At 60.0% G+C, this 103,779-nt stretch overlaps 14 protein-coding genes and 1 non-coding gene across 15 annotated transcripts; 8 read left to right on the forward strand and 7 right to left on the reverse strand.

Annotated features, from left to right (window-relative positions):
- Positions 1 to 2,703: 2,703 nt before the first annotated feature.
- BESB_072540 (metal-dependent phosphohydrolase HD domain-containing protein) lies at positions 2,704 to 9,412 on the forward strand (the record flags this gene model as incomplete). The annotated part of the gene is made up of 9 exons (XM_029365627.1): positions 2,704 to 3,268; positions 3,358 to 3,908; positions 4,361 to 4,747; positions 5,249 to 6,203; positions 6,536 to 6,843; positions 7,261 to 7,467; positions 7,701 to 7,851; positions 8,293 to 8,522; positions 8,747 to 9,412. 9 exons carry the CDS (start codon positions 2,704 to 2,706, stop codon positions 9,410 to 9,412), a joined length of 4,020 nt encoding a protein of 1,339 aa, XP_029218111.1.
- Positions 9,413 to 13,430: 4,018 nt separating this feature from the next.
- On the reverse strand, positions 13,431 to 24,503 carry BESB_072550 (uncharacterized protein; the record flags this gene model as incomplete). Its single annotated transcript, XM_029365628.1, has 6 exons — positions 13,431 to 13,532; positions 13,959 to 20,069; positions 20,213 to 20,803; positions 21,056 to 21,228; positions 21,384 to 24,041; positions 24,392 to 24,503. 6 exons carry the CDS (start codon positions 24,501 to 24,503, stop codon positions 13,431 to 13,433), a joined length of 9,747 nt encoding a protein of 3,248 aa, XP_029218112.1.
- An 89-nt stretch (positions 24,504 to 24,592) lies between these two features.
- On the reverse strand, positions 24,593 to 25,597 carry BESB_072560 (uncharacterized protein; the record flags this gene model as incomplete). Its single annotated transcript, XM_029365629.1, has 2 exons — positions 24,593 to 25,208; positions 25,590 to 25,597. 2 exons carry the CDS (start codon positions 25,595 to 25,597, stop codon positions 24,593 to 24,595), a joined length of 624 nt encoding a protein of 207 aa, XP_029218113.1.
- A 5,216-nt stretch (positions 25,598 to 30,813) lies between these two features.
- Positions 30,814 to 39,043, reverse strand: BESB_072570 (uncharacterized protein; the record flags this gene model as incomplete). Its single annotated transcript, XM_029365630.1, has 9 exons — positions 30,814 to 30,858; positions 30,963 to 31,082; positions 31,528 to 31,782; positions 32,431 to 32,617; positions 33,036 to 33,256; positions 33,690 to 33,820; positions 34,259 to 35,783; positions 36,441 to 36,731; positions 36,968 to 39,043. 9 exons carry the CDS (start codon positions 39,041 to 39,043, stop codon positions 30,814 to 30,816), a joined length of 4,851 nt encoding a protein of 1,616 aa, XP_029218114.1.
- Positions 39,044 to 42,289: 3,246 nt separating this feature from the next.
- BESB_072580 (ubiquitin carboxyl-terminal hydrolase) lies at positions 42,290 to 47,220 on the forward strand (the record flags this gene model as incomplete). Its single annotated transcript, XM_029365631.1, has 7 exons — positions 42,290 to 42,393; positions 43,005 to 43,245; positions 43,751 to 43,987; positions 44,236 to 44,293; positions 44,907 to 45,529; positions 46,030 to 46,189; positions 46,730 to 47,220. The coding sequence occupies 7 exons, from the start codon at positions 42,290 to 42,292 to the stop codon at positions 47,218 to 47,220; spliced, it is 1,914 nt and encodes a 637-aa protein (XP_029218115.1).
- A 3,548-nt stretch (positions 47,221 to 50,768) lies between these two features.
- On the forward strand, positions 50,769 to 51,020 carry BESB_072590 (zinc finger (CCCH type) motif-containing protein; the record flags this gene model as incomplete). The annotated part of the gene is made up of 1 exon (XM_029365632.1): positions 50,769 to 51,020. One exon carries the CDS (start codon positions 50,769 to 50,771, stop codon positions 51,018 to 51,020), a length of 252 nt encoding a protein of 83 aa, XP_029218116.1.
- A 1,135-nt stretch (positions 51,021 to 52,155) lies between these two features.
- BESB_072600 (zinc finger (CCCH type) motif-containing protein) lies at positions 52,156 to 57,236 on the forward strand (the record flags this gene model as incomplete). Its single annotated transcript, XM_029365633.1, has 4 exons — positions 52,156 to 54,198; positions 55,967 to 56,010; positions 56,545 to 56,659; positions 57,093 to 57,236. The coding sequence occupies 4 exons, from the start codon at positions 52,156 to 52,158 to the stop codon at positions 57,234 to 57,236; spliced, it is 2,346 nt and encodes a 781-aa protein (XP_029218117.1).
- An 891-nt stretch (positions 57,237 to 58,127) lies between these two features.
- On the reverse strand, positions 58,128 to 66,812 carry BESB_072610 (uncharacterized protein; the record flags this gene model as incomplete). The annotated part of the gene is made up of 10 exons (XM_029365634.1): positions 58,128 to 58,218; positions 58,660 to 58,880; positions 59,381 to 59,639; positions 60,075 to 60,167; positions 60,829 to 61,109; positions 61,581 to 61,925; positions 62,252 to 64,038; positions 64,627 to 65,683; positions 65,834 to 65,892; positions 66,296 to 66,812. The coding sequence occupies 10 exons, from the start codon at positions 66,810 to 66,812 to the stop codon at positions 58,128 to 58,130; spliced, it is 4,710 nt and encodes a 1,569-aa protein (XP_029218118.1).
- Positions 66,813 to 70,026: 3,214 nt separating this feature from the next.
- On the reverse strand, positions 70,027 to 72,264 carry BESB_072620 (uncharacterized protein; the record flags this gene model as incomplete). Its single annotated transcript, XM_029365635.1, has 1 exon — positions 70,027 to 72,264. One exon carries the CDS (start codon positions 72,262 to 72,264, stop codon positions 70,027 to 70,029), a length of 2,238 nt encoding a protein of 745 aa, XP_029218119.1.
- Positions 72,265 to 72,464: 200 nt separating this feature from the next.
- On the reverse strand, positions 72,465 to 73,542 carry BESB_072630 (uncharacterized protein; the record flags this gene model as incomplete). Its single annotated transcript, XM_029365636.1, has 3 exons — positions 72,465 to 72,647; positions 73,063 to 73,125; positions 73,468 to 73,542. 3 exons carry the CDS (start codon positions 73,540 to 73,542, stop codon positions 72,465 to 72,467), a joined length of 321 nt encoding a protein of 106 aa, XP_029218120.1.
- Positions 73,543 to 75,947: 2,405 nt separating this feature from the next.
- Positions 75,948 to 79,731, forward strand: BESB_072640 (PWI domain-containing protein; the record flags this gene model as incomplete). Its single annotated transcript, XM_029365637.1, has 9 exons — positions 75,948 to 76,040; positions 76,521 to 76,614; positions 77,007 to 77,087; positions 77,582 to 77,691; positions 77,992 to 78,063; positions 78,373 to 78,499; positions 78,802 to 78,963; positions 79,103 to 79,264; positions 79,673 to 79,731. 9 exons carry the CDS (start codon positions 75,948 to 75,950, stop codon positions 79,729 to 79,731), a joined length of 960 nt encoding a protein of 319 aa, XP_029218121.1.
- Positions 79,732 to 81,414: 1,683 nt separating this feature from the next.
- On the forward strand, positions 81,415 to 82,246 carry BESB_072650 (uncharacterized protein; the record flags this gene model as incomplete). The annotated part of the gene is made up of 5 exons (XM_029365638.1): positions 81,415 to 81,483; positions 81,607 to 81,775; positions 81,838 to 81,882; positions 81,975 to 81,993; positions 82,078 to 82,246. The coding sequence occupies 5 exons, from the start codon at positions 81,415 to 81,417 to the stop codon at positions 82,244 to 82,246; spliced, it is 471 nt and encodes a 156-aa protein (XP_029218122.1).
- Positions 82,247 to 83,364: 1,118 nt separating this feature from the next.
- Positions 83,365 to 91,961, forward strand: BESB_072660 (uncharacterized protein; the record flags this gene model as incomplete). The annotated part of the gene is made up of 6 exons (XM_029365639.1): positions 83,365 to 86,417; positions 86,839 to 87,394; positions 87,720 to 87,827; positions 88,537 to 89,281; positions 89,728 to 91,549; positions 91,811 to 91,961. 6 exons carry the CDS (start codon positions 83,365 to 83,367, stop codon positions 91,959 to 91,961), a joined length of 6,435 nt encoding a protein of 2,144 aa, XP_029218123.1.
- Positions 91,962 to 92,815: 854 nt separating this feature from the next.
- BESB_075670 lies at positions 92,816 to 92,888 on the reverse strand. The gene has a single exon. It is a non-coding gene; the product is annotated as a tRNA-Glu (tRNA).
- A 1,386-nt stretch (positions 92,889 to 94,274) lies between these two features.
- On the forward strand, positions 94,275 to 103,293 carry BESB_072670 (uncharacterized protein; the record flags this gene model as incomplete). The annotated part of the gene is made up of 9 exons (XM_029365640.1): positions 94,275 to 94,469; positions 94,884 to 96,012; positions 96,572 to 98,577; positions 99,119 to 99,161; positions 99,676 to 100,340; positions 100,727 to 100,897; positions 101,320 to 101,386; positions 101,730 to 101,846; positions 102,269 to 103,293. The coding sequence occupies 9 exons, from the start codon at positions 94,275 to 94,277 to the stop codon at positions 103,291 to 103,293; spliced, it is 5,418 nt and encodes a 1,805-aa protein (XP_029218124.1).
- Between the last annotated feature and the right edge of the window lie 486 nt (positions 103,294 to 103,779).

Consider the following 103,779-nt stretch of genomic DNA (forward strand, 5'->3'; position numbering starts at 1 on the left):
CTGCGAGGGCCGCTCAGGATTCATTTGTCGTCGAGGGAATGATGTAGCCGGCTTAGGGGGTAGAACGTTTCGCAACGCCAGCTGCGCGTCCCCGGCGATCTACGCCAGGTTTTTGGTTTTGTCAAGAGCTGAGTGTGCTCGACGTTTCTTTCTGTTGGCTTGGAAGTCTGTCAAGTGAAAAAACGAGCCTTCCTCACGGTTTCGAAGGCGTGTCAGGCCGTTTTTCCTGCCGAATGACACTGCTTTCGAGTGTTCAGGTTGTTTAAACATACACGGTAACGTCCGCCTGCGCCCTGTGTGTAGAGAAGGCAGTGAAGCGTTTCCTTTCGTCCCGCACCGTTCAGTGAGCCCACAGACACAATGCTAACGACTCGCTGCCGTTTCCTTTCTCTGCAGTATGTCATCCCTTTCCGGCCCTATTCGCGCCGGTCAAAGGCTGAGTTCCCTCTGCGGTTTAGCACGTCGATCCGCTACGCAGTTGCTCAGTTGGACGTCGCTGCTTCTACTTGCGAGACAAATCTAAACCTGAGATACCATCAACCTACAGCTGTACGAAACGTAACAAATCTCTAGGTGACGAACCCCGTGTAACAAAGGTACACCGCAAAACCCGCCGATTGGCCGTTTCGAAGGCCAGTTTGGATTGGCACTCCCCCCAAATGGATCAGGTCTATCTTTTCGGGGCGGCTCTGCTGCCGAATACGTTGTTTGGAACACGTTGGCGATCGCCGAGGGTGGTGACATCAGTGGCGCGTCGCAGGGGTCTTTCAGTTCGTGCCTTCGATTTCCGGTCACCCCTGCCACTTCTGTTGGTTCCCCCGCCGATACTGTAAAGGAATTCCACTTTTCTCAACAACCTACTCCCCCTCTCCACTCCTTGCTACGAATGGCTGGCGCGCTGTGTCTGCTGCGCCGTGTCTGTCTCTTTGGTATTGGAAGCAATCGAAGAACCCCGGCACTCTGACGCAGCATATGACTACACGAAATACACCAACGCGGCTCGCCGCCTTCTCTCTAGCTGCTTCGGGGGGGAAAACAACGCTCGCAGGGAGGAGGGTTTATAAGATTGTGCCAGTGGCCTACACACGCTGAACCCAGCGGGGCACCGGTTTGTGGGGTATCGTTTTCTTTATTCGATTTGCGTACACACTGCTGAATGGCGAATCATTCACTCTAGATTCACCTTATAACTTTGGTTTCTTAGTGGCAAATACCTTGCACTCAAAATGAGCCTCCGTACATAGCAGGCGTTAAGAAGAGCATAGAGATATCGTGACTGAATCTTGTCCGGTAACAAGGCCTCACCGGTTCATCCATCGAGGTTTCTCGCACTAGCAGAAGCCCAACCAACTGAATTCAGCGGGGGATAAATGGAGAATCCCGGCAGCTGATGGGCGAGTGCCTAGCGGTGGTGCGGTCTCTCCGCAGAAAACGGATTCGTCTATCCGCCACAGTCCTCCTCGTGGGTCTATCCCTCACTTGTAAAGACGTACACGGAGCCCCCCCAAACAACATGTGCCCCGATCGACATATGTATGTATGTATGATCTATGTATGTATGTATATGTATGAGTGCTTCGAGCACGCTTGCCAATTTTTTGCCACGTTCAGGGATATTTTTCTTGTTCAACTGACGACTGTCACCCGCCACGCCCCCTGCGTGTGGTGTGCGCGCGCCTCGCCCACTCAACCCGCTCAACCCGCTCAACCACTGCGGAGTCGCCGCGCCAGTACCCGGTCGAGTGAGCGACAGCCTCCTGTTTTCGTCTGACAAAGCGACTTGGAGTCGAAGAGCAGCACGTATAGAGGGGACTTAAGCGGAGTAGAAACCTGTGCACGACGCCAGCGAGCAATGCCGTCCACTGAGTTCTTTGCGCTCCCTCAGCCCGGCGCCACGTCCTCGACAGCCGGCCTCGCGCCTGCTGGCGTCACACGGGAGAGAGAACTCGAAATGAGGAAGGTCCGCTGAGTCCTTCGGCAGAGAGAGCGTGCGAGTTCCATCACTCGACTCATTTCTGCGCAACTGGTGCGTCTCTTCTGCCGCGCCTCCCTTTTTGTCGAAATCGCGAGCCTTTCGTTCTGCTTGGCCTCAACATGGCCGCGGCGCATGCACAAGCGGCAAGTCATCTGTGGAAGTTGCGGCGGCACCTTGCCTCAACTTATTCGTCCCGCCGGGAGGCCCAACGTAATTACTTCCCCTTTTGTTGCACGGCGTACTTTGTAATGTCCACCGCCGAGACATTACACGGAGTTTGAGTCACCGCCCTCCGGCGCACACGCGATCCCGGCGAGCTGCGAGCAGAGCCCGTCGACGTAACTCTGCATGCACCGCGCCGAGTCTCAATCTTCCTGCGTTTGAAGAATGCTGTGACTTCCCACGTATTGTGCCAATTTTTTGCTCGCGGGAGCTCTGCGCTTTGCGGAATTTTCTGTTTCCTGCTCTGATGGTCTATGGGCCGCGCCGCTGGTTGATTCAGCGCCGCTTCGCAGTCCTGCCGACTCGTCCGCCGCTCTGCCTCGTCAGGAAGATAAAAGTCGCGCCAGCATCAGGCTTTCGCGCAGATAGCGAAGTTCTGAACCCGAAGCCAGCCTCTCCCTCACCCGTTTTCCAAGTCTTTTTCTGGCACTGTGTCGCTTCCGTCCCGCTTCCCGCGACAGCTTCAACGCTGCAACGCCCGCGCTCTTTCGCGTGCGAGCTGCACGATGAGTCCTTCATGCTCTTCGTCGGAGACCCCCCCGGGCGTCTCCGCTTCACCTTTAGAAGAGAGTGAAGGCAAGCGCCGTTCTTCTGCGGGCTGCGCCATGTCTGCGCGCCCGGCGTCGTCGCCTCCGAGCCAGGAGGCGGCGACTCCATTCTGGCCGTCGCCTGCGTCTGTGCCTCTGTCGCCTCCCGCTCCGCCGGGCTTCGCAGCTGCGCGCGGCGCAGGGGACAGGCCGCCGACTGTAGTGGATTTCCTCACGGTCGCGGGGCTACAGGATCCGGCCAGCGCGGCGATTGCGTTGCGAACCAAACTCGGAGTCTACTCCGTCGAAGATCTCCTCGTGGCGGTGTTTGTCGACCTCGACGAGGGCGCCTTCGCCGCAGCGCCGCCGCATGCGGCCGCCGGCGCGCCCGCGAGCCGCGCGTTTCCCGCGGCTGCTTCGGAGTCGCATTTCTCGCACTTCCTCTCCAGTCTGAACAACTGGCGTGCGCTGCGTGCGGCGTCGCACATGCCCTCCGCATGCGTCACTCCCGCCGTCGACCTCACGCCCTCGTCGCGTCCCTCGAGTGTGCTTCCCGCGTTCGCGACGGCGGCGCAGGCGGATCCCTCCCGCGACTCGCTCTGCGTGGTGTCGACTGTGTGCTCCTCTTCGCAGGGCGACGTCGAGGTCGTCTGTCAGTCCTCGGCCTCGTCGTCGGCGAGGCAGGCGCGTTCAGTCAAAGCAGCTCGCCCCCCGCCGCGCAGAGCTCCGCGCCGCCGGAGTCCTCGCGCAGCAGCCGCACGCTGAGTCTGCCGGCTCTGGGGACGACGTCCAGCCTGCCTCGCGCGCCCGCGTCCGCCGCGGCGTCGCCAAGGGCCTCGCGGTCGCAGCCGCTGCTGCCCTTTCCCCCCCACGGGGCTCTCACTGCGACAGAGGAGCGCAGCCGCGGAGCGCAGAACGCGCAGAGTACAGACAGCCGCGAGGCGAGCGACGCGGAGCGCTCGCCGCTGCAGCGAGACCGACCCACAGACGAAAACTGTACATGCTGCAAATGCCCTCTCTTTCTCGACGAAGGGATTTCGGAGTGCCTGTGTCGCTACCTCTGCAGCCCTAACATGGAGCTCGTCGCCGACACTGTCTCTGAAGAAGAGCGGAAACTGATCATCTTGCACCTAGTCAGATTTGCCAAGGAGGAACTCAGTGAAATCGAGTTCGCGCTTCTGCCGGTGAGTCTGCCGCCGGAGCGTTTCTGTGCACCCCGCGCGGAAAAACCAGACGAAGAGGAACGCAGTGCAGTTCAAAGCTGCCGGAGCTTGCTAGGAGTCCACAGAAACGCAGAGGGAGAGCAAGAAAATCAAAGAGTAGGGCGTCACTGCGTCTTTTTCGTGCATGGGCCGTCGCGGCCATCCCTCGGCGGCACTCCGCGGCATCGAGCGGGCTCCGGCTCCGCGTCTCACTCCGCGTCTCACTGCGCAGACACATGGATAGTACCTGCCGGCGGTTTTCGAAACGACACGAGGGAGTCGAGCGAGCGCGGCGAGCCCGCAGCCGGCGCAGTTCCCCCGCCTGTCGCCGTGTGCGGCTCTCGTCACCGCCGCAGAGGTCTCTCAGCTGCAGAATGGCTCCTGCCTCTCTCCACGTCGGTCGTTCTCTTGTCTCATTCTTTTGATGTGCGCAGTACAGCGTCCGCACGGCGACTCGAAAGCTGAAGAAGAACGGCATTTCGTCGTTTTCGCGAATCGCCTGCGTCTGCCTGACCGGCGTGGATCCGATCGCCCTGGCCAGGCCCCTCGGCGCCTCGGCGTCCGCTGCGTCGAGTCGCCCTTCCCCCTCCCTCCTAGCACCATCGACTAGCTCGCCCCGCTCGTCCATATCTTCTTCGTCTTCCTCTTCTGTCTTTTTGTCTTCTTCTTTCTCCTCTTCTGAGCCTCTTGGCGCGTCTGCCTTCTCGCCGCCAGTTCCGCGGCGTCGGCGCGCGGCGGACTGGCTGCGGGAGGAGGGCGGTCTCTCAGCGCTAGAGGCGTCGCAGGTCTTTAAGGCGACGCGTCAAGTCGCGGAAAGCCGCGTGCGCTTTCGCCTCTCGTCGGCGTTTTCCACATACTCCACTCGAGATCTCCTCGGCTGAGTTGACAAGGATATCAAGCAGGTGGCGGACAGGGTGAGTCTGCGCCGCGCGGAGCCACGCATGCCTCGCAGGCCTCTGCCTGCGCCTCTGTGCGCGCGGCGTTTTGGGGCGCTTCAGCTCACGAGTGCTACAGAACCTGCGCCAGGGAAGAGTGCACTCCGCGAGGAATGGCGTTTCGGGTTGAGGATTTTCTGTGAACATTGCTTTGCTTAGGGTTGAGGATTTTCCTTGAAGCTTGTTTTGATTCCGGTCCGCGGTGGTCTTTCACGCTCCCTTTGTCTGTGCTCCCACTGGCGCGCGTGCAGATCGTGTGTCTGTGTGTGAACGTGACGATATATATCCATATAGTTATCTATCTATTTCTTTATCTAAATATTCCTATCTCTCTGTCTGTCTTTTTATCTGCCCATGCGTAGACTGCGTTCTGTGTGTATTTTTCAGGTTTACTCTTCAGTCCAGTTTGACCGCTGGGTTTTCGACAACGTGATTGATACTCCGTACATCCAGCGCCTGCGGCACCTGAAGCAGCTCGGCGCCTGCAATATGGTGTACCCGTCGGCGACGCACACGCGTTTTGAGCATTCACTGGGCGTCGGGTTCCTCGCGCGCAATTTCTTCACGAAGCTCGCGTCGAAAATGGGGTTTGCCACCTCCTTCCCGGGGAGCGCGAGCCTCCCCGGGTGTATGTACGGCCCGCCGGCGCGCATGTGCACCGTTTCGGTTCCGCCGACGTTTCCTTTTATCGCGCCGCCCAAGTCGCTGCAGCTGAAGCGGCAGCAGCTGCACGAGCACGGCGAGGACAAGGACGACGGGGTTTCTTCGGTTTCTTCCTCGCAGGCCTCGTGCTTCTCGCAGGGCTCGTCTGCGGCGGCCTCGGCTGCAGCGGCAGGTTTCGCGGCCTTCCCGTCTGACGGACTGGCGGCGGTGGAGGCGGGGTGCTGCTGTTCATGCGGCAGTTTCGTGTTTGGCGACGCGTCTTCGCCGAGCGTCTTCGGGCGCAGCTGGCGAGACCAGATGGGCGAGGTCGCGCGGCTTGCGAACTGCGTGGAGATCGCAGGGCTCTGCCACGACCTGGGTCACGGCCCGTTCAGCCACACGTTCGAAGTGGGCTTCGTGAACCACGTCGACACGCGCCGGCGCCGCCAGGTCTCTCCGCTCTCGCCCTTTTTCTCACAGGAGGCGGCGGGCCTCTGGTCGCACGAGCAAATGTCTCTGCAGATGGTGGACCAGGTCTTTGAGCCGCTTCTCGACGTCGGCGGCGAACGCGAAGTCGACGAGGAAGACGTGAAAATGGTGAAAAACATGATCTCCGGCGTCCCTCCCACCTGGATGCGAAACGCCGCCCCCGGACTCGACCCCCTTGACTCCCTCACCCGAGCCGCCTTCGACATCGTTGGTAAGGCGCGCGACCCAGAGAAAGCGAGACGTCCCCAGCCGCACGCCATATGAACCATTTCACCCATTTTATATATACATATATATTAACTGCCTTTTGGTGTACGCTGAACCCTATAGATAGATGTATATGCCACGAGTATATACTTCCCAAGAAAAGGTAGTCTATATAAACCTGGGAATCCCATTTTAGTAAGTGTAACACGGACAGCTCCTCGAGCTCTCAGCGTCGTGTCGTTCGCGTCGAGGGTTTCGGGTGCCCGCGTTTTCAGGCGGCCCACGCGTGCGGTCGATAAGCGGTTTTTCTCGCTTTTTCGCTGTTTGCGCATGCAGCCAACAAGCGAAACGGCCTCGACGTCGATCGCTTCGACTACTGCCGCCGCGACGCCGCGATTCTGCCGCCCTCGAACCCGCTCCCGACGGTCGCCGTGAACAGGCTGCTCGACTACAGCAGCGTGATTGACAGCGAGATCTGCTTCAACATCAAGGAGCTGCACACGGTCTTCAACCTCTTCTATACGCGCTTTTCACTCTTCAAAACGGTCTACACGCACCGCATGGTGAAGGCGATGGAACTCATGCTCTGCGAGGCCTTCCGCCGCGCCGACCCCACCTTCCGCTGGAGCGACAAAGTCGAGTCGGTGAGCGGCGAGACGAGAAAAAGCCGTAGGTCTGTGTGAAAAAACTATATATAGTCGTGTACTATTTTCCTACGTATATCTATTTCTATATCTATCTATATGTCTATATCTATTTATATTTATATATCTGTATTTCTACATCTATCTATCTAAACCTATATCTATTTCTGTATATATCAATATCGATATATCTATATATCTATGTCTATCTATATGGGTATGGATGTAGACTGTATACGTTTCATGTGATGAGGAGGCGACCTGGTCGCCTAGTCAGGGCAGAGGAGAGTTTTCCTGCGGCCCGCTCGGCTGCGCAGCCGCGACCTTTCTTTTCTTTTGCCTGCCGCCGTAACTGGCGCCACAGCAGGTGGTCCGTGTGTGCGTGTCTATTTTCGTTTTTGCGGAGTCCCCATGCAGCCGGATGATTTTTTGGAGCTGACGGATGAGCGGCTGCTGTACGACATCCGCGCACATCCGCTGTTCAGCGGGCGCTCCAAGTTCATCACCGATCTGGACGATGACGAGCGGGCGAATCTGACTGAGGCGAAGCGACTTATCGACTTGGTCACGCGCAACAGGAAGGCTGCAAACATCTTCAGATTCACAGGCGAAGTCCCTCTGCAGGTACACGTTTTTTCTCAAAGATCTCGTCGTGCGGCTGAGTCGGCAAATGGCGCAGGCGGGATGACGCCAGGCGCCATGGCCTCTGCGGCGCTCCAGCAATCGATGCACTCTCATCTTCTTTTTTGCGCGCGTCGCTGTAGCCGTGTCCATCCCCCGCGAGTGGAGGATCCATGCGGGACAAAAATGATTTGCATTCAGGAGGGCAGCGACTGGTTTTTGCTTTTTCTGCGTAGGAGTGCGACAGTCACAAGCTCCGCGAGCTTGAGACGTTGGCGTCGCCTGAGTACATCGTGCAGTTCGCTCCGACCAACCAGCCCGGGCCGCCGGGCTCCACGGGCTCCACGCAGGACTGGAGACTCAGAGCTGAAGACCTCATCGTGGACTGTGGGCAAAATCGAACTTCTACATCTTTAGCACCAACCAGATATGCCCAGAGGCGACACCTCGTGTGTGAACTCTGCCTTAGATTTTAAACTTTCCCTTCGCTGCTCGCAGAGCGATGCTACGCGTCGTGGACTCGGGATTCGATTGGATTCGTATTCTTGAGCAGTGATGCAGCTCGCGCTTTCCTGCTCTTCCAGTGCTTCCGCAGACATGCGTGGCTCACCCCGGCGAGCCGAGTCTCCCCAGTGGTGGCTTCGGGCCGCTTTCGGAGTGTGCGGCTAGCCTGCATCCGAAACTTAGAGAGCGACGCTGCGCTTCAGGACTCTACGCAGGCCGCGAGGTTGCCAGACGCTGTCTGGTGCGCCTCAGGAGCTGCAAGCGCTGTTTCGGTTTTTGTTTCTATCTTCCGCCGGTGCGTCGTCTCTTCTTGCGTTGCCACAGGGAACATCAACCACTACGGCCAGGGGCAGCTGGACCCGCTGAAGGCTGTGCGGTTCTACAATCCCGACAACGAGGATGTGGCGTTCTACGCGAGCGACGAGACGCGCCAGCTGTACCCCAAGTCCTTCCAAGAGAGGTACCTGCGTCTTTACTGCAAAGAAAACCGGAAGCTCGAAACCGCCAAGGCCGCATTCCAGGCCTTCTGCAGGCACCTGGGCCTAACTGTTCAGGTGAGGAGATGGATCCGACTCAGCTTCTCGCGTGTGCGCATGCGTCGCCTGCCTTGCTCTCTGTGCGATTGGGGGGCGAGGCGGCACCAGTCAACTGAAGCCTCTGACGGATGCATCTGCCGCAGAGTCGTCTTGCTGTCCGTGAGATGCGCGCCCCGGCTCTGCGTTCCGCGGCGCGTCTTCGCGTCTCAATTTCCTCTTCGCTGTATCTGTCTTTCACTCAGTGCGACGGCACACCGGCGATTCCACAGCTGCCGCATGCCTGCTGCACATCGCGAGGCGCGGGCGGCCTGGGGTCGCTCGTGCGACGATCCGGCAGCCGGCGGCGCTCTTCGGTTTCCTCCCTGAGACGAGGCAGTTTTTCGAGGTCCGATGAAGAGCCCCTAGATAAACCCTGCTGCCCGCGCCATCCGCACGCCGCCCCGCACTGTTCTTTCCCCCGAAACACCGGCAGGGGAGGCGACTGGGGGGCAGGCGTGGAGGCTTCGCAGAGATGTTTCTCTGCGTCGTCGCGGGAAGGACTCAGTTCGCAGGCTCTGCCGAGGCTGAGCGCGCTACGGCAGGCCTACGACTTCATCTACTTCCGAAGGGATCGCGATGGCGACAGCGAAGTAGGAAGTCAAGCAGCTCGACATCCGGTACCGCGTTTGCCTCCCGTGCCGGACGAACTGCCCGCGAGCATCTGCGCATCTCAGGAAGGCGAGACGCTTCTGGAAACCCACGCGAACTCCGCCTTCTCTCAGGTGGACGAAGCCCACGGAGACGGCGGCGGAAATAGGACGGGGGGGAGCGGAGGAAAGGTCGAGCGCGAAAGAGACAGTGCACCCGATGGTGTAGCGACAGCTGAACTCGACGCCGGCAGGGTTAAGAGAATGCGACTGAGAGGCTGAAAAACGCACATGCAGCGAAAGCTGTAGGAAACTCAAAAACCAAATTCACGCTGAGCTCCCCACAGGTGACCCAAATTGTCACGCTCGCGGGAAGAAGTCATGCCTACTGGCGTGTGGAAGCCCTGAGATGCCAAGGGCGCGAGATTCTGAAGACGCTGCGGAGGAGGCGAGTATTCTCGTTTCCAATTCCACGTAGCCGCTCGTCCGCTGTGCTCTCCTCTCTCACTGGGGGAAGCCTCGGTGCCGTTTTGTTTCCCTTGATTAGGCAAGCGCCCGGTGTTCGCACTTGCCTCTGCAGTTGTGACCGTCTGGCAACCCGCGGCTTCGAGCTCTCCTCTCGCGTCTTCTCTCGCCTTTCCTTTTAAGTTTGTGAGGAGACATGCTTGTTTTGTACTCCACGCGGGCTCCCGTAGGAGCCTCAGGCGTTTGTTGGAGACGTCAATGACCGGTGCTGCATGCGGGGAAGCGAAACACGAGGCTCCTTCTTCGGCGTTCGAGTGTTATTGCTGCGGAGTGTCATTCAGCCGGAAGAGCGGCAGCGATTGAGTGCGTTGCCGTCCGCCGCATCTAGCACCTGAGCGGCTAAACTTATATTTTTGTGCTGTACCAACGCTGTCCCGGTTCGTATGTATCAAGCACCGGCAACGCACAAATTTGATTCGGCGTATCCACGCGCCACAGAGAGCAGCTTCCCAGGCGGCCGCCTCCTATTTCATCGCCTGAAACAGTTTGGGGTTTAGGGGCCTTCGGGGTCCATGCGGCGCAGGCGCAGCACATCGCCCTGCCCCTTCATGAGGCAAATTAGTACCTGTGAAGACCGCAGTCGGAATGGCAAACAGTAAACTCGGGACGAGGGCTAGTGTTACTGCATGCGGCGGCGTGTTGACAGCACCAGCCGCAAGCAAAGAACTGCGCAAAAATGGAGGTCTGACGTTTGAACCGGAACAGCATCCCTCCGAAGCGGACCGCATGTAAGAGCAGCGACACTGCGCGCCCGTACCGAATTAGAAAGAGAGTCTCTATCGTTTGAAGGTGTGTCGCCGCCGCGCGGAAGACGCGGATCGTTTATGGTGGATGTGCACCTCAGCGTCACACGGCATCTGCTCACGGTGTCGACGGTATTTCTCACCGCAGGGGGCTGTGCAGACAAAACGGTAACCTAGTGGAAGCTGCAACAATGTACCATAATAACCTAACGCGTAGAAGACCGAGCCCAACCAGTTGCACATCTAACACCTCTCCCGTTTTTATTGCAGTTTGCCCTGCGTGCGTGTGGATACTCCACAACTACATGTCTCAAGAGCTTGCATGTTTCAAAGCGGGTGTGCATGTACGCATTTGCATTGTGGCTGTTTTTTTCGTTTGAGTCGTGACTGCCTGCTACTCTGCGCGAACCGGGATGCCGCCAGGCAGAACACCAGGCTTCGCGGTAGTTTCGAGGGGTGCGAGGGTTGCAATTGCTTACTCGCATGTGAGAGCGAGTCGCCGCGGAAACGGGCGCCCGACAGAGCCGTCATGACGTATGTGCTGCAGACCTGCGCTCGAGCGGTCTTTATGGACAGCCTTTTTGACGGCAAGCCTGCGCCGACGCGTGGCTGCACTATGCATGTATGTTCAGGCAAACGTCTACGCGACACACGCTCGTGCAGCTGTTTATTGCTATAAACTCAACAGCAGGTCACTGCAGCATACGCTTGCAACGCGGCAAGGACGGGACCGGCCTCAGCGCCAAGGCATACACTGAACAGTCACCATGTCCACGCGACACTTGAGCGCCGCGTCCTAATAAAGTGCGTGTATTTATCCATGGTACGCATCTGAGCACACACGTGTACATATCCTGAACAAATATATATATATATATATATTCATATATATATATATATATTTGTTTGTCCACATCGTCCTGCACGGTAGGGCGCTGTTGAGATGAGCTCGTGACTGCTGTGTCTGAGCGGTGCTTCGCGCACCGCCACGTGAGGACGTTTGCGGTGCACAGCGGCAAAGCCGTCGAGCAAGTTTAGACCAGATGGGAAAAAAAGCAAAGGCTGAGACATACAGGGACAGGTGGACAAAAGCGGAAAACGCAGAAACACAAGAGCAACACCCCAGACAAGAAATAAGAAATAAGTGCCCAGAATAAGATGGACAGCGAAATCACTGAAGCCTGTTCGTTTGAGTCTCGTCATCCACCCTTCGTCAAGCACGAGCCACGATCAATCTCTCGGGGGAGTGCGTTGAGGTGTACGAGGGATGCGACGGCGAGAGAGTGCCAGGAACAGAAGTTCAGCCATCTCACAGATCGAGAAACAAACAGACGAAAAGGCAACATGACGGACTCCAAGCAAGAAAGAATGAAAATTCATAAGCCAGAGCGAACTTGTGGCCTGCCGCCTCGACGAAGAGGCAACGGAACGCGCAATCCACGCGCTCTACGACCGCCGGCCAATGAGGCGGGAAGTGTACGTACAGCTGGCGCTCCAGGTTGGCGCTCGCTCGTGAGGAGATACATCAGCATTTCCGTTTCAACAAATGACAGGGTTTTCACATCTTTGGCAGCCTCGTCGCTTCCGTCCGTAAAAAAGAGAAACTCCAAGAAAACGGCGCTATCGCCGACCGCGACACGTACCAAACGGACGGGATACGAACGAACCGGAAAAAAAATCGAATTCGACGGGTGCGCGACGTAACATACACGGAAGCGCCGCGCCCGACTGCAAAGAACAGAGTGCGCCTATGCGGTCGTGCAAATGCCTAATACAGGGAAGACTCGCAAAGAGGAGTCGTGCTCGCATGGACCGCTTGCCGGGCTGCACGTAGACCGCGCAGGGCACGGTGCATGTGCACTTAACATACATGACTGCAAATCCGCGAGCATACACTTGAGATGTTCGTTAAACAATTCAAGCGTTTTATCACCTATCTCTCGATAAACGCCTACGTCTTCTATATGCATGCATGATCACACAGATGTCCGCGCTGCGCCCGCGAGGCACTCCGCAGACGTGCGCGTACAGGCATCTGCGTTTCATACCCATAGTGCTGCACCATCCAGTCGCCACCGAGGAAGCATTCGACAACGGGCGGCAGCTGCGCCACACGCGAACTTCAAGGAAGAAATGACGAGAGGCCAGGACCACCAACTCACGACCGTGACAAAGCCCCGACAAAGGTGGCGCCGAGCGACGGCAAACGGGCGCCTGGCCTGCTAGGTAAAATTCACTCGTTCCAAAATACAGCGCCGCGACCCCACGAAAACTGCTGCAGCCGGACGACCGCGCGACGTGACCGCGGGCCTGGGCCACGGCGGAGGGCCGCACGAGCGCGCGACTGAAAAATCAAGAAAACGGGGCTGCGCAATTCGCGCTAAACAGCGACACGAGGTGAACGACCTCCACGTCCGCAGCACGAGGCTTGCGAGAATGAAGCCAAAACAACGAAACGAATGCGCCAGCATCGGCGACTGCTGCGGCAGGCGGAAAAGTCGTCCGCCGACCCGGCGCAGCGAACAAGGCACGCGACTCCCGCCCATACGCGAGCCCACGCGTCGTCGTCTGAGGTCGGCGCTGGCGCCCTCCGCGACCAGCTTGACATGCGTGAAGCGCCAAGTGCCCCGACTGACGCACGTCGCTTCACACTCTCACATGTTCAACACACGTCTTCTGTTCGCGCGGCGGAAAAGGGACGCGCGTCACTGGCGCTACGCCAAACTCGTTTGTCCAGGTGAATATCCACGTCCGCGCGCGCGGCTCATCTTTCTGCCCGAGGAAGCGCCTGTCGGCGAACACCCGAAAGACTTGTCGCAGCATGCCGGAGCCTACACACGTGTGCAGGGGCAGGCAGGCAGGCGTGACGCGTCTGCCGCTATCCGCGGGGGGGGGAGGGGCGCAGACATGCAGACCCCACACAACAAAGCATATCGGACTGCGGCTGAACAACACGTGCGCCTCTTCTCTCGCGACTCAGCTTAGCGACGGCCACGCCACCGCGGAACGAACGCAAAGCTCGGAGGAGCGTCTCAGTTGTCCGCCGGCGCGTTTGGGCCTCGCGCAGAGGAGAGGCCGGACAGCACCGCATCCAGCACGGAGGGCGGCAGCTGCCGCGTGATGTCGTCGATTCGCTGCGAACCCACACGCACCAAAAAGCGACAGGTTTATGCACACGTGCATGCCTCCAAGCCGCCGAGGAAGGTGAGGGCGGAGGAAGAACCCCCCGCAGAGACGGTGCCGGCACGGCAGCGAGACCAGGGAGGATGCTGCCAGGGCGAACGCATCAAACACAGTGCCCCCTGAGCTCTGATGCAGACAGAAGAGGACTCTCGCAGGCATCGCGAAGAAAGAGTCGCCAATGGACTCAGACGCCGAGCGCGTGGCACCGGAGAAAGAGGGAGGAGCCCAAAGCACAAAGGAGGGAACCGACAGCGCGCATCGCGGCAGCACTCCGAAGGGGCTGCGCGACCACGCGCGGCTCGACGGCCCGCCTCCAGTGGCTCACAGAACGCATGCAGAGACAAGAAAGACCGAACAAAAAAGAGAGGATCGCTTACATCGAGTAGAGTTGCCATATCGACCGCTGCGGGGGCGCCTGCTCCCCCGGCGGCATCACTCTCGCGCTTGGCTAGCTCGTCAACGGCCCTCGCTTTGCCCTTGTGCGGGGAAGCGCCGCCGGCTGAAGACGTGTCAGCTTCGCCAAGTCCCGCGGCCGCCTCCTCGCTGCTTTTCCTTCGCAGCGTGTGCCTCCGCGGTCCCCTGCGCGCGGCGCCGGCGGCGGCCACCGCTTCGTCTCCCTCCCTTCCGGCGGCTTTGTCTCTCTCCTCGAGATCGTGCGAGGCAGACTCGCCGCGCGTCAGACGCGCGGCGACCCCCTCGCACAGCAGCCCTGCACGCCCTGCCGCCTCCTCGTCGCTTCCCCCCGCGACAGTCACGCCGCAGCCCACATCCGGCATCGACGTAATGAATTTGGATCGCGCAGCCGCGGCGCCAACGTCCTGCGCTGCCTCGACTTCGTCGCAGTCTCGACTGGGCACTTCGCCGCCAGGCCTCGTCCAGCCCTCGCACTCGTCCGCAGGCCCGCTCATCGAGGCGCAAGCAGCGAATCCGCACACGTACGGCTGGCTGCAAATGGCATGGCGTGGAGTCTGCGAGGCTCCACTGAGCGGAACTGATCGGTGCGCGCTGGGCGACGCGCCGCTCAGCTCGAAAGTCTCCGCGCGCGGCCGCTCGCCGTCCTGCGACTCGCTCGCGAAAGCAGCACATGCCGCGTCGGAGCCGCCCCGCCTCCTCCCTGCATCGTCCCGCCGCAGACCCACAAATGCCCTGCGCACGACGACGCTCACGACGCCTTCAGACACAGCGTCGCCTTCCTGCCCCCCAGCTGCGGCCCCCGTCTCCTCCACGCGCGCGACACTTTCTCCCGGTGCGTTCCGCTCTCGCAGCCGCGCATGCACGTGCCGCGCCCGCTCGCTAGTTCTTCCGCGCGCCTCAGGCGCTGCAGCTCTCTCCGGAGAGGCGCGCGCCCGCGCGGCTTCATCCGGCGTCTCTGTCGCCCACGCCCTCGCGTCGCTCATCTGCGCCGTGGAGCCGTCGCCCTCTGGAGCCTCGAGCCCCGCCCGCGCCTCAGTTGTCTGGTGCGCGCTTGCGGAGTCCCTGCGGCTCTCCTCCGGCCTCGGCGCTCGCGACTCATTCTCGCCGTCGCGTGGGAGCGTCGCGGCGCCTCGGGGCGGCCCGGCGCCTTCGCCTCCGCCCTCTCGCGCCTGCCGCCTGTCCTCTCCAGCGGCCGCGGCGAAGAAGGCAAAGCGCGGAAAGGCGGCCGAGTGCGAGGCAGCCGAAGCGCAGCAGGACGGCGACGCGAGCGCCGACACGACGAGCGGCGGCAGGCCTTGCTGATGCGCGGCGCGGTGAGAGAGCAGAGACGGCAGCGCGAGAGGGCAACTCGGGGCAGGCCGCGGCACGCCAACACCCCCGCCGGCGCTTTTCCCGTCGTCCTTCGCTTCGTGGAAGCGCTTGACGGCCTTCAACGTCGGCGCTGAGTCCCCGGCGCCCGCGCGCCTCTCGCTAGAGGCGCCAGGAGAGGCGTCCGCCGGCCTCTGCATCGTCGTCTCGTGTTGCGGCAGAATCGAGGCAGGACAGCGGTCTGCGAGGGCGAACACCGCAGACGGAGACGGACGATCTTTCGGCGGGAAAACCGATCGCGGAGAAGCGCTTGCGAAGTTCGACGGCTTGGCGGGCCTGTCTGCCTCGGGCGCGCGGCCCCAGGTCTGCTGCGGCGCCTCCAACAGAGCCGGGAAGGCGAAGGCGCCAGGCGTGTCTCCCCCCCCCTGCAGTACGAGCCCCTTCGCGTCCACGCGGTCGCCGCCATTTGGCCCGCCGCGGCGCGCCCCAATGGGATGCGCGGGTTCACCCTTGGAGCCGGCAGTCTCCGCCGACGAGGAAAAGGCGGAGGAGGAAGCAAGCGAGGAAAAGCAGAATGCGTACGTCTCATTGCTGGACGAGGCCACTGTCGCCGCCGGACGATCGTGGAGGCGCGCGAGGCCGCCAGCGTCGGGCGCGTCGCCGATGCTCAGGGCTTCTTCGAGCTTCACGTTGAAGCGAAGCGACGCCGGAGTTCCGCCGGCGTCGCCCAGCTGCAGCTTGGTCTCTGCCTTCGAGTCACCGGTCCGAGACCCCGAGGGCGACGACGGCGACGAGCAGGACGAAGAACGCAGTGACAGCGGCCAGGCAGTCGACGTGTTTTCCTGTGCCTCCTCCTCCCCCGCTCTCTCTTCTGCTTGCTCGGCGTTTTCGACATCTTCGCGGGGGTCGCGGCTGCGGCCCGTCGCTGCCCCGTCCTCCACCTGCGTACCGTCGCCCTTCGCTGAGGGGCGGCGGTAGCCTCTGCAGGACAGGGGGAGGAACGGGGTCGCAAGGGCCTTCGCCTGGCTCTTCCCGCTTTCGTCGAGATGGGGCGCGAGGCCGCCGTCGGCGAGGAGGTGCGGCAGCAGCGTCTTCGCCTTGCTCTGGCTCGCGGCCTGCCGCTCGCTTTCATCTTCTTCCTCCGTGCTGCCTGTGCTCAGCGAGAGCGGAACCAGAAGCGACGCCGAGGCGCACGATACATGACCCACTGCGCCGCCCCCCGTTGTGCCTCGGCTCTTGCCCAGCGCTTCGTCGCCACAGACGCCGCCCTGACTCTGCGCAAAGCACGAAAAATGCAGACCAGTCTCCTCCGCTGTGCGCCCGGCCGGCGCCTCCTGCGACGCCTCGACCCAGACACTCGCCAGCGGCTTCCCGCCAGTTAGCCGAGTTCGATCGAACGGTCGGGCGTCATCTCCCCTTCGCTCAGAGGCGTCGTCCCTCCGTTCGCCGCGGCAGAGGCCCTCTTCGCTGGCGGGGGTCTGCAAGCCCCCGCCCCCGTCGAGGCTCGGCGACGCACAGCCTTTTTCTTCGGCGCGCGCGCAGCGCGCCTCCTCCGCTCTCTTCGCAGCGCCCTCGGCCTGCGAAGTCAGCGCCGGCAGCGTGGAGAGCGAGGAGGAGGCAGTCTGGTCGGAGAAGGCCACAAACGGCAGCGGCGACGCGGAGGAGAACGAAGACGAGAGCGACGCGAAGGAGGAGAAGGAAGACGAGAGGAGACGACTCGGCGACGCTTCGCCGAGTGCGTCGTCGCGCGCGCCGTCGGCGAACATCCTTTCTTCCTCGGCGGTGGAACGCGCAGAGCCCCAGAGGTCCGAAGAGGACAGGAACGACAGGTGCAACTCCGACTGCGCAGGCAGCGTGTCTTCGTCTGTGCTTTGCTGCGAAAGCGAGAGGTGATGGAACTCGGCGCCCAGCGAGCGCGCACTTCGCCCCGCGTCCTCAAAATCCGTCGTCGCCAGCGCCCGGGGCGTGAGAACTCCTGAGAAGGCCGTCAAGCCATTTGCAGGCCCGTTCCGCGATGCATGCGCGCCACCGCCTTCCCCGCCACGCGCCGAGGCGCCGCAGTGCCGCACGCCGCCCGTGGACGCGAGCGACAAGGACGACGATCCCAGCGAAGAAGCATCAGAGAAAAAAGACAACTGTGTGGGTCGACTCGCGAGCGAGGGGAGCTTCTTCGGGGTCGCCGGCCCCTCCGAGACAACGCCCCCCCCATCCAGCGAGCTCCCCCCGTCGCCTGACGCCGAGAGAAAAAACGAACACAACGCAGGCGAGCCTTCCTCGCCGGCGCAAGCTCCTCTCTCGGCGTCTCTCGAGTTCGCAGCCGATGCCGATTTTCCGCCTCCTCCACGTTGAGGAGCCTTCTGCGAGTTTGTCCCTCCGGCACCCTCCCGCTTGTCGCCTCCTGCCTCTCTATCCACATCCCGGCCGTCGCTGCCTTCGCGGCCCCCCGCACCCGCTGCATCCCCCTGCGGCATCCCCTCCTCACTTCGCCTGCTGCGTGAGGGCGCGCCGGCGCCGGCCGCCTGATCCGCGAAAGACAGAAACGGCGGAAATTCAGGGGCTGCGGAGGCGTGCGGCCCGCCCGACTGGCAGACGGCCACGGCGCCTCCGCCGCGCAGCTCCAGACCAGGAGGTGGCGTGTGCGGTGGCTGGCGAACGCGACCCACAAATGCCAAGTTGGACGCGCTTCCTTTTCGAGCGCTGCGCTCGGAACCCTTCGCACCGAATTCGTCTCGCAGATGCCCCAGTGGGGGGCGCGCAGCTTCACGCTGCTCACATGAGAACGGATACGAACACGCGGCGCCTGCGGCGGCGGGCGCCAAGACACCCGGCGACCGGTGTACGTACACGGACGGACGCGTCCCGGCGGAATCGTCCGTCCGCTCCCCGGCCGCGCCTGCCGCTGCGTGCGCGCCGGGCAAGCCTAGAGACGCCGTGCAAGAGGGGAGCGACGATGCCAACGAGGCAGGAAAGGACGAGAAAGACGTGAAGCGCGCAGCGGTTGCCGCGTCAGCGGCTTGGACCTGATTCCCTCTGCTACCGGACTCCGCCTCCCAGGAGACCGCTGCACTTCGTCCGCTGGCGTTCCCCGCGAAGCTGTGTGCACGCGCTTCACTTCTCGCGTACATGCTGAAGAGCTCCTTTTCCCGGTTGGCACTGGCGTCTGCAGATTGAATTTGGCTGTTCCTCGTTTTATCTGAAGAGTCGCCATTCCCGTCGCTGGGCAGCGTGCTGCGCGCCGTCGTGAGATGCGCGTTTGCACTCTGGACGTACTCCGTGGCATCCGACAGGAACTTCTGCATGCCAGAGTCTCGACGCAAGCATTCGTAGTGACTGGCGTCTCCCCTCAAGCCGCTCCCTTCCCCTTCTGCTTTCCGCATCCCTCGTGTCTCGCCTTCGCCGCCTGCAACGCCTGCCCCTTCCGTACGCCGCACGCCCGCGCACAAGGCATCGCCCCGGGGCTCGCTCGCGGCGGCCGCCGGCCCCCGTTCCTGTCCTTCGAGCGCCAATCTTTCGACGTCGTGGCTTCGTCTGCCGTTCGCCTGGTCGCTTGCGCCCACCAGCCGCTCAGAGTCAAGCGCCAGAGACGCACGCGCACTGTGCGCAAGGGCCGCCGACCGACTCTGGGTGACTGCAGTTTCGTGGTGAGTCTGAGCGACTTTCTCAGCGCCGCCCGGGCGGAAGGGGAGCGCGCTGGAGCCGACGAATCCGCGCGAAAGCGCTGACTCTGCTGTCGTCGGGTGCAAACCTCCTCCTTTCTTCGCGTCCTTTGAAGTCGCGTGCGTCGAGGCGGCGTGAGGAGGACTGAATGCGCCACGCTCTCCCCCCCCCGGCAAGTAACTCGCAGAGAATCGTGGCTCTGGGGTCAGCGCCGCCAGGGGCACTGCAAACCCAGCCCGCTCGTCTCTGAGCTCTCCTCCGTCGTTCCCTGACGCGCCTGAAGAGTCCAAGGTACTGTCGTGACACCCGCGGGGTTGACTTGCGGCGGACGGAAGGCTCGCGCGCGCTCCGTTCGGCGGGTACGCGTGGCCGGCGCTCGCAGGCCCCAGGTCTCTGCCGCCGGCATGTGGGGGCTGGCGAATTGACGAGGAGGAAGAAAGCGACGCAGGCGAGGCGAAGGCGGACGCGTGCGCCTGCCACGCGTAGCTGGCGGAGGCCTGCGGGTAGCCACTCGCCGGCGCACTGGGCGGCGAGGCGCCACTCGGGCGACCTCCCCCCCCGGCGGAAAACGGTGCGGGGGGGGCAGACCGCACCGCGGTGGCCACGGCTGCGTTCGCGAAGTCCACAGGCCTCTGCTCGCCTCCGCAGCGGTCGCGGCCGCCGGGGAAGCCTCCTGCAGGCTCGTCGTCGACTCTTTCCACTGCGCGCCCCGCAACGGCAGAGCCAAACGCGGAGTTCGCGAAGGCGAAAGGAGCCACCGACGCCTGGAGCGCAGCGTGCGGCTGACCCGGCGACGGCTGCGCCGGCTGCGGAGGAGGGGCGAGGGCGAGTGCGTTCGTCGTCGCGGGCCAAGACGCGAAAGGCAAGCCCAGCGGGGGCGGGTGCTGGGCGGCGGCGCCCGCGACGACGCCCGTCTGCCGCGCCGAAGAGGCGAAGAAGCAGGACGAGGCCATCGCGTCGAGGAGGAGAGGCGAGGAGAGCCCGTAGTCCTTCGCGAGCTTGATGGCAACCAGTCGACACACCTCGTGAACCGACTGCCCCGTAGGCAGGAACGGTTCGGTGCTCTGCCGCAGAAGTGCGTGCGCCAGCTGCTGCGCCTGCTGGCTATCCTGAACCCCCGCCGCGTCCCCCCCGCAGGTGTGCTCCCCGCCGTTGAGCCCGTCGCCAGTCCGCCCCTCCCCCGCTGCGCCGCCTTCCCTGGCCCCCTCTTTGCCGCCCTCGGGGGCTCGCCCCCCCCGGCCCCTCCCCCCACGCCCGCGGCCGCGCGGGCGTGGCTGAGGTCGTCGCCGTTCACGTCTGCGTCAGGCAGCCAGCCAGCTGACGCGTAGACGGCAGCCGCCGCGGCGGCGTCACCGCCGGGGGCGCCGGCGGCGGAGGGCAGGCGTAGGAGGCGCGAGGAGGAGGTGCAGGTGAGGCCGATTTTTTTGAACTGCACTTTGAGTTGTTGGTCGCGGATCACCAGCGCGGTTTTTTTCTGCTGGACGAGCTCGTAGGCCGCCTGCAGCGTGGAGAGTTCCACAAACGCGTAAGGCTGCAGGTTGCTGCGTTCGCGCATCTCAACGGACAGTACGTAGCCGTGCTCCAGAAGCAGGTTGATCGCGGTGCGCAGCGCCTCCTTCGTAGTACCAGGGACCATGTTGGACACGTAGACGCTGCGTCCGTGAGCCGTGTTCGGCCTGTCCGCCGTGTGCTGAGAAAGATCCTCCGCTGTCCAGCGCCCGCTGCGACACGCGCCGTCCGCCGACGCGCACGAAAACGCCCCCGAAGACCCTGACCGACACAGCGAGGCGTCCAGCGGCATCTTCACACCGAGCAAACGCTCCAGCGGCTGCCGCGCAGTGCGCTGAAAACAGTCGAGCCACAAGGCACACAGCTCCAGACACAAGAGACATGGCCACGGCGGCTTAGGGTCCAGAAACAAAGATACACTAGCGCTCCCCGACAGCGTGGGGCTGCGGCGGAGTGATGTATGGATATGGGCAGCCCCCTAGCCTCTCGCCGTCGACAAAAAATGCAGGCCCAGTGGATATGGAATCTGTGGAAGGGGGAACGGGAATCTCCACAGCCGACAGGCGCCGAAGTTGCAGCTTCTTACCCGAATGCACTCATTCACCGAGATGCCGGAGTGACATTCGAAGCAGAATCTGCACGGGAGTGGACAGTGCTCGCCCCTGTGAGACGAGCGGTGGCAGTTCGGGCAGACAAACTCGCCGAAGGGGCAGTTCGTAATCTTGTGCTCCATCGAGTCGCAGGACAGGCACAGCGTCGCTGCAGAAAAGACACACGCGCAGCGAAGCCAACCGATCTCCCTCCCTCGTCGCCTCGTCGAGCCTGTGCCCCGACCAACCGCGTCCGCATCCAGAGTTGAGGCGGCTGCACCGCCTCTCACCCCCCCTTATCCCCCCCTCTGAGTCCTTGCTTACATTTTGCGTAGGCCTCCACCATCTCGAATCGGCTGAGCCTGAGGGGCCTTGACTCGCGTTGGCAGAGGACTTGCTTCGCGTGCCAAAGGTCGCATCCCGGGTTGAGGCCGGCGCTGCAGAGTGCGCTGAGCGCCGCGGCCGCGAGCCCGGCGTTGGGAGGAATCAGATGCGCTGCGGCGTGTTGCACACTGGCGGCGAAGGGCGAGCCCGTGGGCTGCTGCGGGGAGAGCGCCTGACTGCCCCTCCCTCCGCTTCCCGCCTGCCCCCCGCCGCATGCGGGGTCCGCGTGGTAGCACAGCGCGGTCGCGGTCGTGGGCGCGCCTCCGGCGCCCGTTGCAGAACCCGGGGGTCCCGCGAGGGACTGCCCATGCGCCGGCAGCGCCGCGGCGAACGACGCCTGGTGGCTGGGGAAGGGCGCGTGCGCGCTCGCCGACTGCTGCGGCACGTGGGGAGAAGGGCAACCCGAGCCTGCGCAGGGGCCGCGAAGCAGATGCGAGGGATGCATGGTGGCGTCCGCAGATGACGGAGACGCCGAGCAGGAAAACATGGGATGCCGCAGGGGCGGGGCGAGTGCTGAAGGGCAGAAGACAGGCGCAGGGCGGGGAGCGGAGGCCGCCACGTGGGAAGACCCAATAAACGCACCCGCCGAGCCGGAGGGCTGCGGCGCCTCCGGGCCAGGCAGCGCGGCCTCGCAGGCAGACGAAGCCTGGAGGGCCAGCAGGCGAGAAGGATGCGAAGAAACTGATGAAGGGCACGGAGAGGCGGGCGGGCCTTTGGACAGATGACACGATGCGTAGGAGGCGCCAAAGGGCACCGCCCCATCAGGGAAGCCCGGCGCCGCAGCGCTCGACGACGGGGGCAGCGACCCGGTCGGGGGTCGACAGCCAGCAGGAGCTGCAGACGGCGGCGGAAAGGAGAAGAACCCGCCGCCGCCCCTGCACCGCGCAACCCCCTGGTCGCCCCCATGCCCCGGCGTGGGGGCGGCCCCCGGAGACGCGAGGCTCGTGAGCGAGGCCGGCGCTGGAGGGGACGCGCTCGTGGACGGGAGAGCCGAGACGAAGCATGCCGCCCCGCCCGTCGCCTGTGGCAGAGCCCCGAGAGACGAAGTCTGCAGGCCGTCCCCAGCGCCGCCCGCGACGCCGCCTGCGCGGCTGCAACCCCCTCGCGAGAACGCCGCGCCGGCAGCCAGGAGCTTGTCCCCCCCAAAACCTGGGTTGGCCTCCCTCCCGGGCGGCGGTGTTTGTCGCGGGAGGGCGCAGCTGCCCTGCAGCAGCCCGCCCGCTCCAGTGGGGCCTGCCAGACTTCCCAGGGCCTCAAGACAGGAGGGGACGGCAGCGTCGACTGAGACAGGAGAAGCCGACAACGCACGCGGGGACGCGAACTCGCCGCAGAGCGGGGGCGCGCCGGGGGCGCGGCCCTCGCCCCCTCGCGCCGCGAGGCCCGCTCCCGGAGCCGCAGTGTGTGCGAGGGGGGATGCGAAGGAGGGAAACGGCGAAGAGGCCGAAGCCAATACCGAGGCGGAAGAAGGGCCGCCGGCGCCGTGTGCAGGGCGCGGCGTGCAGGGGAGATGCGGCAGAGGCGGGGCGGGGTGCTGAAAGAGCGACGGCAGCTGCGGGACTTGCCCCACGACGTCGCCGGGGGCGGGGCCGCGAGCCGCCGAGTCTGCGCGGCCCAGGCTCCGGGCGTCGGCCGAAGCAGTCGCGGAGGAAGACGCTGCACGCGCCTCGCGTCCCGAGCCTTCGCCCGTCAGCGAAGCGGAGGTTGAGGCGGAATGAGGCGCTGAGAGGGCCGAGCCTTCGCCGTCGTCGCACCCACTGTCACCGCCAGTGGCCGCCTGCGGCGGCGGAGGTCGCGCCGGCGCCGAGCCTGGAGGCGGGCGCCCGAACGCGGGTTGTCCATAATACATCTCGCCAGCCCCGGCAGCTCCGCCCATAATTTGAGAAAAGAATGCTGGGTCGTGGAACGGCGGAAACGAGGAAGATGAGGAGGCGCTGCAGGCTGAAGCCTGCGATGAGGGAGACGAGGCCACGAGGTCCGGAAAGTGCGCGTCTTGCTGCGGGACCCTCAGCAACGTCGCGGCGAACTGGCGCCCGTGTACCGCCCGGTCTCCCCGCGAGGAGGACGGAGGCGGAGGGTGCGCGGCCGGGTGAGTCAGAGGCGGCAGCGGCGGAGCACTGCCCAGGGGGGGCCGGACGCCCCTGCGCTCCGCTACGCGACCTTCGAAGTGAGCCGCAGCGAGTTCGTCGTTTCCCTTGCCAGAGGCCCCTGAGGCAGCGACCGGGCACGCATCACCCTCGCCGCCAGCGGGCGGGAGGCGCGAGGAGGGCGGCGCCGGCGCGAACGAGGCCGCGGAGGGCACGAGGCGCCGCGCAGCCAGTGGATGCGACAGAGGGCCAACCGCGGCGGCGGGAAACGAGTCCTCTACGCGCGCGGCGCCGGCGGCTGCAGCCTCGCCTTCCGCGGGCGGCAAGCCGCTCGCCACGCTGGCGGGGGCGCAGAGCGAGAGGAAGGGACAACTCTGGAGAGACCCTGCGGTGAAGGAGGCGAACGACGGCGCGGCAGCCCCACTCGCAACGTGACCCGCCAGCGGAGACGCGACAGTCGCGGCAGTTGACGAGAGCGCGGAGGCAGACGTCGTTACGCAGGTCACGCCTGACCCTGAAGCAGACCCAGTACCCGGCGTGCAGCCACACAGACACACACAGGCGCGACGTGAACGAAGACGCAAACAGAACCTACAAACGCCGTGTGTCGCGCCATCCGCACTAGCTGCCTTAGCAGGCCTTTCGCGTTTAGGTGCTTACTCCCAACGAACTGTGTCGCTTGAGGAAATGTGTCCTGCGGGACGCTCAAGCTTTCCCTGCTTCCTGGCTTGGGCGGGGGTTGTGTGGCGGCTCTGCACGTCTCGAAACCGAGACACCGTGCCCTCGCTCAACATGGGTCTACGGTGCTTCGTCTAGCTTTTAAATCTCTCTCGCTGTGTCGCGGACAGCGGCAGTGTCGCTTACCATCGTCAGGTCCGGCAAACTCGTCTCGGGCCTCGCACGCCGCCGGCGGGAGTCCTGGAGCCTTGTCTCGGTGCGGCGTTGCCGCGACAGGTGAGAGGACGTCAGACTGCATTTTGCCTTACTGTCGACCGTCTCGTACCGAGTCGCGCTTCCTATTTCGTCGCACGGCTCTCCGCCTCGCGTGCGGGTCCCCTCGCTGCGTCAGGATTTCGGCGTACCCGCCGCCGAGATGTCGCATACCGCGCCGGCAGACTCAAACGTGAAGCCTGCGGTCACGCTCAGAGGCGTCGCGTTCGTTTTCAGCCGGAAGCAAGAGGAGGAAGTGACACGAGACGACGGAGCGAAGGCCCGCGCTGCCTCAGGCGTGCAGCACCAGAAGACGGCTACTTGCCGGTTCCACCGTGATGCCATACTAATCGCCGCTAAACAACTATTCGCCTTGCCTGCGTCCGCAGTGGCGGCGTGAGCGAAGGCCTCACTTGACTCCTCAGGCAGCGCTGAGCCTGCGCGTTCCTGGTTCGCGGTAAAAGGCTCCTCCTGCAGAGTTTCCGCGCAGCTCGAGGTTCGCGTTCGGACTTCTTCTTCCCCACGCTCCCAGCCGCCTGCGAAGCCCGCGCGGGGAGGCGGAGACAGGCGGAACGAGGCGACGGCGCGCCAGGGCCGCAGCCCCTCGAGCACCTCACGAGGCAGCTCAGCTTCGCCGGAGCCGTCGCACCAGCCATGCAGTTTCGGGAGAGGAGAAACGGCAGGCGACACAGGCGGAAGCCCAAACACGGGGCTGCTCTGCGGGTTGCTGCCCCCCCACACAACCCTACAGCTGACAGAAAAGCACGTCAAAGGTCTACAGCTTCGCAGGCCGCGGCGAGCGTGGGGACCCGCGTGCGTGACTCCGACCACGTTTGAGAGGATGAGATTCGAGAGGCTCCGCGGTGCGCCAGAAAAGGAGAATGTGGGGGGCGACCCTCTTTCTGATTTTGTTTCGAAGCAAGGAGTGCAACACGCACGCTGGCGCACGCAGACCGGGAAAAGGGAGCCCAGGTCACCGGCTGCGGAAAGGCATTCGCGAGAGGACAGGGACGGAAGACGCTGAACAGCAGCGTTCGCGAGGCGGCGAAACGGAGAAGAACGACACTCGGCCTGCGGCTGATGCGTTGCGCGACCTGAAGATCTGCCAACGACGTGAGCCGGGTAACCTCACCGCCGCATGCCGAAAGCGACGCTGACGACTAAGAAGCAAAGAGACCAAAGACGAGACGAGTGAACGCGGCCGGTCTCGGAAAAGGTGGCAAGGATGACCAGGGCGCGGAGTCGCACACTGAATGATACAAAGTTTTTTGCCAGTCGCACGCTGGCGTCACAACACGGCAAGTCGTCTACGAGTTCTGAATCTGGCAAGCACCCTTCCTACGAAACACGCCCTCGTCAGCCTCCACACAGACGGGTGGGGGCCTCGCTCGCAGCCAGACACAAGCGAAGCGAAGACACATAGACGAATGGCATGAAGTAGCAAGCTCACGCACATAACCATGCGACAGTCAACGTGGGTAGGCGTTGTAGCTCTTCAACATTCAGTGACGATCTGCTCCGCAGACACCCATTGCCGCCGGATAGGTGCCAAGCAGCTTTTTTTCGAATCGGACCGGCGACCCCCGACCGAGAATCGTCCGGTCGTGATGCAGATACTGCGCTTGATGTTCACCTTAACGAAGGAGGCACGCAACTGCCTGGGGACACACACCGGACGCAACACGAAATGCTCGGAACACGAAAACGCTACAGCGGAAGGTTTTTTGTGACTCATGTGCAGGACCGGCCTCCTGGCCGAAGTCAGCTGTCACTCGACAAGAGCAGGTCGCCTCGCAGCACACCATCACAACGCCAACATTGCCAGGGGGCGAAGATCGAGACGTCGGCGCATCCCCTGTGGAGAGATCAGAGGGGAGACGACCACGTTCAAGACACAACTGCACGCTGCGAACAAAGCCGAGAGGCACGACTGAGGCTCTCGATTGAGAAGAGGTTGGAAACGAACACCATGAGGAGGGTGTGGGCACGCGAAACAGCCATCACACGCCGCGTTCGATGAGGGCGCGACGCCCTTACGAAAACGTTCTCGAGCAAAACGGACAAGGGGACAAAAGCGACTGTCCAAGGGTCACAAACGGCAGACCACTCGGTGTGGCGAACCGGAAACACAAGACGTTCTGGCGGAACACGAGGGAGGGAGCGAAATGTTTGGTCGAGACGCATCCACGACGGAAAACGCCAAGCGCAAAAAGAAGTTCAAAACGCTTGAAGTTCTGCAATTGCCACTACGGAATGCTGACAAGTGAGAGCGTCACTAGAAAAAACAGAGGAGTTCGAGTCTGCGCCAGAGAAGAGTAGTGAAGCAGCACCCCTCTCGCAAACAAAGAAGAGGGACGCAGAATCCTTAGAGTGGTGCTTGCCGAATGAAGCTGTGTCACACACTCCAATAAAACCTACACTTCATATGTGTCGGCGCAAAGTGATGAAAGAACGCACACAGACACGGCTGCGCTTGAAATTGCTGAAACATTCCGCTCAGGCACACTGATCAATTTTGAGGGTCACCGGTTGCAAAAAGGGACGGACCACAGGTTGCCATTATTAGGCACGTCCGCGACTGTTGCCACCATGAACACTCGTAGGCCGGCAATCTCAAACGCCAAAGTAGCCGGAGCTACACGGATTCATTAATTAGGAAATTTGGCTGAGGCACTGTAGGTGTGAGAGGCTCGGTCCACTTATGCCATTCGCCATATGTGGAGGGCCGTGAACAAGGTTGAGGGGGGCGAACACGCGTAAAGGTTCATGCCTGAACAACAGGAAGAAAGAGATTTGTGGACGGCACAGTGTAGGGCCAAAAGAAAACGACCAATTGCTCAGAACAGGTCACGAGACATCCCGGTGGGGATGTGCACTTTGTTCGCGGCCTTTTTGATTGGTGGCGCGGCCAAGAACAGCGCACACACTAAGCTTACAACAGTAGGATCTGGCGCACTGGAGCGGCGCGTCAAAAGCGTCTGTGCGACAGGTCTGCCCCCGAAATCAGGGACGGTGGATGAAGTGTGCACTTGTCCTGCTTCCTTGCTTCGCCGGTCCAATATCAGCGTCTATCTCCTCCCCTCTCGGCAACATATCCTAAAAAGAAAACCCACCACCCTCCACCTGCTTCCCACCGGAAACAACGGAACACACAGCGACCTGACGCCAAGTGTCGACTGCACTGCGGCTGTCGAGTGACGCTGGCATTTGCGCTGACCCGACGATCGACGGCGCTGTCTGGCAACTTTGCGCCCAACTGGTGTTGCTCGTGGTCCGACCTCATGTGACCACGGGACGGGATGAGCACGCACCACCGAACACATTAGGCGGAACTGAGCGCAGGACTCCAAACTATATGTAAACAAAATGCGTTTTCACTCATGGGGAGCTGTTGTTTTGTTATATCAACCCGTGGCATATCTGCATAGGCCAACTGCAAAACCGACTGGGGTCCCACACGCTGACCGTGGCGGCCAATGTCACTTTTGGCTTGCATGCGCAGGTTTGTTTGATACGGCTATGTCATCAAGAGGGCGACGCATTTTAGGCGTCCGAGACGCCACGTAAGGGAGCGGAGCCGCAGCAGTTACTCTTGTCCCATGTTTTGTTCAGTTTTTCGCAATGGGCGACGCCACGATAGTGTCTCGAGTCGCAGGTTACTCTGCGCAAAGGGTATCGAAACGCTGTCCTGCCGTGCAGGGCAACAGGTCCTGGAGAGTTGTGAATTGTCTCTCCGTTTGAGTTTGAGGTAGAGAATCTAGTTATTTGATTAGGATCTCTTTCTTTGGTAGCCATGGCCTTTGAGGTCGCCTTTGACGGTCCTTGGATGCGGTGGCGTTTGTCCTTCGCGGCGGGGCGCCAGAAGGGGAGACGCGAACGTCTTGTCTCCGGCGGGACGTCTCTCGTAAGTGCGAGAGTCGTCGGTTATCTGGGAAGGAGTAGGAATACAACAGGATATGTTCACCATCCTTCAGAAAACGATGGTGACGCTGGGAGGTCTGACTCGCTGTCCGTACACCAGAGCATGCCTTTCATATACACCGTCAGTAGCTTCAGTTTTCTTGTCTGGGAAAAGCTGCGTCATCGTAGGGCGGGTGTATTATGAACACGCACTGACGCGCAAATCCGCGTCCACGGCTTAATTTCCTTTCGCGTGCTGTTGTGAATCCACGCACGAAAAGCTGTCATTCAGGCGTAGCTGGGCGGGCACGAGGCGAAGGTCACCTACGTTCTTTTGCCCGACGACCGTGCCTGGAAATTTCGGCGGCGCACCCCCATTGTTGAGAACTGGATGTCGTGATTTGTATGCTTGTGGCTATCACGTAAACATGGAAAAACGTACGATTACAATACTCTCGCAGCCCTGGGAAGAAAAGATTCGCACGGATGCTTGGAACCTCTACTGGAGTCGGCATCATGTCGCTTCCTTTGTGAAACGCCAGAGTGACTCGGAAGTCACGGCTCCTGCTCAATGGCGAAGAGTAAGCTGGTGTGCTGTGAGGCACCTCAGAACTTGTCGAATGGATTAACGGAGCCATGTAGGAGCCGCGTGTTGTCGGCAATGTTTTGTTATGGCGTTGGGTAAGGCGCGGCCCTGTTCCAGGGGTAAGTTGCCTCTAAGAAAATGTCTCCGTCGAGGCAGCCTCACATGAGACAGTAGAAGAGGGATGAGTCAAGCGATAAGCCACAATCCATGCAGCCCTCGTCACCTCAGTAAGCGCACTGTCGGCTTGGTTTTTCTGACGAAGGAGAAAACTTGATATCCGTGTAGTCCGTTGAAGACCCCGAGCGAACAACGGAAACGATTACGATCCCTCCAAGAGGGTCTGAATTTGCCCGTCCGTAGAAGTTCGCGCCTGGTCAGAGATGTACGCTACTATTTCAACACGTCATGCTGACCAGCAGTGCAACGAGACACGCAACGGTCAGGTGTCGTTCACTCAGTTCTTCAAAGAAGAGGGCTTCAGTGAAACCAGTGGCGAGACCACTAGCGAGGACGCAGATCAGCAGGAATATAATGGCTTTTGACTAGCTCGTGGACTCAGCAAAAACGCTTTGTAAAACAGGCTCCATGAGTGCTTGCACTGGAACCCATATCTGCAATCCGGATCCGCGGATATTTTTATCGATGGGGACGTGAGAAGACAGCATGCTGAACTATCATCCACCAGGGGTGGATGTAGCTGCCTGGCACATATGTTCCTGCGTACTGAGTCGTCGTCAGTACCAGGTTCAGCACAAGCGGGCAATGAATGGTTCTGCTGGTCCTGAGAAGTAAAGGCACTGGACGAACTGGAGGGGCGCCCGTAAGGATGTCGAAGTGCAGTCTTCCACCGGGGCATCGTCTGGAGTGGTAACATTTTAACTGAATGTGTAAGATAATTGGCATGGCCACCGTCTCAAGGGCAGCAAACGATATGAAAGAAGACCAAGACCGAAACTTGGTTATTCATGCTGGCTATCAGGCGCATGTCACTTGCAGTATCGTCACCCTCGGCAGATGCTTAGCAGTCTACATATTTTTTTCAATGTCTTCGCGTGATTGACGCAGCGAGAAAGTCCACCGCTTGAACCCTAATGACGTAAGTCTTTCCTTCACGAGCTGGCTCAGGCTAAGGCATCATTCTCACTCGTCTGGCTGAATGACGAAACAGTTGGCAGATGTCCGCAACGTCAGTAGAGTCGTCATCTCTTCGCATGTCTCGCTGCATATCGAACCGGCCCGGTTGTCTGGGGACGCACGACTAACACAGATACGCCCTGACCGCGCTGAAGCAGTTCTTTCAGGGCTCGTCGTAGGCTGTGTTCGAATCCGTGACCGAACAGGTTTACTGGCTCCCGCGACGGCGTATGCCACGATTTTAAAAGCTACCTGTGACAAGCGTGACGTCGGATTCTCTTTAGGAGGCCAAAACTAGCGCAAACTCCGGAGTTCGTTTCGGTCTCAGGCTATGTCACGGCCGGCACAGCAGAGCCGGTGTTCGACAAAAACGTTGTAAATCCGTTGCATGAAGAAGCCACTCAGCGTCACGCTACACCAGCACGTGACACCTCGCTTTCTCCGAAGCACTTTCCTGGATGGTTCCCACACTAATAAGGACGTGAGTTGCGCAAAGGCACAAAAAACGGGAAACAGACAATGCAATACGCATTCTCAGCACTGAAGGTCGCTGCTAGAATTTCCCCTGGTAACACGGTTACGCCAAGTGAACACACTCTTCGGAGCGAAGAATGAGAGTGGACTGCGCTGTTTTCCACTGGTACTGGCGCATGCGCCGCTTCACTGAGGAGCCGCCGCTTCATCTTCCTGTCTCATACTGGCTATCTGCATTCCTCTCTGCTTTGGAGGGCACATATTAAAGAACCTTACGCCACGAGCTGCCCTTTGTTGATGAAGCCACCTGTGCAGAAAGACATCATATCACTGAAATACATCATATATTGCGCCAGGCACTTCCCACACGCCAAGGAATCCCTCCATACCACTTCACGGCAGTCTTCTTACCTGGTCGTAGGCCTCAAGTACAAGAGCTACCAGCAGGTTAAGGATGATGGTGTCCGTCAGAATGTAGAAGGAAACGAAGTAGGCACCGCAGCTGAAGACGGACGTGTGCTTTACAAGAGCCTGCAAACAACGAAAGTCCACACGGTTTCTCATGACCATAATTCCTCCATATAGCGTACCAGTTCCATACCCAATTTATCTTCGCATACTCAAGAGTCTTTACACAGACAGCGATCATAAGTTCTCATAAACACTGTGTGTAGCCCAATGACTACGGCTTGTCACTGGTCAACATGTCACGAATGCCTGTCCAAAAATAGGCGGACACAGCTGTAATGGCTCCACACCAGCTGGCGTCTGAGCACAGCAGAGAGTGCGGGAATGGCAGCCGTCGCTCCGCCTCAAGTTAACCACTGCAGGCGCTGCAGCATAATCCTCGTCTCCGCTGCACTCCGACAGGCCCCGAACGGTTGCACTGTGGTCACAGCGCGTGGCGCTTTCACTCTCAAAGGAGGCTAGCCCTGAAAGGGCTGACACGAAATCCTCTCCTTTTTACCCGGCTCACCTTGAGAGAGTCATCCCACCCATTGACCGTGAGGAGGAAGAGCGTGACCAGCGAAGCGAAGAAGTCGTTGAAGTTCAAAACACCCCAGTCTGTCGGATCCTCCATGTCGGGGCCCTTCGGTGGCAGATGCTCCATGTCGCACTTGATGATTCCGCCAAACAGCTCCATGCCCACGGTGCCGTAAGCGCAGAAAATGACCACGAGCACCAGGAGCACTGTGTTCAGGGCGGATACAGCGGCGACGAGGGAGACAATCTGCGGACACCCCCTCAGCGAAGCGCAAACCGAGTAGATTAGGCATCTGCTGCCTAGCACGGTCGCTTCATGGGCTCCGAAAACTGCAGCTTGCCCGGGCACGACCTCCACCGTGTCCACGGATAGCAGCTTTGACAATCACGCTTCACAGCATGCAGTACACCTCCTAGGGTTTTAATCTTGCTTGCGTTGAACATGGAACGAGCAGAGGAGGTCTGCCTCGCACAGCACGCGGGTCCTTCGCTTTTGTTTTGTTGCTTCTCATGTTGCAGCCAGGCAGGTAGAGTCATTAGTCTCTCGCACTCCCACAAAAAATCGCACAGACATTGTTCGAATCGAGGCACTGCATGCAAGCACAGGTGTATGTAGAGAACCGCGACCGCGTCCGATTCGGATTGGGAGGGTCATTATTTTTTTTTCTTGTCAACGGCCGCGCTCGGTTACATGCATTCACTATCGTAGCGTGCGGCATCTATTTTAAGGATCGTCATTCGTATACACGCTGTGCGAGTTCGCTGTGTCGGGAAGCAGGCTCTGGAAGGGGCATGGCCTTTACTTGCACTGCGGAGGTGCTATCACTCGTCGGCCCACCAGGGCGGATCAGCTGCCGTGGACTCGACCCGAAAGCCTGAGGCCGGTGCGGCTTACCATTTTGCGCAGAGGCGAGATCCGAAAGCACACGCGGATGCCTCTGAGCACGCGCACGAAGGCTAACGACCGCGAGAGGTCGTCGAATGTCTCAGTGGTGCACGCGGGGTGGAACGCCGAGGCGCTTCCCGCCCAGAGGCACGCCAACTCGAGGACCATCACACTGCCTCCGATGACAATATCGAATCTGCGAGCGCAATCTCACCGCACGGCGCTGCACATGCAACCAGGCCGGGCACGCCACAGACCGCCGTCATAGGGCTACCCCTTTCTAGGAAGGAAACGGAATGTCTGAGCGGTTTCGAGGGTCTCCCAAGAGGCCGTTCACTCGCAGTAGACACGCGCCGCTCGCAGTGGAGTCAGCAGAGAAGCACACGGGGAAGCTACGCTGGCGGCAGGCGCTGCGACGGGGGGCTCACGCAATCCAAAACGAAACAGCGCACGCTGCGCTTCGCAGGCCCAAACAGCCAGTCTGACGCAGCCTTTGGAGAGACGCAAACACAGCCTGGAGGCGAGAAGCTCGTTTCAAAAAGGACGGGCAGAGACGCGAGTGCGGGTGGCGTCCGGGCAGGTGCCCGGCTCACGCCGAGGAGACTGCAGCTTACTTTTCTCTCAAGCTGAACCCCGTGTAACGCTGCAGAGAGGAGGTCAAGCGAATCCGCGCCACAACAGAGACAAGGTACAAGAAGCTGAGCGCGTTCTGCAGCCAGTATGCGCCGGCGACGGAGCCGAAGCACGAGGCAGGAAGGCCTTCTGCGAGGTCGATGGGGGACGACTCGATTTCTTCGCCGCTCAGAGTCGACGCCTTCCGAATAAATTTCCGCGTCTACGGCCGAAGAGACAGCGAGCCGCACAGCACATTGCGGAAACACACCACGCATGAGAAGGCAGCAAAGGCGTCTGGTGGCGTCGCCGGTCCGTAAGTGAAGGAACAGACGCAGAGGGGGCGGGCGGCGTCGCGTTACCTACGCGCGCCTTTCTGCCTGAAGCGGGCGTCAGATGCAGTCGGCAGGCCATGAGAGGGAGAGAGAGCGCGTCACCCGCTCTCGCCTCTAAACGCGGTCCTCCGCCGGAAAGAGACATCCCAACTGGGCGCGAGGTATTCGGCTCCTGCAGCGCGCGGGGGGACTCGAGGGCCGGCGCCTCGCAGATGCTCCCTGCTGCCCTCCGTGGCGACCCGACAGTTAGCAGCGGATTCCCAGGTCCACGAAATCGTGGCTGGGTCTGAGTGCAGCTCGCCAGCGGGACTCGATGTTTACCTGCATGTAAGTCAAAATGAGCGAGGCGACGACGCAGACGTCTGCCACCACGTTGAGGAGTCTGCGATGCACAGCGGAGTCGCACGAGCTCGAGGCCCACAGACGCTGCTCCTCCTCCTGCTTCGCCGCGTCTGGGGGCACACGAAGAGAACAAAAGAAAACACGGAGGTGCTGAAACTCTGCACAGGAGAGGCACCACGCATGTCTTGGTGAGGGCGGCAAGGGGCGGCGGGAAGGGGGGGGAGGGGTCGCTCCGGCCGACAGCACGGAAAGAGACCGAGCGGGCATGTACATGCCCGCAGGGATGGACTGCGGCTGATACTATCTGCGTATGTAGATCCCGCGGGCCGCGAAGGAGGCAGCGCATGCGGCTGAGAGTCGGCCTGCCTCCCGCCTCGACCACCTCGCAGGGCCGGGCACGTTGGTTTTGTCGCTGACGCCTCGCGGGGGGGATGTCGGGATCACTGGAACCCTCTGAGGCCCTGCATCGGCACCTCCTTCGTGCAGGCTTGTGGCCTCCTGCCCTCTCGTGTCGACAGCCCCGCGCGCTTCTTCGCTTCGCGACGTACCGTAGCGCGCCAGCGTGGCGACGATTCGCTCAAACTGGCTCCGGCTAAGCGCGGCTTGGCTGTGGTAAGGTATCGCTTCTCCACGGCGCAGAAGGGAAAAGATCTCTGCGTCTTCTTCCTCGCACTTCGCACCCTTCATTGAATCGCCCAGCGAGCGCGACGACAACTGTGCGGCGACGTTCTCACCCGCCTTTCTGCGCGTTTCATCTCTGACGTGAAAAAAAGGGAAAGAGAAGCCCCGCCTCCAGCATGCCAGCCCTGCGCACTCGCCGTCGCCTCTCTCCGCTCTGCTTGCAGCTTTTTCGTGTCGGCTCACACCTCCCTCGCCTCCGCCGCCTTCCATCTCCGCCTCTGCGAGCAGCCGCGTATCTTCGTCTGTCTCCTCGGGCGGCGTCGCCCGCGAGAGAGTGGGCGCCGCCTCGACGTTTCCCCAGCCGCCCCCAGCCCGCCGCGGCGCAGGCGCGAGGAGAGCCACGAGGGACCTCCAGAAGGCTCGCACCAGCGCACCAAACCTTCGCTCCGTATCTCTGCGCGGCGCGCTCTCGAGGGCGTCGCCGCCCCAGCCGCGGTCTCGGCCGGCCACGCTGTTGTCTTCGGAGTCCTGCACGTCGGGCACCGCGCCGGTACAGCCGAACCTGAGGGCCTCCGCGCCCTCCGGCGAGGAGAGCGGCGACGCGAAGGAGATGGAAGAGGCTCCTGCAGAGCACAGAACGTGCGACAGCGGCGGCGAAAGTGTAGCCACGTGGGAGGTGCGCGGCGGCGTTTCGCTCCGAGCTGCCGACGCGCCGGGTGAGGCGGCCGCGACCGCGCGCAGAGAGGCGACTGCCGACGAGTGGCTGTCCTCCAGCGAAAAGAAGAAGGGGGGGGGGAGTGAGCCGCTCGCCTCCGAGCAAAGCCGCGCGTCAAGCGAGGACGCAGGGGGTGCGAGCGCGGAGACGGCGCCGCTCGCCCGGTCCTCCGCGCCCAGCTGACTCGGACCCCCGCTCGCGGCGGGCTCCCCCTCCGCTTCCGACGAGGGATACGAGACGACCTGCGGCGAAGAGGAGCTCAGGCGCGAAGCAGAAGAAGAGGCTGAAGCGAAGAGAGAAGACGAAGACGCAGAGGGCGCCGACGACGCAGAGGGCGCCGACGACGCAGAGGGCGCCGACGACGCAGAGGGCGCCGACGACGCAGAGGGCGCAGACACGAGGAACTCCGGGCGGGCCGGCCAGGCGGCAGACGACCTGCGCACACGTGGGACGGGCTCGCTATCCTCCTCCGCGCCCGTCTCGAAGTGCGGCCGCCCAGGCAGAGCGGCGAAGCGTTGGTAAAACGCGCGCCACGTGGCAAGGGAAATCGCACTCGCTTCGCCAGGCGCGGGCACCCCGGGGTCGACGGGTGCCGCCGAAGAAGGGGCGAGAGGGAAGGGGAGGGGTGAAAGCGGCGGCAGCGGCTGACCAAGTTTTTCCCGCCTCTGGGCCGCGACAAGGAGGTCGAATGCCCGATTCACGTAGCGCGCAGAGAGCGTCAGCTGCTGTCGGCGATCCTGAGGGCACAGGCGAGCGCATGAGCGAGTCCGCAAGGCGGTGAGAATCAGGGGAGTGCTCCAACGGGCGCCACGAGGGAACTTGAGAAGAAAGGAAAGAAGACGGCCTCGCAGGAAGGCCCGCCGCGAAGGTATGAGCACGAGGCGCAGGCGCGAATCTGCCTGTCGCGCCAGGAGCTCCACGGCGGAAAAGCAGCGGCGCGGGTTAAAGCCGGATAGAGACAGGCACAGACTCAAGCACATACGGGATGGAGAATGGAACGGCCCTCCAACGGACGGTGCGCAGAAGGGCGATCGCTATGTCGCGGCCGCAATATAGATAGACAGATAGATAAACAGGTATATAGACAGATAGACATAGAAATATATAAATAAATAACTAAACATACAGGAACCAATAGCTATCTCTTTGCCTGCGTTTGGAGCTAGCTCTGGATCGAAGCGGGGGGGCCGCAGCTGCCCTCGTACGAAACATCGGTGTGCTGTGCAGAACTGGAATCAGATAGATAGATAGATACCTATATACGTAAATGCATGCATGCATCGATGACCAACTCGAATGTGTGTATGTGTTGTGAGGATAATATCAGCAGATGCAGGCGGGTGACGCTACGTCTCCGCGCGCGCGTCTGTGTCTTGCTCGCGCGTTGAGCTCACCGCAAGGTCTCCATCTCGGTACGCAGTGTAGAATGCGGCGGCGAAGAGACCGAGGAGGACGGCAGTCAAGAGGTAGAAGACAACGATGAAGAGGACAGCGACTTCGTGGACCGTGTAGCCGCGCAGCAGCACCTGCGGCAGGCGGACGGTCGTTACGACAAGCAGAAGCGAGATGCAGCCACTCTGGAAAGAGTGAAACTCGTCGTGGCCGCTCGTCCCGGCGAACAAAATCACGCCGAGCCAGTCGAACAGCAAGACGCTCAGGAGCGCCGCCAAGATAATCGTCCGAACCTAAAGAGAAAAAGAAGGCAAATGATAACAAAAACGTTGACTAGCGTGAGTGGGACTAGTCGACGGAAAAGAGGCACGTCGGCGGACGCCGCAGTGGCGTCTCGGAGGAGCGCTCCCTTGGGCGCGGTCCGGTGTACATACACCGCACATGGCTGTCGGCTGGGCGCACCGTTTCGAGGCTTTTTCGCTGCGTCGTCGAGCGAGAGTGTCTCCTCTTTTCTTTTTGCGTCTCTCACCTTGGGAAGGGTGCGGACAATGCGCAGGAGCATGCTGATGACTGGGTAGTAGAAGAGCGCGAGCAGCAGCGGCCGCGCGAGTCTCGCTGCGACGCCTGGTCTGTAATCGAGTGCGTGGAGAATCTTCCCAATCGGCAACAGCGCGGCGAGCCGCCCCTCCGCCGGCCCGCCGCCTGGGCCACGCATTTGAAGCTCTGCAGCCTCGGGGGCGAGGAGGAGAAAGGCCGTGCGAAGCAGATCCAAAAGCGACACGATGCAGCAAACAAGAACGAGGAGGAGCGAGTAAGGCTGAGAGGACAACAGCGAAACGAGCGCCCCTGGGACGCCGGTCTGCTGTCGCCCTCCTTCATCCAGCGCGAGAACGGCCTTCGTGGGACAGGTTTTCGGCGCGAAAGCGATGGTGCCCTCGTCGAGGCAGCTCTCCCGCAGGCCGGCCTCGTCGCCGCCGCGGAAGATGCACTCCAAGACTGCGGCAAGAAGCAGGACACAGAGGCAGACGAAGGAGAGCGCGACAATGACCGCGCTGCGCCACCAGGGATCCAGCTCCGCAAGGAACGCCGGCGGCGAAGGCGCAGGCCGCAGCGAGGAAGGATACGGTGCAAAGGGGAAGGCCGGCAGCGGGCGGCGACCGCCGCGGCCGCCGCCGTCGCCAGAGCTTAGAGAGCGCGAGACAGCGGACACGAACGAAAACGGGGCCTCCATGCGTCTGCCTCGGTCTGCCATGGCCTGCACGTCTTCGGCCTCTGGGGCAGAAGCCGGCGACGAGGAAGCAGACAGAGCGCAAGATGGAGAAGACACGCCGCACGAGGCAGAACCGGATGCTGAGGAGGAGGCGCGCGGAGAAGACTCCGGAGAATACTCCGGAGGCGCGCGGCAGTGCGGGCTCTCTGAGTCGTCTCCTCGCTCATCCGAGCTCGCTCGCCACCGCGGTGTTTGCGCGACGAACGCGAGGACGGGACGCTGCCACCGGGGTCGGTATTTCGCGCGCCTCTTCTCGTCTCTTCCGCACTTCTCCCGCCCCCTTGTCTGTCTATCCGTCCCTACGTAAACGGCGGCATCGCTATCCCCGCCGGCACTCTCTGCGACCCTTCTCCGTCCCTTCTCTTCTTCCTCTCCTTCCCTCTCTTGTCTCTCGTCAGCTCGCCAGGTGTCGCGCGACCGCGTCGTCTCCTCGGGGGCATGCGGCTCCACGGAGGCGACCAAAAAGACTGAGGCCGGCGCCGCGTGCAACTGCGAGGGAAGCCAAGGGCGAGAGGACCCAGTGGAGGGCGCAGATGGACGCGCCAGCAGCCAGGAGGGCTCCAGCGCGCGCTGTTCGGTCAGAATCGCGTACGAGTCCTCGCCGGGCTGCAGCGACTCTGATAGCGACAGCAGAGACGCCTCACCGGCAGACACGAGAGGCGACGGCGGGGTGGGGGCGGCGACGTGAGCGAGCAGCGCAGACGCGGCCGCCGAGGGAGGAGGCAAGACGACATCGCGCGCCGAGGACAAGAAAGCAGACCGCGAGGAAGCAGCAAACGACTGATGGGCCGCGAAAGAAGAGCGACCCGCCGAGGAAGGCGCCGAAGTCGGCTCGGGGGGGTCCGCAGAGGCCTGCGACGTCTGGTGGACGTGGGCCTGCGGGTCTGGGGCCTCAAAAAACGCGAGAAGGAGGTACAGAAAGAGCGAGAACTTGACGAAAGGACGCAGTTGAAGGAACACGCGGAAGGCCTCCTGCTGCCGCCGCGTGCGGAAGGCGCCACCAGACAGCGGAGGCTGCTTCCCAAGAAGAGAGACGCTGTGGACCCAGCACGCTGCAGCCCGTAGCGGATCCTCGCACTGCGCGCCCGAGGCCGAGGCGGGGAGAGAGACAGACCGCGAGGGAGACGCGGCGTCGCGTTTTGAGGCTTCGGGAGGCGAGAAAAAACCCGTCTCCTCAGGCGACGCGAAGAAGGCCCCTCGAGTATCGCTGTCCGCTGCGGTGCGAGGAGGCCCGTCGCTGGCGAGGGAGTGAAGAGGGGTCGGACTACCGAGCGGCGCAGCAGAGGGCGCAGGGCGCGAGGCAGGAAATCCTGAGCAGCTGGACGGGGTCGCCATGGCCGGTGGCAACGACGGAGAGAGGAGAGAGAATCTTCTCTCTCGCCCTCTCCTTCTTGAGGCGGAACCCGAACCTGGAAGACAAGGAAGGCCTGTGCGCTGTCATAGGGGAGAAGTCGCGACGAGCAGACGGAAAAGAAACAGTCTGGAGCCTGCGTTCCCAAACGGAAGAGAGAAGACAATAGTCCCGTATCTTGGATAGCCGCTGTGATGGAAGGAAGAGGACAACGCCTGCCTAGACTGCCGCTTTTCCCCCGCTCAAGCGTCCAGGCGGATGGGGTTCCGCGCACCTCAAACGACACGGAGACTGCGAGAAGAGCGGAAAGTTGGACGCACACGCGCCTGGGGGGAGGGTAAGCTCGGCTCTGAGGAGGTCAGCACATGACACAGAGGACCGCCGAGCGGCAGAACGAAATTGCACTCGAGGCACACGGAGTGCGGCTGAAAAAGAAAACAGACTGCGGAGAGAGAAAGAGGAAGCGATGTGGTGGAGCATTGTACAGAGGAGACAAACGGGAGAACTGGAGGAACCAGCGAGTTTGGCGAGACACGAAAAGGAAATCCGCACCGGGAGGGCAGAGAAAAGAGCAGCAGAGAAGGGCAGGGACAACAAGAGATAATATCAGAAGGCAAACACACCAGAAACAGGGAGGCTCGAAGGGAGATGAAGCCGAAGGAGACAGAGACCCGGAATGCGTTCGCGAGGATACAAATAACGGCGAGGCGCCGGGAGGGAGGCAGCGCATAAAAGCCCGAACCTAGAAGCGCGAGGGTGATTGCAGCCCCTCTCCCAGCTGAGAGAAGGGTTTAGGGTTAGGGTTTAGACACTCTCCACGCAAGATGTGTGTCGATGGAAAAGCGAATTGAAAAGGCAGCACACAATGAAGAACGGGAGAAGACAGAGCGACACCGAACGTCTCGATGTGCCAGCGACACCTACTTTTCTTCCACTGTAGATGTGCGGCTGCCCCGGCCGGGAAAAGCGGTACCAGCGTAGAGACCGAGACAGGAGGCCTTTCTTTTCGCCTTGAGAGCAAACGCACGAAGAGGCCAATCCTGTCTGCATTCTACATCAAAAACAGGGAGCGACAGATGGTTACACCCCAAGCGAACGACTTGCTCAACCGGCTTCGAGTATATGCTCCAAGAAAGGACCCGAGCTCCGGTGTACATACGTCTGCACACTCAGCCCCCCGCCACAACTGGCGTTAGATATATCTCTCCAACCAGGGGGCTGTAGCTTCAAACAAGAGACCAAAATGCAGACAGTTCTTCGCAGGGTCTCTTCTATGCTCCCGCAGCGAAGATTTCCTTCGAGATAGAGCTTGTGTCGTTGCGGTCGCGAGGCCCTCTGTGTGAAGTGAGAGAAGGTACTCGCCATTGAGGTCGAAGGAAGGCTGTCGGGAATCAGAAGCCGCTTCTGAAAGTGTAAATGGGTGTACAGGTAGTCATTGTGTTGCGCTTCGTCTCTGAAAGGTGCTCTATTTCCCGAAGTCAACTAGGAATAGACCCGTGCCGCGCCACTTGGTCGCTCTGCACTCCACGGTGGCTATCTGGGAGTCTTGACGGGCAAAAGGAGTTGAAGGGAGACTCAGGCAGTCATTAAACAGGACCTGCGACACATGTGACTTAGCGAGAAGTGAATTTGAAGTCGTCCGCGCTCAAAACGCACTACAAGTCGGTACAGGGCGACCGCGTTTGACATCCTGTCTATCCTCTGCACCCCGAGAGAGGTGTACTGAGATACCGGCATTCGCGGGTATGAGAAGAATCCATCTTTTTGTGGACCCACAGTTGTCGTGTCTCGTTGGCAAAGCGTCTCCCTGTCCCCTGCGCCAGCCGAATTGACTGTTTTTCACATGTGCCTCCTTAGCTGCTTGACGAGGCAACCGCCGCAGCGGCGCACAGGCTCCTGCGTTATGCCAAGCGTCAACGGGCCGTGGCGCCAAAGGGGAACATTTTGCTGGGAGATCTGGGCATCTAGGTTGAGCCTCTCGGTTGCTTGCTCTAGAAGCCAACTTCCCGCCTAAAGTCCGGCGTATTGAATCAGTCTGGAGCCATAAAGGTACTGGGCATGATAAGATTGATTCTGATGTGTTGCATGAAACAATGCGCCATTCAACGCCGGTGTAAGCCTCGCGCAACAATTCGCCTTGAACTACGCGGAACATAGCAGACCTGCGGACGAAGAACTGGTCCGGCATCGGGGGCTGTCAGTTGATGCGGAGCTTGCGCATTCGTGGCCATGAGTGTCATATGCAAAGTCGGTGGCATTCTTCCACATTTGCTCGTGCGCTGCTGAGGCAATGAAAGCTGCTTACTCGCGCGGTATCAGAAAGGGGGCTCGCTGTGTGGTGCGAGCCCGCGAGCGGGTGGGAGGGGGGAGGCGAGAAGGTCGCGATTTCCCTTGGGTTGGAATACTGTGGACGCTTTCCATTAGCTCGAAAAATCGGCGGCATGTTGGGTGTACGTACAGGTCGCAAGCAGGAAAAAGCATCTTACAGCGAAGTGCACTCGCAGCATTTCTGACGATTTGTCTGCTGTGCGCGCTTCTCGTCCACCCTACTCCTACTCCGTTGCAAACTTGCTCAAGACAAGGCCTCACATCTTTCTTCGACTTCGCCGGAATGAGCTTCCTGCGGTAAAGAACATCAAAATCACCATTTCGTTCCTTCTTGCGAGCGCGTTGGCCGTTCCTTTGGAGGATATTCTCCAGTTTTCGGCAAGAAAGAACCAAGACGCTTTTCTCTAGTGCGCTGGCCATGCACATGCATATGCGCCTAGGAATTTCTGGCGAGGTCTTTGCGTATGCAGCCGCACAGACTCCGCGGCAAGCTCATTTCAGTGTCTCTTGGCTCGTATAACTGAGGGTAAAGGTCGTCTTTCGCTCTCTTTTGTTCTTTGTTCTCCTCACTCTCTCACTTCTTCGTCCTTGCGGTCCCGCCTCTCGACTTGACGACGCGCCCGCCACCGCGTGCCCGCTCCAGCATTCGCTGCTTTTCTGAAATCATATTGCCTCTTCGTCGTCCTTTCTCCTCGCAGAAAGTCTGCGCGTCGGTTTTGTTTCCGCCCTATCCCGCTCAGATCTCTCCTTCGTCTTCAGCACTCGTTTCCAGCGCATGCGGCTGAGAGCAGCCCCTTCGCTTTGCCGCAACGCGATTTCGCAACTTGACTCTCTTTTCCGCTTCGCTGTCGCCCGGTAGCTTCGATCCCCTCTGCAAGACTCTCTACTAACCCCTGGGCAACATGGCGGCGCCACTGAAACTCAGCGTCAAATGGAACAAGCAGGAGTTCGAGAACGTCGAGGTGGACGTGAGCGAGCCTCTCGCCCTCCTCAATGCGCAGCTCATGTAAGCAGCCAGCATATTTTTCTACACCGGTCAACAGGCTTCACGCGCGCGTCTTTCTCCCTCCCGACTTGGTGGTCTTCGTATCTGCTTCCGTGGGCGCTGCCGTCGCTCGCTCGGGTCGCTGGTGTCCGCGCGAGAAATGCCCAGGGCGACCCTTCTCTGTGCGGACACCCCAGCGGGGGGGAAGCGCAGCGTGTTTGATTGTGTTCACGTCCTCTGCGTGCGAGACTTGTCCCCCGTTTCCGTGCGACTCTGCGTTGCCGCTTCGCTCCTTTTTCCTCTGCGCCACTCTCGTCGGATCTGAGGCTTCGCCCTTCCCCCCTTGCCTTTGGCCGCCAGGCCCAAGCTGCCGGTCGCATAGAAAAACAGAGAAGTGTATTCTCTGTCTCGAGTCTGTGCACGTTTTCGAGGGGCCCTTAGCTGCTGCGGCATCTGTCCGTGTGCCGTTTTGCTGAAGGCGCCTTCGCGTCCTTTCTCGGGCTTGGTCTCCGCGCCAGCAGACGGCTGGGAACGCCGCGACGCAGTGAATCCGCGCGGAGACAGAGAGAAGGCTTGCGCGCCGTGAGGTGATTCGTTTCTACCGCGTCTTGTGTGTTTTTTTTTCCTTCCAGGACTCTCACGGGCGTTCCTGCGGACCGCCAGAAACTGATGGCTAACCGGAAGCTGGTGAAGAGCATCGAGGACTTGCAGGCCGCGGCGAAGGGGGGGAAGCCGGTTAAGGTGACGATGCTGGGCACGGCTGAGGGCGGAGAGTTGAAGCAGCCGCAGCAGAAGACGGTCTTCCTCGAGGACTTGACTCCCGCGGAGCAAGCCAAGCTCCTTAGAGAGAAGAACATCGAGCCCCTGCCGCCTGTAAGCGACTCCAATGCCGCTCCAGCCTCACAAACTTCTCCTGGCGTCTGCCTGGGTGTCTGCGTGGATGCGGAGGCGTTGGAGGCCAGCGGCGCCGAGCCTCCTCAGGGAGGGCAAGTCACGTGTATGTCCATCACGCTGCGTCGGCGTCTCTGCAGCTCGAGCCGTGCGTATGTTCGTTTTAGACTGCACACACATTTCGCCGTGTTCAATTCTCCAGTATTCGCGCTCACCTGGGGGTCGCCTCCTAGCGGATGTTTCTCTCATGCCTCGCCTGTCGCCTCCTCATCGTCTGCGGCTTCCTGCTCGTCGCCCGGAGACCGCCTCTCTCGATACGACTGCCCCCGGGGGTCCGCGTGGCCTCTCTCAGCGGTCGCCCTACCCTTCGGCGTTCCTCCCCACCCCCCCCTCCCCCCCACCCTGGACAGAATAGATTGGCGGCCGCTGAACTGAATTTCTGAATCTGTTTTGACTCCGCTGTCTGGGTGTTCCTGCGCCTCTTCAGGGTATCGCGAACTTGGGCAACACATGTTACTTGGCCTCGGTGTTGCAGATGCTTCGCACCTGCCACGAGCTGACGACAGCGATCAGGAGTCACATGAGGAACGCGACAGGGGGGTCGGCGGCCGCGTATTCGGCGGCCTCGGGCTCCGCGGGCGCCTCGCACCGCCTCGCCCTCGCACTGAGGGACTTCTACTCGCAGTGGGAGGGCACGACTGACGCGGCGCAGCCGCTGCTGCTGGTGAGCAGAGAGAAGAAAGGAGAGGCGAGGCGTCGGTGATCGCGCAGACGGGCTTGGCTCTTTAGTCGCGGCACAGAGCGCGGGTCGAGATGGTAAAAAACGCCGCAGAGAGCTCCGATGCTTCTCCACCCGCGCGATGACGCCTGGTGGCCTTTGCTGCTTCCGTGGGCTCCTTCTTGCTTCACCGCGTCTCTCCCCAAACTCCTGTTTCTGCTGCGGCTGTCTCTCTCTGCGTTGCGGTGCTGCAGGTCCACGCCATCCGCGAGGCCTTCCCCCAGTTCGCTCGCAAAGCCGCGGCGGGGCCTGGTGAGTTTTTCTGCGACAGACGCGCCTGCGGGGAAGTCTTTCGGCGCCGGCGAACCGGAGAGAAGAGGAAGACAAGACGGCTCACTTATCAACAGTGGAACACACAGGGATGTCGCAGGCGGTGGCGATATGCCGAAGTTCGGCGCGCTACTGAGCCTCCCGACGCTGCATTTTTTCGCGCGGCGCGGGTGGGCGGCGCACGCAAAGCCTCTGCTGCCTCGCGTCCCCCGAGGCGTGCGCATACATATATATATATATATATATATATATATTATAAATATATATGCGCATGTATATGTATGTATACATCTGTATATATGCATGTATGTGCGTGTGATGTCAGTTGATGGCCTGTGGTTTGTCCATGCAACGAGACAGTCGAGGGCAGTTTTCTCGCTGGAGAATCAAACACGTGCATGCATGCACCGAAGCGCTCTCTTTAGAGTTCACATACACAAGTATGACTCGATCTCTTTGTTTGTGCGTGTGTTTGCGTCCGCGTCTCCGCGTGTGTCGTGTGTCTCCTCAGTGCACTTTTCGCCTGTCTGCGGGTGACGCAGCACGTCTCCTCTGGGTTGACTGTTGGCGTCACTTTCTTCTCTCTCGAGTGCAGGCGGGGTCGGAGGCGGCTACATGCAACAAGACGCGGAGGAGTGCTGCAGCTGCCTGATGAGTGTGTTGAGCGAGTGCCTGCCGGTCTCGCAGAGTCAAAAGACGTTTGAGGCGTTGCCGGCTCGCTACGAGAAGGCGACGAACTTCATCGATGCACTCTTCGGGTTCGACATGCGCGTGACGACGCGACGCGAGCGCGCCGAGGCTTCGGCAGCAGGCCAGGCTGAGGAGGCGAAAGAGGCGCAGGCTGCCGCGCCGCCGGAGACGAAGAGCGAGAAAAACACAAAGTTCACTTGTTTCCTGGGAACCATGCAGAACCCGATCAACACCCTCGACGAGGGCGTGAAGTTCTCGATGGCTGAAGAGCGCATCGAGTTGGGCGGCTCGGGTGGACCTCCTACACCGGCCGCGCAGGCCGGCGCGGACGCGGGCGCCGCCGCGAGCGAAAACCCTCTGCGAGAGACTCTTGTTCGGTCGACGCAGTTCGAAACGCTCCCTTTCTATTTCCTTCTGCAGTTCATGCGCTTCGAGTGGAAGCGCGCGGGCGGCCAAGCCGAGAAAGCCAAGATCTGCAAAAGTGTCAAATTCGCCCCCACCCTCGACTTGTACTTACACTGCACCGAGGTATGTACACGCTGAAACTGTATGGCAGTGTCCACGCGAAACAGACGAAAAATGACCCTCAGAAAGCGTGCCTGATGCCTGCAGCGGGCCCGGAGTGCCGTTTCAATGAAACACACCTATATATATATATATATATATATATATATATATATATATATATATATATATATATATATATATATATATATATATATATATGGATGTAGATCCAGGCGTAAGCGTGTTTGTGCCCGGCAAACGGTCACACGCTGAGAGACAGCTTACAATATATATATAGCTATATATGTGTGTATATCTGTATAGATTTGTTTGTTTGCATGTATGTGCGCGAGTTGAAGGTGCGGTCTTACGCGCAGCGACTTATTCTTCGGCGGCCGCGGGGTTTGTTTGTCGCCCCGCTGTCCTTTCTGCGTTGGTTTTTGGCCTCTTGGTGGCGCCAGCGTCGCGACTTCGTGTTTATCGGTCTTGTCTTCTTCGCTTGTCTTTGCTGTGCTAATCAGGAGTTGAAGGATAGTCTTCGCATCGGCCGCGCAGTTCTCGCGCTCCGCCGGGAGCGAGAGGCAGGCGGAAGCGAAGAGAATGTAGAGAAGAAGAAAGGAGATCAGAACGGCGAGTACGCGGAGACACCCGACGCGCCGGACGTCGCCATGACTGACGCAAGTGCGTACCACAGACAGGGGGGGGTCGGGGGGGGGGACAGGCACATAAGGCCGCGACACGCAGGGTCGAGGAATGAACCGCATGCATGGGAGTGTCACTGCAGAGAGGAAGGAAAAGAACGGGCGATGTTGGAGAAGCGGGCTCACACGAGTTGGAGTTGTGTGTGCAGGAGACTCGGTGCTTCCTGTCTCGCGTGTCTCTGCCTAGACTCCAACCGGATCGCCGTCGCATCTGCGCGGAAAAAGAAGCGCGCCGCGTCGGCCTGAGTGTTTCGCGTCTGGATAGATAGGAATATCAGCACTCTATGAGTTGTAGAGTCTGTGTGTATTCGATTTGAATGAAACACGCAAGATGATCGAATTCATCGAATTGAACGGTATGCTTCCAAGGTAGAGATCTAGCTAGGCAGCTCCACCAGGTAGCTGTGCGGATTTCGGTGTCAGAAGCAAGTTGTCTCTCTCTTTCTTAGGCTGTGTGCATCTGCGTGGGCGAGCCCGTTGGTTCGACGCCGGGCGTTCCTTCTCCTGCGTGCGGCTGCAGCGAACGGCACCGCGGCGGCAGGCGCCGGCGGCGCGAAGGCGTACGCAACCGGATTTTACCAGTTACTCGGCATCGTTACGCACCAGGGGCGCCACGCAGACAGCGGGCACTACGTGGGCTGGACGAAGAAGGACCAGCGCGAGCCACGGCGAGTTGAAGAGGAGAAGAGGGCGAAAGAGCGCGAGGAGGCGCTGCGCAGAGAAGAAGAGGGCGCGGTGGCGAAGAAGAAGAAGGCGAGCACAGTCGACATGTGGGTCAAGTTCGACGATGACAAAGTGACAGAGACGCCCTGGGACCAGATCGACCTCGCAGGTGGGCGCAGCGACTACCACATCGCGTACCTCCTCCTTTTCCGTGAAATCCTTGTGGACGCCACTGCCGAAGAAGTTGAGACCGTGGAGCGTCGACACGCCGATCAGAAGCGCGAGGCTGAGGCCGTTGCGCTGAAGAAGAAAGAAAACGGCCAAGACGAGAAGCAGGCGGAGCCGTAGACGCACGCGCACGCGCGTTGGGGGGGGGTAGGGGGGTCGGGGGTTGCCGGAACCACTGCACGGATTAGAAGAGGGGGTCGCGGACCGCCACGAGCCCGTCTGGTTGCGGCCGCACTGGCGCGCAGCTCTGTAGAGGTCGCAAGCCAAGAAACACCGAAGCACACACACTCCGTGGCTTACGCAAGTGGTGTAGATGCGTATTTAGGAAGAAAGAAGGAGGAGCTTCAGCTGTCACGCGCAGGAGGCCCAGATGTCCATCTGTGCGTCTCTTGGAGGCTAGCGTCCAGCGTCACGCAGCGTGTCGCCACACGACCTGTTTTTGGCACGACAACGGCCGGGAGGCTCACGCTCACGCTACATGCATGAGCCGGCAAGAGGAGCGGCAGCACAAGGCTGTGGCACAGAAGTCAGGGGGCACAACGGAGGGAGGAAAGGAAACATGAGACACGCGGGAGGGCACGTTCGCAGTCCGCGGCATGATACATTGAATCTACTTCGCAGGTTCCGCCATATGCGAAAACCGCTGCCACGGTGTGCCCCTGTCTGGCTCGTGTGCGAAGCTGGAGAAGCCCTTGGAGGAGACATGAAGATGTTTCATTTTTGCCCTTGAGAGGGGCCCTGAGGCCAGTGCTGTGCTTGCACCGGGGGGACGCACCCGGACAGTGATAGAAATTTCAATGGATGCTTTGTAACCACAGTGCACTTCAACATTTGCCGCCCTGCGGAGTGCGAACGAAAGAAATGGCGTGCTCGTGGTGGCGCGGCCATGATCTGCTCGTACCGATGTAAAGAGAAGAAGGCAGACTGCAGATTGACTTGTATGAGGGCGGCTCTTTATGGAGATCGTGCTGGGTTCGACAGATGAGCTTGCAATCCTAAAGGCAGCGTCTGCGAGCCAGAAAAGTCCCACGACTGATCAGCCATACGCGAGCTATTTGAGCGACTTGAATGCTCTGCGACTGAGAAGTCGCAGCTGTCACAGTTACCCCTGGCCTAACGCCGGCGCGCACCCCCCCCCCCCCACCCCCCCCCCCCGCCCGCCTTCAGCATCGAGTTCAGTGGATGTAACCGACACGAGGCGTGCGCTCAGGTAGCCGGCAAGGGTTGGCCATTTGATTGTTCCATCTGATGATAGACGTGTAAAAAGACGGACGGACTCGCCTTCAGAGCTTTCCTCTCCCCTCACCGTCTCCACTGGCCCCCTTCAAACGAGGCGCAGCGTCCCCCCTACTCGATAGTCAACAATTTGCTAGGATCAGCTGTCTAAACATTTGTTATGTACGCTGTCTAGCGGGACATGCGGCTGTGCAACAGAATATGGGGTTTCACCTTCCTTCGTAACGGTCAACAACCCCGACCCTGGAGACTGGGACGGGGCTATTGACCGTCTGCGCTGCGGCGCGGAGACATCTCCGGCGTGCTGTGCTATTCGGCAGGGGCGACTGGCAAGGTGTTTCGTTCTGCGACGTTACCACTGGCACATCTGGCGGCATTGGGATTCGTGCTCAACCAAAATATGATATGACTTCTACCGAGGAGTAAAAGCTCAGAAGACGTGGTGCATGGCACCTGTTGTGCCACGGAATCGAGTGGCATGTCCTGCGTCGCCCGCGCAGCTCGGGGACGAGCGGACGATCGCTGCAGCTCCTCAGGCACGGACTCGCGTCCTGACGCAATCAGTCTTCCCTGCCTGACTGGACCCCGGCGGAGAACAATGGAAAGCAGCTCTTACTGTTCCTTCTAGGAATAGGAACGCCGCCGACATTCAAAGCGTCACGGCCGTTGTGGGTAGCATTCCTCTCTACACTACAGATCTCGAAACCACCAGCCACTGCGCGGTCGCAAAACCAGCGAGGAAGTGGCGGCGGACTGCAGCTCGCCGCCAATCGTGGGGGACAACCAATGGCAGCAACCCGCCAGCAGTTCTGACCACCGGTCCGAGCGCTGCTGCCGCCAAGCTGAGGAACGGCAACCGGTGGTCGGCTCCTCCGAGACAGGCCGACTGGCTGACTTACACTCCGGAATCCCTCGTGGCGTTCCATCTCCTGTGAACCGTTTTGCGCTGTGTGTGGATGCGGCGTGAGGTAGAAAGAAACAATTCGTTGCAGTTGTCAGCCGTGCTGAGCACGCCTGTCTCACATGGTCAAGGATCCGTGTTGAGGATACCACCTCTCCTGCATCATAGAACACGCTGAAAGGCCCCTTGTGTCCGCGTTCTCAGGGCCGATGTGCCTACTATGGTGAGACAGCTGTCCGGCCGCTTCACCGTATGTTGGATAGTGCAGCTTCCCGCATACTGCGCAGTGTGATGTATAGCGCCAAAACGTCTCTCTGCTGGCGGTACTAAACATGTGTATGTGTGAACGACATCCCTGACACCGACAGCCCGCTTGCGTTTCGCAACCTGCCGTTCCTCGTCGCGCGAGGAACATGCTGGTCTGAGACGCAGGTCCGCACGAGGCTTGTACCAAAGACAATACCAGTAATGACACGGCGGACACAGCGCAGACCGTGGACTCAGTGGGGGAACGTTTGGAATGGACATCTCAGTTGCTTTGCCCTCCGTGTATTTGATTTGTGCACACTTGCCACGGTTCATTTCCATCGTGTGGAGGTAGCTCTGCGTAGGCACTGCCTCTGATCAAGTCTGTGACGCGTTCCTTCATGAATGCCCTGTGCATGGGTCCTTGCTCGTGTCATATGTGCTTCAGAGTTCTCCTTTGCGACTGACGCTATTTGTCGTACGAAACACTTCGCCATAGCGTCTGTGCGCGTGTGCATTTTATGCGTGTAACACACCTCTTGAGTCGTGGTGCCCTCCGTGGCCAGGTACCTCATTGTCACATATCTTGGCCGAGATAAGCACACAGTGGGCCTCAACGAGGGTAATGTTATCAATGACGCCTTCAGCTCGCACGCGGTATAGAGGAGCGAGCCGGTGGCTCGGAGATTTGCCGTGTAGGCGGGCCACATGTCGACGCTAGCTGATTTGCTACGTCGTGATCTGCGTTAACCAGCACAACGAAGTGTGTGTGTGTGTGTGTCCTTCCGTGTATAACGAGCGGTTCTATGGCCTGTGGCGCGAGTGTTTCAATTGTTCGCGCGCCAAGCAGGGTCCGTAGTGCAGTCCAGTATCGGCAGCCAGCAAGGCGCGACCATGGGCTAACTCGTGGCGGCGTTGTGGCGGCAGGCCTGTCGAGAAATGTAAGAGCTGGTCTTGCCAGTTTCTGCCGGCGAGGAGTCAAGGAAGCATTTCCGCGTTGAACGCGAGGTGGTCAGCTTCCCTGGTCACATCTTATGTGGCCCTTTTATGTGCATGTAGAAAAGCTCGTGAAGTCGTAGGTGTTCCGCACAAGGCTCTCAGGGCAGATCTTCCTGGAGTCATAACGTAGACTACCGGGAGCTTGAGACAATTCATAGGTGTATGTGCGCCGTTTCATAGCATGTTTCGTCTCGAGCGAGGGCCGAGGAAACGACGTTGACGGAGGCACCTTGCGACAAGCACGGCCGTGTCCAGCCGCCCTCGTATTGACTAAGAAGTCTTTCAGATGGAGGACACCGGGGGTGTTACGTGTAGACCCGACAGACCTAGTAACCTGTCGACGCAGAACGAAGAAACTGAATCGTGCAGAATCATAGACGGGAGTGAGGATCGTAGCCCATGTGTTCCACGGGTTGACCCTCGGGAGGACAGATTTGATCAGGCTATGGAGGCGGCACTATACGTGGAGACAAAGGAGCTGAAAAGACGACCAAAGCTGAAGAGGATGAAGCTTCAATTCTACAAAACTAAGATGTAGGGAGTACAGCAGCGGCGGTTTTCGTTCGATGAGGCTATCCGGGATGAAGCGGTGTGCGCTGTTTTTGCGGGCACGTGTGTCCACGCAGGCAGGGATAAAAGGGTGGCAGTTGATTGATGACGTCGTTTCTTCCCTGGGTTCGGTATCTTGGATAGGACACACAGTAGCAGTGCCGACGGATGTCGTGTGTAGGGCAAGTCTGTGAGCAGTTGCTTGAGCACCGTGGGCCAGAGCGCTCCCGCATAATACGCCTGCAGACGTTACTGGAAACGCGCGTATGCGCTCCAGTGGCTGAGTGGGAATTGAAACCATATCGCGGTTCATTCAGCAGAACATTTCAATGACTTATTTTCACGAGTTTTTTTTCAGGTGCCCCTGGATGGCACAGGGCAGATGTCTCCGGGGACTAAGTTGTCAGTATGCCCACTCTGAGATCGAACTCAGTCCCCTGCCTAACCTGCTGAAGACCCGCATGTGCGAATCGCTGACGCTGGTAGGCCGCAGAAGTTCAAGTTAAGTGTGTTCAGTGGCCGTATCAATATCCCTATCACCAACGCCCGAACGGACGCTCAGAGCTGACCAGCAGGCATCGATTGCGTATGACGCCCAGGGTGTGTGCGCAGGAGACCCTTCAGGACGGATTGTGTGCGAACCTAATTTTGCGTTCGTTCTTGCCCACGGTGCTGTTCGAATCCAGGTGCTGTCAGTCTTTATTAGCTGTTTATTCTCAGACTGGAAGTTGTCCGCGGTCGGCCAGCGAGTGCAAGTTCGCCCACAGTGCCGAGGAACTTCGGTCAACAGAGTGAGCGGAGCATCAGCCATGGCTCGTGAGGACCAGCCTCTCATTCCCGTGATGTGTATAGCACCGGGGTCGTCCTTCAGGGGAACGCGGGCTTTGGTATATTGCAGCCCCAGTGGAAACAGTGTGTGTTTAAGGGCCAACACTGTTCGTTTTGGAAAGGTGAACATATGACAGTAGGTGCTGAATGAGCGCAAGGGCGTAGGGAAGGGCAGCCGAAATGGCAACCCTGTCTACGGACAATTTACATGAAGAGGGGAGGTTAACGTACAAGCGGATCCTACCACCGCGGAACCTGCCATTTTCTGCTCCTGCAGGATTTTCGCTCGCAGCAAGATGTGCCCACTGTTCCTTGCGGGGCAATGTAGAGCCAACGAGAAGTGCCGCTACGCGCACAGCGCGCAAGAGTTACGCAAGGCATCTGTCGCATCCGCGCTGTTCCTGCAGAAGCACCCATGTCGGCAGCTTCAGGCAGATGCGAGCAGTGTTGGAGCCGCCACTGTGGCTCCTGCTGGAGTTAAAACCACAGAAGATGCACTTTTGGTGGAGACGGGAGCCGAGAGCACTGCCGATGACACAGGTACCATCGCATCTCCGAGCAGCGCTGTCACAGCGGCATGTTCCATGAACACGGAAGTACCTGCAAAGTTCACGCTTCGGTATCCTTTAGCAAAATCAGGTATGGCGACGCCCGCACGTTCGAGTACGCGCCGTCCTCACAGCGGTATTCTTCTCCAAAGACGTATCATGCCGTCGGTGTTTCTCTGCTCGGCATCGGCCGGAGGGTCCGTACGGAAGCAGTCTTGTTCTGAAAGGGACAGTGGTTCTTTTTCACATCCTGGCAGTCCCAAAGGCTCGGTAGCTCCAACGTCCCAAGTGTCATCGCCGCAAGGCAGTGGGCGGCAGATTCAGGCCATCGCTCGTCTTTATTGCGCTTCACAGCCCCCCCCTCCGCCGGACCTGACGCCTCCCCCAGCCGTGCTTCCGGATAGGAGGGAAACAAGCGTTTTGTCGCAGCCGAGCGCGACTGAGGAGTGTGAGGGAAACAAGGAAGGACATCCGGGCACCGTTACGTGCTCCGACGAAAGCGATAGCCCCAGCACTGATAATGCGTTACAGAAATCTGGAGGTAGGAAAGGACGAGACGAGTCTGGGCAATCCCTCTCGCGCAGAGGCACGTCGTGTAGTAGCTCTCGAACGAGTGTGTCCTCTCTGGCCTTGTCACGAGAAAACACTGTAGGACAGCTTGGGGTGTGTGCTATGCACGCTGAAATACGGGGAGACCGGAAGGTGGGAGAGGAGCAGGGTGAACAGGGCATGTCATCGTGCGTCCTCGGAACGCGGGGACCTCCGGAAGAGATGGTACGTGGAACAGCCGTCAATAAATCTGGTGTAAAGGTGCTATCAGTATCTATCTCGGAGGCGCCTGAGGGGACAGAGAATGAGGATGTTTTTTCACCTGCAACAGACGGCGAAGAAACAGCACAACGCGTTCCGTCACCAGCAGGGATGTGGGTGGCGCGATCATCAGTTGCAGAGGGAAAGCCTTCTGGAAGCGTTCCTCCCCTCGCTTTAACGCCACCATCTGCCAAGCGCGAGCACGAAAGCGTGAGTCCGAGTGGAGGGGAACTTTGTTCAGAAGCGGAGTCATCTGGCCAGGAGCGAATGTCAAAAGCCAGGTGGCTCGAGCAGCAGCATACTCCGCACGCCGGCCCAAATGACAAGGTGCCCTTTCAATGGCATTGGCGGTGTGTAGGTGCTCGTAACCGGAACAGGGGTCCAACCTCCACCGTTCCATCGGTGTGGCTGGTACAAGACCGATCTAGACGTTGCCACGAATCAGCGGCACCGAGCAATGCGAGTGCTGCTGCTGTTTCCATCGGCAGACGATTTGGACCGGAGCAGGGAGTGGATCAGTACCTCTCACGACGTTGCGAAAATCTGCAGGGTTCGTTGAGGAAACATGGAACGTATCCTTTGGCGACGGGCAGCAGCCCGACCAGCGTGAGGCAGCATCACCCCCGGCAGCCGGCACCGACATACGTTCGTCCGGTGTTTTCCGCGCTTCCATCAGAGCAGCAACAAGGGCACGCGTGGAGCTTCGTTCAGACGGGTGGATATCCAGGCACATCCACCCCAGGCTCTTGGACGTACCAATATGAAGGCTTTCCAGGGAGCACGGTGTACCGGTGCGAGCAAAGCTTGCCGTCCTTCCCGTACGTGCCGGACAGCCGGTTGGTTTCTCCAGATTCGTGCATGTCGCGTACAAGTTTCAGTCCTCAAAGCAGCGGTAGCACCGTTGCCACCCCACACGGGGTACCTGCTGCGCCGTATGCCTCGCCGGCTGGTGGATCGGTTCTGACGGCGTGTCAAAGCCAGGTAGGAGGTGGATGTGAGATAACCGAACAACGTATTTCACCAGCAGTGCATGCTGACTCCACCCTGGGTCCCAGCAGGGTCATACTGTATGGATCTCCTGTTGACAACGCCACATTTTATTCGGGAGGGTGTGGCGTGGCGGCGGCGTTTAGCGGTGGGATGGAGGGGCAGAGACAGCTGCTGTATTTGCCGCAGTCAGCTGTCGGTCAGTCAATGCAGTCTTTGCCTCCAGAAGTACTACTTCCGAAAGTATTAACGGAGGTTTTAAAGGCCTCAGAGCCCGACCGTTACGAGGATTAGTCAGGAGAAAGGAGGCACGAACCCACCTCCTCCCTGTTTCCTACAGAGGCTATTTCAGGCACTTTAGGTAACTAAACGCGTGGCAAGTGGGGTCGCGTACACCGGGAAACTAAATATGTGTATCTAAACCGCTCATAAGTGACCTCACGTCGTACGTGCGCGTAGCGGGGAGCTGTTCCCGGAAAGCGACAAGGCCTGTGTGAGGGAGTAGGAAGGTGGGGATGTCATTTGCTGTTTGGCAACGCGCTTCCCCCACCCCCCCATGCTGGTCTACGATTGGCGATGGCAGCCCGGGTTCCAGTGACGGATAGAAACACGGCGTACCAGAGCGCGAACCCACAGATACAGTACGACACCGTTCTTCCATCACGACGAAGGTTGTGACTGTGTCAAGGCCCTGATCACTGTGCTGTGCGTGTATGAAGAAAGAGTAGTGAAGAAAAAAAGCGTCCTCTGGTACTGCATATTTTAAGCTGCTCGTACATCGTCTTTTTTATTCATACATCCAGCACTACCGTGACTCGTGGAAAGAGTTTACCGGTCAGGCTTTCACCGCAAACGGGCCTGCAGAGCGCTGATGTTAAACAGAACACGTTGTTGACATACGCGTACGCCGGGAGGCGTAATTGTGCCACGACGGTTGCTCATGTATCAGACTCGGCGGCCGGTGCCGGTGTGGCCGTCAGCTGAGGCGAATTTGGAACAGATATGTCCACCAGTAGCGTAGTATAGTTGTGAGTGGGGAGAGGTACGCAGCGTTCGAGCCGGTGCTGAAGAGGGGAAGAGAAATTGAGTGATCTAAACTGTGTGAGGCAGGTGAGGAGGGAAACAAGCTTCGTGGTAGCGATTGGGGAGGCTGGGTTGCAATATCGTACAGACGGTCTGGAGAACGGACGGCAGCGCGTGGACGGTTCAGTGTGAACTAACGCTGAAGATGATTCCGGTTATGAGTTACAGATATCAAAATTCGTCGTGTTAAGGCAGACGAAGGCAATATAGGACGGAACGTGCAACAGGAAAGGCGCCGCTTGCGAGTTGCTACCGGTCAATCCACTTAGCTCGGATGCTTGGCCCATAGGGAGGGAGCGAACTGCACAACTTGTAAAAACACGAGACGCTGTCTGCACGTTCCACGTAGGCTGACTCCGCGTGACCTCCGACTGAGACTCTGGAGACACGCGGTGCATGCAAGACAATGCCACTTCGCGTAGATGACTGCCCGCGCGCAGAGCCCTTTACACCGCGAAACCTCACGCAATGCCAGACGTTTATGGGCCTCTGAAAGAATTCATATTTCCTGATTTTTAGTTTTCGGCACTCCCTTTCCCTTCGTCTTCGTCTTGTTGTTGGTACGCGCTTGATGAAGCGCGACGCTCGGTCTTTTCACTCCCGCCAGGCTGTCAGCTTTCCCTTTTCTGTCTAAACCTCTACACCGGGCTCAACGTATTTTTATACTTTCCTTCTGCAGAATTGCAGCTTGTCTTTGACGCTCGGCACAATGGCGGAGAAGGCGTGAGTGACCACCTGTCGACGCACCGTGCTGCGGATCGGGCTTCTTGTGCACTTTCTTGCGGCTTTTATGGCTGGTCTGAAATTCTCCCACGGCATCCCTACCGCACAGTAGTCAGAACGCCGATACCTGCGCTGCGCCTCGTCTCCCATATAGATTCAGCCTGAAGCAATTCACTCTTTGCGAAGTGACAGGCCGCCCTATTTCCGGTCGTCCTGCTGCCACCGGCCGGGCCTCACCACAGAGGACGCCACTCAAACATTACGCGCGCCCCCCCTCGTGTCTGGATCTCGTTTGATGCGTGCGTTTCCCACGTCGGGTGGATGGACACAGGAAAGGCCAAAAATTCGAGGTCGCACCCCTTACCCATCTGGAGGCGATTTGATTTGAACGCATCCAAGAACAACTTCTGCAGCGAAGTCCGCCGGCGGAACAGAAGGGGCGTGCCCCGACCACTCGTGCGCAGAAAAATAGCGCACACCTGGATCCACTGCCGCAGTAGATCTCGTTTTTCTGCGCGGATTTTTGTTTTTCAGAGGAAAAGTCACCTTCAAAATCACTCTGGCCTCGGACTCCAAGCAGCCCTTCAAGGTGCTCTCGGTTCCTGACGCGACCCCGTTCTCTGCCGTCATCAAGTTCGCTGCAGAGGAGGTGAGTTACTTCGTCTCCGCGTGGCCTCGGCATCTTTGAACGTCTTGCTGCTTCTATGGCTGGTCCCAACGGGAGCAACTACTTACATGTTCTGCCTGGCGGCGTCTCATGTGTGTGAACGTGTACCGGCCTGTAGCTGCAGCGAGGCATTCGTCACAACGTGTCCGCCTTTTAGGAGCATATATATATGTATATATGTATATATACATACATATATGTGTACCTCCTTTAATACTAGACAAATGTGTTGCGACAGAGCTGTGTGTGGGGGGCCTGCCTCTACAGAAGAAACGAGCGTCAAGTGGCAGTTATACAAATTTTTTATAATTCCAGGCACTTTTAATACGCTCAAATAAACGGCGGCTGAAAGTGTAACGGATCTGAGGTTCACGCAGAGGCTTTCTTCTGTCAATCGTTCTTTTTCCTTCCGCAGTTCAAAGTGAGCGCCGCGACTTGCGCGTGCATAACGAACGACGGCGTGGGAATCAACCCCCAGCAGTCAGCGGGAGTTATCTTCCTTAAGCACGGAGGCGAGCTGAGGTTGATTCCTCGTGACCGCGTCGGGTCCTGTCTCTGACTTCTTTTTCGGGGACCGGAGAGCGACGAGGCGAGACACACAGTGCGTTTCAAAACATCGCCGACCGCCTCGCTGCTCTCAAAGTCTTGCCGCCTTCACTCGTCGCCTAAGCTCCAGTTTTCTCGTCGTGTGCTCATCCGACTCCCGAACGTCCAATCTTTTTCTTGTACTCTGCGAGTCTTCCTCTGGGCTTGTCCTCCGTAAAGACGCACCCTACGCTCGATGCACGCTCTGCGTCTGTGTGTATATACATATATATATTTATACATATATGCTTATGATCTCGTGCAAATGTGCAGAGACACGCGTCGCGCTAGTATGAATAAGCCTTTCTGCAGCGTTTAGGCTGTTCGGACGAGTTGACGAAGGGCCATTGTTTTTTTTTCAGCTGCTGGTGTCCCGGTGCATTGCGCCCGCTTGTCTGTAACTGCTGACAACTTCTCACATTCTACAAAAATCGTAGAAACGTCGAAAGACGGTCACTGGCGCGTGCCGTCCGTCCTCGTGCACCAGCTCTGGCGCCAGGCAAACGCGAGGGAAGACACATTTTATCCTGAAGGGGAAATAGGTCTTCCACGCTTCACCCTAGTGTACGTACACTCAACGGTCTCCCTCTTGTACAAGTCCGCGGTTCTCACTTGGTTGCGCACGTCGAATAGAAAGACGGGGATCATTGTTTTTCCTGAGTGTACGAGAACGAGAATGTCTCGTGGCTTCGTATTGTAAAACCGTTTCTTGCAGTGGAGCCTGACGAACTGTTCCCGGCCATTGTAAAGTCCCTCTGACGGTATAAAGGCTGCGTGTGCACAGCTGTACATACACCGGACAGCGCAGTCGGGTGGCGCTGCTCTTAGAAGCACCTTGCTTTGGCACCTTGAGAAGCATTTCTGCTTACGCCTTCAGAAATTCCAGCGCCGACGCAATTCTCTCTTCCTCGCTCTCAGGGCCCTCCCCCTCTCCGTTGAGGGCCCGCAGAACTGCCCTGACAGAAGAAAGAATTATCACTGCGCCATGTTTAGCTCGCACACATAAATGCTATACAGAGCTCAGGATGTGCATACAGCAACTAAACTGCGGCCCTCCATGGGTGTTGGCAGCTTGTTTGCGAGGCACGGAGCTATCTCTGCTTGCATATCAGGAACCTTCGATGCGTCGCATGCAACGCACCGAGCCATTCTCTTCGAAGACACCTCGATGTCGCCCCTCTCTACTCTTCGTCATCTACTCTGGCCGGGCGATCTTTCGTGCGCATGCACACTTCCGCGTCCGGCGCATCTGTGGTTTTGCCGTCTCATCTCTACTTCCGCCAAAAGATAGAGGCATACGCGTCTCTACAAACCTATACATATATGTATGTATATTAATGTATATATCAGGAAAGGAGTCTCCTGAGAAAAGACGAATCTGGCAGCTGGACTCTCACCTGCCCGTGGCCAAAACAATGTTGTGTGTGAACGCAGCTTCCTCATCTGCGAGTTGCTTTATCGCGCCCCAACATTCGCTGCAAGCTCCACGCCTCTCTGCCCTCTCCCTCGCTGCCTCTGCGCGTTCCTCCGCCACATTGTCGCCGCCTTTTTCTTCGCGCGCGGAGGCTGCGACGTTGGAAAGAAGCTCGACACACGCTGCGACAGAGCGCCGAGGGTCCTGCGGGAACACAAACGCGAAAAGAAAAAACCGAAGACGGTTGTCTGCTGCTTACGCATGCCCGGAGAAACGAGGAAAGAATCCAGGCGAAACGCTGCGCCTAAACTTTAGACTCGAGCGCCTGGGGGTGACCAAGCTCTACGGAAGCATGCACGTGCGGTCTCGCAGAAAACTGAAGCAAATGCAAAATGAGTTTGCATCCGCAGGCAGAACTCGGCGATACGATACGATGCAGCGCCTCGATGTGTAGAAAAGACGGAACCGAGGGCGAGGCAACCACACCGCAGCCAAGAGACGATCGAAGTGAGGTTGAGAAAGAGAGATTCGTTCTTCTTTCGGATCTACTTGGTCCACCTGCCGCTCGGCGTTCCCAAACTTTTCTGCGCTTTCTGACTGGCAGACGCGCAAGAGGCTGAGGAGACGCGCAGAACGCGGCCTCCCACCGCAGCGCGACAGGAAGACCTCAGCGCGCCGGAGAGAACAGAAACCCGCTGGAGTACCTGCATCAGGATTTCCACGGCGCGCACGAAAACGTCGAGAGCGAACCTCTCCCACAGCGGCGGCGGACTTCCCCGTGCCGCGGCCTTCGACTCGGAGTCCCCATTGGTGGAGAGCTCGGCGCCCTCTGCCTCGCGCGGCCGTGCAAAGGCCGAGAGGGGCGAGGGAAGCGGAAGCGAGGACAAAGGACTGCTGCCCAGGTCAGGCGAGGCCGAGGCGGCGACTGAGAGATCCCGCAACCGCGCGACGAGGGGCTCGATCCTGAAGGAAGGCCGCACGCAGCTGGCAATGCCCGTCCGCCGGCGAGGAGAGAAGAAGAGGAGACAGCGGCAGGCACGGAAGGCCCACGGGCAGACCGCGCCAAACATAGAAAAAGACGTTTCAGGAACGCCCCCAGAGACGCCTCGCACGACTGCGTGTGGTGGGGATCTGGATGCCTCGACGAACGACCAGAATGAAACGCGAAACCAGAAGAAGCCCTGCGAGGCCCCCCAGTGCATGAACGCGCCGCAGCGCAGGACCCACAAACAAACCCAAGGAAAGACATCTACAGACGTGAACCAACAAACGCTGAAAATCATGCGGAGACGTGCGCTTGCTCTTCTCCGCCAGAGAGGAGAAAGGGCCAGCAGGACAAACAGAGAGAGCCGAACGAACGGGGCTGCGGCGCGGCCGCAGGCGACGCAGTGGACGCACCTGGCGCTGTAGGCCTGCGAGAGGAAGAAAAGAAGGCCGTGCGAGAGACTGGCGAGTCTCTGCCCCCACTTGACGGTCGCCACACTCGCGAACCTGCAAGACATCACGCGTGAAAAAAAGACAGAGAAGAAACCAGATCGCTTAGGGCCCCGTCCCCCTACTCTTCTGACTCGAAGACGCAGACGCGGCGACTACCCAACCTGACCGCACACCCGCCATCACGATTCACTTCTGAAACCCTCGAGACTTGCCAACTCGCTTCGCCATGCTCACGCGTTCGCTGCGTCCGCCATCTTCCCCCGCCTCACTCATCCGCGCTGCGATGCAGCGCATCGCGCGTTATGAAGCCCGTCGCCCCGCGCTTGACTTTGCAACAGTTTGCGTCTCCTCAAACTCCCGCCATACGAGAAGCCAAAGACGGAAGGGACGACACCAGCCCTTAAGCGAGTCGTCGCAGCGCCAGCGGGGTAGACACGCGCAAGCCTCAAGAAGGAGCGCCTGCTGAGCACACACAGCCCGGCCGTCCAGCGGAAGAGACAGGCCGCCGCGCCTCTAGGCCGCGCTGCCTTCAGACACAGAGGGGCAAGTCTTTTTGACTGCAGCGCACTGAACTACTCAAGACAGCCAAAATGAAAAAGACAGACACCACGCAGAAAGAGGAGAAGCGCAGCCCCTTAAAACACCGCGACCGGGCGGAGGCTGCTTCGCACGTGTGTCCAGTTGCGCTCACATGCCGAATGAGTGATCTCCTTACACAAAAAGGCAGAAAAACGACAGCCACGACGGCGGCGGCGCGACCTCGGACCAGACACCTGCCCCTTCTGCGCGTCGCCCGTCCTCTCCCTCCGCGGCCGCCTCCTCAGACGCTGCGTCCTGCACCGCTTGGCGCTTCTCCGTCGGCCGCGCCGCGGCCCTTTCGGCTCCGCGGTGGACTGACGTCGCCCGCGCGGCGTCGCTCTGCGGATGCAGCAGCGCCTCGAGCGAGACGCAGGCGTTGGGCGTCTCTGGCGATGCAGACAGAGAAAGCCTGCAGAGCTGGGAAGAGACATACAGGCGGCACACGCTCACACACAGCCCAGTCTCTCACTATCTCGAGTGGCTACCTCTCTGCGCTGGCTGGCGGCCCCTGAGGCGCGCAAGACAGCACTGGATCGCGGATATTAAAGAGGTGGTAGCTCCTTATAATGCGATAGTAACGATACAGGGCCTAGCTACGATCTTTATGTTCTGAATGCCTCACGCGCACTTGTGCGACGAAGTGCGGCAGCGCTACGACTCCAGAAATCGAGTGTTGTCTTCGAATGAAAGAGACAGTTGTCTCTGCGCTTGACTGAGGAGGCGGGTCCCTGTTACACCTCGTAAAACGGGATTCGTAGGTGTATACACGCTACCTTTTTCTAGAGAGTCTATACGACGAGTTCGCTTGCTAATTTGGGTCGTGGAACCTTTGCTGACTAAGTCTCCGTTCGTTTTTCTTCACAATAACCATGATCAGGGGGACCTCACCTGCGTCTCCGTCAGCTCCAAAACGAAGAGGAACCAGAAGACGAGGCACTTTTCCTGCGGCCGAAGGAGCTCGAGGGAGAAAGAGAGAAGAAGGCGCTGGCGCTGCTGAAGAAGGAGCAGCCGCAGGGCGGCGACAGAGGCGACGCAGGGCGAGCCCGCAGCACCAGGAGACGGCGAAAGCGAGTTCGGGTCGCAGGCTCCAGAGGAGGCAGACGATTCGCGTCTGCGGGGGGGAAAGGACGCCAGCGCCGCGTCGCAGACGAGCGCAGCCTGGAGGACGTCTCCCGCCTGCCGCATGCAGCGCTTGAGGTCGCGGTGGTGGCGCGGGAGGCCCAGGAACCAACTCTGAAAAACCAAAAGAACTCTTGCAGGAGACAGCCCCTGGGCGCTCGGATGGGCCTCAAGACGAGAGAGGCGTCCCGGCAGGCGCAGGCAGATGCAACGAGCGCAGAGCCGCAGAGAAGCGAATGAGAGACATCCTGTGGGCGACAGCATCGAGTGAAGACCCTCCATAAAGCATGCACAGCACATCCTCACCTGACACACAGATGCAACTGCACATAGATACACTATACGTGGAAATATAAACATCGACGCGGAATTGTGTGGGCACACCGGCTTTGTGTTTCGTCTGTTGCAAGGTCTCATTTTTGCCTGGCTGTCCTTCTCACTTTCGAGGTCGACTCGAGTGCCTCCGCCAGCCTCTCCACGAAGATGTCCAGCGCCTGCTGCGCGGCGGCTGTCGCTTTTGCGTCTTCCAGAGGCTTCTCCACCGGCGCCTCGGCGTCTTCCCCCTCTCGACGCGCACACGCATCGTCCTCTGCGCAGTGGGCGAGGACGAAGAGGGCGGCTTCACGCGGCCAGAATCGCGGGCGCGAGTCCTCCTGCGCCACGGCCGACGCCGCCGCGCCTTCAAACGCCCCCTGCTGGCCTTGAGCGACTTCCGCGCAGCTTCCTTCTGCCTCTTGAGGCGCGGCGGCCGCGCGCGCCCCTCCGCCGCGGCGGCGCAGGGCGACGAGGAGGCGGTGCAGGAGGCCGGCGCAGTCTTCGCGCAGGTCGCACTCCTCGGCGGCGGCCACGGCGAGCTGCAGGAGGCGCAGACCCGCGACGCGCAGCAGCGGGACGTCGTCCGCGAGGGCGGCGCGCGGAAACGGGGCGGAAACCGCGGCGCAGCTCGCGGCGGCAGCCGAGGGCGACACCGCGAGCTGCGCAGACGCGCGAGGAGACGAAGGACAGAAGCACGCAGCTGCGCAGCGCGCAGAGGAGAAGGAGGGAACGAGGGAGCTCAGCCTGAGGAGATCGGCGCCGCGCGCGAGGCGACCCACGGCGACGGCGTCCAGAGGCGAGGGCTTCTTCGGGGGAGAAGAGCAGGGGGGAGCGGGCCGCAGCGCGTCGAACTGCTGCAGAAGAAAAGGCGAGAAGACGCCCGCGGACCAGCCTCGCAGCGCGGGAGAGAGACACGCGCAGCGGGGCGAGGTGGAGGGGAAAAACGCCGACGAAGAAGGCGGCGCGCAGCTGAGAGCGGACGCAGCAGTGCGCGCCCGGCACGGCCGCGACGGCGAAGAGATGGAAAGAGCAAGGGGGTCAGGATGAAGAAGAAGCGAGACGGCGTCCTCGGCAGTTCTCAGCATCCGCGCCAAGCGCCCCAAAATCGCAGCCATGACGCTGACGAACTCGCGGGACGACGGCGGCTGGCGAGGCAGATGGACAGAAGCATAGCGCAGCAGTGAACCAATGATGCGACACGACGCTTCAAGCCGTCGGCTTGCCTGTCTATAGCGCCAGCCGACATCTTCCCTGCGTGACTTGCGCAGAGACGCATATTTCTGAGCACATTCGCCGGCGCAAAGGCGGCGCTGCTTCTCGAACCCCCAGCGCCGCGAGCGCGTCTTTCTCACCTCGACGGGCTGGAGCGGGAGGACGCCTGCCTGCTGCAGAAGAGTTGAATCGAACCAGAGAAGAGAAATGCCGCCGTCGTCGTCTTCGGCGTTTCTCTCGCTGCCTGCGCGCAGGAGGTGCGTGACCCCGTCTGGAATAACTTGTTTTTCTCCTCTCTTGGCGTCCCGCGATCTTCCCTCTTCGCCGAGCTCCAGCCGCAGGCGCTCTCTCTCGAGAAGGCGCAGGAGGCGCGCGATTCTCTTCTGGCCGCTCCGCAGGCTGTTGAGCGCAACTGCGACGATGCGCCGCCGCTGGTTTTCTCGCGAGTCTACATCCGGCGGGCTCGCGTCTTCTCCCTCTCGTTCTTCGGCACCGCCACGCAGTCCGTTTCCTCGATTCGCGTCCTGCGCGTCTAGCGTCTCCTCTCCGCGGCGGTCCGCAGGGCTGAGCGCCGCCCCAGGAGCAGAGCGACGTCGCCCAAGCGACGCGGCCTTGGCCCACGCCAGCCCAGCCTCCGTGCGCTGCAGACGCAGGAGGAGTCGCAGGAGATTCAGGAGGAAGCGACAAGAGAAGGCGATGCCTGCGGACGAGGCACACGCAAAGAAGCGAAAGAAAGCAGGCACCCGTAAGCGGCTGCGTAGGGTCAGCTGCATGCAGCTCGTCCGGCGCGTTGAAGAGGACTCACGTTCGCAGGACTCGACAGCACCGCCTCGCCAAGAAGCTCCACCCTATCATCGCAGCCGCAGACGCCGCGAAGCTTGCACACTTGCGTTTTTCTTCTCGACGCGCGCGCCAACGCGAGTCTCACGCGACTCTACAGATACACATCTACAGACTGATATAAATACATTCATACAGACCTACAAATATATATGTTATGCATTCATATATGTGGTATACACGAGCCACAGGCCGGTGCGTCGACTGAACGGACTCCTTGGCACGGTACACAAGGCGCCTGCGCATCTCAGTGCAGGTGCGGAAGCCCACCGCCAACATGTTGTCGCTGCGGATGCGTTAGATACCAATAGATAAGTATATATATGGATATAGATATTTAGATAGACAGAGATAGATATAAACAGAAATAGAGATACATGCCGTCGCACACAGGGGCGGTGGAGATGAACGGTTTCACATGAAGATCTCTTTGTGTCGCTGGCCTCACTCTCTTCTGCTTTTCGGTCTTCGGCTGCCTGCGAAGGCGTCTGCGGCGGCGTCTTGGGTTTTTTGAGGAATTTCGACAGCTCGCGCGCAAGGTGGCGAAGCGCAGGGGCCGGTCGCCCGCCTTCCATGTCCGCCAGGCAGTCGACCGAGACCCCACCGACGAGCCAGGTCTCTGCGAGGGAGTCCTGGAACAAGAAACTCTCTTTTCCCTCTCGCTCACGCAGGGCGCAGCCGGCGGCTCCCTGCTTCGCATCGTCTTCATCGTCCTCGGCGTCTTTGTCGCGCGCCTCATCTTCTGCTTCCTTTTCGGAGGACGCCTCGGAGTCTACGCCGGCGGAATCGCACTGCACCAAGGTGAGATCCAGCTGGCGGCGCTCGGCGAGCTGGTGGAGCCGCCGGTCGGGCCAGAAGCTGCGGTGATCTTCGTCGAATATAAGCCGATCAAGGCGTCCGCCCTGGAGGATCTCGTCGAGCGTGAGGCAGGCGTGCAGCAGGCACCGGCAGAAGGCCTGCAGAAGCGGCAGCTTGCGTAGGAGCAACATGTCGGCCTCGAAATCTTTATCCTCTTTTTCTTCGCGTCCGTGCCCGGGGGTTTGGTCCTCGCCCCCTTCTCGGCCCCACGGCACCCGCGCGAGTCGCTTCCGCTTGTCAATCAGCGCCTGCAGCGGCACATGGAAGCAGACGCACTGGAGGATTGTCTGCGCAAAGTGCTTGCCATCGGTCAGCGTGGGCAGCACCAGCCGCAGCAACCGAAACATCACGTGACTCATCTCGACAGAGGAAACCTCCCCCGCCGCAAGCCGAGACTGGAAGGCCAGACGGGCCCGCATGCTTCGCGCCGGCGCGGCGCACGACGCGGGGGGCGACCCAGAGGAAGAAGCAGAAGAAGAGGATGACGGAGAGGAAGAAGAAGGAGAGGAAGAGGAAGGAGAGGGAGATGGGGAAGAGGAAGAAGAAGGAGGGGAGGAGGAGGAGGCGTCGAGCGCAGCCCTCTCGGAGGCTGCGAAGGCCGCCAAGTTGTACCCGACGTCCATCAGCGGCTCGCCCAGCTCCACAGCCTGCGGAAGAGACACACGAGAGCCGCGGGGAAACGCATCAAAGCCTGGAGAGCCAGGCGCCGCTTCTCGTCTGGGCTCTCATGTTTTGTGTCACGCAAGCCCAGCTTCAGCGGCGGCCGCCGCGGAAAGCCTGACAAAAGGAGCGCCTACCTGCATCGCGATCTCGGAGCGGAAATCCTCGCCGCGAATCTCCCATCCGGGGGCCAGATCTGGAGAGCAAAGCCACAGACAGAAATCTCAAACCAAAACCCACGAATGAAGCCGGAGGAGAGCCGGCCGATGCGGAGGAGAGGCCGTGCAGAGAAAAGCGCCTGCAAGGACGCACCACGCAAAAATCAGAGGCACAGACAGATGGATTGAGGCCCGACGCCACGCGAAGCAACGTGAGGCGAAAGCAGCCGCAGCTGTCGAATGGTGACGAGACACACCAGCGGCGACACCCGATTTCGACAGGAGATGACACGCGCGCGCCTGCGGTGCATTAAAAGGCGTTAGACGTCTCTGACTGGGAGAGAAGACGCGCGGAGGAAGACGAACGCGGCGTATCTGTCGCTTTCCAGTGGTGGCTGAGAGCGAGGTGGACACAGGGAAAGAAAACTGAATCCTTCTTACGCTGCGGCAGCGCTTGGTGCAGAAGAAAGGTGACGTCCACGTATCCTTCTTCATCGATAAATGGCAGCCCCATTCGACGCCAGACGCGCATGTGCTCGTCGGCACCCGCGCCCTCTTCGTCGGCTCCCTCAGGCCCGTCCTCGCGGTCGCCTCCTCTCGCTGCGCATGCGTCATCGCTGCTGCGCCTCCTGCTCCTGTGGCGCGCCTCCGAGCTGCCATGGTGCCCTCCGTCCCCCTGGCGGCTGCCCTCGCACTCGACCTCTTCGACTTCGCTCTCTTCCGCCAGCAGAGGCAGGGAGGCACCAGATGCGGGGGCGCGGTGCTCTTGTGCGTCCGCAGGCGTCGTCGGCGGCCGCGGTGAACGCGCGCTGAGGCCTGCGGGGGCGGCGGCCGGCTGGCGGGACGCGTCTGCGTTATTCAGAGGGAGAAGTGAAGCCCGAAGCGCGCCCGTGTCAAGCCCGGCGGAGCCCACGGCGCCGGCGAAGAGAGGGACCGCGGGCCGCTCTCTCTCTCCCATCCTCGCGTCGGTGTCGGTGTCCCCAGGCTGACTAGAGACACGCGAGCGGAGACGAGGCCAGGGGGGGAGGGCGCAGGTGAGGGGAAAGAAGACTAAATGGCGACAAAGGAAGAGTGAGAAGGAGGCGAGCCACTTTAGAGAAGAACCCGAAGGATGACCGCGAGCTCCGTGAGCGGAGGGAAAGAAAGAAAAGGGAGGAACACGGCAGACGAAAAGACAGCGAGAAATAGAAGAGAGACGGCAGAGTAACGGAAGAGAGCGGAGTACCGCGGGAGAGCCGGAGAAGAAGTTGGTGAAAACAGCAGAATGGGAGGGCAGAAACAAAGGTCCCGGAGATGCCAAATGTGAGAGGGGGACGCAGAGAGATTTGGGTATGAAGGCGAAGGGAAAGTAACGAAAACAGAAACAGTACGACGCTAGCAGGCCTCCAGGCACCCTAGAGGGCAGAAAGAAGGGAGCAGCAACTTTGGTTTACAGGAAGCATAGAGAGTTTCGCCATATGTGTCTTACAACGAGAGCCATCTTCTGTTTTCTACGAATTTTCTTGTCTGCGTTTATTTGACTTGACGAAAACATGCGACTACTAAATTTACCGGTCTGCCCGCGAACTGGGTGGTGCGATCTGCCAACGAAGGACTTGTTAACTCAAACGATCAAATAGAGGCAAGCAGACGGCTCACAGTTAACAGGCGGGACGAAACTGCGTCACAGAAGAGACGGGCGGCCAGGGAAACTCTGCAGGAAGACCCGGACATCTCTGCACATGCGCAGCGTCTCGCTCGCAGCTTCATTCCCACACCAAACGAAGGAACTGAAACAGGAGACTCGTCTCAAAGATGTCTCGCTGATACGATCAATTTGCTGAACGAACACAGCTCACACGAGGCGGGCGCATGTTTGACTCTCGCTTCCCATATTTTCGTGCAGTGCACACCGGCGACAGTTTCTCGCTGAATCACGAGACCGGCCACAGGTGTACACACACCTCCAGGCAGCGAACAAAGCGTCCGACTTCTGTTCAAAAACCTCGTGTTCTGTCAATTCCTCTCGCGCTGTGCCGTCGTGTGAGCAGAAGGAGCCCGTGAAGCGAATTCTGTTTCCAGCGCGCATGCCCTCGCTGGCTGAATTCGTTCTGAACTGCAAACAACAATGAACCGCCACCTCAACACAAGAAGGTGGGAAGCCCGGTGATACAGCCGGATGCGAAGTGAGAAAGCAAAAGCAATGCCCAGAAAAGGTGCATGAAGGTGGCATCTCTCGACTTTTGCGTGTCTCTCGTGCCGACAATCCGCATGCAAAACTATCGATATGCGCGCGCTTCGCACCGAAATGTTGCACACACGATCTTCGTGCGCTTCTCCCTATTGACTAGCCGCATCTGCGTGTTTCTAGAAAGCAAACAGAACGGCTGAGCCAGGACCACACCATACCCGTTTACCTCACACCTGCCACTGCTTCTCCGTGTCACGATCCTGCGGCCGAATGGAAACTGTGCTCGCTCTACGAATGTGCACTGGTGAGAAAACTCGAGGCCGTCAAATGTCTCTAGCAGTCATAGTGCTTTGCCGCGTATGCAGATGCGCCAACAGAAACAAATATGTTGTGTGTTGCCACGACCATAGAGAGTTACGAGAGCTGCCAGGCCGCCCGTTGTTTCGGGATTACCGAGTCACGGCAGCAGAAAATGCAGACACGGCTACATACGTCAGGCACTGCATACACATTAGCAAGTAGGTATGCACAAATACATATATATATATATATATATATATATATATATATATATATATATACTTATTCAACTTTCAGCGGGAGCCTTCCGCGAGGAAGACTCAAAATGAATCGAAGGGGGTGGACGACCTGCGAATTTCTGCTCAGAGGCGCTTGCATATACCTTCATGTAATCTATCTACCTATTATAGGCACATTTGCAGTTTCGCGCATGTACATCCGTTTATGCGTGTGCCCTTTGGCAGGCGTGCGTGGATATTCCGCGGGGGGGGGGGGGGGGGGGGGGGGGGGGGGGGGGGGGGGGGGGGGGGGGCGGCGGGGCGGACGTCGAGACAGAACTTCGAAAAAAACGTGTAATCCTCTCTTCGCAAACGCGCACGACTGCACGTGTGTTCGCGCAAAGATTTGTCGCATGGCTGGCGATCCCTGTATTCCGCAAAGACTAAAAACAAGATGACGACTACCAAAGTGGATGTCATGGTATTCGTGTTGCCCGTATACAAATGTTGAAGTTTGCGGAAAAAGACCAATCCCCTGTAGCCGTTTTTAGACGCCTGCCTGCCTGCAGCCCCGCGCTCAAACTCGCCACAGTTCAGCGGTCATGCATGTAAGTTTCGCTTCAGGCTCCGCCACCAAACTGGGAAGCTGTGCCTCCGCCACAAACGAAGGGCGTCCCAGTTAAGGCAATGGACGTTTGACTGCGGAAAAAGAACGCATCAGCCCTCTCAGATCCTTGCGCGCTGCCGGAAGAATTCGCCTCTATCGACCCAAACCGAGACTGCTGCGACAGAGACTGTTGCGCGGCTTCTGCGCCGGCGTGCTGCGCCTCGAGTCTGAACTTTCCACGTTCTCGAGAGGAGCGTCCATTCTTAAAAGGAACGACCAAGCGCCTTAATTCGGGATTGAAAGTGCTAAAACGAATTCGCCTCGTCACCCGTCGCGGCTACAACTGTATCGCGGCGCCAGTTCCCCCGCACCACTGGGGTTGTGTGACTTCCTCTCGGACTGATGCGGATGGCAGCGCGGCGCCGGCGACCTGCCCGGCCGAGAAAAGACTGTATCTTTCTCAGTGAGACTCTTTTTCGTCAACGCCTTCCTCCCCTCGACGGAGAAAACTTGAATGTTCGCGAGCGCAAAAAAAGGGGACTGCAGTTGTGACAAAAACACTCCGGCGGCTCTCCGACTCACGCGGGCGACAGGAGGATCGCCAAGCGAGCCACGGCATCTATTCACGCGAGTTTTGTTCAGCCGCCAACAACGGCGAAGGAGGTTTTGCGGTATCGCCAGCCGCCACCGCTAAATTCGGAACCAAACAGACGCAAACGCATGCCTGCGCATTCGTCTGTAGGTGAGCGCTTCTTGCGTCACGACGAGAGAGGAGCCGCGAGGCGCGTGAGGCGCTTCCTCGCTTTCCTTAGAAAGGTTAGAGTCTCGCGCACTTAGGCTTGGAGAGTTCCACGATTGAAGTTTGTTTTTTCTGACTTCACCACCTCCACCGGGAGACCTCGATGAACTTGTAGGCGGTCATGCCGGCGGTGCAGAGCGCCATCACGAACCACTGACAGGCGTAGTTGAAGTGGGTGTGTTCATCGGCCCAGAAGAGGAGGTAGTCATCCTTTCGCTTCTGCTGGTATTTCGCGAAGCGACGCGGAATCTCTGAAAGTCCCAGCAGCGCCACCAGCGAGGCGGGGTCGTGGAACCCCAGTTCGCCGGTCACCGCGCGCGGCAGCGAGGCCAGCAGCGCGGGCGAAAACGCGGAGCTCAGAGCCTCCGCCTCCTCGCCGTCGCCCTCGCGCTCGCCCCGGCGCGCCTGCGCCGCCTTCTTCTCCTGCCGCCGGCGCTGCGCGGCGCGCACGTCTTCGTCGTAGACGATGTCGTAGGCGTTAACCACCATCGCGCCGGTCGCGCGCTTGTCGCGAACAGTCCCCGGCTTGAGGCCGTCGACGAGGTCCTGCGGCACGAGGAAGATGAACTGCCCCTCCTTCGGCCGGTTGCTCGCGAGCAGGCTCTTGAACGTCAAACTGGGGATCTCTCCAGGCTCCAAGATGCCGCGAACCGTCACCCAGCCTGGCGGCTCGTCGCGGGTCTTCGCCTCGCCGCCCGGCGCCGCGGCAGCCAGCGCGTCGCGGTGCGCAGCCGAGGAGACCGCGTAGTCGCTGAGGCTCAGCCGCGTGGAGCCTGTCGCCGTCGCGCAGGCCTCCGCGAGCGCGTCTCGACCCTGGCGCCAATTCAACTCCTTCGTCCGCCAGCCGTCCGCGTCGCGGCGCGTCTCCGCCTTCTTGAACGGAGGAAGCTTCACGTCCTCCATGCGCAGATGCCCCTTGTTCACCAGCAGTACGCTCCCGTCCTCGAGCCGCAGCGGCGACACCAGCAGGTAGCCCGAAGAGCCCGGCTCCAGCCCCGGTCTCGGCCCCACGAGAATCTCCGTGGAACTGTCCAGTACTCCGCGAACCACGACCGGCCGATACGCCCACGCCGCGCGCAAACGCGCCTCCTCCGCCTCCGCAGCAGTTGAAGGCGCCGAAGAGTCGGAGGGGGAAGAGACGAAAGAAGAGGAGGCAGACGGAGAAAAAGCAGAGGGAGGAGAAGAGACAGAGGGAGAAGCAGCAGAGGGAGGAGAAGAGATAGAGGGAGAAGCAGCAGAGGGGGAGGACGAGACATAGGGGGAAGACGAGGCTGTGGAGGGCGCGGGAAGGGCGGCGTTGGCGTTGCCTGCTTGGCGTGCGGCAGCATCGGGGCTGTCGTCGTGCGTTTTCGCGCCGTGGGCGGGTTCGGTCCGCCCGCTGGCAGGCATCCAGGGAAAGGGGGCGTGCGTGACCCAGACCGCGGGACGGCGCATCTGCGCGCGGCGGTATTCAAGCAGCTGGTGCTTCCACTGCATGCGGGCGAGTTGCCAGAAGCCGAGGGAGACGAGGCAGGAGGTGACCAGCGTGCCGACGCCGAGCAGCCACCAGCGCTCGTTCCCCCGGATCCCGTACTGCCTATTTCGAATGGAGCGCATTACCGGGCTCGTCACGGGGTCGCTCAGCCGCACAATGCGCACAATCACGCCGCCTTCCACCTCCTGCGGATTCGGGTACTGCAGCGTCGACGCCGAGAGAATCGCCACGTCCTCCGGCGAACAAGGAAGCAAGCGCTGACCAGGCATCGTCCGCCCGTGTGCGATGAACGGCAGCGACGACGAGGGCAGCGACGGCTGCCCCGCAGACCCCGACGAAGCCGCGACCGCCGAGGGGGACGAAGAGCAAGAGGGAGAAGAAGAAGAGGGAGAAGAAGAAGAGGGAGAAGAAGAGGAAGGAGAAGGAACCGGCGCAGAGGCCGCAGAAGAGGCAAACGCTCCTGCGGGTGACGCAGAGGTGAACGCAGAGGAGAGTGCGGAGAACGGCGCGCGGGTCGACGTCGCACCCGCTGCTGCAGCGGCCTCGGGGGAAGGCAGGGAGTCAGAGGATGCCTTCGACGGCTGCGGCGCCGACGCGGAAGAAGAAGAAAAAGACATCAAAGGGCGAGGCGCGACAGGGACGCCTCGCGACGGCGCCGAAAGAGAAGAGAGCGCCGCCCCCGGCCGGCGCGGCCAGCAGAGAGAAGACGTTTGTCGAAAGGGAGACAGAGAGAAGGAAACCAAAAGGGAACGGCGGGGAAGTGCCACCCAACACGCCGCTGGGCAAAAGCGAAGCGCGAACACGTCGCCGCCCGCGACGCGTGCGCGCGGAGGAGCCGCCATCTCTTAGCGTCTCTTCAGAGTGGAAGCCGAACCGAGCGGAGCAAAGCAAAGACGAAGAAAAGAGCGCGGACGCCGACAAACAAACGAGAAGGCGACACGAGCCACAGCTTCGCCTCAGATATGCAGAGGGAGACAAAAAAGCGCTCATGAAACCACTCGCTTAGGCGAAAGTCTCCACTTCAGGAGCCTCCTGGAGGCGCTCAAGAGAGGAGACGCTTTTTCAAGCTGGCAAAGAAGCCTGTGCCCGAGGCACGTCGGCTCTCAGTGCCGTCGCTCAAGAAGAAAGGCCGCGCCTCGCCGCCGCTCTCGCTCGCCTTCTTGCCGGATGAAAAAGACGACGAAGACGAAGACCCGCAGCGATTGCTGGGCGCCGAGGCGGCTGTCTGCAAACGAGAGAACGCCGCAAAACAAGGCCAGAGTGAAGAGAAGACGGCGCGGCCGCAGAGAAGAGACGAGGAGAGACAGGCTGCACGTGCGCCAGTAACACGGAGGGAAGGCGCGAGGAGAAAAACGCAGAGACAAAGGAGGAGCTGCGGGACAGCAGACTCGTAAAATCCAAACCCTAACTGACACCCGCAGAGGAGAGAGAAGTAAGGACACGTCGCAAGCGAGAGACTAAAAAAGAACGATAGAGACCTTCGGCACAGGGCCACTTGGAGGCACGCAAGATGAGATAGCTCAGAATAGGGAGACAGCGGGGGCGGCGCAACACCTCGCAAACGCGCAGGGAAGACAATATCAACCGTAACAAGATGCAGAAGGAAACGCGGACAAGCACGAGACGAATCGACAGCTGACCTTGACAGCTTCTTCAACTGAGCGGGCGACGCGATCTTTCAGTTCGGCGGCCTTCCTGGAGCTCTGCACAGCGAACGCCTGGAAGAGGTGATTATTCTGCGCACAAAGACAGTTCTGTCAAATAACAGAAGGCATCTTCTTCGTCTCGCTGATTGAACGGCGCTCCCGCTTTCTCTTGTGCTGCACGCCAACTGCATGCAACGCTCTTCCCCCCGCCTGTATCTCTCTTCGCGACTCCGCCTCATACCCCCGACCCGAAATCGAGTTTTCTCTTCGTCCCGCCGCGCCCTGCGTGTGCTGCGCCGTCCGGTGTGTGCTGTGCAAGGTTAAGCTTTCTCGTTATCGCAAGCTTCCGCTCGTCCGCCACCGCAGGATTTCGCTGTTCGCTTTCGGTCTCGCGCGTACCACAAGGAAGGTGTAGACGCCCGCCCGCAGTTGATGGTGCAAGAAGTGGTGAAGCATACGCAGCAGAGGGGCCATTTTTTTAGACGAAAACGCTGGCGACGGGCACGCGCAAAACCTCTAGGCCTGGAGGATCGCTGACAGACACCACGCAGACGAGGACGGGAAGGCATGCAAAAAAAAAAGAAAAGAGCATCCGTGCGAGGGCCTCAGCCGCTGCCCGCGTCGTCTGCGTCCAGCCGGTGCCCATACCGCCCGGCCTATTTAACACGCATAAATATACAAAAATATGAGAAACTTTAAAACCTAAAAACTATATATGCCCCCCGTCGACCAGCCTTTTGCAATGCACCGGCTTGCCTGGCTGCGTAGTCCTCGTGAAGATGAAATACGAACGTATGTGCATTTTTTTGCGCGCTCCTGAATATCTGCATGGAGCGAGTCTGCGCACAGCAGGCGGCAGTCGAGGCGCAAAGACCTAGCGAACCGAACCAAAGCAGTTGACTTACCTGCAAGCGAGCTGAAGGGATGACCTGCTTTGCGAAAAAGCAAAGACTGCAGCGAAAAAACAAATGAGGAGAGTCTGACAGGAGACAGGGAGAGCCTTTGTGTAGCGAATGAACCTCTGCGAGGGAAGCCGCGGCAGATGGAAGTGGCGATAGATCGCCGCGAGTGGGCGCCGTTGCCCACCTAGCGTCGAAAAACGAAGGAATCGATCGCTGCTTGCGACGCAGAGGGGAGGACAAAAAACGGAAGAACAAAAACCGAAATGAGTGGGAGTCGGGACGAAGAAAGAGACCCGCCGGCGCGGGAAACCTAGATGGAAAACGGAGAGGGAGGTTTCAGTTGTTTCACGCGCCTTACCAGGGGCGCTTTGTCGACGTGCCCGTTCCCTCTAGACTAGAAAAATGAAAAGACACAAGACGAAGAGGAAGCGGATGAGTGTCGCGAGTGGAGATGCGAGTCTTACGTTTGAAAAAAATCGAACACCCACCGATGGTGCTGAAACGAAAAGGCTGGCCGCCAATGGCCCTTTGTTTCTCCCCGAAACAAGGTAAGTTGCTCGCCGGCATACGACGCACACTCGACAGAAGGATGGATGCAAAAGAAAAAATTCGGAAATTCACTGAGGACGGCCAAGCGTGCAGAACAGTTTTCTCTACAGTCCACAGTGTTTTGTCTCGCGCTTTTCACGGCTACATGCAGATGAAAAAAAAGTCGCTTCGCGGGCGGGCTCGGAACCCGGTCAGCAGCATCGATTTTCGCGGGCCGAAGATGGTCTTCTCTCAGCGAACGACAGCAAGTTTTCCGGAAAAGTCGCGCGCTGTGGCTCCCGAGCGAAACAGGAAGAAGCATAGGTACCACATTCGTGTGTTTTCATGTAAAAGCACGCGTTCGTTTCGCATAATCCTCTTTCGCAAAGAAAGAGGACCTCCTGCTGTGTACATACCCCCCACGAGAGGAACTCCAGGGACGTTTCGGCCTTTGCGCTTTGTCCCAGTGAAAAGGGGGCTCTTCGGTGTGTTTCTCCTTCTGGCTTCAGGCTTGTTTAGGCTCGGTAGGGAGTCAGGCTGCGGCTCTCGTATCTTGGTCCGCCGCCCCCTTTTGCATGTGCTGCTCGTCGTTTTCAGAGCGGTAGAGTGCGGCCGTCGACAGCTTCCAGTTCGTTCGTTGCGGCGGCCCCGTTTTTCTCCCCTCCTGAACGCGGCCGTTTAGAGTTTCCTCTGCTCCCTGGGTGCGGTGATACGACACGACGTTTGTCGTGTCGCATCGTCGGTTTTCTCGTCTAAAGTCTGCCGTTGCCTGTCTGCTTTGCCGCGCTAGCGCTTGCGCAGTCGATGCACTTGTCTGCCCAGGTCATATATGTCAGTATAGTTCCTTCCCTGGACTCGTCCATTTCCGACCCTCGCACCAGCTCGGGGGCTCCAGTCTCTTACTTCTTTCTCGCCCTGCCGTGTTCCCCTCTGCCGTGTTTCGGTCTTTGCGCCGCGGGCCACAGTCCCTTTGCCCACTGCAGCTTCTTCGCCGGCGTCTCCCCCATCGTTTTCTCGACTCGCAGAAAATTAACTCTTTTTCTTCCACTTCGGTGCGACGGTTGCGCACGCTCATCACTCTCCCTCTCTCTCCGCTTCTCCCCCCTCTTAGCCAGAGTAAGGAGACGCCGCCGACTGGGACGAAAGAGGAAAGCCTGGAGCGTTGGCCGCCAGCAGCGTGCTGCACATAGGCGTCAGCACGCAGCAGGGGGAGGGAAAAGAAGGCACAACATGAGAAGAACAGCACCTGAGTTGGAAAGACGGAAAGTACTGAGACAGAGCTTGCATAATGAGCGGGCGGCGGTGCGCTGGGTAGTGGCACTGAGGACGGCGCATGCATTGATGCATTGAAGCAGGCAAGTCCTTTTTCTTCTTGCATACCTGATGGACACGCTGTTTTCGAGCTGCGCAAATGCGTGAAAACACTCACGTCTCAATTTTGTTCTGCAGATGATAGGAGGACCCGGGTTCTATCGGGGCACCAGCCGCGAACAGACGCCGTTCTTCAAAGACAAAGACGTCAAAATCATCGAGTCGAGGAAAGTAAGCTGACTGATGCATTGCGCATTTATTTATTCACGTCTCCGTATTCACAGGCCATTCTCTCGCCCTCTTCTTTCGAGGCCTCTTGCTGCGCATTTTCCTGAAGGAAGCCGTCAGCGGCACAGAGAAATATGTATTTATATACACATAATATATTTATATATATATATATATGTCTGGGTATAGTTTTCACTAGTACATCGATGCGTCTACTGGCGCTTGCGACATCCAAGCCACGGCTCGCGTAGGCTGTTTGGCGTGTCGGCGGCGAGCCTGAGAGCGGCGCCCTCTCTGGCGCTGGATGTAACGCAGTTCGATGTGAGGTCAGCGGAGAGCGTGCGGCGCGCGCAGCGAAGCGCCGACGCGACTCAGGCGTCGCGCCTCCGCACTCTGGAGAGGCGCCGCCGAGGCCGTGCGCATGCATGCGCGTGCGCGTTTCGCGGGAAAAGACTGGATTTTCTTTTTCTCTTCGTGCTGCAGTGGCCGGCTGTCTTCGAGGAACGCGTTGACATGTCCAAGGTTAACGCGGACGTCATGAAGGCGTGGGTCACGAGCAAACTCACGTCGATCCTCGGTGAGGCTCTTCCCGGCGCAAAGGGAGAGATTCAAAGCCGCTCTGCGTCTTTCGGCGCCCTGCTGCTCGCGCGGGAGACCTCATTATTCGCTCCTGTGGGCTCTGTGCGGGGGAGAAACGATCTGTGAACGAGCTGTTTAGGGTTCACGTATTCGTCCCACGCTTCGTGAACGTCGGCGTGCGCAAGCGAAGCTGACGGCTCACACTTCCCTGCGCGAGGTCACGCAGCGCATGTAGCTAACTCGATCTATGCATAGATATCTATACGGATTTGCAGAGATATGCGTACGTATGGATATTCGTGTACGTATGCGCAGTACCGCAGTTAAGTTTCGCGTCGTGGTCGATTTTTTTCGCGTTTGTTTCTGTTTTTTCGTTTCGTTGTCGCGCAGGCTTCGAAGATGATATCGTGAGCTCCTACTGCATGACGCAGCTGTACCCTGACGAAGCGATGTCGCCCGACGTCGATGCGCGTAGGTGCCGCTGGCGCGCAAACTCTCAATAGGCAATTCTTCGACGCGAGACACACGAAAGGACAGGCAGGCCGGCAGCGCGAGGAACTTGGCATGCGCTTCGTGCATGCGCCGTTCCTGTCCTCTGCTCTAGCCATTCACAGCCGCTCCTCTGGGGTCATGCTTTTCTTTCTCAAAGATAATGCGGAGGAGGAGCCTTCGTCTGCTTTCTGCGTGGTCCGCGTCTGCGGCAAGCGTGCGAATATATATGTATTGATTGATATAGATATGGATAGATAAATTGATAGATAGATATAGATATGGATAAGGAAATAGACAGACTAGATACATAGGTAGATATAGTAGATATCTGTGGTGCGACTATCTGCGCCGATCTCTCTCTGCCTTTCGGGGGCTGCTTCTTCGTGTCCGTCGCGCCTTGCTCCACTGGAAATGGCTGTGCGCGTGCATATCTGTTCCACGCTGCACGGTTCCTTTTTTTATCGACGGTTCAGGCCAGAACTACCTCTGCCCGAAGAAGCTCGTGATTTCCATGACAGGCTTCATCGGCAAGGGAGCCACACAGTTTGTCAAAGAACTGTGGGAGCTCCTCCTCGCCGCGCAGGTACGATTTGAACCCTCGCTTGTAGAAGTAATGATCCGTATGCATCCCCGCAGACCGGTTTGCGCATGCATCCGCGAAGAGACGGAGGAAAATCCCCATGCTGTTGCATGCATATATATATGTATGCATGAGTGTATGTGTATACTTATGTATGCATCTGTGTGTGTATATAAGTATATGTATGTATGTATCATTGTATGTGTTCATCGATACACGCAGTGCGTACATCCACTTCGGTTGTGCGGCCGAGCGTGGGGCGTTTTTCGTTATTTGCTTCCTTCCTGTTCGGCGTTCTCGCAGAAAGAGAAAAATGGTATCCCTCCGGCGTTCTTGGAGAACAAGAAGCTCGAGATGCAACGAAAGCGAGAAGAGGTACGCGGATAAATGATGAACTTGTCTGTTTAGCGTGGGCCGTGACAGTCTCTCTAGGTGGCCTCGCGAGCTGATTGCAGGCGGGGACTTGTTCTGGCTCGCTATTTCCCGTTGAGCTTCAGTTTTCTCCCCTAGATCTCACACGCTTTGGATCTGCTAAATGTGCGTCGTATTGAGTCCGTTTCGGTTCGTTCAGCAGATGCCTCGTCTTCCAGCTGCCCTCTAGGCGCCCGCATGGTTTAGGGTTTACGCGGTTCCGCTGTCTGTGGTTTGATGTGCGCCTTCTCTGCCCCACGGGCGTGCGTTCAGGCTGCGAAGATCAACGAGGAGCTGATTCGGCGCCACGAGCAGATGATGAAGGACGAGTTCAACAGGCAGGTGAAGGACATCGCGACCGGCCACGCGCAGTCCATGCCTCCCACAGTCCTCGCGGCGGGTGAGTACCCAGCAGTCTCTTCTCCGCTCTCGCGTTTCGCGGCCCGCAATACTGTCTCCGGTCGTGGAGGCCTGCGTGTCTCGTCCGCGCACAGATTTTCTTTTGAACTCTGGTGTCGGTTTGCGTTCACATCCCGCGCGCAGTTGCTCGAGACGTATAGACAAAGCGGACGCGAATCTCCGTCTGCGGGTTCGCATTCCAGACTGCGGGCTCTCGACAAGGCTCGTGTCTCGGATGCATGCGAGCGATTGTCTTCAAAAAGCGGCGCGCCGGCAGAGCTCCGTGTATGTGTCTGCGTGCAGCTGCGGCCGGGCCGCTGGATCCTCTCGGCTTGACGGCTGCGACGAGTGGAACGATGCGAGGCTGGGATGGCGCGGGCACCTCCGAGCCAGTCATCACAGTGCCGCAGGTCGACCTGCGCCCGCCAGAAGAGAACGAAGGAGAGCAAATTCGCAGGCGCGCGCGTGAGTCGACGCGCTGCCGCATCAGTGATCGGGGGGTCTCCCAGGGGGGAAAGGGGGGACTGGGCGCGCAGGTCTGCCTCTGAAGCGTATGGGTCGCACATCATCGGCGGGGCCTTCGTTTGCCTCTGTCCATCTGCAGCGTCCTCGTCCAGGAGCGGAAGTGAGGATTCCGACTACGGGCGCCGGCGTCGCCGCAGAGACCGCCGCTTCAAGGAACGGCAAAGGCGAGATCACAGCTCCAGCAGAAGCCACAGCCGCTCTCCGCCCAGCCCGCCGAGCCGCGAGCGCAGCAGAAGCAGAGGTGAGTTGCGTGTTACCTTCGACTACGCGCTGCGTGCTGTTCCTCGGAGCGGAGACACCCGCGGGCGGCGACCGGAGGAAGATGACGAGAGGTGGCGTCTCTGCGTCGTCGCGAGAGAATGTTCAGGGGCATATGAACGCGGTGCCCACAGGTGGAAGGGCGGCGGTGGGAGTTCTGTGCGTAGAATGGCGGTGAGGTTGCAGACGGCGAAAGCTGCGGAAGAGCTCTACCTTTCTGGAGTGGATACGCGCCGTCAAACGCGCCGCACGCTTGCGAGACGAAGCGTCGTCAGCCTCGTTGGAATCTTAGGTTATTTGTTGTATTGCTGCGTGGCTAGGGATGGCGTGGACACGGTACATGCAACCTCTGTATGCGAGCGGCCTGCAGTGTGTTCGACATGGTTTTCAGGTCGCGATCGTGGTCGTGAAAGGAGGAGGCGAAGATCCCGGTCCAGGGACCGACGATAGATATGATCAAGAGGATGCGGGCGGCTGCAGTCTACCTTCTGCGGCTCCCACACTTCAATATCTACTCTCAGAGGGTAGAAAAACTACGTTCTTGTGGGCGGTTGTTAAACTGGCGACCCCGTCGCGGGGAGGTGCACGCAGCAGCCTGCGGTGCAAAATGAAGATGTCTTCAAGTCGTGGAGCGTAGGAACGCTGGCGGAGAGAAGTAGTGCTTCTGCTGGAACAGCTCTTGACCAATATGAGTTGGATCTTCTGCTGTGCGCACGTCTCGAAGTTCACGATCCGAATTGATTCGGCTTGCAGTCAGTTGACTTGGGCAGTTGGCGTCTGAAAAGCTATCAGCGGACCTTGGTTCTTGCGAGGGGGAAAGACTGGAGACTGCACAACCAAGTTTACTGCTGAACAGGAAAGTTAGTAAAAGTGATTGTGGGTCATGAGTGGAGAATACGAATGCCGCGCAGTTTTCTCTGTAGGCGGACGCCCGACAGCCGTAGCCAGCTGCTCTTCTCGCAGTTATGTAGAACGCCGCAATACGCAGGAGCGGCAAACTTCTCTCACGGTGTCTGTTCTTAGTGGATGTATCCCTAGGCATTGCAAGCGCTAAAGAGTCTGTAGCGGTACCTTTTGCCTCGTCCGTGGGATAGTCGAAATCTCCGTGTGTGAAGCTCTGATCTATAAAGTGAAGCGTAGGTGTTTCGAAGAGAGATTCCAGGCAGCGAAGTTATAGAAAAACTGGTAGCAGTCCTTGTTGGATGTATTCGCTGCCTCCTGAATGGTCACTCGGTATTATTCCGCGCACGTTAACCGATGGGCTGCTTTGCTCTGTATCAGACACCTAGAGCGAATAATTTAGTGGCATCAGGATGCAACACAGGAGAATGTAGGTCCACTAAGCGAATCTGTGGGCCGGATTGGGCAACCGGGTCTACAACTAGGGGGTAGGCTCGCCTGGAGTCATCACGAGGAGGCTCTGCTGGCAATGAGGCTGTGAGCACGCACAGGAATACGTCCTGGCCGAACCGCACATGCGAGCACAGTCCGCTTCAGGGGGCCATCAGAGGAACTCACGGACACATTGTGGCGGGCCTTTTCTCATTTGAGTGTGAAAGAGAATGCATCGCCCTTCCTGATGGAAGGACTTGCACCGACGACTGTCTGCCAGTTACGCAACAGGTAGTTCCGGAGCGATGTGTATTGCTCACTGATACGCATTCGCTTTCAGTGTGATTCAAAACGACTTGTTACTAAACACATTTACACTGTGTAATGCAGCAGTGCACGACCGGCCAAGTCACGGAGGGTAGTGCGCATTTCACCGCGCTACCTACAGGTACAGTGTATCGAACCTTAGGTTGTGGTTGTCACATACATATAAGGATGCAGGCTTAGTAGCAGGAATCGGGGTCCGGAAAATGGCAGGGCATGTATTTGCACTACATCAAGTGACCCTTCGGTGGTGTGCCGCTTCGCGATCGCCATGTTCTGAGGTGTCCCTGTCACAAACAAGTGACGAACCTTGCCATCAGGTAAGACAGGAACATGTGACTGCTAATTGATGTGGTGTCAATACACCTCGCCACCCAGCATCCGGTGTTTGCGCAGGGTTTCCGGCGGACTCTCGATCGGTGCGTGAATTGTGCCCGTGTCTATCTCTCATTGTTAAAAGGACACCTGGAACGCATAATGAAGTTAGTGTGTGTATTAGCAGTGGGAGTGTTGCCTGCATTAAGGACAGCGGCGCAGCAGACGGCGGTAGGTTGATAGCCCACGCCTCCACTCCACTCCATTAGCATGTTTTCATAGAATGGAGCCATCGAATACAAATTCCCGGAACGCCGGGGTCGTTTGCGCCCTGTGACGCCTCGCGCTCTCCAGGGGACCGAGTCAGCGGGAACCCAGCAGAAGACGACAAACCACCGGCTTTCAGCTGCTGCGCTCTATCACAGGCTCCGCGTCCCGGTTTCGCGCAGTGGAGGCCACGCTCTGCCATCCTATTTTCCGTATCAAGAATACGCTCGCGCGAAGCAGGAAGAAGCAGCGAAAGGTAAGGTCGTGAAAGCTCCACAGCTCGTTCAGGGTACATAACGCCATCGCCTGCTCAATAAGACGCGAAACCAGAGCAAACGCTGCCTCCGCCTTGCCGTCCGGCTGGTGAGAGCACTTCGCATTCGAGCAGCGGTGGACGGTTGACTCTAGTATCAAACAGAACACGGCCAACCAGTGGCAGGCTTGAATCAACGCAGCATCGAAAGCAGCCAAATCGTATATTCTGATATGGGGCCTTACGGGTGAGCTGGGTCACCGTTAGTCTTGTTTGTGAAACGATGGGGACATGGCGCTGCACAGATACGTTCCTGTCGGGGAACCGGCTGACATGAAGGCTGTCAGTCTCATACCTCCCCCTTCAGCCGTCCCAGTGAAAGAGTCTCCAAAAATGCCAAACGTCCGTGCCCTTCGCGAGGTGATGGGAGGATTCCTAGAAAAAAGAGCTGTGCCAGTATCTCTGCATCACTGATATGAGGGCTCACGGCGGTGAATGACTTCCCCGCGCACTCGCTCGTGGAAAGCATAGACATGAATCCAGACAAGACGGGGTCAGATTCTACCCCAGTTTAGGGACTATCACGCCATGATCCTTGCTAATGTGGCCAGGGTGGTAGCTCTTCCAATAGCGAAAACTTCTAAAAATCTGGCGCGGGGACCTCGTTAGACGTCACGCTGAGTCAGGCTGGCCGCAACTGTTCAACAAACTGCGCCGCGGCATGTACGCTTCATGACAGCTCACGCGCCGACCATATTGAACGCATACACCAGGTAGACCATCACCGGCGTGAAAACGTACTTTAGATTTTCTTAGAGTCTTCGTGCACGTCTGCCTCCGTGTGCAAACGCGCATTTGCTTGTCACATTCGCGTGTTTTCTCAGAAGCAAGGGAGTCGCGTGGTTACCGCGGCGCTACAGCATCATGTGCTGCTTCCACATACATACTTCGCGTAATTATACCATGTACAGTGTCCAATGTGCCAACTAATTCTATTCGAACTCATTTCATTCTTGCAGCTCGACCACGCGGACAGTTCAGTGCACACTGGTCACTGTTCGGGAACGGGTGCATGCAAGACATCGCCCAGAACTACGAGATGTGCATGCTTTCTCCCAAATTTTTCCCGTGAGCATGCGCCTATTGCGCAGTTTGACGTGAAAGCGAGCTACATCGAAATAATATATTATGGAGACTCTTAAACCACGTATACCCGAGATGTCTGCAGCATCCTTTACCAGGCGGCACATATTATCGAATGACTTGGCGTCTTAGTGGGCGATTTCGGGCAGTGGCCCCAAGTCCGGCGACCGGCACTCGCCTGTCTAATGTCTCTCTGCAACCCGGCTGACTGCATCCATCTTCGTTTTGCGATGGCAGCCCTTGTGTTCATTTCGGTAATGTTTCAAGTTCCCGATCTTCTGCGTCGTCCGCTCGTCTATAGCGTCGCCGGCGTCCGGTTACTGGAGTTCTTGAGTGCGTCGCTCCTTGGCGCATTTACCATGCCTCAAGCTCTATCACCAGTTCGGTCTCCATGCGCGTTGTTTTCCGATAAGAACTAATCCTTTGGATGCGTTCGTTCACCAGATCCGATGAGCCTCTGCGCCTGCCCCGCGTCGGGGCGCCCGTACCCCTCCACACTGCTAAAGCAGTTTGCCGATCCTCGCGGCCGCGCCATCTCCTGTTTCGCCATCGCGGAAGCCCACGGTCTCGTCGCGGTGTCGACAGAAACCTATGACCCGCAGACTCAGGTTTTGCTAGACAGGGCGTACGGCCGAGTGCCGCGAAGTAATGCACCCGACAACACTCCGCGGGGTGAGAGTTCTGATGCCCTTCGGTCAGGCACCAGCGACAAGCGACGAGGAGTCTGCAAGGGCACAGACGCGTCTCAGCAGCAGCCCGAAGTGCGCTACAGGCAGGGTTCTGGCCGGTGTTGTGCTTCGCAGAGTTCCTACCGCGACCAGGGGAGGGCCCCAGATGCGCAGGCGGAGTGCGTCGGCTCTGCTTCTCGACTTGCCGCCTCGTCAGTCGATGGCAGAGGTGAAAGCGGGGACCCGGCGGCTTTTCGCTCCGGAGCCGGCATGTCTGCATGGACTGAAAAGAGCATGGAGGAAATAAAAGATACTCAGCATCGTCAGAGGCAGTGTTTTGACAACCCTGATGTCTGCGGCAGGTGCGTCATTTTCCTCGACAGCCGGTCGCTCCTGCCCCTGCGAGAAGTCGTTGTGGGCGACTTGCCTGATCGGTGTCACAGCAACTTGATCTGTTGCTGCTGCTGCGGCCGCTGCACCGACGGCCTCTGTCGGATGTGTCGCTCTGCACGCAGGCATCAGTTTGGCGGGATGATGACAGAGCGCCGCGCTGGCTCACCTCAGGTCTGTGCAGGGCGAACTCCAGGAACTGGCGAGGGCCGGCCCTCCCCTTCTTTTCACTTCAGTCGGCAACTCGAAGGTTCGCTTGATGAATCCGAGGCTTCACCTGAGTCCCGTCGGTCTCGTAGGCAGCCCCGGTCAAGGGCGGCGTCGCTCGCGTGCAATGGAGTCCCCTCTTCCTGTGCGTCTTCGCCTTTGCGTCAAAAGGACAGAGGGGAACGTTTTTCTGCGCCCTCAGGCCGCGGAAACGCAGATGCCGATCACGGCTCGGCGGCGGCTTTTCAAGAGCGACGGCCACAGTTTTTCCGCTGTGAATCTCTGGCGTTCGCTTGCCAAGACCGACTCCTCTGCGTCGTGTCCCCTTTCGCGGGCGTCAAGATTATCCAGCTTGCTGCCCTCCCGTTTTTCCGCGCCAGCGACTCGTCTTTACTTTCCTCGGGCGGATGCGCTGACAGCCGCTCTGCTCTCTGCCTTGCTTCCTCGAGTCCTCTGCGCCGCCCGCCGCGGGTCTCGGCCGGAGCCGCCCCGCCGGGGGCCCCCTGGGCGACGGTCCCCACCGCAATTGCTTTTGACATCGAGGGCCGATATCCGCGGCTGCTCACGCACCTCGAGTTTGTCGCAAGTTTCGCGGAGAGTTCTGCCGCGCGTCTTGAGGACTTCCGCGTGCTGGATGCCGGCCGCCTCGACAGGCAAGAGCAGCAGGAGGCCCTGCTCAGTCGCATGTGGCTCGCTGACGCGTGGACCGGGCCTTCCTGTGGCTCGGCGGACGCGTGGGACGACGCGGCGGCGTCGTCGTCCGGCAAGGCGCTTCCGGGCGTCCCGCCGAAGCCGAAGTGGCCCTCTCGCGCGACTTCGCCGCGGTTTGCAGGCCCGTGCACCTTCTTGGATTGCCTTGTGCACTTTCAGGGCCACCCCCCAGTCCGCATGGTCCTAGATGTCACCCACGGGAACCGCGTGCTTCGGTGCATGAGTTTGCTCTCCAGCGAGCTGCTGTCTCTCTGTTGTGCGCCGTGGCGACCTCAGCCGCCGGCCGATGCGCCGCCGAATGCCGCACCTCCGTCGATGCCGGCCGCAGTCCCAGCTGCGCGGCCAGAAAAAACCATGCGTGCAGCCTGCCCTCGAAGTCGTTCATCCTCGCTGTCCTCCTTCTCCGGGCCTCCGTCGTCTCCGGCGCTGTCTGGGTCTGCGTCGCGGCCGTCGTCCTCGCTCGCTAGTAGGTCGCGGGCGTCGTCGCCGTCGCCCGCCTTTTCACCCTACACGGGTGCGCGGCTGCTGAGGGACGCGCCGTCGGCCCCCCAGTCGCCTGCTGCGGGCTCAGCGGCGGAGACTGGGCACGATCCCTCCCTGGCGCCGCAACTAGACGCGGGTCCGACGTGCCCCGAGGATGCGGGCGCGAGCCGCGCCGCAGATCGCGCAGGGGCGCTTCGAGGGCATGGCACTCTCGCGTCGCCGCCGGCTCCACCGGCGCGGCCCGCCCCTGGGGCGGCCTCCGCGGGCGCCGGCGCGCCTCTGAATGAGCGCGACTTCGCCGAGGGGACGTGGAAGGTCAAGGACGGCGTCGGATTCCCGTTTGCGGTCTTCAAAAAGAAAGAAGACTTCCGGTTGCGGCTGACAGCTGGGATCCATGTGACGCACCCCACCCCAGTGTCGCCTCGCCGCGCTCCCGAGGCCAAGGGCGCCGGCAGGACTCTCCTGTCGTCGCTGGTGCCTGCCACCAGCGGAGGCCGCTCGCCAGAGGAGGCAGTGGAGAAGAACCGCGGGCGCGCGCGAGGAACCGACTACAGCGTCACGAATGTAGTGGTGCCCGACAAGTCGTTCAGCCACTTGGAGGCGGACTTCGCGACCAGCGCCTTCCGCCAGCTGCTGTTGTCGCAGCAGCCCGCGGGTAACGCGAAGCGGAAAGACACGCGTGGCGAGAATCTAGTTCAGTTGCTGCCTCTGCCGGCGCGCCCCGACGGGCTGCCCACACTCGCGGATCTCACGCCAGGGCTGCGGCCATCCCCTGGGTCGGCCGCCGAGGCGCAGATGGAGCAGAAGTCGTCTTATGCGCGCCGAGACGGGAGAGGCGCTGAAAGCTCTGCGGCGGGGCGGAGGCCCCCCAGCAGCCGGGAGGACAGCGAAGAGGATGACGATGAAGACGACGAGGCGGATGAATTTGAGAACGAAGAAGACGGGGCAGGGGACGTCCACCCCGAAGAAGAGTGGCTCGTCGCGCTTGCGCTCCCGCACGCGCTTGTTGCGGTGATCGATCTGCACCACAGAGTGGTCGCCAGGTGAGAAAATGAAGACAAATGGGGGAGAGGTGGTCAACGCGGAGAGACGGGCAGACAGAGAAGGCCGCAGCTGCAGACAGATACATCGAGAGAAATAGTCTCTTGAGCAGGGACATCAGTCTCGCGAGGGGACAGGCTGGCGGGGACAGAGGCTGATGAGGATGCTGTGAAAACGGCGCGAGGCACGAATAAGACGACGCAAGAAAGACAGCCCCCCCTCCTTACTCTTGCCTCGGAGACACCTCTAGCGGGTCGCCCTGCGCGTGCCCACATAGGCCGCTGCCTATGGCGTATTCCTCGTGTTCGCCGGACTGTCTGCTTTCTCTGTGCTTTTTCGTGTTTCCGTGGCCCGTGGACTCGGTTCGCATCCCGTCTTCTTCCTTGTGCACCCGCGCTTTCGTGTGGGCTTCCGCTGCCTCAGGCACAAATTCGGTTTGTCAAAGTCGACGCCCTTCGATCGCCTCGCAGTCCAGCGCGAAGGCCGATTTCTTCTCGCGTGGAAGGAGCGCCAGTGCTCAGTCCTCGAGTTGGTGGACGAGCCGGATTCCTCCGCCTCCTCGCGCGCCGCAGCCTCGCTCGCCTCAGCGCCCTTCTACGCGCCCTCAGGGAGTATGTGGCGGAAGTTCTGGCGGCAGCGGCCACCCGAGCCGGCTCTGTCCTCTGCGGAGTCGCCCCTGGAATCCCTCGACCCTGCGGGCGCCGACCTCTGCGCGGCGAAGCCTGAGCCGCCCGCGGCGAGGGAGGAGGCGCGCGAGCCCTCCGCGGCAGGCATGTCTCCGCTTCAGCCCGCCCCCCCTGTGTGCTCAGCGGCGGCGCTCGCTGCCCCGCAGCCCCCGCTGCGCCTTCGGCTCCACCTGGAGCTCCCCGTGGGCGCGCGCTTCGGCCACAGCGGCAGCAAAGTCGAGCGCTTCGTGGCCTTCGCGTTTTCTGAGGATCCGTACCTTAGCTGGCTCGTCGTCGTGTCCCGCAGAGGCGTGGTAAGCAACCGGGGCCGCTGCCGCAGTGTGCTGTCGCAGAATGCCTGCAGACTCAGGGGGGAGGGGTAGGGGCGGACAGGCTGCTGCACGGACGGCACGCGCCCGGCCTGAGGCTCGGCATCGGCGCGGCGTGAGGGTGTGCGGACAGAGCCCGCGCTGAATCGGTCGCGTACGACTGCGGGTGAAGTTTCCTCCGAGACTCGTGTCGTGTGTCTGGCGTGAGATTCTACAAGGGCACTGCTGTTTTGTGCGGATTCTTGGCGTCCGCTTCGGTCCTCTACACTTCTCTCGTCTTCCCACGGCTGACTCTGCGTGCTTGCTTCAGAACGAACACCTCCTGTATCTGATCGACCTCCGCGCCGAGGAACAACGCGGCGGGGCGCTGGGGCGGGAGATCTTCTTTGACACAGCCATGCTTCCTGTTCCCACGCAGGTGCGTCATTTTCTGTTTTCGTCTCTCCTCTGCTGACCTCCTGCCTTTTCTTCCATGCGACTTCTCCGCGCTTCTCATATATATATATATATATATAATTTACAAGCGTGCCTGCACATGCCCGTTTCCGGAAACCCCGTGTTGGCCGAAAGGGGGGTAGGCGCCGCGCATGCGGCTGCTGATGCGTCCCTCGCTCAAAATGCGCAGAGTTGTGAGGCGTTTGACAAGGACTTGTTCGACTGTCTGAGGCCTGAAAGAGTCCTGAGATTCTCAGTTTCGCTGTCGCGGGTCCTCTGGCACTGTTTCTCGCTCTGTATCTAGCTCGAATATGCGTATCGTTTCTGGCACACCAGGTAGCACTTGTGAAGTATTCGAGGCTCTCTAGCTCAGTACAATATTTTGAGAGTTGGTTTTTCTGTTTCAGAAGCTGTCCGCCAGTTGCCCTCTACAGGCCTCTCAAGAGAGCTCTTCCGGTACAGCTGTAGCTTGGTTTTCTGCAACGCTGGCGTTCTCCATATGCAAATATATGCATATTTGCATATGATATGCGTGCAGGGGTGCCCTGTTTTTATTTTTTGTTCGATACCTCCTGCTGTTTTCCGCGTTGCTCTTTTCCTTTCGTTTGCGGCAGGCCTAGACGCCTCTCACTTGTCCATTTACCCCTATCTGTCTGCCTCTCCGATTTGCTCGATTTTCTCGCTCTTTTCAGATTGGTTGGATGCCCCTGACCTCTTCGGACCTTCTCGTACTGCCTAGTCATCGCCGCTTTCTCGCACTGCTAACCGACGCGAGCGCGCCGCACCAGGAGGAGGCGTTTGTCGCGCCTTATGTTCACTTCACGCGCCTTACCAGCAACCGCGAACACCTCAGCCGCGCGCTGGACTTCGACAGAGACAGCACCGGAGGAAGCTGCTCTGGTGAGGACTCTTCTGACCCCGAGAACGCGTCGGATTCCAGCAACGCCGACGCCAGCGAGGAGGCGAACGCGTTTCTGCGCGAGTTCTCTCCCTTTTCGCTGCCGTCGGGGCGACACGCCCGAGGCGTAGAGCGAGGACTCAATGAAGAAGGGAGGCCGCGGCACCGAGACATCTTTGCCTTCTCGCCGTTCGGCCGGCGCGACGCCGCGAGCCGCCAGAGAGAGGATGGGGCGGGGCGAGAGGCGAGGCCGCCGAACGGCGTTGGGGGGGGGGAAGAGAACCGAACAGACTGCGCGGAAAGAAGAAAGGCGTCCATGAGGCACTACAGGAGAATGCGAGCAGAGCAGCGACAACGGCTGGAAGCCGCCGGCCTTGACCCCTCGCTTCACTCCAACCTGGAAGAAAAGATTTTTTACCAGCCTCTTGAGGCCCTCAGGAAGCTGCAGAAAGCTCCGCCGAGCTGCTGGGCGACGCCCGAAGACATCGAGAAGTGGAGGGGTGAAGAGAGCGGAAAGGCGGCAAGCAGAAACAGAGACGGTGAGACGGCAGGAAGCGACGTGCGCAGGACCGCTAGGAAAGCCAGCGAGTGATGTTTTACGGCTCCAGGATTTAGCGTCTAGAAAAGGCTGCCAGTCCGAACGCGGATATCCTGGCCTCAAACAGCGATGTCGGCTCGCTGGTCCATCCGTCCTATCCCCAGGCCTACACATATACAGATAGAGAGGTATATATATATATATATATATATATATATATATATATATATATATATATATATATATATATATATATATATATATATATATATATATGTATGCATCTGCGTCAGTCTACCTAATTAGACAACTTCATGTTCGCGTGTTCATCATCACTTCATAGTGTTGAAGGAGGCAGAGGAGGGAACGAAGGCATTGGAGCACAGTCTCGGAAGGGACGGCTTCCTCCCTTTCCAGCACGCAATAATTGGCTTTTTTTCTTTTCAGGCTTGTGCGCAGACGCGGAGAGCGGCGGAGCGAGTTTGTCTCTGTCTTTCTCGTCCTTCTGCGCGACCGCTGGCGGCCTCACCAGGCCCTTGTCGAATCGCCAAAAGATCCTCGCGCATCTGTACGCATCCTACAGCCGGGGCCTTGGGCCACCACAGGCCTCGAGTCCGACTTCGCCGCCGATCTCGGCTTCTGCGCCTCTGCCTTCATCTTCGGTCTTCTCAGCCTTTTCCGCCTTCTCGTCTTCGCCTCAGGCTGCCCTCACGCCGCAGTCCCCGGCGGCTGTCGCGGCGGGCCGCGCGGCAGCCGCGACCGTGGCGTATCGCCAGGCGATGCTTCTCTTCAACAACGACCACTGCCAGGCGGTTTACTGGCTAGCTGGGGACTTTGGGCCTTCTGCTGCGGACACGACGACCCCGGCGGAGGCGGTCGGCGAGGCCGTGGCCGCGGCGCACGCTCGCCTTCGCGTCTTGCCTTCGGCGGCGGCCGACCCACAGGTCTCGCGCTGGCAGCCGTCTGCGGCTCTCTCCCGTCGAGGTGCCGCAGTCGAGGCTTTGAACGGAGAGGTCTCCGCGGCAGCGTCTGGATCCGCGTCGTCGTTTGAGGGCATCTTGCCTTTCAGAGCGCCGACGCGGAGTCTGTTGAGCGTCGGCGACGCCATTGGGGCCTGGCATATGACAGATCTCTCCCTGTGCTGCGCGGTTGCAGCCACCACGGACATGCAGAGTGGCCGGGCATGGGGCGCCCAGCGCCCAGGCGGCTCAGGGGCGAGGCGGGGCGCGATAGGGCGGCCAGAGCCCCCGGCGCCGGGCTACGAGCAGAGCCCTGAAGGCCCGCAGCCCAGCAGCTCCTTGGGGCTTGGGAGGGAAGCGCCGCGAGGCGGCAGGACCGGCATACTTGCGCCTACGCGGGGCTTGAACGCCGAGCGCATCATATCGGACGCTGCCGATCAGGAAACCGCGAACGCGCAGCCGCACACCCCTCTGGTGGGGCGTCGCCGAAATGGCTGCTTTCCCGAGACCCAGACGGCGAGGGGGATGGAAGCGGAGACGTTTGCCGTGCGGTATCCCCGTCTGGCGGGCCGGTTGGCCCACGCGCTGCAGCGGCTAGACAGCGCGCACGGGGACAGCCAAAGGGGGCAAGGAGGAGTCGGTAAAACGGCTGCTGGCTCGCGCCAAGGAGACGCGGTCGCGCGGGGCAGCGCCGAGATTGCTTGCGAGCTGCGGCAAAGGCCAGGCGAGCACACGCCGTCAGAGGCATCCGCGTATGTCTATGTGGCGCCGCCGGAAAACGCGGCGAACTGGGCGGCGATCCGGGGAGGAGAGAAGCCGCTTGTGGGGTCTCAGGCCCCACGCGGTGGTGGCCCATGCAACGGCCGGACGGCGTTAGGGGAGTCGCACACGGGTGCGGGGGAACTACAGCCGGGGCTAGGCGGGCGTTCGCGCAGTTACGCAGACAACGAAGCGTCGGCGGGCGTCGTGGACGACCAGCAAGAACTAATTCACATGCTGCGATTGATCCATGACACGGTTTCCAGTGAGTCTGTAGCCCCGCCTCTCAGACTGCGGAGAAGAGAGCTGCCCTCGCACTTGACGCCAGCGGATCTCGGGATTGCATCTTCGGCCGCTGGTCGACGGGAGTCCCGCACGAAGCATGGAAGACCGGTAGCAGACGATGAGGCCAACACTCCGCAGACAGTACCTGAAGAAGCGCTGACTCACGAAGATATTGCCCGGGAGCTTCTGAGGGGGAAGGAGCCCGCGCTGGTTCGTGGTAAAAAGTATCCAAACATTTGGAGGCTTCCGCTTTTTTTACCGGCGGAGTAAGGCATCCTCGGAAGACTCCCTGTATTCGAAGCGCCAACGCACGCTAGCGGTTCATTCTTTCGAGGAACGAACTCCGCCCTCGCGCGAACGGCACACAGACGCTTGGTGAGGGGGTTTAAATGAAGTATTGCGAGGCAGACGGGCTGCCCACGTATGAGATTGCCTTCTAGTGGCGCCGGTTTGTTTCCTGAGAGGGAAGTCGTGCGTGGAATCGAGCTTGCGCCGTTGCGTTTGAATCGACATCACTTCCCTGTCAGCGAACGCTCTGAGAAACAGTACAGCGACCGCGAAGGCTACGATGCTCCGACAGTCGTCGGAAGCTGTGCTTCCTTCCTTATCAAGAAAATGCTCAAGAAAGCTTCGCTTTTTCTCGCATCGCGCCGCCAGTCCAGTGGCGTGCGGAACTAGTGCGAGACGAGTAAGCAGTCCACACTACCAGCCCACAACAAGAAAAAAGCGTGTCCTGTGACGTCGCTTGCCGTCCGCGCACCGAAGACGTTCAGACTGGTTGCTCTAAGTATCAGTCCAGGTGATCAGGTGGTCCACACATTTTAGAAAATATGTTTGAGAGCGTCGACGAATCAAAAATGGGAGTTCCTCCTCTCCGCCATCTCGCGTAAGCAAGCCAGCTGGGTTGAATGGTTGGCGCGAGCTGAAGGTATCGGAACCAGCAGGTGCTCCTTCATGCGTTGGTAGGAAGTTCGCCGAAATCGCTGCTACTCTGAATAGTTTACCGAAGGCAGCATTCCCCGAGCAGGGGTGTATTATCAAGTAGTACCAAGCGCTTTCTTCACAGCATAATGCCCCCGACGTTACGCTGAATGCACTACCAGCAGCATCAGCTCATACTTTCCTTGCTGCTTGTGGGGCATGGTAGGCAAATACTCGAGGTTAGGATGAATATCACCGCAAGAATTTGGGAATGAAACTGGAGGTCTACATCCCGCAGGCACTCTGCTGTGGCGCTGACCCAGTAAGTGGCAGTGCGGATGATTACGCGAAGGTAATTACTTCCCAAGCAATCAATCCCAAAGATATGCAGGCTACTGCCTTCGTACGTTGAGGTAAGCAGGTGGCATCGTGTGCGCATCCCTCAGATACGTGAGGCAAGGTGCCTGTTGAACGTTTTGGTCAATGACAATGGACGTGCAAGTTCGTTTTAATTATGAAAGATAAGCATGTTGTCGTTCCCGTGTCGTGTGACTAGCAAGCGCCACCCGAAAAAGGTGCTTAAGAAAAAGGAAAAACGACCACGGCAAAAATTCCGCCGCCGGGACTTGAACCCGGGTCGCGCGGGTGAGAGCCGCGTATCCTAACCACCTAGACTACAGCGGATGTTTAGAAGGACGGCCATGAACGACACTTCGGACGAGGCACCTGGAAATCTACGATGCCTATCACTTCCAATAGGACCTGCAGGGCGTGACAGTGTGCTTTTCGTAAACAGACCAGTAGATAACGATGCAGCGTCGCCCTGTGAGATACGATGGGAAATGCGGATGCGGCTTATTCGGCGGCAACCTGGCAGCCTCTCAGCGCGCGGCGCGGTTCAACAAACGTCTATCTGCCAGATAGCGGCAGCCCTACTCATTCCGCACACTCATGTCCTCAAGAAAAATGGCGTACACTGATTCTTCTGTGCGGCCATTCAACAAAATCCTGTTGATACGTTTCCCAAGTCGTCTCTGGTCTCGTTCTGTGCCTTATACATGCGGTGTACGGCATGGAGCTCACTCCACGCTCTGTGCGCTTCAGGCCGCCTCTTGATGCCGCGGACGAGTTTTATAAACATTTGCTTCTCCCACTGCTCAGCTACAGATTAATCCGATGCGCATATACTCGTAACGTTGTCTAAATGGATAGGTTTGCTGTGCTAGGTACCTTGATACTCGGACTTGCCGCTTTATCCGGGCGCATGCGTGTAGAGAGTGCTGCGTTCGAAACGACATGCTCAGACTCTAAGGCTTTGCACAACATTCTCTCCTTTGCGTTCTGATGTGTCTTTTTAGCCATCAGATCTCGCGTCTGCATCCAGTTATGCAGCTGCAGATGAAAACGACTTCCTTGCAACTCCTTCTGCGTCTGTCCAAGCGGACTGACGGAGGTCGCCTGGGGTTTCTGTGACACGGGCGCAAAATGAGGAGTGAGCGCCACGCCAGCTAACCGCTTTTTCTGTGCGTACCGCTTTTAACGGAATCTTAGCGGGACGTATAAGGCTTCAGCACGGCGAGTGCCGCGGTCTGCTGTCTTCCTGTTGTCGTTCCTGCCTTTGGGATCTGAGCAAGGGGGGTGTCGTGCCGACCGCCCCAGTCTCTTTGCCTCCTCATCGCACGAGGCCCCCGCCTTCCGCACCGACAGTGCCTTCCACCACTAGGCTTTCCTGCTGTGCTGCGCTTGGAAAGTTGGGTCAAGGAAGGACTGTGCCACTCCGGGAGGGGGGGGGGGCGCCTGGGAAGCATTGCAGCAGCGGCCAGGATCGGGTTGTCTTACGTAAAACGCCGGCGTTTCGTCGGGGTTCATAGGCGGAGGGGCAAAATGAAAGACTTCCGTGCGTCCGCTTTCCACTCCCCTCAGGGGGCAGAGAGCGTCGATGCCTCTCTGCCCCGTCCCGGCTGCTCCCTGCGTCGGCGTTTTGGCCTGAAAGCGGCGTGTCTCTTCGTGCTCTTTTCCCTCGTTTGCCAACGGCGCGTCTCAGACGAGTCCGTCTCGACGCTATCTCTTATGTCTCCCTCGTCTTCCGTTTCCCTCTGTCTTCCCTCGGCCGGCGGCCTCGCGGCTCGCTGCTCAACACACTCGCCGTTCGCGGTGCTGGGGGCCAGCGCGTCGCTCAACCTCCACCCCGCAGTTCCGGACTACGTCCTCTCAGCGATCCGAGACCGCATGGTGCTTGAGTATAACCAGCTGCTGCCGCTTGAGGTAAGTGTGTGTTTTATTTACGGTACATCGCAGATAAGTCGCTCGCCACCCTCTCTGGCGACCGAACTCCCCAGAGAAGCTTCATGTGCAGCCATGCACGTAGACTGATGTCCGCTCTCACGCGGCCACTCCTGAGTGCGTGGCGCCGAAGATAGTCCTCTTAAATTTTCTGAGCACGAGGGGATCCCCCTGCTCCTCTGCTGGCTTGTGGCGCGATGGATTTCCAACGTGTCTCAGGAGCTGCCCCACCAGCCATCTGCATCCCTTCGTGACCGCGTCAAGGCGTGCCGCTCTGTGTGTCGCTGTCGTCTGCCATTTCCGGCCGCGCCTGGTAGTGGCACCCGCGTCGATGCGCCTTGCAGTCTCGGCTTCTTTGTTTCTTGTTTCCTCCTGCGCGTTGGCCTGCTTTTTCAGCTGGTGATGCCCGTCTGCGATTCGCTCTCTGGTCCCTTTTGTCCGCATCTGGCGGCGCCCCGCGTCACGCCGGTCAACCCCGCCTCTCCTATGAATGCCACTGAGGCGCTGCAGTTTGTCGCGGCGCCCTTGACCTCGCCACCCGGTGCGGCGTTTCCGCAGAACCCCGATTTTTACTACGCTTACGTCCATCGCGTGCCAGTCACTCCCTCGGCGTCTGACTCAGCAGCTCTCCACGAACCACCGGCGTCTAGCTCCCCGCACGCGCTAGCTGACCGCAGCTCCGTGGCGGCGGAATCACCTGCCGTCGACGCCTCTCCTCTCTCTCCCTCTTCGTTCCTCTCTTCTCTTTCTCTCTCGTTCGTGTCGTCGCTGTGGTATTTCCTCTCGTCTGCAGACTCGCAGGACGCGCCTTCGCTGTTCGCCGCATCCTCGGGAGCGCAGCTCGCCTCGCAAGCGCCTCCCGCGTCCTCTCTGTACTCCGCGCCGGCGGCCTTAGTCGACTGGCGTTTTTCCTTCATCTCTCGCGACCGCCCAGGGCTCTGCTGTCGCGCTCAGCGCCACCATCCTGAGCGGCCTTTCGCGCCGCGCGGCGAGTTTCTCGAGAACGGCATCGGCGACGTGTCGGCTTCCGTGGGAGTCTCTGAGGCTCTCTCTTCGGCGATCGGCCAGATCGGCTTGGGGCGTAAGGCCCTCGACGACATCTGGAAACCGACCCCTCTGGGTCTCACCCCGCCGGGCGCCGCGCCCCCCGCGTCGTCTCGAAGTCCGCTTTCCTCCCTGCCTCTCTTCTCGCGCGCTGTGCCGCCTGCCGCCTCGTCTGCAGTGGCCGCTGCGGCCCCCAGCGAGCAGCGGTTTGTGTGCTTCGTGAACAAGGCGCGGCGGGCTGTCGACCGCAGCGCATGCGCGTTTGCCGCCGAGTTCTCCGCGCTGCCGCCGACGCTCCGACCCAGCCAGGAGTCCTTCGCCCGCGGCTGGATCGCCACGAGTCACCTGCTGACTTTCGAAAAGTCCAGCGCGCCCTTTGCCCGCCCTTCGCTCGAGCCCAACTACGCGGCGGGGCTCCCCACCGACGCGGAGACCCACTGGAGCGGCTACTGGGAGGTCGCGCCAGTCAGCTATGAAGAAGGTGCGTTGACAGCCCGCCCTCCCCCCCCCCCCCCCCCCCCCCCCCCCCGCCGCTGGCCCGCGCGAGAGCCGCACTTCTTCTCTGCCAGCCTGAAAATTCGGCGGAGCAGGCGTCGCCGAATCACAGACGATACGAATCGAGTGGATTGTCAGATCGACACGCCCTCCGCGCGCACGATTCAGGGCGGCGTCGTTCCACCATGCTGTGTGACAGGAGCTTCAGAAATGGCGCATAGCTTCCACATGCAACTATGGGTGAATACCTGGCTTTAGAAGGAGCTGCGTCGTTCAGCCACACTCAAAGCCTTGACATACCGAAGTGTACTCCTGTGTTGCGTCAGCTGCGCTTCATGTGCGCACGTATTAGGTTCGTCGCCTTTTTTCTTTCTCAACACGCGTCCAATAGCTACGGCTGTTGCTGCTTGCACTCGGGGCTTCAGATGGGTGCTGCGACGCGTGCATTGGCCTCTATTAGATATTTCTCCGCGAGCGCGTCTGCTGAAGGCGACTCACGTCGTGCTGACTTTGTGTCGACTTCGTCTGGCTTGATGTCCGTACAGAATACCCGAGAGACGGCGGCCGCGGGCCAGGAGCGTCTTTTTCACATCGTCCGCAAGGCACGTCGGGCTCTCCAGCAAGTCTGCCGCGTTCGCCTGCCCGGTTTTACGGGAAAGGCGAGTCTCTTTTTTTCCAGGGCGAAGGGTCGTCGCCGCCACAGCGTCCTTCGGGCTCCGCGGGCCTTCCGCTGCCTGTGCGGCTCCAGCCGCCGGTGGCGCTGCGGTCGCTCGCGGTGCTGTCCTCCGTGGAGGGCAGCGTGGAGCACGGTACCTCCTTCGTGGCGTCAGCGATTTGGGTTAGGGTCGTGCGCAACCCCCTCGCCTCGGCGTCGCTGCAGCGACTCCTGCCGCGCGTGGTGTTCGTCGTCTCGGGTTTCCACGACGACAAAGAGGTCTTTTCCGCGCAAATCCCCGTCGCGGCCCTCGCGGAGAGCACAGATCTTCAGCTGCCGTTGCCGCCGACACGCGCCGCGCCGCTGCAAGACCCGGAGTACGCTTTCGTGAACCTCCTGGACTACGTGCCCTCGACGGCGACACCGTGGTCGCGCGTGGAGTCGCTCAAGTTCCGCTACGCGCTGCGCCCGCCGGCTGCTCCTCTGCATGCAGCCAGCGCGTCGCCCGCAGGCGACGCGCTGGCTGGGGCGCGGAAGGCGCGCGCCTCGGGCGCGGCGCTGGCGCGGATCCACGCTGCAGGCGGCCCAGGAGGCGCGACGAGCGCTCTGGAGCCGCTGATGGGCGCCACGCTTGCGGGCCTCGCCTACAAAGTCGGCTTGGGCGGCATGCTGTTACACGTGGCACAACGCAGCAACGGCGTACGCACCGTTTACTACGTTGATCGCCGCAGCGACGAGGGCGTGGCGTTGTTGAAGTTTTTCGAGGAGAAGGGCACGCTCGCGCCCGCAGGCGAGACGGCGCCAGGGAAGGCGGAGGACGCGAGGACGCTGGACGCGACGGAGGCGGCGATCGCCAGCCGCAAAAAGAGACGAGACGAAGCAGCCGCGGAGCGTGTGGGCGATGCGGGCGCAAACCTGGACATCCTTTCGCTTCTGTTTCCGCAAGACAGTGAGGGGCGGCGAAGCGAGCGAGCGAGAGAGACAGGCCGCAGGGCCTCTGAGGCAGCTGGTGGCGCGGTGGAGGACTCCGAGAGCGGAGAGGCGCCCCCTTCCTCTCTGCGGCCGAGCGTGGGGAGCGCCAACACGGAAGGCGATGACGCGTCGACGTCGTCTGAGGAGGGCTCCGACGAAGACGCATTGGACGCCAGCGAACCGTTGACGCGCGAGAAAGTGAAGCGCGCCATTCGCAGCGTCGTGCTGACTTCTCTGCGGGCTGCACTCGACGAGAAGACATACACGGCAGTCGCTGCGACGCTGCCGCCTGCGTCGGGCCCGCCAAAGCCTTTCCGCCAACTGCAGCCTCTGAAAACGCTCCTCGCGTCGCTGCCCGGCCGGTTCGCGAGCCCCGAGGAGCTCGAGGAGAGCGAGAACGGCACATTCTACGCGGCGGTGCTGCGGACGCACGGGGACGGCACAGGCGAGTTCCTCTGGCAGCAAGCAGAAGACACCACCGCTGCGGCGACGGCGATTGCTGACCGGGAGCGGGCACGGCGGAGTCAGGCGCGGCGCGCCGCGGAGGCGGAGACCCGCGATGACGCGCAGGCAGGCGGCGACGCGCGCGAGACGCACGCGGCGGAGGCAGGCCGCGCCGACGGCGCCGGCTGGCGGGGCGCCACGGCGGGCGGCGGAGGCGGCGACAACGGGGCTGGCGCCGCTGTGGGCGGCGATGCAGCGGAGAACGTGGCGCTCACGGGGGGTCTGGACGCGCAGTTCGGCACCACCGCGGGCAGCAACAGGCGACTGCCGCTCGCGAAATACGACAGCCTCAACAACGCACTCGTCGACCTGCGCCTCCCGGCCAGAAGCGTCGGGCTCTACATACAGGAGATTCCCGTGGAGGCCCCGCTGTTTTCGTTCAACGAGGCTGCCGCGATGAAGCTTATCTTGTGGCGAAGAGTAAGGCCGAAGCGACAGGTTCGAGGGCCTGCGGCACCCAGAGGCGCGCGGTCCAGATCCTCTGCGTGCCGCGGGCTCTCCTGGCAGGTGCACCAGCACTGCGCACGTGGATACATATATCTGCATATATATTCATATATGCATACATATATATTTATATATGTATGTATATGCATACACTTATATACGTGTATTTACGCGTCTGCTTCCACCTGCTGCGGATAGAAGGTACCGTCGTGCGTGTGCAGTTGACGCGGGAGGCGTGTGTCTGAACGGTTTGCGACTTCACGTGGACGCCATCCGCGCCCGCCGACGAGCGGCAATGCCCATGACGCGTTTTCGGCGTCCCCGGCGGGGGCGTGACGCTGCGTGTTGTCTGATTCTTTCCTTGCTGGTAGTCGGTAATACCCACTTTTCTTTCGCCGCTTCAGCTGTTGCAAAGACGCCACTTTGGTGTCTGAGTTCTCTCTCGTCCGCGGGAGACGAGCTCGACGAACAGTCTGTTCATGCCCTCCCTGCGGCTGTGTGTGTCGCTGCTCAGGTCGGTTTCGATACAGAGGGAAAATACCGCGACACGACAACTCGTAAGCAGATTCTTGAAGCTGCGTCAAAACAAAATGTCGCGGTAGGGTGTAGCGGCTCTGGGCCGCCGCCTCTGCCTCATCCTCCGTGCATCTCCACGGTGCAGATACACAGCTGCTGCACACTGGATCGCCAATGACATGTCAGCGTGGAGATCTGTTCCATATGGTGTGTTTTGCCTCGATGGTGACGGGCGACGGATTATGGAGGCGATGCTGTCGTTTTGCCTGGAAACATGCTGTGCCGCGAAACGCGTCGCGCAGGGGCGGAGAAGTGTCTGTTTCGTCTAATCGTCTGTCTGCATCCAGGGTCGCGCATGGGGTGATTGTCTGTGAGTCTGTGTTTTCCGTTCGCGGACCTGGCCCCGTGTTTGTTTTTCGCCGGCGTTCTTACCCCGCACCCCGCGGCTGTGGCTGCTGGTTGATGGCTTGTGTGTGCCTACCGAATGCATGCAGCCGCTGTCCTCGTATGCGCGCAGCGTGTGCCTGTGTCGTCATTTGTCCCAATGCCCTTCAGCCGCGCGGTCTGGCAACGTGCTGGCTGACGTGAAGACCGTGATGTCGCAGGTTCTCGAGTCTCTCGGCGGCCGGCCCAAGACCACGCCGGCTCGCGGAGGCTCCGCAGCGCCGTCTGCCTTGAAGAAGGCGAAGGGCGCGGGGCGCGGTGCGGAGGCCGCCCCGAAGCCTGATCCCTCTCTCAGGAATGTGCTGGAGTCGTTTTTTTCGCTTCTTTCCACGCTGAAGAACTCGGAAGATCCGCCACCGCCGAAAACCGCGCCGCAACTGCCGGCGGCCCCTGTCTCAGAGACTTCCACGCCGCTGCCCGCCGCGCCGCCCAAGACGGCAGAACCCGCGAGCCGCCAAGCTGCGACCGCCGTCGGGGACGCGACCCCCAGGCCTTCGTCTTCGGATCCCCCGTCGCCTTCATCCTCGCCTCCTTCCTCTCAAAAGGCAACACAGATTCAGAGTGGCGCGGCCTCTGCGGCCGGGCCTCCAGGCTCCGCTGGCCATGGCAAAGCGCCCAGCGCTGCGCGGGCGCCGCCGCGAGCCGCGAGTGCAGCCGCACGACCTGCTGAGGAAGCGAACGCCATTTTCAGGGAGCTTCGGAAGGCGCTTGAGCTGCTGGGCGACCCGCAGACCGCCAGCGAAACAGGGACAGGCGCGGAGCCGATGCGTCAAGCGGTGAGACAGAGTGTTCAGGAGACGCAGAGGAAACCAACCGCACGCAGACGACAGACCCTAGGGGGACTTTGAGCATGCATGCCCTGAGGACAAGAGGAAGATACCTCACGAGGGCGGAGGAAGGAGAGCCTGGGCGGCATCTGGAATGCCGCAGCGTGCGGATGACGCATGGCTGCGCGACACGTCCGAAGGAGCCCGAATGTTAAAGGCACGGTGTATCATCATCGGTACTCTTTTGGCGCATATCGCTAGTTCTCGCGACTTCCTTCCGTTTGCCCTCCTCTCACTTCCGCAAAAAGCTTGCGCAGATTGGGCTTGTATCTCGCGCTCCGGTCTGAGTGGCCTCATCTATCGGCGTTTCCATCTTCTCAACTTATTGTTTGCAGCCTGCGAACAGGGGGCGTGAGGGGCCCGCCGCCCCAGAGAGTCGCGCGCGAGACGCCGCCGCAGCGGGCAGCCCGCCGACCTCTCGGTCGTTCTCGCTAACAGACTTCATAAATAAAAAATCCGACGCGAAATCTGGCGAAGAAGAGGAACGCAAAGCAGCTAGCGAAGAGGTACAAACAAAATCGCGCGAGACGGCGGACTGCGCGCCGCAGGGCGTGGAAGAGACCTCGCTCAGCCCACCAACGCGCTCGCGACGCCAAGATTTAGATGCCGATACAACTACCTTGTCATATCTCGGCATACCCGTGCACACACATATACGCGGATCTGCGTGGCGGCAGTCGGGTTCGAGCCCCGCATGCATTCAAGCAGTAAAGTTGGAAGGGGATTTCTGCACCTGTCCTCGGCCCGGTCTCGGGTTGCATAGCACAATTTGGTTCCCCGCCCCGCTGCAAACGTGTTCCTGGCTGAGGGCTTCTTGCGTGAATTGTCGACCGCGTGGCGATGCCTCGCGAAAGCTTCGTTCTCTGGTGAGCCTGGAGTGCCCTCGCTTCTAGTATCAAGCGTGACTCGCGCCTCGTTGTTTTTGCAGACGAAACCGAACGATTCGCCCGCGGCTGAGGAAGAAAAGAAGCCCAAGGGCGGAGATACTTCCCACGGTGAGGCTTTGTGACGTGCCAAGCGCGGAAACAGGCTGGAAAGGCGGGGGGTTTTTTAAGAACAAGACACACACTGTCACGTCTGAAACGCCCTCGCTGCACGTACATTTCTGGTGTATATTCATGTAAAAATGTAATTACAAGTTACGGCAGAGCGCCTTGTCTCTCTGTCTCCCGAGCGAACTTTGTTCCTTAGTATGGGCGCACCAGATGGAGGCAGTCGGTCAAGAGATACATTCCCGAGTTTGTTTCTCTGTTGTGACGAATATTTCGGCAGTTCGGCCGTCGCCGCGTGGCTGTGACCGTTTGTGCTTCTGTGTCTGCGCTGTTTGCGTTCCTCTAGGTGTTGCGGACGCTTCTGCGCCTATGGGCTTCTTCATCGACCCCGACGGGCAAGTGACGCCCCTCGGCGTCGGGCGCGAGGCCGGCGCAGGGCCTCTGCCAGGGGTCCCGGGCTTAGGTAAGGCCTCGCGGAGGTTGCAGATCATCCGCAGTCTAGAGGAGGAGCGAAATTGCTTTTTTCCCAGCTGCCTTCCGTCGACGTGTGCAGCTTTCTCCCGCTTTTTGTCGATTTTGAATGGAGGCGGTGTACATTTACACGCACGTGGCACATTTGATAGCGATGCCGCATTCCAGGCTCCATGGAAAGATGAGCGGCGCGATATTGGAGTCCTCGCGTTGAGTATGCCGAGCTCCAGAGAGGGCACCCACTCGCCGGTGCACCACGGGTTCCTTTCGCCTTCCTGTGGCGCTGATGGTGAACCGCACGTCTCATCCGCGTTCTTCGCGGGCCCGCGTGGCTGTCGGTCTCTCGTTGTTTCTCGCGTGTTCCATAGCGATCTTTTCCTGCTGTCTGTTTGGCGCATGCACATTTCTCTGCAGAGCAAGTTCAGGAGTTGTTTCAGTCGGTGCTTCGCGACGTGAGTATCCCCGAGATGACAGTGAACATGGCGAATCAGCTGTCAGGGGCGCAGATGGGCCCGGAGAACTTGACTCTCGGGCGCGTGGCGCAGGCGTTCGCTTCGCAGATCGAGAGCCGCGAGGACGTGTCAGAGCCGACGGCGCAGCTGGGCAAGTTCGCGTCGGCCCTCGCCTCGCTCCTGGAGACGCCAGCGAACTCCACGGGTGCAAGCGCGCAGTCTTCCACCTCCGCGCCGCGCACCGCCCCGGGGGGGGGCATGCCGTCGCCGGTGGCGCCGCCCGCCGATATGGAGAAGAGCCTCGCCGCGCTGAATCGCGTGGCGCAGGAGCTCGCGGCGCAGTTTGTGATCGCGACGAACGCGACGCGCGCCTTCTCGGCTGGCGGGGGCGGGAAAGAGGAGGCGCCGCGCGCGAAAGGTGGAAACGCGAAAGAGGCCCCCGCCGAGGGCGGCGTTCCGCGTCCGCCGGCCCCAGAAGTCTCTTTCGCCTTTGCAGTCCCCGTCGCACCCTTCCCGGGCGCCGCCGACGGCGCAGCGCCCGGCGTGGAGCAGCTGCAAGCTGCTTTCGAGCAATTCGTCCATAACGGTAGCGGCGTGCCCTTCCCTCTCGCGGACCTGTTCACCCCGCCCGGGGGCCCGCCGCCCCCGGGGGGCGCTGGCCAGGCCGCCGGCGGCGCTGCGGGATGGGACAATGTCTTCCCGGGCGCTGCCGATCTGAGCGGCCTCGCGCAGAGCGTGTTTGGCGGCGCTGCGGAAGTGCCTGGCGGCTTGCCTGGTTTCGCCAATGTCGTGGCGGGCGGTGTGGAGACGCTGGATCTGCGCGACCTGCTGGGGCAGCTGAGTCAGGGCCTCGGGGGGAAGCTCGCGCGAGAGGACGGGTCCCCGGGCAGCAACAGCAAGGCGCATCCCAAGTACCGGCAGCAGAAGCACAAGAAAAAGCAGAAAACGCCGCAAGAAGACCGCGAACAGAACGGGGACGAAACCTAATGAGACGCTTGGGGCGACCCTCCACAACAGAGCCGAACCGCGGGACGTGGCGAGCCTGCGCCAAGGTGGAATTCGGAATCGGCGCTCTGCCGTTGATGCAGCAAGCGAACGTGGCTGGCACAGCTGGTGCGTGTGGAGGAGAGGAGCAGGCTGATATCCTGCATTCTGCGGCCTTTTCGTGTGCGGGTGCTGTTGCCTTTTTTTGGGGTAGGCCTCCCATGTTCAGATGTCACCCGGATCTTCTTGCACAGGCCTCTGTAACCGGAAGCGTTCCATACTCTTCTCTCGCCTGCGCGGAACGAGCTCGAGAGAGGCTTGGCAGTTGTAACATCATCAGACAGTTGCTGGGCGCCTGGGCACCGCCTGTTTCTATTTAGCCCCTGTGAGCGAGCGCAGTAGTGTAGACGCGCTGGGCTGGGGGGGGGGGGAGATGAAATGACTCGCACTGGGTGAGTGTGTGACCGTTGCAAGTTTCCTTGCAGTTGT

The sequence above is a fragment of the Besnoitia besnoiti genome, assembly GCF_002563875.1.
Source record: "Besnoitia besnoiti strain Bb-Ger1 chromosome Unknown contig00007, whole genome shotgun sequence".
NCBI classification, from domain to species: domain Eukaryota; phylum Apicomplexa; class Conoidasida; order Eucoccidiorida; family Sarcocystidae; genus Besnoitia; species Besnoitia besnoiti.